A 144,179-nucleotide genomic window follows, 5' to 3' on the forward strand; every position below is an offset into this window, starting at 1 on the left:
ATATTTAGAAAACAGCGCATTAAAGCAGTTGTATGCTGCTTCTGTTGGAGGAAGTTTTATAATCAGTCAGTTGCTCAATTCAGTCAGCATGACTGAAAAAGTCATTTCTCATCAACTGCAGAAGGTATTGTCATTGTTAGAGCGTAGTATTGTCACCAAAGAGAAAAGGGCAAGCAGCAATCATTTCCTAGATCTGCAGCTCAGGAAAAGTGCCACTCAAGTTCTGAAAACATACAGTAACTGCAAGTACACTCCACAGGCTTAAAAGCAGTAAAATTGTAGAATATATTGATGGATGTGGAATGATCTGATGATTATGGATGAAGTGTCCAAGGGGGGAAAAAAATAAATAAAGATACAGGAAGCTATTCTGACTGTAAGGCTCCACACTGTGTGTGTCAGCCACCTCAACATTATTAAGTGGACTTCAATGTAAGGTCTTAATGGCCCCAGTACAAGAAACTGAAGCTAGGAGTCAGTCACTGAGGTTAGTTCAATGTCCAGCAGCAAGGTTAATTAGGATTTGGATTCTGGTTTGCTGTTGGTCAGTGTCACCACCCAAAGTTGAAGGCTCTTGTAGTTTTTTTCCTAAGAATACTGCTGAAGATGCCTTCGTGTTTTCTTCAGTCAACCTGAACCACAAAGAAGATCCCGTGACATTCTGTCTTCACCACACCACTCTTTCTTTTTAAGGGCAATTTTTTTTTTTTTTGGAGCAATTTACTTTTCCCAGGTTATTTACTATTTTATTACGCTCTGCTTATTTCTTATTCCACTGCTACTGTTTCTAACTCCGTGGCTTTTCTAGTGCTGATCCACCAAATTTCAATTTCTTCTCCTTTTTAAAATTTTTTTTCATTCAGAAATCATATTTCCAAGTCCTTTTTGGCAGTGAGATGGAGGTGTCACGTACTTGCTGGATTGCAGATGCCTTCCTCTTATGTTCAATATTTTTTTTCATCCAGCCACTAAAAGACGCTGATTCTGAAGGCAGATTCAGTGGTAGGTGTGTGGCTGTGTACCATATAGCTAAAGCAAAGGTATGTTTTATTTAGATAATTTAAATATAATTTGAGAGTTAATTTGTATTCTCCTGTTTGATCGATTAACTTCTCTTCTATACCTGTATTTTTCCAAATTTCAAATTCCAGCTACTTAGTTTCTTAAACTCCAACCAGGAGATGGTTTGTTTGTTTTTTTTTTTTTTTTTTTTTCTTTTTAGAGAAAGAAATGAATGCAATGAAATTAATGAATTTTAACCTAAAGCAGCAATTCTCTCATGGGGACTTAAAACTGATTAGTGCCACTTTCTACAATGTTCAGATCAGAAATGAGCATGAAGATAGCTGGTCAAGCAGCATGATTACAAGTATGTATATATTTATTGCAAATGGCACAGATGACTTTTAAGCTTTGTAAAAGCTCTGTGTGAGAGGTCCTTATTCCTTTTAGGATCATTCTTTGCCAAAAACTGAAGCAGCACAAAATGTGCCAGAGGGAAACATTGATTCCACACAATCAATAATTTTGATTTTCGTGCTGTAATTCTATAATAAATTAGGAATCGGAGGATTTACCAAAAAAAGCCAGATGGTCCATTATGAAATACACCAGCTGTCCTTTCTCCTCCATGTCTCATTTTAAACTAGTGGAAAACACAGTTACTTTAATCTACTCTGTACGGCCCTATAATAAAAAAAAAAAAGCAACCAAAATAATGGTTGAAATACCAGCCACTCACTGCATTCACACAGTCTACCCTCATATGTCACACAGTGTAATTACTTTGCAAAGCAGATCACACATCTCCACTGAGGCACCTCTGCTTTCAACACCACAGCGGCTGTACATCAATTAATAGCTGTACTACTACTATATTTATTTCTAACAATGTCAGCAGTAAGCTCTGGTTTCCAAGTGCATCCATTGGTATCCAAACACGACTGCTGTCTATCAGAGTTCACGATGACAGTGCAGACAAACATCTTTTAGTATGAATCTAAGACAGTTTTAGAGAGTGGTGTATATATCTGGAAACACCATAATTCAACTGGCAAGCAATAAACCTTTCTCCAAAATGCCCATGTATTTGAATGGAAGGCAAGGAGGAAAGAAGTTGCTTAAAAATCACATTTGTGCTTAGTATCTTTGGGTGCTAACTTTGGAAAACCAATATAGAAAAGAATAATTCTTGGGGTTGTAGAAGGATACTTTCTTAGACACCCTGGACTAAAACTCTCCCCTATTTGGTTTTAGTTGTATTTCTTATGGGATTAATTTGGCATACTCTGGGAATGTAACAGACTATGCACATTATTCACATCTCAGCCTCAATTATTACAGCACAGATGAAAACTTCATGCTAAGGTTTCCTGGAGTTAACAAATCTATCCCTCAGCCAAGCATGAAGATGTAAGCAGTGCAAAAGGAAGCAGTCCAGTGGGATGTTTTTCACAAGACAATTCATTTTTAAAATGTTTCCAGTTGCCTCAAGAAGACTTAATTCCTGTTGCTAGGTGAGTGTATCAGTAATGTTTAAAATACAGCCCAGTAAAATTTGTGTGGGATTTACTCACCTATGTAGCTGTTGTTTATGTGTTTCTAAATATCAGCCCTTCAAAAACTCAGGGAAAGCTGGTCGAACATATCAGTGTTAGATCTGCAGCCACAACTTCTCCACACTGGTAATGTAAATAACGTTGCTGGGGAGGCTAAGCACAAACACTTGCTTCTCTTGCCCCATCCCTGGAGGCATTTGAGGCCAGGTGGATGGGGCCCTGGGCAGCCTGATCCTAGTGGCTGGCAACCTGGCCGTGGCAGGGGATTGGAGCTCGATGATCTTGAAGGTCCCTTCCAACCCAAGCCATTCTATGATTCTCTAAGAGAAGGAAAAAATAGTAATTTCATAGACTCGACATGAATTGAGTCACATAAATTCTTTTGTCTCTCTTGGAAATTGACAGTCACCTCTGAGTATATCAGTTATTCTGAAAAAAAATATGTTTTTAGACACTAGGATTCCCTGTTTATTTTCATACACACAGTATCCAGTATTTCTGTGACTGTTAAAGTGTCTAGGATGAACAAGAAACTAGTGAAGCACAGAAACAGATAGCAAAAGCTGAATTAGCTTTAAAGCTTAGATATGGTAACGAAGCATACCACTTACAAAACATAGGAGAGGCAAGCATTTATCTTTATTTCCAAATAAGACAGAATTTCAGAATATAAGTTTAAACATCTACTGTAGCATTACTAATTCAAATGTTCAAATGTGGAAATAACTCATTTCCCCCCTTAAGCTGTTTATTTAATTTTTAAGTCATTTATACTTTATTAATCTACAGTTTCAATAAATGTTTCACACCGTTGGTTTTGTTTGTTTTTAATAGTATGACTTTGTATTAAATCTCTGCCTCTTACTTTAGGCATTTTCAAAAGACAGTTACCTTGATTCCACTCCGAAGGATAATGTTTATACTACCTCTCCTTAGCAATATTTTTGACTGAATGCAATCTGTTTTTTGACATAATCCACAGCTGCTTCAGAACGTCCTTTCTGAGGCTCTAGTCTTTTTTTTCCAAAGGGCTTTCATGAAGAATGTCTTTAATTAGTATTCATTTCAAGTACATTTTTATCCATTTCATAAAAATCTGGTCTGACTGAAGTTCTCATTATTGTAAATAACTGACTGGATACTAAATCTCAAAAATGATACTAGAAAGCAGTAACCTAATTCAAATGCCGTTTTTCCAGATTCCCATTAATACTGCTTTTTGGTTCATTTTGTTGTATCGCTACTAAAATTACAGTCTATATGATGCATTGGAGCTCGAGAAGGTTGAATTTTGCCAGTGATGAATGTTTTATCTAACAGGCACCCTGCAACACACTCAAGATGGTAGGTGTTGCGCAGCTAGCTCAGGTCTTTACTGTTGCCAAGATCTGAAGCACAGCACCAAGCTGAAGGGAAAAAAGAAAAGCTAAAAATCCTGTATTTTCTGCTTTGGTAAGTTTCCGTGTGTCATTCACTGACTTTTTTCTACTTCACCATATACATGCAATATAATGTTATAAGGAGAAAGTTTTCAAGCCTGACTTCTATTTCACAGAATCGCAAAATCGTAGGAGTTGGAAGAGACCTCTGCGAATCATCTGGTCCAAATCCCTGCTGAAGCAAGATCCCCACAGTAGATTGCAGGAAAAGTCCAGGTGGGTCTTTGAGTATCTGCAGAGAAAGAAACTCCCCAATCTCTCTGGGCAGGCTGTTCCAGTGCTCACAGTAAAGAAGTTCTTTTTCATTTTTATATGGAATTTAATTTCCTCACTTTTGGAGAGGTTTGCCCATGACGCTGTTCCTGTCATTATTTGGATAGTGATATGTTATCCCTATCTGTAGATGGAGATACAGGCTAATTTAACCACAGCTGTACTGCAGGCCAACGCTAGTTGGCCTGGACTCCAAGGACACCCATACTCTTCAAGTTCTTCCATTTTGCAGCACCATACTTCTAGAAAGGAGAGACACAACAAACTTCTTGGGGTTGGACTGGATGATCTCCAGAGGTTTTCTCCAACCCCTATAATTCTGTGACTCTTTTCTGTGCACAGATCCTGGGGATGATCCCCAGGCAGAAACAGACTGCTCCCTCGGATTATGAACATCTATCTGCCTTTATGCTGATCCCACTGTTGGTGTCAAAGTGACACCTTCCTAAATTCTGGCATTTATGATTTTCCTAGCATTTTCCACAACAGCGTTTTGTAATAGAATTTCTGTGTTCACATTCTCGCACAGTAAATGGTCCTGAAACTTTGTTGGCATCAATTTGTGTTGGAGATACTGCTACATTTGAAGCCTAAAAGTCAATTTTGTCTGTTTTCTGACTATATAGTCTGACTATTTCATCTACTTTGTCCCAAAACGCCTCATTTGAAATACAAAGCCTATGTAAACTGCCAGTATGCAACCAAGTGCATCCTCCTCGTTAAAAGAGTCGGGATATCTGTTTTTTTTTTTTTTTTTCCATTCAGGTCTGGACGACTTTGGCGTTCGCAGTCACCTGGTGTTTCAGAGGCACATCAGCCCCTGCCCTGCCCCAGCTCCCGCCCGGCGAAGGGACGCTGCCGCCTTCCCACGCTCCTCCGGCCTCGCCGGGCCTGGCAGGGGCGCGGCGGAGCCTCCCTCACGCCGCCCGGACCGCCATGACGCGGCGCGGCTGGAGGCCGTTCTACTGCGTGAGCTGCTCGTCGCTGGCAGGAGGCGCTGGGCCTTGAGAGCCGGAGCAGCGAACTGAGAAGTGGCGAGAAACCCGCAGTGCGGGGAGGGGGTGGGAGGCGGCAGAGCCGGTGGTGCTGTTTGTCTGTGAGGCAGCAGGGAGGCGTGGGGTGGGAACTGGCTGGTGGCTGTGGGCTCGCAGGCTGTGCTTCTCTCGGGCCGGGCTCTGCTGCGGCAGGAGAAGGTTGCGCTCCCTTCCTGCTCGGGCCTGTACTTCTCAGGGCCCGGGCTAGGCAGCGTGCTGGTAGAGGTGTGCAGGTGTGTGGGGTTTGCAGGGCTTGGTGGTGTCCCCCACAATGCCGCAGTTAAGATCTGGGAAGGTGGTCGGGGCTGAGACACTGCTTGCTCTCCGGGCTGCGGAGGTGGGGTGTGAGCTAGGGAAGCAGGTGATAGTCGAGCTGAGTCCTCAGCTGGCGCCAGAGAGGGAATCCGAGCAGCCCTCACCTTCACGTTCCCAACCTGCTGCACTCTCTGTAGATTCCTCTGAGCAGTTGACTTTTCTTCTGTCTGTGCAGAAGGAGCAAGCCAAGAGTAGGCAGAGGCCAGGTGGTAAGAAAAGCAAGGGGATACAGAGTAGGGTGTCTTCTGAAAGGAAGAATGATTCTGCTCTCCAGGTATCAGACAGTGCTGTGTGTGAAGGTGGGCAAGCAGCCATAGTGGCGGGAGCGTGTTTGGAAAAGACTGTAGGCAAAGAGACAGGACAGGGTCAGCAGTCATTTTGCTTAGGAACTGACTTGCGGAAGACATTGTCAGGCAGCCCAGAAAGACCAAACCTCTCTGGTTTCCAGGAGAATACGCGACCCTCAGGAAAAAAACGCAAGCATTCCTATATGGAATTGAAATTGCAAATCCCAGCCTTGGAGGAGGATCTTGAGAGGACAGAGGGGCATAGTGTTGTTTCCTGTTTGTCAGAACCTGAGGTGCTGCAGCCTAGAAAGGGTGCGTGTAGCACTGAAATGAAAGGCACTGCCTCTTTAATGATACTGAATCTGCAAATCCCAGGTCTTAAGAGTTTGGGGACTGAGGAGTCTTTCTTGTCTGAACCAAAACCTCAGGAAGTGGTAGGTAACCCAGAGAGTGTGGATGGGTGTTCCTTAGAAAGGCTGAAAAAGCCAAAGAAGGGAGGAAAGAGAGACTTGACAAAGAAAGGCAGGCAGTCTTTGGTGAAATCAGAACTACAAGGGCCAGGACCTGCCCTGTTAGAGCTGTACACACAGTGTGTGGAGTCCAAGGAAAACTCTGCAAGTCTGACAGAGGAAGACTCATTGCCATTGCTATGTGTGCAGGGCTTAAGTGGCCAAGAACAATCAGAGATTGGAGGAGAGCAGCGCAAATGTTGCATCCGAGAACATCAGCTGAGCTCAGACCTTCAGAAAGGAGCAGATAGCAAGCAGGAATGTGGTAAGCATTTGTCCCCCATTGTAGAAGTACAGGTTTAGAATTTGGGCTTTCAGGACAAGGGATGGTGCTCAGTAAGACCTCATTAGAAACTAAAAATAGGAGATAATTTTATTTCTGCAGGTGGAAGTGACTTTGAGGGACAAAGTCATGCAGGCAGGAAAGAGTGGTGTGTATCCTGTCTTAAAGAGCCTGTTAACATGTCGCCAGTCATTTAGCTCTTATCTCTACACTTCTTGAGATAGGAACTTTAGGAAGGGGGAGAGCTTTTTCGAAGTAGAAAAGTGGTCATTTAGCCCAAAAGAGAGTAGACCATGTTACCTGGGGGTGAATAGGGGAAGTAGGAGGTATCAGGAGCAGCAGGCCCTGAGTAAGCATTTTAGATTTTATTTTGTGATATTAAGAGGATTATATCAGCTGAACAGTTCTGGAATAGGGTTTTAAAAAAATCTCCTTTTTTCAGGACAATTATCTGTAAGGCATTCTTTCTGTTTTAAAAATGAATATATTCAAATGACAAACATTTGCTGTAGGTTACTAGTAAATAATTAATCTAGATACCGTATCCTGAAAAAATGAGATATTAAAATTGTTTTACTTTGAAAATTGAGATCTTAACAAAATTTTACCAATATGTTCTCAAGTTAATTCTTCGTATTTTTGCATGTACAGTTTACAGAATCTGTATTTGCTCTCAAGTAAAAAGTATTTTACAAAATTGCAAGTCCTGGAATTTTCTTGGATCTGGGACAGTCTTAAGCATTTAATCAGACTATATATCTGAAATAAATGGTTGTATTATTATGTTTATAAGTTTTTCTATTGCAGAGAATGTATTGTGTAAACAAAAGATTTGTAAGGCTGATTGTGCAAATGCCATAAGCATTTTCTTGGCAGACTTGCTGTAATTGGTTTCCACCCATTTTAAATATACAGCTTCCATTGACCTTTCAACATCTTCAGGTTCTGTTGTTTATCTGTAGTTTTCTGAAGACAACATAATTTGATACTTTTAAGGCTGCTAACAGTGCTTACTTAAAGAAAAAAAAAATGGTGAAATGCAACTGAAATGTTTTTGCCTTATGTAGTGTTATGCTCTTTACTAACCTTGACTGTTTTTTGTTCTTTTTGTACAATTCTGCAATAAGGTTGTTGTTTTTTCCCTTAGCATGCTGTTTAATAAGATTGCTTTGTTTCTGAGCAGCAAAGAAAAAACAGAAAAAAAATAAACAAAACTCAGGTGTACAAGCTGTGAAGAAGTGTAAAGCAACTCTAATGAGATCAGAAAATCCCTGCGAAAAGGAATCTCACTTCTTGGAATCTCCTGCAGTTGATGCATTAAGTGGGACACAAAGCAATATTTTTCTGTGTCATCCTGAAGCTAAAAAGTCTGGTGTACAGTTTAAAAACAGGAAACCCAGAACTGATTCTATCACATGCTTGCAGAATCTTAGCCTAACTGCAGCTGAAAAAGTGATGAATGCAGAACATGATGATACAGAGAATAGTGGAAACAGCCTAAACAGCTGTAATAACTTGCTTGATGTAACAAGAAAGAATCCATTTGTAAGATTGGAGGCCTGTAGTTGCATCAATACATTGGTAAAATCTTCAGTGAATGGAGGTATCAGCACCTTTAATGTAAGAGGATGCTTCCATAAAGCCCAGGATGAGAGGAATTCCAGTAGTCCTGGTGATAAAGAACAGAGTGATATAAATTGCAGCACTAATAGAATGCAAAATGAGAGATCACTCATAAAAGATAGGTTAGTGTTTAATAAAGAAGTAAAAGCTCAGCATAAAGGGCATTTTTTGTGCAACCAGAGTAAAAACAGTAAGTTCTCAAGTGAAAAAAAATGTAATGCTGTTAGAAAGAGTAGAAAAAAGATGAAAATCACTGAGATGTCAGCCATGCAGACTGTTTTCCCAAATGTCAATAATGAATGCAGTAAGTGTGAGTTACCAGGAGAAGCTGCAGTTGCCTCTTCAGACTCCTCTGCAACCTTAGGACTAAATAATAAAGAAACAGCTCTGTCAGATTTGTATGACTGTGCATCTCATCTATGTACAGAAAGCAGTACTTGTGAAGCACAAAAGAGTAGAAAGAATAGGAGAAAGAAGAGTACTAAATTACTTGCATTTGGAGATGGCTGTGAGAAGACATCTCATCTGTCGACAGTAGCAGAAAGAGAAGGTTCAAACACTGTGGCATCACAGTGCTATTCTCCTACTTCAGGTAGCCCGAGAGCACTAACTCATGCTCGTAATGTTTCTAATCATCACAACAGCATGATGGATGAAAAATTAAATAAAGTTAAGAAGAATTTGCAGCAGTTTACCTGTCAAAGAGCAATACCTATGACTGGCATACATGTTTGGCCTATTGAATCTTGTGCCAGGACTTCTGCATGGGTCCCTGAAAGTCGTTGGTCTGTCTCAGAAGGAAAAATAATTTTAAGTCCAGTCTTTGCAGAGTCCTCTGATGAAAGCAGTGTCAAAACTGTAGGAAACAGTTCTGTGGCAGGGAATTTGAGACAGCTGGTTTTGCATACATCGTTGGCAGAAGTTAACAAAGAACCTGCACATAAAATAATGGATCTAAGTGCTGACTGTCTAACTTCAGTTGAAATCTCAGAATCCTCTTCTGTGGGTATTTATGAGACTTGTAGAATGAGCAATGAAAATGTGGAATCACCAATTAATATGGTTAAAAGTGCTGTGTCTTTTAACCCTGATGATATGCAAGAAGATAAAGCAACCTCACATACCTCACATTTTACAAGTGCAAAAGATAAAGGAACTGAAACAAAAAGAAACCTGTCTGTGGCAGACCAGAATAGTGCATCTAAAGGAAAACGAAGCAGAGTCAACTTAGACCATAAAGCAGCAGTTGTGAACCAGATGCTTTCTGAATTAGAACAAACAACAGTACTAAACACCAGAAACCTGACAAATTTCAAAATACCTTTACGCAGAAACAAACCTGAACCTGGGACGTTGGAACCTGTCAGTTCAGTTGAGAGTAAAACCTGTAGTCCACCAGAGCTTGATAGCACTAGTGTTTCAGGAAGTCAGAAAAGAGATGAGAAGACTACCTTGATGAAGGTGAAGCAGCAGCCTCTTCCTGTAGTAAGTGATGCTGTATCTTCAGCTTCCATGAAGAAAGAAGCTGATGAGGTCAACAGTAAGGACTTTCGGCACGATGGCTGTGAAAAGCTTTCAGATGAGATGTCCACACTCCCTGATCCTGTCTTTTTATACCCATGTCCTCTTGAGAGACAGATAAAATCATCTTCACCTGACTTCTGTGGTACTGATTTTGTATGGAAATCAGAGGTTTCCCATCATTCAGGGGATGCAGTTGACCACCGTGTTGCATTAGAAATACATGATGACAGCAAATCAAAAGCCAGTCTTCCACAACACAAAAGTGAAAAGTTTCCAGATGTTCTTGAAGCTTACAACAAAGATGTTCTTGTCATTGATGTGATCCAGGATGACCCTGATCTTTTTGGAACCAGTGGTGAAGAGGAGTTTACAGTCACAGACAGTGAAAATTGTCCTGCAAAGGCATGCTGTTCTAGCATCTTCATTAAAGAGGAAAAGCAATATCCCGAGTGTGCTGTTACTTCAGAAAACAGTCATTCAGTAAATGGTAATTTTAGGTATGCTTATTGTTCTGCTTTATGACAATAATGCTAACCTCGTATTGATACACTTTGGTTGTAGTTGTCAGGCTTCCTAAGTGTCAAAGCTTGATTGTGGTAGAGTAGTTTTCTGAGTGAAAATAAATTTTTCTGGTTTGGTTTTGTTTTGGTTTGTTTGTTTTAAAGAACTAGGATAAACTCTGAATGGAAGGAATACCTAATCCTCAAGCATTGGTATAGATGAAATGAAATATGAAATATAAACAAAGCTGATTATTAACGATAGTTGTCTTAATAACTAATTATTTTTGAGTATCTGACTTAAGCAGTATCCCTTTGAGAGTAGATTTTACATGTAAATTCATACAGTATTTGTCTTTTTTCTAGGTGTAGCATATTCTTTTACTGAGTCTGTATGAGTAAGCAACTGTCTCCACAGTAGCGTTCCATTCTCAGTTTCTCTATCCACACTTCTCTTCTACAATCACACATGTGAATAATTCTCAAATGTGTAATTTGGCTGATGTGTTACAGTTATTTGGGATCCTTCATTCACGAAGTGTCTAATATGCATTTGTAGGCATTTGTGTTTTTCTGGATTTTGAAGTGATAATAAAAGTCATGGGGGTGGGGTAACAAGCTTTTATAAATCAAGCCATAGTGCTTTGTGAGATAGGCCGTCCAGTATGTGAAGGAGCCTGCAGGAAAGCTAGGGAGAGGTTTTCTATAAAGGTATGTAACAACAGGACAAGGGGAAATAGCATTTGACTGAAGAGGATACATATAGGTATCAGGAAGAAATTCTCTACTGTGAGGGTGGTGAGACACCAGAATAGAGTTTGTGGATACCTCCTCCCTGGAAGCATTCAAGACCAGGCTGGTTGGGGCTGTGAGCAGCCTGGCCTAGAGGGAGGTGTCCCTGCCCATAGCAGGGGGTTGGAGCTAGATGATATTTAAGATCCCTTCCAACCCAAACCGTTCTACGATTCCATTCTGTGATTAACTCATCAACTCTGTAGTCTTGTTTTCTCTCTAAGCTCCGATACTTTTCTTTGATGAAGGAGTTTCAAGATTAAATTCTTTAGGTAGGAACTACACAAGAATTTCATCTGAAAATTAGGGGGGTTTATTGATGGGTGTTTTATTTTCTTTCTCTGTGCTTTCTGGGTAGCCTTAGGTTATCTTTATTTTAAACGCTAATTTAACTTTTTCCAATGTTGCACCATCTAATAACTGCATTTGTTTTTTTCTGTGTGTCTTTGCACTTCTTATCCTTTTCCTGTCACTAAGCTCACAAAAGAGAGCAAGGAAATCAGTGTGCCAACCAGTTTTCTAGACATGAGAATATTAAGCTTCTTTTTTTAATATAAAAATACTTCTGCTTAAGCAAGCCTGTGAAGAGCAGTATTCAGATGATATGTCTTTAGTAGGAGCATCCAACTTCTTAAGAAGTAGTTAGGCTGTGTCATAGTAAATTTGTTAGTATGAGTATTCCCTTTGGGAACAAGGCGACTACCTCTGACAGAGCATCAGTACCCTTTCTTGCTTTTAGGACACTTCTGCTTTTTACTTTCCTCCTTTCAAGTAAAACTCCCAAAATTTAATCCTTTTTCAAATGCAGAGTAGCAAACTGAGCTACGCTGGTTAACACAGCTTGTGCTGTAAGGAGATTTGTTTAAATTTAATCAGCAGCAACATGCAAGATCATTCTGCGTTCACTACTCAAACTCTGACTACCGAGTCTGTCCTCATTTCCGGAACTCTAAAATGCATTGACTTCTTAAGGTTCTGTCAGTGCTCTTAGATTTCTTAAGCTGGTGATAGATGCAACGTGCTGTATGTGATGGAGGCACCTTCTTGACAAAATCTTACAATGTGGCTCCCATAAATGTTCCACACTATGCAGCAAAATCTGGTAAAGATTGGGAAATGGCTTCTGACCTGAACATGAAGATTTCAGGCTCTTGACTCTGTTATATATTTTCCATTAAAAAAAAAAAAAAAAAAAGTTTGTGATGGTGATAGCTTTCTGAAACTATCTGCACTGCGATTTGAAAGAATAGTTGTTATAAGCAAAATCATCAAATAAATGCATGGGAGAGAAAGGAAAAAGCTTACGGAGAACCTGATTCTGAGAAGAATCCTTCCTATCTCTGCAGACTTGCTGGGGCATAATTAAAATCTCCTTCTTAGTAATTTTTGTAGACCTCTGTAGGTATTTGTACCTCAGTGATGCATAGTTCAAAGTTGCACATACTGGGGAAGTGTTGTTTTCATAGGTTCTTGCAAATTGCCATTGTTTTTTCCAACTATTCTTTAAAATAAGTGACCTAAGTATCTTTCTGCAAACAGAAGTTTTTCTTGCTGTCTTTAAGATTCATTGTTATGCAAAATATCTTGAATGTAAAATTACTACAAATGACATTTCTTTATTTGAAACTCATGAATTGGTTTGTTAGTACGCTCTTTCAATAATGTACTCTATAGAAGAGAATTCCCTTTTTCAATACTTTAAGCAAAGGTGAAAGGAGGTGATGAGATTTTAGATTTGGGATTTGGAAATGTCTTAGCTTTTCTTACTGTATTTACATGTACTTTTATGGGAATAAGCATAGAACAGCCAAAAGAGATTTAAGAACACTCTAATGAGCATAGTGTTGTAACTAAGGATCTGTCCGTGGCTAAAAGCATTAGTGCGAACTTTAATTGTACAGAATTGTAATTGTACAAATTGTACAGAACTGGTTGGATTAATTCTGTTTTGCAAGATGAGAATGTTAAGTATACCTTTTGTTCAAAACAGAGACATTAATATACAAGAATCTGGAAAGTTGAATGATGCTGAAAATTCATGGGATTTGATGCTAAAAGGTAAGCGTTTTTAGAAGTTTTTGAATGTGAAATCAAGGAGAAAGTAACCACGAAGATATTTAGGGGGAAAACCTAGGATTTATACTTTCCATATAAAACGAGTGTGTGTCAGCTAATAACGTCTTTTATTGTAACAGAGATTTCCCAATTATATGAAACGCAGGTCTTTTGAAATGATACGAATCTCTTTCAAGAACATCGTTTTCTGTGATTCCTGTCTGTTGATTTTACTCTTTCGACATCCCTTGCTCTTTAACCAAAAATTTCTGTTAGTTGATTAGACAGTAGTAGGACACTGAGTGTTTTCATTAGTGTGTTAAGTTCGTGTTGAAGGAGTAAGTTTGGGTAGAAGTAGTATCCTGGAGAAAAAGGAGTGAATTTCTCCTTGGGAATAGTGAGAGGAGAAAAGGTTTAACGTCTTAGTGATTAGAAGGCAAAAATGAAAGGTAATGAGTGGTAAGAGTTCAGACACCAACACCTCTGAGGAGAAGTAGGGAGCAAGTCTACAGGTAGAGACCTCTTATCTTGTAAACAGGGTACGTATGGTGGCATCTGCAGAATTAAGGTGATGGAAACCAAACCTGGAAGCAGGTCCTGTGCTATTCAGTAACTTCTGTGTTTGTTTAAACTAATTGTTGTTTTACATCATAGTCAAGTAAAATTAGAGGCCAAAAAATTTTAAGTCTTCTTGTGCTGAAAACAAAGAAATAGATTAAGCAGCTCCTTCTTCCCAGGTCTGATTAATGTAGCATTTTGTCACGCACTTAAGTACCCTCATTCATATCAACCTATGCTAGATGTATGACTTCTTAAAAGACAAATGACCTGTACAGAACAAAAAAAGATGACTGATAGTGGTTATCACTGGCAACTTACATGTTCATTTGGAAATACGTTTTACTTCATCGGTGCATTGTGTTACACAAGGATGTCATGGCTGGTTGTCTGAGTGGCTTCACAGTGTATGAATGGCAACAAATACTGCAGTTAGGGTTGAGCAATCTGGATGACGTCAGTCATCTTTGTCTTTCAAGTAGAAACGTTATGTACACTGTCTTCTTGCTGATGTGTATCAATGATGATGCAGACTGGTGACGGTGATCCAATGAAACAAAGAATTTTTTTCTAACGGAAAGCTCTTTTATTGTGTGTAAAGAGCTGCTTCAGAAAACTGTAGTCAGTTGTTCCTTTCATTTCCTGCAGCGCTTACAGAAGGTTCTGACATTTCCTGGCATTGAATACTCCTTACATGAATTTTGAGTTTTTCATTGCTGCCTGTATTTACTGCCGAGTTGCATCGTGTCATTACAATTAACTTACCCTTTCTCCAGTAAAGACTTAAGTCATTATTTGCTTAGCAAATTGCTATATATATCTTGGGCTGTTCTCTAACAATAAATCTTAACTGAGTTTATTTTTAAAATACTGAATTAAATGTGATATAAATAAACCTGTTGTATTATTCTGCAGTTACTACTGTAGAACGTACAGCCTACAGCCCGATTGGAATTTTAATTGCAGATTCAGTTTAATATTTATTTGACAGGGCTCATGCTTTAAGTGGAATAATTTTACATACAAATTTTGCATTTACAATGTCCTACAGGTTCTTAAATGTCATTGTATTAAGTTTTTAAAATATGTAGTAGAAGTAATTTTGTCTAGGTTATAGTATGGGAAACAGACGATGTGTTTTGCATTCTCAGCTTCAGATATTAAAACCCACAATTCCTCCAGTGGAAACAGTCCTATGCGAAGTTTTACTGAGGACTCTTTTGAAGATGGACAACTAACAGAACTGGATGAACTTCTAAAGAGTTTTGAACTAGATGAAAAGGTACCGAGAAATTATGCTTTGTCACTGAACAGTTTAAGAAATCCGTGTATTTGGGCGGTTGTTATTGCTGATGCTGTTTCATCAATGCTTTTAGATTCCTGTAATGAAAGGAATATTATTTTCAGAGTGTTACGATTACTACGTGCTATTGACATTTAAATTTTTGCTTGATGGAACTTAATTTTCTTAACCTGTCATTAATAACCTGTCATCAAATTTGATATGAAACAACTTGTTGTCATCTCAGTTTTTACAGTAATTCTGTTTGGAAGGGACTGTTCCAATGGACACACAGACACTTCTGTGCGTAAGTGACATACCATAAAAGCTGGTGTCAAATATTTCTCACCACACAGTCTTGGAAGAACAGGGTGGTGTTTGAAAGCTGGGGAGCTATGCAGCCATCCTGCATCTCAGAAGTGTTCTGTGGTTGATTACTGGGGCAAACCTTCCATGACATTCACTTACTGATTTCCTGGCAATCTGCGGGAGCGTTAAGCAATTTTCATGCTCAGTGACGTTATTTGACCTTTCTACCTTCTATCACCTCCTTCTTCTAGATAAGCTGCCTAGGATTTTTTAAGAGTTGCTGAAGTTTTATGGTATTTACTTATTTGATAATGGATTAAAATTTGCATTTCACTGCCGCTCAGACACAGGTGCTGATAGTGTCTGTCATTTTCCACTACTTCTGGAGTGGGTAATGGTCTTAACTGGGTAAGTTAAACTGCAAAGTACAGATGGCTGAAGATTGGTAAGTGCACAAGTGAGGTAATCAAACAATAAAGAATTGATTTCCTTGGTAAAATCGATGTTTAAAAGAGGAATATAAATGTTTCCTTCAGCAAACGGAGTTGGCACTCATAAAGTCTGATTCATAAAGTGAACAGCACTCTTTTTTCCCCTACTCTTAGAAAGGATACAAAGGGCTGTCAAATGGTACAGGTTATTGATTAAGTAGTACTTGTTGCAGTTCTGCCAGGCCACTCCAAAGATGGGCTACTTCATAGTGTTAAGGCTTTATAAAGTCAGGATCCCAGTATTTTGTTTTTCAGTGCTGTGAGATTAGCTGTAGGTATTTTCCAAACCTCAGACTTAACCAAACTCAAACCATAAAGGTTTATTTTAAATATCTTTGCAGTTCAGGTTTGCAGATGGAGTGGCTGCTGTGGAACCAAGAGAAAAAAGTGAAGCTGGAAAAAGGTACATGTACTGTGTCCTTAAGGTAACATGATGTTCCCTAGTCACTCTACAAATGGAGTATGATATTTTTACCAGTACACTGTCGTCATTTTAATTAATGTTTTCTGTTATATAAGAAAATAAAAGTGAAATAATATAATTTCTGTGTGCTATCTACAAGGTTATACCAGTATTCTAGTTAAAGCCTAACAGGACAACAGAAGATATTTTATCCTCCAGCAGCTGACTGAATTTATTCCCTTTATGCCAGAGTCTCACTTGTTCCGGCATCTCTGTATGAGTGCAGTATGAGATGGATATATCTTCAGCCACAATAGTACTTGCTAGAATTCAATAAAAATAACACTTTCATTTCTATATCTCTTTGAACTTGACAGAATTCATGAGAGGATTTAAAGATTTCATTCAAATTCAAGCTGACAAATACCTGAATGGAAAAGACACTTAAAAATATGGCATGTGGAGTTAAGCATGTGCTTAACTGTTATGTCAGCTTCAAGTGGTGCTTACACTATTTATTGTATGTATGACTTGCATATGTACAATTCAGAATCCTTCAGTTGCAACCTCCATTCAGCGTCAGTGGGAAAAAAATGAAGCAGAAGATGACATTGTAGAAAAAATATCAAAGTTATACTTAAATTATGGAATATTCCGGTAATCAAAAGAGAAATTGAATCATAGACATTTCAGAGTAATTTTCGCAAGTAGTCAAAGAACTTTAGCATAGAGTATTGCTTTTTTCAGGCACCACTCGCATTTCTGTGACTGAAGTCTGTCACAGAGTGCATTAAATGGAAAATGCTGCATCTATTCATTAATCAGCTGGAAGCTCCAAGCTCCTCCTTCTGCTTAAGTGTTTTAGATTTCCTTTATAGCATATATGGCTCTTTGTGCTACAGAAAAAGTAGATTATGCTGGATAAAAAAAGTTTGTGCAAGGGATACCACAGTAATTCATTTCATTCCTTAACAGAGCATTAGAGCTAAGATGTGCTGTCATAGTTGAAACGCAGCACTCTGTACTTAGAGAAGGGTTTAATCCTTTATTTGGAGTAAAACTGTTTTCTCTAGTTTCACTGGAAAACATTACCATTGCAAAATTTCATCTAGAAGAAAACACAGTTGTTATTCCTCATTAACAAACTCTGCTTCTAATGGTGACTTCAGTTCAGTAAGCAGACAGATTGTACAGCTATACAGTTTAGAGTTCTTGGCAAAATTATGTGTAGTTTGATGTCAAGATTAAAAAGAGCTGAGACTGCTATCCTGAAGGTGGGCTGCTGTTAAAATCCTGTTTTATCAGCTCTAAGGCTGGCATGACAGAGATATGCTAAAAAACATTTTATGCGGTGATTGCAAAATTCTGGGCCGCTAGGTGCACGCACCTTGTTTTCCCTCTGGTGGGGAATAATAGTCTGTGCTGACTGAAATAAAGATTGCTATTGAGGAATTTGGGCATGGTGGATGCAATTTATTGTCATCCGCATTAGCATTTTTCCTAAAAACTGTATGAAAAACTGTGCAGATCAGGAACGGTTTGAGTTACCCTGGCTAAGAGCTACTAAATAAATGGAGTGTGACCCTCACAGAAAACAGCAAGTCAGTTTCTTTCTCCAAACAGCAAGCATGATGTGGTGTCATTTGTACTTAGCCTAAATTATTAATTGAAGGGGGAGAAATCTGATTAAAGAGTGTTTTTTTTTTTCTATGGCTTTATTTACAAATAAGAAAGAGATCATTAAGCATTTTGCTAGCAATATTTGTACCTTATTTTGGAAAACAAAACATCTTCAAAATCTAATTACCTAGGATATATATGTTTGGGAATAAAGGCAGAATAGGTTTTGAGTTCTCTTGAATACAGTCGATTATTAGGAAAGAAAATGGTTGGCTGTTCAAATGTTCTGTGGATTACTTCTTTGTCAGATATTATATGTAACAGACTACTGAAAAGTAGAGCTTCTTCAAAGGTGGCAGAAATCATCTCAAACTTCCTGTCAGCTAAGTGAGAAGAAAAAAAAAGTGATTCATGTGTGCCCTTCCTACTCACAGAATTTTATGTAATTACACTCCAGAACAGAATAATCTCAGCTGATACTATAATGAGATTGGACCAAGCTGTGGGAGTAATGAAAGTAAAGTTGTTGGGACTGCCAGCCATTCAACTTTACTGTGAATTTTTTAGTGTCACTTTAATTCTTGAAGAAGTTGTCATTTTTTATGCACTTAATACCTCCTTACATTTGTTTCTGATATGGAAGAAGCACCTTTTGTAATTTGGCTATATCTGTTTTTTAATGCTCAACAGTGACTGTAAATACAGAGATCTTGTGAGCTGTGAACTGCTCTCAGAATTGCCATTGCATGCCCCGAACGTGAGCAACTTCAGTGAAAGTATGGTGCAGAAACCCTGGAAGAATGGTACTGTGTGCTCTATTGAGAAAAGCTCCAAAATTTATTTTGACGTGTTACTTACCTACAAAATTGTAAGGATTTTTTTTTTTTCAGTTTCCAAAGTCGTTTTTTGTTAATTGTGCATCTGGAAGCATAAATGTAAGCATAATGATAGACTGATTTTTTGCTTATTGAGTTGTTCACTTGTTTCTTGTTTGGGATTTTTTAACCATTTTCTTATTTGGTAGGGTCAGATATCAATCGTTTTATCTTGCTATTTATAGTCTTCAAATACTTTAATTGAACAATAATGTCTGCATTCTTAGGATTTTGACAGATTGTGTATGAACCATGTTATTAGCAAGTAACTTATTTTTCTTTATTTATGGTCAGAGAATGTGACAACAGGTTTTCTTGATTGATTACTATCTGTCAGCACTTCTTGGCAAAGGAGTTTGCCCACCTTGCCAACGATCAAAAATTTCTTGTTTCTGCCAACTCAAATGTTTGTGAAGCATTTACTAAATTGGATCAAGGAAATGATCTAGAATTAATAAGCAGCATTTAATTTTGACCTAGTATATTTCATGACTGGGGCAGTGTACCACTGAAGTGTTTCTGTTAATAGAGAAATCATAATTCAATGCAGCTGTAGTCATGGTTTCCTTCTCTTTTCTCTGCACATGAGAACTGTGATGTTTAGCCTTACATAAACATGTAGTTTTATTTGGCACACAGGATGAAGGAAAACAGGACTATTTATGGACAGATATGCATTTTGTTCCTTTGCAGCACCTGTTTTGGGATATTATGTTTTCAGAATTATTGGTTAATATGGATATTTATAAATCTGGATTTTTAGAATTGAGATTGGTGTCAGACATTCTTGTTTAATTTCAGATTATACTGCCAGCCTGAGCTTTTAGAGTGATTTTATCATCTTACCAGTATATTTAGGAAGTGCAAGAAACATAAATGCTCTAAGAAGCAACTATATGTCTGTAAATACGAAATTACAGACTGAAATATGTCTGTAGACTACAGTGGTTTAAACTTGCTTGTGGCTTTGGCTTTAAAAGTGTATAAATCTTCTGAAGAGTTCTTCTAAAGCTTCCATAGCATTGGTCAAAAAAGCTGCCAAAGCAAGAGCATCTGTGCCAGGAAAGAGTAAAACAGGTTTTTTGTGGGTTTTTCTTGTTTGTTTGAACGATGAAGGCAGGATCAACTCTTTAAGATCTGCTCCCTGTTAATTTGATGTGGTGGGAGGAGAGAGTGCAGACTGTTCCAAGGACCTGGCCAGGAACTCCGGGCAGTGGGGACAGGCTTGTTAGGCTGATCACTGGGAAAAACTTCTTGGAAAGAGTGGTATTGCATTGAAACAGGCTGCCTGGGGAAGCGGAAGAGTCGCCATCACTGGAGGTTTTCAAGAAGTGTGTAGATGTGGCAGTGAGGGACATGGTTTAGTAGGCATAGTGGGGGTGAACTGATGATTGAACTAGATGATCTCAGAGGTCATTTTTCCAACTTTGATGATTCCATTGTTGTGTGACAGCTAGAACTGTGGGAGGAAACTTCTGAGTTAAAAGTTCTCAGGGGCATTTTATTTCTGCAGCTGGTAGCCGACTGTTTTCTCAATGTTCTTTCTGTGGCTAAATCTTTCCTAAATTCCCTATCACTGCTGCTGTGACAGTACTTAACATTTCTGTAATTAATTGTTCTGTTATATGTATGCTTCCCATCCTATGACTGTCCTGTCTGTCTAGAATGATGCACAGATCAAGAGTGCAAATCTCCACTGGAACATGACTGTTTATTGGATGTTCTTTATTTAAACTGTAGTTTTTTGGAAAGCACTGAGCACCCTGCCTTTTGAATGCCCAGTTCTTTAAAGAGGCCAGATGTGCACCCCAGGAAGGAAGGCATTTGAAAGCTCATCCTTCTATTTAAATATGAAATTAAAGAATTTGAACTCGTGTCTTCCATTAATATTGCAAGATTGCTCATTCTTCAGAAGAAGAAAGCTCCAGCATGAGCAATAATTAAGGATCTAAACCCAAGTTTCACGGTTAAGAAACCAGTAACTTCCACTGGACTTGAGCTGCACATTGTAGCACTTAAAACATGTAGGTTATTGAAGATTTTATTTCAGTTCTGGAAAAAAATTCTTGTTAGTGATGCAGCAGTGCAAGGATCACTGCTAAAGGTTTGTTTGTTTTTTTTTTTCCTTTTGAGATTGGAACTTCTGGATATTTTGATTCAATTTCTTTTCTCATCTTTCTTAAGATAAGAAACCTCGCACAAAGTAGTGAAGTTTTTAATTCAGAAGTTTAACCTCAAGTCCTTTCTCTTGAAGTTTGTTTACTTCATATCAGGATAATTAAGAAATCTCTTAAGTTAGATTGCTGGTTTTTAGACTGTATTAATCAAATTTTCATTAATCACATCATGCCTGTGACTGGAAGGATTCCTAAAGACAAAGGGAAATAAGATACATGAGAGTGGTTTCACGATGACTCATTTTATTACATGATCCATTTATTGTCCTTATCCTAATTTCTAGATGATAGATTCTCAGGAAGAAGTCTTTCACTGCCCCTGCAAACTTACGGAGATTCTGAGACAGGGAAGACAGACAAAAATATAAAAGTGAGTTGCTGAATCCTTAATGAATTTTGATACTTTGGCAGTAAATTCATTATGAATATTGAGACAGTTCTCTCTTTATGTAGTAAGAAATTATTGACCTATGTATATTTACGTTTCTAGTCCTCTAAAATGTTAAAAATGAATAAATAGAATTTCTGGGAACGAAGTCAGTGATGATGAGACATGTTCACAGTGAACCTTTGTTGAATTCTGTTTCCAGCTTAAACAAAACATGAATAATGCTCTTTGTTTTATTGTTTTTGTAGAACTAAAAAGCTGAAAAAGTTTCATATTTTTAGGAGAGACTGCATCATCCATTTTGCTGGGTGCTGGAAAGGATAAAGGAATTTTACCTACCCAGAATTCTCAGACAGTTACCCAGAGCCATGCAGTATTTTGTTGTTTTTATTCTTCTCATACCTAGATACTCTGAAAATCTCCAAAAAATGGACATGCTTGCTTTGGAAAAAAAAAAAAAAAAAAAAAAAGTTGCTTTTTTTCTGCTTGTTTTAATTTTGTTTTGTTTTTAGGCTTCCCATTCAGTCCAGCAGCTCCTGGAGATGATTAACCTGCCCCGTAGATACTGCAGATTTTATTTTGTGACTTTGCGTGGCTGTGAAAGATCAAAATGTTGGTTTTGGCATGTTCCTAAACCAGGGCATGAAAAGGTAAGAAGATTTAGTGAAGAAAGAAATAGATTGCAACTGGTTTTAATGCAAATCAGCATCTCCTGTCCTCGTTTATATTTTGAGAGAGATTAAATGTCAGAGACTGATGGGTCAAATGATGTTCAGAAGACCTTTTGAAGATGTTTTATGGTTTGTTCCTTTTTTTAAATGGTATAGCTTTGAACTTGCAGATTTTTGAAGAGTACAGACATCAACAAAAGAGCAGGTATTAGGGCATGCCAGTATAGAGTAGTAAGTGGGAAGATTCTGAGACATTTCCATGCAAACATCAGAGACCTGCACGCAAACCCAGACTGTGTATGTTCTTAAAATCAAAAGCCACCTGTGATATATTACTTTCTGCAGACTTTGTGAAGCAGGTGCACGTCTGGTTCACAAGCAGAGCAGCAGTTTTTCCACTTGCAAACAATATTACTTTTATGGTGGTGAGCAAAAGTAGCTGTGTTTTCAAACCCTTTAACGATAAATTGAGTCTGTGCTGCTTCCAAGAACTGTGGAAGGCAAACTAATTGTGCTGTCATGTAATGAGATTTTGGAATTGGCTGAGACTTCGGTGGTTATATAAGTCATTTAGAAGGAAATAAAATACTAAAACAACTAAACAAGGACAGATACCTAAACTTGTCCTTAGCTGATCTCACAAGATTATTTCTTACCTAGCATCTAATTGGTGTGAGTTACAGTTTTATCTTGAGTGTCAGTAAGCAAGAAATTAAAGAATGCAAATGTGAAAAATAATGTAATAAGCATTGAACCTGATTGAGGCAAATGCTGTTCTAAAATCTTAAACTTACTGTATCAGAACTTCTAAAATAAGTGATTGCAGTTTGGTGTTATTTCCAATTTCAGTGTTTTTCCTTTTTATGTCTTGAGAAAAGCTGTTTTTTGTGGAGTTTTTTTTTTTTTTTCCTAATGCTTTGCAACCTCTTGGAAAAAAAAATTTACATGGCAGCTTAAAAATGCTGGGATCATTTGAGAATAATTCATCATGAAATGTTTTCTTTTTGTCTCAGTTGTGAAATGTCTTTGGCAGGAAACAGTGGATATCAGTGATTTTCAGCTAATTTGTATGAATTGTCAGTTTGTAGTGCTTCTGTATGTATGTGCTACAGAACAATAGTATTTGTGTTGAGCTATTAAATATGAGTTTAGTTGTGGTGCAGCACGCCTCAATTTCTGCCCAGCAAACATAACCTGCCTTTCTTGATAGTCTGGAAGTATATTTTCGTTTTGTTTTGTTTTGGAGGTTTTTTGAATAGGTCTGTTTAAAATGATAATTGGCTGCACACCTCATGGTGGCACCAAAGTACATAAAAGGAGGACTGGTAAAGCAGCAACAAAGAAGTCATCGTGTCAAATTTAGGGGAAATAAAGCTGTTTATGATCCATTAAGCAGAACACTAGTCTGGTTAGAATTAAGTTTCCAGCAGTGATTGTTACCCGAATTTTTGAAGAAAGCTGTCTTTCCCCACAGTGGAAGTTCCTTCATTTTCATTAAGTGTTGATGACTTAACGCCTAACTTGCTAGGATTTAGTACTCTTTACAGTCCTAACTGACAACAAAACAGGGGTTTAATTCTTAAAAACATCCTTTGTTTTGAAAATCCATGTACTCTTGAGCTCAAAGAGTTCTGCAAATTACAGGTTTTATTTATTTAAATAAAGCTGCCTTCCATTTCACAGTTAAATTTCTTTTGCATTAGGCAAAGTAAACAAGACTACCAAGGCTTCTTTAAATACTCTGCAGAGGTAAGGTGATGGCTTTAACTAGGTTTAGGCATGGCTGGCCTTCCAAGAATAGCTGTCTTTTGAGTTTTTCAGTTTTGTTCTGTCTATTCAGCAGCTATAGGAAATAAGACTGAAAAATCCTGATCACTTCGTACTTGAAAGGCCATACAAAACTAAGTAATCTATTGTTTCAGATGTCTCATAAGTGCAAGTACCATTGGAGCATTGTTTGACATAGAATAACATTAGTCTTCTGTTGAGATTTCCAGGTGTTTCTCAGCATCAGTGTCTTTCCAGCTCCTAAGAGCTTCAGAAGTTGTAGGCATTTTCAGAAAGTTACGTGGGGTTGCTGTATTTAAAAAGAAAACAAAAAACTTCTGCATGTATGCAAAGGCATCTCACTGCAATTTAAAAGAAACTTATTAATAGTGACAATGAATGTTTTTGACATTGAAGTTAAAATGGCAAAAATATGAGTTGTTAGTGCTGATTTTGCTTGTTGTAAGCAGCAGTGTTGTCATCCATTTAAGGCCATGTTTTGTGTTGTTTTTTTTTTTAATGTAGGAATGCAAAACTAATTGATTAAAATAATGAGTTACTAATACAGGGAAATATCTCCTCTTCTTGTGTCAGACATCTGCTGTTTTGCAGTGTGGGTGTATCCTTTATTACCACTTACTGCAGGAAAAAAGCTTTAGTATTTGGAGGTAAAAGGTGCCCAGCATCCTTTTTTTTTTTTAAATCTATTTCCTTCAAGGTGCTGGAACTTCTCATGTTTTATTCCCCTTGGTTACATGAAAGAGGTTAAACTTTTGTCTGCAAGTACAGTAGATGCATGTCACATCCTGCTGTGATACTTTTGACCGTTGAAACTTTTACTGTAGATCCTCTAGACCCCCTGGATTGGCTGATCTAAAATATGAAAAATCTTTTTTTGAGAGTCTGACCAATAAACCAATGGGTTTATTTTCATTACATTCAGAGGCCTGAAATTAAGCTGGAGAGTGGTTGCTGCTTTCTGGGCACAATTAGAACCTTTCACGGAGGCTTGGGCAGGAGGAAGATGGTGTTCTTATACATAGAGACATAATGGTTGAAAATTTGTGTCACTAAGACGTGGAGGGCAACACACTGCACAGTATTTAGAGTCTGATGCTGCACAAAGAAAGATGGAGTGAATCTTCTCTGAGAGTGTGCACACGTGGGATTGAACCCCAACTATACCTGCAAGGAAGTGCAGCGAGAGCATGTGCGTATCAGGCTGTGGGAAGCAGCAACTGCCATGATGACCAGGGCTTCTGTCTTTTATTAGCATGAGAACAGCTCCTGCTCCACCTGCAGATCTGCAGCAACAGATCATAGATTGCAGTGTCTAGATAGCTGATGAGGAGCAGGGAACTTCGTCCCAATAAAGCATTACAGCTGGCTGATGCATTTTAATCTGGCTTCTTAAATAAAGAGACTTATTTGGTGCAGATCAATTATTACCAACTATAACCAACGTCAAATAATCTTTAGTCCTATTTGTGATCTTCAGCCACAGTTAATATGGACTGTGCATTTCAGAGATGCTCATACCCTGTAAGAAATGAATCTCTTAACAAAAGCAGTGCTGCAGCATGGGATTTTCCCTCTTACTGAACATCAGAGTGCACACTGGGAGATGCTGAAAGATGTCATGGGTTTTTGTGCTCATTCTTGTAATTTAAGCACCTCCGTGTGACTGCAGTAGAGCTGTTTTACTGGGCAGTCAGTTGCTTATAAAAGATGCACAACCATTTTATTAAGGTTTTTATTAAATTGTCATGTTAAATGATTTCTGGATCAAGTGGTAGGTGACAGAATAGTGTGATCTGCAGTAGGTGACCAGTGGTAGAATACTGTGATCTGCGTTACTTTTTGAAAATGAAAATCGTCTCTTTCTAGTTTCATGAATATTCATTTTAAATTTATTATGATTAACTCAAAATTCAAGTTTCAAAAACTCAGGATTCTTCCATTTTATGTGGTCTGTATATTCAGTAATACCTTTAAATCAAAACCATTAGCTGAAGCCCTCTAGAATCTCTAAATGAAGCACACAGTCTGTTTCCTTTGCACGTGTAGTGTGTTGTGTCCCATGATTAAATCATAGTACGACTGGATTTTCCAAGCAATTTCACTAATAATTGGAACATTCAAAGCTGCAGATGCAATCTTGGCTTTTTTTGGGTGTCAGTCCAAAGGAGGAGAAGGATAAGAGATTCCTGAAGAAAGGAGATTGATTTACATACTGTAAGCATGTGCTCAAGTTTGTTTTGGAAGTGCCCTTGGCCACTTGGGATTGTAGATTTGGATTAAATGGGTTAGCCCATTGCAGAGTGACATAAGGGATCTCTTAGACCAGTTCAACAACATTATGATGTTTTTCAAAATAAAAGTAATATTATAATCAACGTTTTTAATGTACAGTTTTCATGTAACTTGATCTGAAAAGGTTAATGGTTATTTAAAACAAGAAAGGTGTCTTGGCCAGAAGCCCGTACCTCCTGCTTTTGTGATAATTCATTCACTGTTACAAACTCAATGAGTGAGTCCTGCCTCATCTCCAAGTTACCTTTAAATATATGCACAGCTCAATTCTATGATAACGTTTACAAATCTGGAAGGGAGAAACTAGATTTTTCATTATTTCACAAAGTAGTATTAAATATAAGACCAATTTTAAATTGTTTGGTGGAAAGATTGTGGATGTTCCACAAGTGACAAAGGGTATCTGAAGGGGTGTTGCTGTGTTTTGTTTTCTGATTCAGAACTCTGGGTTTAATCTCAGTGGTCTTTCCTTTTTCATCTGCAGCAAAATGTGTAAATATCCCAAACCTGAGGTTAATGTATTTTTGAAGCAGCTTACAATGTTAAGACGTGAGTGTTCCACTACAAAATAAAACATGTGTGTAGGATTTCTAAAATAAGTGGGTCCAGGGTGAAATGATAACTGAATTTCCAGCTTGTTTCTTTGTGTCGTTATGAGTGAGTCTTCATGGTGGTCAGTACATTGATAGAATTTTTGTTTCTTATATTTTCACTTCCAATTCATTGCTTCCCATTCTGTTTGTTGAGCGTGCCACATTTTACTAATTGCAAAGAAAGTATATTTTCAAATTATGTTTTTCTTTGCTGAGTGTATGCCCACACATGCGTGCAGTTGTGGTCCTAGCAGCTCCTTTCCCAAACATTTTGTCTACGTTATTTTTCTGCTTGATTGCTTTCCTTTGACCCAGTTACTTTCTTGCAGCTTTTATCAGTATTTTAAATAATTAAAAGCAGTGTAAAGGTTTCTTCCTTATAGAGCTCATGCTTCTGGGTAGTTCATTCGTTTGGCATAAACTGAGGTCATATTTAATGTTAGGTTTTTTTTAATTTTTTTCTAGATCTGCATGGCAATACTTAAGACATACATTAGTATCAATGAATCAGGCCTTCTGAAACGTGCAGGTATGGTAGCAGCTACTTGCAGGTAGCTTTTTATGTGTATCTGATACGTAGCTTATTTAAAGCAAGTGAAATAGAGAGACTTGGGAGAAAAACAGGTGACATTTATTTCTACAGTGAATAAAATTGTCATTTTAGAGGAACCTATCTGTTTTCATGTTCTGTTTTCACATTAAGGATGAGTATTTAGGTACGCAGTTATCTGAGGATATTGTTACAAATCTGTTTTACCCAGGAAGTGAACTCAGTCTGAATGGAACTAGGCTTGAGAATAGACATGAGTAACTGGGGCAAGGTTTAACAACCAGGATTTTGTTAAGGCACTTTTCAGCAACATCTCGACTAAACGTTACAAATCCAGGAACTTCAGAAATAAGCTATTTTAAGTGAAGTGCTGTTATAGATCCAAACAACTTTAGTTTAGTCCTTTCGCACTACTGTATGTCCAAACAATTCCAGTTTTCACATTTTAGAGAGAAGAGTTGATTCAGATCAGTGTGAACCTTTGAGTTCAGTCAAAAAAGACTTGATTTTAGCCTGAGCAGTCATTCTATTTGTACTTAAGTTTTCGAAAGCGTAGAGGGGGTGTAGTACATCTGATGTGAATATATGATTCTGCTGTGTCCTGTATTCCTTTGATGAAGTAGTGCTGTAATGCAGATAACACTTGAGTTCTCAGGGGCTACAGCACACGTCTATTACAACTAGCTCTGGAACGGCTGCTAAGGCCATCTACCATGGCATCACTGCACTTTACTTCCTAGAGCATCTGGAAGAGCCTCACTGCCTTTGTGTGCTGCCACTTTAGCCTCATTTTGTGCATTTTTCTGCTGCTCTAAGTCAGCTAAGCTTTTTTGAATCCTTACAGGAGTTAGGGAGTTCAGCTCAGTGACATGAGGTATTTCAGAATAGTCACTTTGTTCTTAGTGATGTTACCATGGTACATTCCTTGAACCTATATATTTCTACATATCCCCGTGCCGCAGTATCCTGGATGATTAAGAGTTGTTACACTGCATTTAAAGATTTAGGAAATAATTTGCTTAAGTAGCATTAGTTGTCCCAAAATAAAACCATTTTAATTGCTTTTTCAGTCCAAATATTTGTCAGGTATTACAGAGAAGTTGCCCGTGGTGAGAATTTTGATTTTCAAGTGCTGAATGATCTTCTCATTTGTTTGCTCAACAAATGTTTGTTGCAAGAATTATTCCAGATGTTGAATGTAACTGCACAGATGAATACACTAGTAAGTGGCCTTGAAATACTTTGGAAATCTTTCACCCACATTTTCTCCATATGGGGGGTTTTCTTTTTTTTTTTCTTTTTTTTTCTTTTTTTTAAGGAATGCTACAGCACTTCTTGTAATATGTTCATTTAGTACTCAGTTCTTGGAGAAAAAAGAATCAGAAGTTTCTGTTTGAATAATTGCTGCCTTTCTAATTGAACAAGATATAAAATCATAAAACTAATTGAGCTTTTTTTTTTTTTTTTTTTTTTTTTTTTTAAATTAGCCAGCTTTAGAAGTTCTTCTGAGAGTTTTTGAATGTGTGGCTTCTTTGAATATAAGAGATGCTGTTCCTACACTGATCAGTACCTTTTGTAAGGTATGAGCTTGATTGTGCTACTATTTGTAGGAATTTTGGAAATACTTTGCCTGTTTTAAAATAGAAAGATATGTCTTAAATATTCTTTCAGTAATATTGTTAAAAAGTAAAATTGTGGCTAGCTGAATTTTAGTGTAGACTTCCATTTATCCCTTGGTTCTTGACTGAGATTCACTGTAACATGTTCTTCCCATTCATACTGGCCTGCCTGTAGAGATAATTAACATGATGAACATGATGACTTTCTTTTTTTGTTTGCTTACTTTTCCTCTGGATTTGATACTACAGCTTGTTGATGCTGGTATGTTTCTTGAGTATGAACATTTTAACTACATAATTAAACTCCTTCACCAATTGGAAGTTCCAAGCCAGGAATTAGATATTGTTTTGAACATAAAATCCAGGTACGTCCTTAAGGAACTATTTTATAGTTATATCTATTTAGTTCTGTCTTCCAGTTCGATTTTATAAATCTACACAAAAGCTTTAAAGGTGATAAGAAAATGCAAATTTAGTGTTTCAGAGGAAAATATTGCCATATTATGCCTACTTGTATTTTAAAATGCTGTCAATCTACTGTGTTTCAGAGGTCAAGGATTGTTATTCAAAAACTTGGACTGTGGCTGCAGTTATGATTAGTTTTTTCAATACTGATCATTACAGTGCATTCTGGTGGGATGCTCTTCCTAGCTGTGGGACAAGTTTGTCCAACAGTAGTAGATTTAGAAGTGTAATTGTTTAATATATATTTTAGGCCACATAAATGAACGATACTTCCTCAGTTAAAAAAAAACACCAAATTGTAGACAGTAAGAGCATTATTTATCATCTGAAGTTGTTTTCTAGTTTACTCTGAGTCTGCAAAAACATTTGTACCACGATGAATGTGGAGGGGGGTGGTTTTTTTCCAGTGCTGCTGGATTATGCTGAGCAGAACGTGTGATTTCAAAACTGTTGATGCCTCCCAGTTACTTGCTCCAATATATTTTTCATCATGTGCATTATATACACACGCACAAGTTGAATAAATGACTAAGTGGTTCGTTTTACAGGCTTTGGTTCTTGGAGGAACCAAACACATAGCATTTACTGTAGTATAACAGCCTAACACTGTTTTAAGGGAGAACATCCTAGAAGTTTGCTGCTTTTCTTATTTCCTATAGAATACCTTCCAACCAATGGATCCCAGTGTTTTATCTGTTTTTATCTATTTTAATTATATCTGAGTTTTATCAGTTTACCACACCAGCTGGAGGTGATTTCACTTTTCAGATTAGGATTCTCATTCGTAGAGGAATTGCCCTTTCCAAGTAACCTCAGTATGTGTCTGTTTTCTGCACAAAACTGAGAAACAGTTTGTGTCTGTGAAAAGTGAGCAGCTTTACTGCTTCAGTAAAGCAGTACTTTGTCTGAGCTTACTCACATGTAGGTGATTTATCTCTTATTCCAGTGGCAGCATCAGAATAAACCACTCCTAGGTATTTGAAGTGGTTGAGTTTGTATAATGAGCTATTTTTTTTTAACCATTGTGTCAGAAACATGTAAAATACAGTCTGCATTTACTTAATGTATTTCAAGTCTTATTCCTACCTTTTCAGTTGCATTTATACTTAGACAAGGGAGTATTATCTGTGAAAATATCTCTCTTTGTTTATTTGTATATTCACACACTATCTTGTTCTGATACGATTGCAAATGTCTGTTTTCAGTGTTCAGTCTGTATATTATTTGCAGTAAATCAAATAAACGATTACATCATTTTTAGTCCAAATATAACGAATGGTTGATCACTTCCTTGTAGTTTAGTTCACTAGGATGTGTTAAAATTAAGCATTAACGTTTTTTTCTTGTTGAAGATTTCAGGAGATGCATTTTAAAAGCGACTGGCTTTTTGACTTTAATTTGGTAATGGCAGAAATTCAGGTACAGTGTGTGCATGTTTCAGGCTTTTTGGAATGCTGAAGCCATGACTTCTATGGAAAACAGCTATTTTTATGTCTTTTTAATCTATTGATAATATTTTTTAATGTGAGCCTATTGTGGGGAAATATTAAAATGCAGGGGAAAAGCTGTCTTTGACTTTTCTGTGATGTCAGTTTTTATTTTAATTTGCATACTTGTAGCTTTTATTTTACACCTAATTTTAAGCAACTGTTTGTTGTGCTTGTAATTGGTAGTGATGTATTCTTCCTCACCAGAAATTGTTTAATGCTTTATTCAGTGGATAGAGTTCATGCCTTATATAAAAAGGCAAATTATAAAAGGATGTAGTTGGTAACACTGGGTGGGTTATTTTGAAGAATATAAAAATGCTAGAGAGTAACTTACTCAGTAGGTCTCTGCATTTTTCAGATTGAAGAACAGATTACTTCTTATGGACAATTGTAGCATAGTTTACATATTACTGCACAGATCCTGAAGCCAAACTTTAAGGAGGGGATCAGGACTGGTTGCAGCTTGGTCCACTCAGTTCCCAAAAATCTCTGTTGTTGACAAAATCCTTGTTGACATGCGTGTGTAACAGATCTCAGCTCACTTGGCTTACCTGCAGATGCTGCACCACAGCACACTGCAGTTATCTGTAGCCCGAACCACTTGTTTTAAATTTAACTCTTCTGTGTATGCCATTAGATTAGCACGTTAATATAACCTGGGTCCTAAAACTCTCAGAAGAATTATACCGGAGTAATCAGTGTCTCATGAGGACCACACATTATTTTTAGTCCATGTTGTTAGGAAGATTCAAGTTAACTTACTCCTTGATGAAAGGAAATTGGGTTGGTGATGCTAATAAAATTGTAATGATTTGAGAAAATACATAATAAAAATATGAATTTTCAGAGAGAAAAGGATGAAGTACTGAGGTTGAATCATAGCATCATTAGAAACGTCTGTATTTCATTACAAACTCTTCATGTGAACTGATAGAGACTCTCTGATCTGTTTCTTTTCAAAAAGGGTAGCTAAGGGAAATGTCATCGGAATACATTCAGTAGTTTCATAGGACACGAGCTATAGATTAATCTTGCTGTTTTCTGCTTAATTATATCTTAGTTATCTCTTGAATTCCATTATATTTTCTGTTTGGTATTCTGGAAACAAATTTGCTAATATTTGTCACTTGCCTTCTTCGCAGCATTGCAAGGAAAAGCATGATTGGGCCAAGTTGGCAGCTTTGTATGTTAATGCAAGAGCTACATGTGAAAATTCTGATGATCTTCAGAAATTGTCTTTATGTATTACTGAAATACTAACAAAAGATTCTGAGAAAGACAGACCAGGAGTTCCTTTTTGTGATTTTGCTGATGCAGGTAAAACTAAGTTGAAGTAAACACTTAATTACTTATCCTATTGGTAGAATTTTTAAGAGGTAAAAGCCAAAATATATACTGACTGCTTTCTTCATATTAGTTAATCTGATTGTATACAACATTCAGAATTTCTTCAGGCACAAATACAAACAGGTGAAATGATGAATAGAAACCATTTTCTAGTAAAGTCCATGGTGCTTACACTTGATGTCAAAGGCCTACCCCTTCTGAAGAGCACACATTTGAGCTTTCTCCTATTAAGGAGAGAAAGCAGTACTGATGGTTTTAAGAGATAATGTCGTGTTCTCAGAACAGTGGCAAGAAAGTATATTTCAGTATTGTCCTCTGAAGTGCAGCACTCTTACTAGCATAAATTAACTTCATATACTTGTATATATAGAAATGCATTGACTGGGGTTACATCAGTTGTGTATCTTTTGTTATGGTTTGGTTGTAGCATTTTAGATTTTCAGAATTATTTGTTACCCTAAGCAACTAAGAATTTACACAAGGGCTTGGTCAACAATACACCTTCTAGCTTTTTTAATATGCAGCATGTTTTCTGTCCCCCTTTTCTTCATATGCCTCTTCATTTGCTTGTCTGCATCCTTCCTCCCAGTAAGATTGTAGGAGGCTGAGGCTCAGTGCTGTGTCAGTTGGATGTTACGGCTCTGTGTAAAGGATGACTTAGATCTTTTTCAACCTGCATTAACTAATAAGACCCAATGACTTATTTCAATTAAGTGACACAACCTTTTTGATCACAGACTTTCATGCTACAAAACAGCTATCACAGCTTCTGGCTGTGAAACACATAGAAGGCTTTGATGGGACTTGAAACTTGGTCTTATTTCTTTAGAGCAGTGGTCTCCATGCTGTTAGGCAACCCATCAGTAAAAAAAAAAATTTTACACTTGCCCCCAAAATACCATATGTTTATTTATTTATTTGTAAATTATGTACATGTACCACTGCACTAATATATTAGGTATATTCTAAAACATGCACAAAAATGTAAATTAAAAAAGATGAGGTAGAGATAATTTTATTTAACTTAACTTCGGTACCAAAAAAAAATTTTTTTTCCATACCTGAATGGACTGTGTGTGCACCACCCCACACTGGAGACCACTGTTCTGCAGTACCAGCAAGGCTTCCAAAGTGGTTAAATGAGATGGTTTGGAAAACCCTGCAATTACACAGTTCTGCAATTGCTGTCATTCAGATGCGTCAGAAAATGAAAGCTTACTTTAAAAATGATGATGTTCATAAGCTATACCGTTGCATGCCCAGGCAGCTTATGGATAAACTAGAGTACTGTCAAAGAGTGTCTGGATAAACTGTTGTTGTTTACTCTAATTTTGGTTGTCAGACTTTAAAAAAATTATTATATTTAATGCCTAGTATTTCAGAAAATGTGTGCAAGTGCTGTGATCTGTAAGTTCTTTAAAGTTCTTTTACTGGTAGAAACAAAAATAATGTGTATTTTTTCTTTCTAGTAATAAAAAATTCCCAGTGTAATGAAGCAGACAGAATTTTCATTGGAAGGGCTGGGATAAATGTAATGAATTCTTATCGCAGAGTACTGCAGTGGATAAAGGTACACTGGATTATAATAACCTGACTTGAAGAAAAAGAATGAGTCATTTATTTATTAGATATTAAACTGTTTCTCTAGTTTAATGTGGCATGCCACTTGCCTTCTCATGGTCAACATCCTTCCCACTTGCCTATCTGGATCAAAGTATTTTGACCAAAGTATACTGACCAGTAGTCTTCGAACTTTGCATGTGTTGGGATTTCCTTCTTGTCTGCTTTGTTAATAGAGTGGAAGGAGTTGCTTGTGAGAATGAATATGCTTTTGATTTATTTTTCATGTAATACGTAATTATGACTTTCCTACAGCAAAGCACACACAGTTTGTAGAAATTGTTTTCCTTCTAGTGATAGACATACAAGGTATTCGTACTGCCTGCTAGAAGAATGCAGTTCAGTTCAAAACAAAAACAAGTAAATGAACATAATTGTGTCTGGATAGAGTTCATTATAACCTTGTCTTACCACCTAGAAACTTGATTGTTCAGGTTCAGCTTTCCCTTTTCTGCAGCAGGGGTGAGTCTGGATGAGTAGCGCTGTCCTGCAGAAATGTTACTTTCTTCCATCTGGCAACACTTTTCTATTCTGAGACCATCCAACTCAAGGAATTTTTCCTGCCCTGATTCTTCTGAGCCTGACTTCAGGTGGAATGGGTAGGCTAAGGTCAAGAATACAGAAGAGTCATAGCAGGGCTGCTACTGACTGCGCTTAGTGAAATGCTCGTCACCCAGATTGTTACTAGAAGTGCTTTTCTTCTCTTGACTCTGGGTCTCTGGGTCCTTATCAGTAGATAAGGAATTGGTTGGAGCGGTGTTCCCCAGGGGTCTGTCTTTACTCTTTAGCATCTTTATCAGTGATGTAGATGATGGAATTGAGTGCACCCTCAGCAAGTTTGCTGATGACACTAAGCTGAGCGGTGTGGTTAATGCAGCAGAAGGAGGGGATGCCATCCAGAGGGACCTTGATAAACTCAAAAGGTGGGCCCCTGTGAACTAGTGAGATTCAACAAAGTGTAGAGTTTTGCACTTTGGTCAAGGTAATCCCAGGTATATATACAAACTGGGAAGGGAAGTCTGTGAGAGTAGCACTGCTGAGAAGGGCTTGTGGGTCCTGGTGGCTAAAAATCTGAACACGAGCCAGCAATGTGCTCTTGCAGCATGGAAGGCCAACAGTATCCTGGGTTCCAACAGAAGAGGGGTGGCCAGCAGGACAAGGGAGGTGATTGTCCCCTTTGTTCTGCCCTTATGAGGCCCATCTGGAGTACTGCATCCGAGTTTGGGGCCCTCAACACAGGAGGCTTTTGGAGAGGGCCCAGAGGAGGGCCGTGAAGAGGATCACAGGGCTGATACACCTCTCCTGTGAAGATAGGCTGAAGGAATTGAGTTCAGTCAGCCTTGGGAAGAGAAAACTTCAAGGAGATATCGTTGTGGCCTTCCTTTAGATTGTGTCAACCCTAGCCGCTCTGTGATTCTCATTTCATACTTCTAACCAGGTTTGGATTTGTGAATCTAGCAGAAAGTTGGACCTCACCTTTTACAATCCTTTCCTGCTATCAGATACCAAAAATTACCAGTACTAAGACACTAGACTTTTCACAGAATGTCTTATACTCCAGGCCTCCTCCAGTATTGATCATGAGGCCTGTAACTATCAGTTAGTGGGCCCAGTCTTGTTCAGCGTAGTCTTCGTTTACCTGAACGAAGGGATAGAGTCCACCGTCAGCAAGTTTGCGGATCATACCAAGCTGGGAGGAGAGACTGATATGCCAGAAGGCTGTGCTGCCAGTCAGCAAAACCTGGACAGCGTATTAAGTTGGACAGAGTGTAACCTGATGAGATTCAGCAAAAGTAATTGTAGGGTCTTGCTCCTGAGGAGGAATAACCACGTGTGTTAGCCCAGGTTAGGGGCTCTACAGAAAAACACTTGAGGGTGCTGGTAGACAACAGGTTGGCCAGGATCCAGCAGTGTGCCCTTGTGGCCAGGAAGGGCAGTAGTGGTATCCTGGTCCTGCTGGAATGCGGCCAGTAGGTTGAAGGAGGTTATCCTCCCCATCTCTGCCCTGGTGGGGCCATGTCTGGTTTACTGTGTCCAGTTCTGGGCTCTTCAGCTCAAAAACAATGGAACTTCTGGAGAGAGTCCAGTGGAGGCCATAAAAATGATTAGGGGCCTGAAGCATCTCTGTACAAGGAAAGGCTGAGAGACCTGGGACTATTCAGCCTACAGAAAACAAGACTGAGAAGAAATCTCATAACTGTTCATCTGGAATTCAGAAGTCAAATGAATGGGGCCAGGCTCTTCGCAGTTGTGTGCAGTGACAGGATAAATGGCAGTGGGCAAAAGCTGCAACACAGGTGGAGGTTGGCCACTTCTCCTGCATAACTGGTGATAGTGCTGGTGGGAATGGCCTCAAGTTGCACCAGGAGAGATTCAGATTCTTTGAGAATGTTGTGTTTGTTGTCAAATCGTTTTCTCAACAGATTACTCTCCAAAATTCTCAAGTAGGCTTGCAGACGGCCTGCACTGACCACATTGGAGTGTGAATGAGTTTGCACTCTGAATGATTTCTATCAGTACTGACAACTCCCAAATTGATCTCTGCTTCAGAGATGAAGTAAAACTGTTATTACTATTTATTTTCAACCAGCTTCCCTCCATTGTATCTATCTATATATCATAATCCTGTTATTATGGACTCCTGTTACTATCTACTTGATCTTATATCTTGCTTTTTCAAAAAGCAATCCAGAAAATGAGATAGTATGAAGTATTTGAACTACCTGCTGTGGCCAAAGTAATTTTGGGTTTAGGATGTACTCTGTGCCTTTTCATAAATATTTCAGATACCCTAAAGCTCTAGAAGTGTTTTTCAGACCATTGTCCCTTTGTGAATATTGGACTCTTTTATCTCATATTTTTGATGCAAGGGTAAAAATTTATGCTTCTTGGTTCTAAGGAGAATGTTCTTTCTAAACATTGATGAAAGTTAATAAAACAGATGAAATTTGAAACAACGTGCAGATTTGAGATACAAGATCTTCCATGAAGATCTGTCTCCAAGCAACAAGACTACTGTTTGGATATGCAGGGCTGACTAGACTGAGAATATTAAAGATATTAATATATTAAAGTAAGCAAATACAAATAAATTACAAAATTTATTAAAATACTGTCTAGGAACATTATACTGTGGAAATAATATTATGGGTAATAGGAGGGAGGAGGTGGAGGGAGCTATTAAACAGTGGATGTTGGGGTTTTTGTCTACAGAATCAAAATGTCACTTCTATTCATTAGAATTTTTACTGTGCAATTCATTTCTTTTTCACCGTTAGTTTGGATAATGTTACTGAACTGATGTGTACAAATCTGTCACCAAATCTGTATTTTGTGTAAGTAGTCTGCGTTCATGACTATCATTGCTTTCTCAGACCTTTCCCCTTCTCTTCTCACCCTTATTGTAGGGAAGGAAGGTTCTGGATAAATTGCAAGAACTACAGATACATTTTACAGTTCTGAAGGGAGTTACTGGGGCAGAGAGATCAGCATCAAGATGTCAAATTGTTAATAATGCTGCAGAAATTTTTCTTGAAACAGAAAGTTTAGATGGAGCAACGTGGGTGTTGAGAGGTGAGCTTGTCTTAAAAGAACAAGATTTTGGCATTTAAATTTGAACAATCCCATTTTTTAAAGACTTAAATTAAAACTTACAAGTTCATCTTTGTTATTAAGTAAATGTATTAATACCAGGGCAGCAAAAATAAAATGTGATCCATCTTTTTATTTAGCATTTTGCTTGATATGTGAAAGAAATATTATAAATAATACAACTTTTTTTCAGATAAGTTTTCGTAGTATTCTAATGTCCATGCCATTCTATTCAGAAGTTAACGTAATGGAGGGGGTAGAGAAGAGAATGCTAGTTGGGAGTGACCTGCCCAATGGAAATTTCCTTTGAGCAAGGTGAAATTCAGTGCAAAAGAAAGTTCAGGCTTGGAGGATTGCCGTGTTTATTCCCCCCTCACAGTATATTCATGCTGTAAATACAGCTTTTATTAAATATTAAATTTTTATTCAATAAAATAAAGCTACAGACTTTCTGGAATTCAGCCCCACTGAAAGAAAAAACTCAAAAGTACCTACAAGAGTAGAAGATGTTGCATAAAAACGTCCATCACCTAAATTTGCTATCCAAGTTTATGTAAATAAATACATACACATTTATATACACACATATATTTATATACACTGCTTACAGTTCATTCCACTAGTATACTATTTAATGAATTTCTACCTACACTTCTAACTCTCTAAGAATACATCTGAAAAGTATTGGTGCTAAGGGACAAATTGGTAATGATTCAAACTACACTTAATGTGAAGTTGAGAGATTTGTTTTCTACTGCAGTTCATAGTGTCCTTTCGTCAGCCAAATTTCAGAAGTTTAGCAGTTTTAAAACATAGAAATAATACTGCTGCTCTTTGTCACAGAGTCAGAGTGGATCACCAATGCACCACTGTGGCCCTGCACTGAAAATGACATCGTGGAGCGACATAACCTGTTATTTTCACTAATGCACAAATACATGAGGCAGAATTTCTACAGGCAGGCATTTGAAGTTCTGCAGAACTTGCCGGGTTTCCAAATTGGCTGCGGTAAGTAAAGAGACATGCTGTGTTAAGAGCTGACAGTTTAACCAGTTAATCTCTACTGTTCTTTCTGCTTGTAGGTATTAGCTTAGTTGGAAGACTATGTGCTTAGATGTCCTAAAAAAGTCCCATTCCTTGAGGTGTGGCATTGATACAAGACTGCAGTGCAGAACCCCTTTCTCGGTGCCCAGGCAGCAAGGTTTTGCCCATGTTGTCAGATGGGTGGAGTGGGCCTCAGGTGGCATGGGCTGGCGGGGACTGTCCACCTGCAGCACGGCAGGCTACATGGTTGGCAGCGAGGGGGCCTGCTGCAGCTGCTCATACAACTTCTGTTGGCAGACTGTGGCAGGCAAGGAACCATGATGGAAAGTGGGCTCTCCTTGCTTCATCATTTTGTTTGGTAGCGTGGCCATATCTTGCGTATCTTCCATCTCAAAGGGGTCGTCCATTGCAAGGAATGACCTCTTCTCATGTGCACATCCAGGTGTTTCATTTTACATTTACACTTGCCTGATGGTTTCTCGGCCTCATCCTTTTTTTGCAGCAGAGCGTTGCTTTGCTTCTTTGCCTGTGTTGAGGCCATCTGATCTGCAGCTTCCTTGAGTTTGCTGCTCAGCCAAACTCAGGGCTGGAGCACAGCTCAGCTGAGTCTGCTTTTTCCCACTTGTGCTGGTGTGTGAAAGACCTCGTGTGTGCAGAGATGCCTGTGGTACAGGCAAAGCTCTGCACATCCTCTTGGCCTCTGGCATGAATTCATGCTGCCATCTGTCTGCAAGGTTCTCTCGGCTGCCTTGGTTCTGCAGTCTCTCACTGTTGTACTTACGTTTAATATCCAGAGGTGGACATGGATGTTGGCTGACATGTCCTGATGGCTGATCTGCTCTTTTCTATATAGAACAGCTCTTCATCTGGCATTTCTCTTTTGAGTGCTCGTTTCCCTCTGGTGCCTGGAATCATAAAATCATAGAATTGCTCAGGTTGCAGAAAGTCCTTAAAAATCAAGTCCAACCACAACCCAACCATACTACCCTACCTCTAACAACCCTCGGCTCAGTCATGTCCCTGAGCACCACATCCAAATGGTTTTTAGTCACATCCAGGGATGGTGACTCAACCACCTCCCTGTGGAGCCTATTGCAGTGCTTAACCACCCTTTCTATAAAGTTGATTTTCCTGATATTCAACCTAAACCTCCCCTGGCGCAACTTGAGGCCATTTCCCCTCATCCTGTCAGCAGTGAGGAAAGACCAGCCCCTCTCTCTGTGCAATCACCTTTGAGGTATTTTAAGAGAGCAGTAGGGTCTCCTCTCAGGCTTCTCTTCCCCAGGCTAAACAGCCCCAGTTCCTCTAGTTGCTGCTCGTAGGGCATATTCTCCAAGCCCTTCACCGGCCTTGTTGCTCTTCTTTGGACCTGCTGCAGCACCTCAGTGTCCTTTCTGTACCCAAACAGGTGCCCAAAACTGAACACAGTACTTGAGGTGGGGCCTCACTGGTGCCTTTGGCCTTCTGGGCCCCCTGGGCGCTCTGCTGGCTCGTATTCAGCTGACTGTCCATCAGTACAGCAAGGTGCCTTTCCATCAGGCAGCTTTCCAGGCACTCCTCCCCCAGCCAGTGGGGCTGCCTGGGTTGGTTGTGACCAAAATGCAGGGCCCCACACTTGGCCCTGTTGAAACTCATAGGGTTTACCCCGGCCCATCGATCCGGTCTCTGCAGGTCCCTCTGTAGTGCCTTTCTCCCACCCGGCAGATCAGCACTCCCTCCCAACTTGGTGTCGCCTGCAAACTTAGTGAGGGTGCCATCGTGGATGATGCGGGGCCTATTCTGTTCCCCATCCCTATCTACCAGCCCCTGGCCGAGCTGACTCTGATCCGCATGTGGCTCAGTTGTCACACGCTTGAATGGGTCACATCCATGACCAGCAGGTCACAGTTTGTCTCACCGGTTCACACGGCTTGGGTTTCTGCCCTTTGTCGTTGGCAGTCCTTAGTATTTACCTGCTTGGTAGTAATGCAGAGCCTCATGAACAGCTCACACAGCTCATTGATCTCCTCCTGCTGGGTGCTGGACATTGGTGCAGTGCCTCCAGCGTGGTGAGCTGCGGTTTTCATTGTGAAGGCTGCTGTCCTATTTTGAGATGTGGGGCCAAGCAGCAGCAGCAATGCTGGCCTTCGGTGCCCCCTCTTCACCTGCAGAGCCTTTCACGGGCAAGCAGGGAAGAGGTGTGCGTTTGTTTGGGGGGGCTGTTGCCAGGGGCAACCCGGTGCGTCGTCCCACCCGTCTCTAACTGCCCTAACTGCCCCCGTCTTGTCTAGCCCCATAAAGTGTCACGGGCTTATCCCTAGATCTAAGTCCGTAACAGGGGGCACAGGCCCCGGGGAAAGGAGAAAACAACGTAGCCGTACTAACGGCTTGCCGCGTGCGCTCCGGGAGAGGGGGAAGGGCAGAGAGCTAGCAGATAGTTTTAACGAAGCGAAAACACAACGGCAGCGATCTGAGGAGGAACGATAATTTATTGAATGTAACCAAATCGAACAACATGAGAGAGACGAGAGTATGCAAAGTGCGAGTCAAACCACGGCGGTGCGAGGGAAAGCACGTGCTTTGCTCCGCGGCGAGCTGAGACGGCTGAGCCGGGGCAGGAAGGAGAGGCGGACCCTGGGGTCCTCCGGAGCTTCGCCTCGCTTCCTCTTCCCGCCAGGTCCTGCGGGGATGCCGCCCCTCCCCTCTCCTCAGGATACTCAAACTGCCCATAGGAGGCAGTAAATGGGATCAGAACTTTAACTCTTTAACTCCCCCTGGTCCACGTGATGTTCTGATGTGGAATACTGACATCAAAAAATCACCAAACCACAACAGTAGGAGTTTTGTGTCAGGGTTTACAGTGTCAAAAGGATCTGTCCTAATAAATTTGTCCCCCCTTGCTGAGTCAGTGAGGAGCTCTGTCTCTGGTTTGGATGTGTTGATCTTTTGCTCTTGTAATTTACCCCCGGTTCAGTGCGATATCTCATAGCCCACCTCTGCCTAACAGGAGGCTTCTGATTTCCTTGGTAAAATCCCTTCCCATTCGATGCTAGTAATTCTCTGGTCATCCAAAGTTGGACTGCAATGTGAAGTCCCGGCTTCCAGTCCATCCTTTGTTACAACTGTCTTTCTGTCTTTCTTTGCTTCAGTGTTGTGTTTTCTTTGATAGGAAGAGGTGAAATGCTGCTGTGTTTCAGAACTCCCAAGTGGTGGATGGGCCACAAGTGGCCTGTGGAAGAGAAATATTTGTGCTGCTGTGGTCTACCACGGCTGGTGTCCTGCGTGTATGTAGAGAGGGAAGGTTCCAAAGCTGCTTCTGCTGGCAAACTTTGGCAGGCAAGGAGCCACGATGGAAAGTGGGCTCTGCTTGCTTCATCAATTTTTGTGGCAGCGCAAGCATATCTTCGGTGTCTTCGATGTCAAAGGGGTCGTCCATTGCTAGGAATGATCTCTTTCTTCTCCCCTGCACATCCAGATGTTTTGTTTTACACTTCTGTTTGTCTGATGGTTTCTCAGCCTCAGCCTGTTTTTGCAGCAGAGGTTTGGGTTGGCACTTCTCTTTGCCTGTGTTGAGGCCATCTGACTTGCAGCTTTCTTGAGTTTGCTGCTCAGCCAAACTCAGGGCTGGAGCACAGCTCAGCTGAGTCTGCTTTTTCCCCACTTGTGCTGTTGTATGAAGGGCTTTTTGTGAGCTGAGATGCCAGTGGTACAAGCAAAGCTCTGCACATCTTCTTGTCCTCTGGCATGAATTCATCCTGCCATCTGTGTGCAAGATTCTCCCCTCAGCTGCCTTGGTTCTGCAGTCTCTCACCGTCGTGCTTACACTTCACATCCAGAGGTGGATGTGGATGTTGGCTGATATGTCCTGGTGGCCAATCTGCTTTTTTGTAGATAGAAGGGCTCTTTACATAGCATTTCTCTTTTGAGTGCTCTTTTCCCTCTGGAGCCTGGAATCATAGAATCATAGAGTAGAATGTAAGGCCCTAGTGGTCAACAGCAGGCAGCGTTGTACCCAAGAGTTGTGCCGCTGAGGAGCATAGAAATAAGCAGCTGATGGGTTGGGCTGCTAGGATTGCTATGGCTTGGGTAGATCTGAACTGGCAACAGAAAGGTGAATTACTTTTAGCCCGGTGGGCCCATGGACACCTCAGACCACCAAGGAGGAGATGCGGTGTATAGGTGGGCTCGAGATGAAGGGGTAGACTTGACCATGGACACTATTGCACAGAATACGAATATGAGTATGAAATGTGTGCTTCAGTAAAGGAATCCAGGTGGATAACGCTTCTCCGGTATGGAGGACAATGGCTGAAATAGAAACCAGGGAAGGCCTGGTGTGGGTTAATGATGTCACACTCTCACAAACCTGCCACGACAAGTGCCATGTACTTAGAATGGTGGAAGCAGCCACCTGTTGTCTGGAAACATATCCGGTGCCCCGTGCTGCTGCCCAAAACACTGTCCTGGGTCTTGAGAGGAAAGTCCTGGGCAGCATGGCATCCTAGAAAGAGCTGTGTCAGGCATTAGGACTCATTTCTGAAATAACCTGATAGACACCAGGGTGAAAGAGCGTGGCAGTGAGCGGAGAGGTCGCTTCCTCTATCGTGTACCAGCCTCTGGTAAGATAAAGTGATACAGTGATCTGTTAGAAACTGGGTGCTGGCGCATTCAAACATTGGACACACAGTCCTTGGTATTTACCTGCTTGGTGTTAAGGCAGAGCCGCATGATCCGCATGCACAGCTCGTTGATCTCATCGTGCTGGGTGCTGGATGTTGGTGCGGTGCCACCAGCGTGGTGAGCCGTGTTTCTCATTGTAAAGGCTGCCACAGGCTGTGGTCCGCTTGCTGCACTTTCCTGCTGTCCTGAAGCCGAATATTAGCAATTGTGGGGCCAAGCGGCTGCAGCTAAGCTGGCCTGTTCACCTGCAGAGCCTTGCCAGAGCAAGCAGGGAAGAGGTGTGTGTTGGTTTGGGTGGGCTGTTGCCAGGGGCAACCCGGTGCCTCATCCCACCCGTCTCTAACTGCCCTAACTGCCTTCATCTTGTCTAGCCCCATAAAGTGTCACATGCCACCAGCGTTGTGAGCCATGTTTCTCATTGTGAGGGGTGCCACAGGCTGGTGTCCACTCTCTGCACTTTGCTGGGCAGGTGTTTGCTGTACTGAAGTGAAGCAGCAGCAGCAAAACTGGCTTTTTGTCCATCCTCTTCACCTGCAGAGCCTTACAAGGGCAAGCAGGGAAGAGGTGTGCGTTGGTTTGGGTGGGCTGGTTGCTGTGGCCAGGACCCCGGCGTGACAGCACTGTGCTGTCGCCAGGGGCAACCTGGTGCCTCGTCCCACCCGTCTCTAATTGCCCTAACTGCCCCCATCTTGTCTAGCCCGAGTAAGTTTTGTGTCAGGGTTTTCAGTGTCAAAAGAAACTGTCCCCTTCCTGAGGCATTGTGGAGCTCTCTCTCTGGTTTGGATGTGTTGATCTTTTGCTCTAGTAATTTACCCCCGGTTCAGTGCGATATCTCATAGCCCTCCTCTGCCTAACTGGAGGCTTCTGATGTCCTTGGTAAAATCCCTGCCCATTCACTGCTAGTAATTTTCCCATTTAGCTGTTCTCCTGTGCTTTGTTTGAAACAATGTTCACATGTGGATGTGTTCTCTAAAACAAGAACAAAATTCCAGGTATTAACGAAGTGATCTTCATCAGGTGTTTCTGATTGCACCACAGCTTTTACCCAATTAATCAGTACAGATGGTTCCTCCAGCAGCCCATCTTGCTTCTCAGCCGTTTTATCTAGTCTTTCTAGATATCTTGGTATCTTGACATCTAGTCTTTCTTGGTGTTGAACAAGTGAACACGAGCCAGCAGTGTGCTTTTGCAGCTTGTTTCCTAGGCTTCATGAGAAGAGGGGTGGCCAGCAGGACAGGGAGGCGACTGTCCCTCTCTACCCTGCCCTTGTTACTCCCCATCTGGAGTACTGTGTCCACGTCTGCAGCCCCCAGTTCAAGAAAGAGAGGGAGCTGTTGGAGAGGGTCCAGAAGAGGGCGGCAAAGATGATCAGAGGGCTGGAGCACATCTCTTCCCAAGGCAAAAGATCCTTGAGGTCCCTTCCAACCCCAGCTGTTCTATGACTCGTGTTACCGTATGTTTTCTCAGCCTTTTCCACTTTGCAAAATGCTTGGTTTGAGGGCTGATGCCCAGCATTGAGAAGTGATTCTGCAAGTAGGCTTGGATTGTATTTGAATTCACTGGTAACTATTCTTCATTTCATTTCAGATACTGTAGATGTTTCTCAATACAGCCATGTTTTTAACAAGCTGTTAAGTGCCTGTTATGAGAGCAAGAACCTTGGGGTCTTGTCTTCTGCAGTAGACTTCATGCTTTCAAAAAATATTGCCGTTGATTTTTTCTTACTTAGAGGATTAATCACAGGCTTGGGAAGAAGTTGTTTGTGGAGTAAAGCTCGAACCTACTACAAAAGTAAGTTGCTTTTCAGACATGCTTCTCTGGTATTCTTTGGGCAACGTTAACAGCTCAGTCTGTTGGGGCGAAGTGGGTGAGAGTATTTGTTGTAAGGAGAAAACAGCATTTTGTGTCACCATCGGGAATTTATTTGTAACCAGAATGAGTTTTGGGAAATACAAGTCAGTGAATACTACTTGGCACAAAATAAAGGTACTTGTAGTTAAATTAAATGATCGATTTCAGAATTTCAAAATGTGAACCTTGGAATGTTTAAGATGTCCATCATCTTCACATTTTCATCTAGGCAGACTAGATCTACCTATACTTATACTATATATTTGAAGCTTGAATTATTGCTAATCATTGTTAAAGGTAACATTTACAACAGTGATTGTTATGAGGAAATACTTGCTGTTGTCTTCTCAAAACAGGCCATTTCACAGATGAAACAGTAAAATCCTTTAAGATTTTGTGTTTTTTTTCCCCCACATTCTTAGCCACGTAAGGAAGAAAACAGATCCATGCTCAGTATTGGTAATCCTAATTTCTTACATTTCTGCCTTTATTCTCAGCTGCTTTATCATTGGGTTGCTACCCACCACTGCAGGGAAATCTGCGTCACAAAATATTGCCCATTCCTTTTTATGTGTCTGAGGTTGAGATGCTGTTGGCCATTGAATTATTCCTCGTTTCAAATGCCAGTGCTATTCAAAGTCCAGGAGCTACTACTCAGACTTTTCAAATAATACTGAAAAGGTATGTTGTCAGATATGTACCTTCTTTATTTGTACTCATCTGTGTGAAGATGTAATTAACAAGACATGTTATTTTCTACTGGTTGAGAAAGAGAATCCTTGTTTCTCAACTTCTTTGAATCCTTTGTTTCAAAACTGGTGGAAGAACAGTCCATGTTTTCAGTTTTGTTTTCTATATATGTAGCAGAAAAACAGTTGTTCCAGAGTAATACTGGCCTGTGTTTCCTATCTGAGTATGATGTATGTATTACCAGTGTACTACTGCGTGTTCAAAATCAGCGTAGGTTCATAGCTCAGTACCTGAATCCTGGTATTGTAGTTAAATACATCTGGGGAAGGGCACGGTCAAAAAGCTAACTCCATTAATAAAGCAAACGTAACATTTTTTGGCAGTTCTTTGGGAAGTACACGACGCCATTTTAATTTATTCTTCTTCTAGGGAATATAACAATATGAAAGTTCAGTGTATTTTTTTATTTCCCCTCCCTGCAAGATTGAGTACCATTAGATAAAAAATTATTTTGTTACTTTTACCTCTTGTCCATAAACCACGAAGCACTCTTGTTGGGGCTGTACCTACAACTTATTTTATGAGATTGGTTGACTCAGCATTATTGTTATTTTACCTTTGCTTTTTTGCTTAATGAATAAGTTGTACTCTTTCGGAACCATAGGCATGTCGCTTAGCACATCTTTATTCCAGAGATGATCACATGCTAAACATGAGTGATGCATGTTACGTAAATACTGGCAATTTCAAGTTCATAAAATGTTTTATTTTCTTTTACTGCATTTGCCAGCCCAGAGTCGAGCATTTTTACACGAGATGTGGAAATTGCAGACCTGCTCTGCACTGGCATTAAGTTCTTTACATTTCAGTACTGAAAAATATGTTAAAAAGATGACTTCTCCTCACTGTCTAAATTCTTAAGAATAATCAGCTAAAAATTGTCTAGAAATTAGCATCTGTAACAAGTGCAGAGAACACAAAGCATTATTGTAATGATTTTGTAATCTTGTTGCCAATATAAAGCATGAGGCATTGGATGTGCATGTTGTATGATTTTGTATTTGTGAAAATTCACTTTCAGATGTGAAGACCAGGCAGTTAAGAATAGCAGTGACTATCAAGCAGGAAGGGAGAAACTCATCCAGGCTGCTCGTACATCTGATCCAAAGCTTTTTCTTCGGCATATGACAGTGAACGTTAATATGGAAGAAGTGTACAGCTTGGAGCTCACATCTGCTCTAAAATGGCTTAAGGAGAATATGAAATGGGCAGGGAAGGTCTGGCTGTTTCAGTAGTCGTTAATTGCTAGAGTCTTTTGAGGGTTAGTGCTTAAAGCAATCATTGTTAAAAATAATAAAAAATTCTAAAGGCAGTTACCACTGTGTTCAGACTGTGCCTTACCAACTTAGAGCAAGGCTTCAAAACTCAGTTGTATTTTTAAATACTTGTATTTATGATAATGCAGACAGTAGGACAGAGAGTAATTTTTTTTCCCAGCTGTCTGGATTGTGATACCAGTTTACATAGATGTTTTTGATGGCATCACTGGATGATGAAAAAGCTGTATCTTTAGAACCTTCACTCTCCTTTTTTATGGAGATTCTCAGACTTTGGTCGAGTGTTTCTACTTCTATTAAGTGGAGGGTTTTCCACATTGCTTCATAGTTTGTAGAAACAATATGTTTTCTTTTCTTTTGTTTATATGGTTTTGTGAGGATGTTGTCCCATCCATGTGCCCCGTAGACCTTCAATGTCTTATTCCAAAAGCCCATTAAAAAGTAGTGAAAATGAAATGACCTGAAAATCATTTACCACATTAGACATGCCTGACTTAGGATACCTTTCTTTTGCAGAACGGTGAGTCTACGTGAGTTGCTTTTAGCTGAAGATTTAGTTGTGTCTTGATAATAGCATCTGTTTGGCTTCCCATTTGTATAGCTGTGCCCTTTCACTGAAAAAGAAAACTCACTTCTCCCTTGATGGTGCTCTTAGAGGCAAGTGTTTTTTTGCCTTCACCTCTGACAACTAATTTTACCATTTTTTAGTTTTTGCCAACTGTATGATGAGATGGAGGCTTCTAGCAAGCTGGTTCTGGCATTCCTGTTACTCCAGGAGCTCATTTTTCCACCTGTAATTCCTGAATCATACCTAGGACATGAATTGTTTCAGTCAGACTTCATTTACTAATGCAACCTCATAAAAAGGACTAAATGGCAAATTGATGGCACTTTTGTTAAAGCTGAAATTTGTCCAAGCTTTCCACTTTTGTAGTGTCCAGAATCGAATTTCACAAACACGACAGTACAGCTTTTGGTCTGCTTTCCATCCCCGTTGGAGATCTTTTGTGCTGAGAACTTCTGCTTGTTTTCATATGGAAGCTTACAGGTTTTTGAAGCCTGTTCTATCCTAAGTGACAGCATGATGGCATTAAGCCCACAGTGCTTTAGAAGTCTTCCCCTCCTTTGAGGCAGCATGAGTCTCTTCTCAGTTCTAGCAGCATTAATGCAGGTGTCCTTTGTCTGAATTGTGGAAGTCATCATGATCTTTGTGCAGGATGGTTGTTGAGGATTTTGGAGTGGTGTTGATGTATTTTTGTTTGGAGGAGAGAGCTTTGATAGCATATTCTTCTTTTGCAGAGATCTTACTTGCCTTCCTTCTTAAAACAAAAAGTTAGATTCAGTGCTAACAATCAGATGACATTTCTTGAAAGCCTCATACCTCTAAATTTCTGTTGAGGAACAATTGACACTTAATTCAAATAGTCTTTGAGTTCTGCCATTTGGTGATTTCAACAAACTAAACAAGCAGTGTAGTCAACAGTGAGAAACGAAGTCATTTCTGCTAATTTCTGTTTTGTGAAGTCCTTTGTAGCTTAATCCTGCTTGGAATTAGACAGAAACTATCTGAACCTCAGCTAAATCCCCCATTTCTGTAAGTAGTGCCAGATGTGACCAATACTATGTTTGAGAGATGCAGAAGGACAAAATACTCTTAGTAATCCTTACAAATTCAAAGCTTGTGATGTTTTAGAGACCGCATTATTTTTTCGTTATAAGTAACCCTGAATTTTTGTTTAGATCATCCCCAGGAAAAAAAGAAAAAAAGGAAAAAAAAAGTTCTTCTGTATTTCGGAGGTTAGTCATTGACGTTGTAGCTTAGCTTGGAACTGTGGAAAGTTTATGCAGTGTTTTGTCTCCATCTTCTGAGTATCATCTTCAGCTGATGTGATGCAATCTCAGTCATGTCTTATATTAACAGGCAAAGCGAGCTCCCCTCATCATTGCTCAGAAGTTAAGAAGATGTAACTGATGCATCAGAATCCAGCTTTCTGTCAGGACTGTTTTTTTCTCTGTCACCAAGATAAACAAGTAGGCAATGTAAAGAGGTTTACTGTAAGGCTTATACTTCACACTTTTTGATTCCACTTGGAATACTGGACATATCTGGTCTTTTTGATGTGTATAAGAACTTCAGAAAGGTTTATTGATCAACATTCTCAGTAGCATTTTGGCAGCAGAAACTCCATTGCTAAATTAGTGGGTGAGGAAAACTCCAGTGCGGAATGGAAACAGGCCTGAAAGGATGAGGAAATGTTCCAAAGGATAAAGTTATTTACAACGAAAATGATACAGTTTTGCCAAGTGAGCTACTATAGACAGTACCCATGTCTTTTCTTTTCCCCAGGTATAAGTTACTTTCTTAGTAGATGAAAGAACCTCTGTGTTAGAAATAAAGCAACTGCTTTATTAGATTTTTTCCCCCATGTAGGAGACAAGATGTACGCTTGTTTGAAGATGGAGAGAGAAAAATTTGGGAAGAAAATCCTATGCTGCACTTAGTATCTACATCTAGAAAAGCTGTGCTTCTGCACTGCTTTTTTAGTGAAAACATGAGAAATGTCTTTCTTTCTCTGTGAAAATCTTTCTTCAGTTTTCACTGATTACAGTGTATATTTTTGGAACTATTACTTTTGCAGGTATGGACAGTTTCTTACGACTAAAACAGAATAATGTCGTTTGGAAGACTTGGAACAATTTTGTTTCAAAGCATTGATAGTTTTGAGGATATTTCAAAACCCACATCTTTGGTGGAAGAAGCGAGAAGTTGGAAATAGAAACTTGTTGGTTTATACGATGTTTCATATTGTAGAAGAAGAGGGGAGGGAGGGTCATTTTGGAGGAGTTGTTAAGATGTTAATAAATGTTTTAATCTTTGTGTGAAATATCCAAAATGTCTGTGAATCAGTATTGTCATTGAGATATTTAATTCCATTCATATCCCTGTAATTAATATTCATAGGTATGCCAGAGATTAGCCAATGGCAATGTAGTAGTGAAGAGTTTAATAGCTACTACAAGGATCTGGAGTATGATATGCTGTGTGAGGAAGTTAGGAATGTGTGAAATCAGTCAGACTATGCAGTTTTTTGCCATTCGATAGCACATAATGTAGCAAATGCTCATGAATAAATTGGGCTGAAGCTCCCAGCTGTGGGTATGGCCAGCTTCCAGTTCTAACTGCAGACTGGAGCGGAGGATATAAAGGACAGACCTATGTGCTGTGCTCAGCTCACTGCTGAATACTAATAGTGTGTTAGTGAGACTTCTACATGAGGAGGAACATTAAATTGAAATTTCTCAGATATTGTGATCACACATTAATTACCAAAATATTAATGCAGTATTCCTCAGCTTAGGAAAATATGCCTATGTGTAGGCAGAGCTATTGCTAATTCACATTTTTATGCCTTCACATTCTCTGGATGTATTTTGCATCCTCATCTGCTTTGTTGCACATCTCAAGTCTACATTTTGCAGTCTTACCTGTTGTGCATAACTCTTCTGAAATGACCTGATCAAAACGTGATAGTGGCACTGCTGGCCTCAGAGCTTCTGTGCCATTGGGTGAAATGGGACTGGAGAAGTCGATACCACTTTTTGACTATGTTCCGGCTGAGGATCAGGACAGAAATAAGGGGGCAATGAGAAAAAGGCTCTGTCTGTAGCTACTTTATCACAGTGGTTAAAATTTCCTTCTGGTAGGAGTAGAGAGCCAGTCAAATACACTTTCCCATGTTAATGATATCTTTTGAAAACCACGCTTTCCACACAGAAATGTGTATATCACTTGATAGAAATCATTTGAATGTATAGAGTACTCCTTTGTTTTTATGGACCCACAGCCTTTCTGCTGACAGGCATACACGCCTGGACTCTGTTCCTGCAGAGATGTGTCGTGAAGAACAGGCAAGTCAAACCCACAAAGGAGAACGAGTTATAGATAAAGCCGTAGTGCTGGTCCCACTGAATCTGGTGGCAGTGTTCATAATAAATGGTGAGACTTTGGGCTAAAAGTAGGAGTTCATCCATGTACTCAGAAGGATGGGAGAAGGTCGTTGTCCTGGACCTGCACAATGGAGCAGGAATCTGGCAGCGTCAGCTGCTGCTTATCTCTCCCAATTTATATTTTCCCTTCCTGAGTTTAAAGAAATCCCAGGTGAAACAAACAAATGAAGAGCACGCTTTTCTATTGAATCAATTAAATTTATTTTTCCATCTGCATAATTATGCAACCAATTTGCTTATATAACCAGTGGCTTCAATTGGGAGGCAAAAACATGCTTCACATTATGAAAATTATGCAAATCCCCCAAGGGTTGTGAGACTGTTGATTTAAAGCTTCACCAAGCTACAGATAGTTCCTAAGCCTTGTCAGTCCTCTTTTTAGCCTCTTCTGCTCAGAAATGCAATGGGTTGTATGCAGATAGCTACGCTCCCCAACAGTTAATCTCTCTTTGTTCTACTCTGCAGCAATAGATCTTTTTCCCCATCTTTCCCCAACAGTAAGATCCTGTTACAGTGTGCAGGTAGAGAATTTGGAGGGTCAAAAGAAGTTTGTGTAGCAGTGTGCTTTTTAAAGCTTACTAGTCCTTTAATTTATGATCCACGTTGTATGAAAATAGTTACATATTTTCTGTGGGGATTTTTTTAGAGAAAAGCATTCAACACTAGAAGGAAACAATGCTTTGGAGTTTGTGTTACTCCTAAGCTAACAATCTGGAGATTGGTTCTTACAGAAAACCATTAAACTGACGTTAGAACCATTGCTTCTACTTCCTTTTGAGAGATACAGATCCAATCTGAGATTTCACCATGGAATGAATGACTACAAGGACACGACAACTGAAAAGGTATTTTGTTCGAACGTTTGATTTCCAGAGCTGTTAAGTAAATAAAATAATCAGTAGATAAAAGGACGTGAGAATGCAGAAGGTTCGTTACTCAAACGTCTTTCCAGAACTGCTGCTCAGGTGGCTCTCATTCAGGTCTCCCTGCAGGGCAGGGCAGCCACCTCTCATCTCCTGAGGACAGCTTTTTGCTGGCAGTGTTCAGGCAGTTGTGCATCACCTCTCTGGAAGCATGAATGAGAGCAGAAGAGTAACTAAAAAATGCAAAGGTGAAGAGTTTGTTGCAGTCAGTTGGGGACTGTAAGAGGTTAAGAAACAGGGACTAAGAGTTTCGGTTGCTAAAGCCAAACATGGGTGTTAAGAAGGTCTGTTGGTCAGATCAGTGCCACGGCTTAGGCTGACTAAAACAAGATATGTTGTAAACTGAACCACGTCCCTGGGTGCCAAATCCACACGGTTCTTGAACACTTCCAAGGGAAAGCGTAACAGCTGTAGGCATGCTGCGAGGTAAAAGGCTGCATATCTGTGATGGGATGAAACGGGGGAGGAACGGATGCAGGATTGTTACTCAGGTTTATGGGAGCAGTTGCTGCTTTTAATGGGTCAGGCATGAAACCAGTGGCTCTTCTGTGTGTTTCACCTCACCCAGAATTAAAGCATTTTGTGAAAATGCTCAACACCAGTAGCAACACCATAATTATTTCTGTAGAATTAAAAAATAGAAGAAAAAAAAAGGGGGAGGGAGAGGGGTTAGCGTGTTCACTTAAACGTCAGGTTTTGCGCATGTAAAGTCCCGAAGGCTGTAGGTTACTGTCAGGTATGCGCTAACACCCCCTGTGGCGGTACCCGCGGCCAGCCCTTCCCGCGCCGCTTTTGGGAGGGCAGGCGGCGGACCGCAGCGCCCGCTCCCCCACAGCCCTGGGGGAACTACAGCCGCGCCTGCGCGACCGCCCTCGCGGCGCAAGAGGACGGAGGCGAGCGGTGGAACGAGGGCGCATGCGCGCACCGACCCCTCCCGCGGCGGGAATCCCCTCGCCCGCTGCCGCCGCCGCGCCCCGCCCTCAGCCACCTCTTCCGGGGCCGCGGGCGGCGCCGGGCGATGGGGGCCGAGCCCCGGCGGGCGGCGGGAGGAGGGCGGCGGAGCCGTCCGGCCGCGGCGGTGAGCGGGGCTGCGGCTCGGGGCTCGGCGTCCTCTGCGCGGGAGAGGGCCGCTCGGCGGGCCCGGAGCGGCGGGGCTCGCTTCTGTCCGTCGCGTCGCCGCGTGCTCTGACGGCGCAGCGCCCGGAGGTGCCGTCTTCGTTGCGAGCGGCGCGCTGCCGCCGGGGGGCTGCGCCCCGTGGCCGTCCTGACGCGCTCGGTGGCGGCCGAACCTTCGGCCGCGCCGTCGGAGCTCCGAAAAACGCCGGCGGTCGGGTTGCCGTAGCCTCCTTTCCTCGGCGAGCACCGCTAGAATCCGCACTCCGAACGCGGTCGCCTCTTTTGTTGACGCGTGGTTCTCCGTCGTGCTGCCGCGAGAATCCGGCACGGGTAAACGGCCCGATTCACCGCCGTGCTCGCGGTATGGAAGCGGCAGCGCGGCGTCGGGTTGGCGAAGGCTTGGGCAGAAGGTCCGCAGCGCGATCGGTGACTTGTTTTCTGGGAGCTGGCGTGTAGGTGAGGCGGGTGGGGGGGGGAAAGGTGGAACTGCGTAAGAGCGCGGAGCTTTGAGATACGGAACGATTCCTGAGCCGCTCGTAGGGCATCGCGGACAAGAAACAGCGATGCTTTGGTCTGGTTACGTAAAGTGCCGGCACCCACCAGGGAGGCTCTCGGTGTTTTTCCGTCCTCCGTCCAAATCCTCCCTGAAAGCGCAGGGAGAGAAAAGCGTTTTCTTTCCGGAGAGCTCGTCAATGCGCTCAGTGCAGTTCACGGCTCGGGGCTGTTGGTAGGACGCTGGAAATGAAAGGGTCGGTGTCTGGCCCACCTGGCTGGAAATCAGGAGACGGGATTTATAAACCGGGGAGGTTTTAGCTCAGTGTGTGTTTACCTCCTGCTTGAAATATGTGGCAGTGTTGCCCTAATTATGCGTATTTGTGTCGGCAAGACACAAACGCAAGTATAAGCTGAGCTTTTTGGTACAGCATCACAGCAACCATCCTGCTGTATGGCAAGCAGGGATGGCATTTCTCAGACAATGGCTTGCTCCCAGGTGCATCAAAATAGCACTTTACTTTGAAAAGCATGAAGAAAAGTATTCTCAGAAGTGCCCTGAAAGCTTGGGAAGAAAACATTGCCAATAGGGATCCTAATCCCTAACAATTATTAGGTGCATGGTTGCACTCCAATAGGTGATACATACTCCGATAGGTGAATGGTTTGTCTGCCGTTGGAAAATGCTTGGTTATGGATGTGTAGTCCAGAAATCACTGTTTTCTTTCCAAACTTATCAAGATGCTCCCAGGTGCTATTGTTCCCTTGGCTTTACATTGTGGTCCCAAAAAATACTTGGCATATGCATTTTAAAACACACTTATTTGGAAGGTTTTGAACTTAGAGGACTGAAAAATAACGTGGTGTTTCATTAATTAGAATGTGCTAATGCTTGAAAAGCATTATTTTTTCCTTTCTGAATAACGGAAGAAGTAGGAAGCACGTGCAATCCTGAATCAGTAAGGATTTTACTTTCCCTGCCCGAAACATCTTTAAGTATTCCTCTTCAGATCAAATCTGGAGGAGGAATTCAGAACGTTTGTAAGACCCCCTGTTTGCAAGGAAAACAGGAAATGTTTTTATGTTGAAAACTGGAGTTGTCTATTATGTATTGCTTGTCTGACTTTAAAAGTTACCGACAGCATTTAGAACATGCACTGATAAGTGACGGGCAGAGATGCTGATGTCCACTACTAAATAGGGTTCTTTTCTTTTCCCTTTAAGTGATTGGATGGATGAAAGTTTTCCGGAGCACTGAGTTGCTGAAATGTTTTGCTGTTTGAGAGTTGTGAGAAGGTAAGAAATGCTATTGACTTAGTTGGTGTATGTTCAAGCTTGCTTATGATTTGCATGTATGCAGAATTGATGGGCTGTTTTTGTTGCTGTTGTTTACTTAATGCTTATTTCATTGGCTCTTTCATCTGTAAAGCTTGAGGTTATCAGCACAGTTGAAAATCCCCAAAATCTGTGTGCTTGTTCTCAAGCGAGTAGTCAAAAAGGCTGTAGACAAAGCAAGGGCTACAGAATTGCTTAGTTATGAGGAAATGGTATTCTTAACCTGAATATGATATCCAGTGTATTACTGAGTTACTAAAGCTCAGAGTTTAAAAATACGTGACTGTATCTGTAGTAGCGAGCTTAATTTAACAAAGTTTGTCAATGCCAAAACAATAAGCTGAAAGTTAAATTTGGGAGCGATGTAAAGAAGAAGTGAAAAGAGAGCTGAGGGCAATTATTCAATCCATAAATTAAATCTACCCTGGAGCACGATTGCACAATGTGTGCTGGTAGAGATTGTGTTTCATATCTTTCATGGTGTGGGATGGCTGTCCTCAAAGTAGTTGTGACCTTGATTTTAACGCAAAGCCTTTCTCTGCTCTTTAAATCAAAATGAAGCTATTGGAATAATTTATTGCTGCTTCTGTAAGAAGCCGTAGGCATCTCTCTTGCGTTTTCTCTCTCTACATCCATTTTAATTAATTTATTTTGTCATTTTGCTTGAAGGATGCCTCAGAGTTGTGTCTTTCACCTTCAGTGAGTGAATATACCCTTCTGTCACGCAGACTAATTTTGGCCTTTGAGCGTTTCTCTTTTAAGCGAGTTCAAAATAGACTTTTGGCTGGAATCCTGAGCCTTCCTACTAGCACGACAGTGTTGTTTAGATACAAAACAAGGAAACTGAAGTTGTCCATACTTGGCCATCTTGCTTGTATGCAGTACCAGATGGAAGTGATGAATAGTTTCCAGGTACACTGGAACTTTTTTCCTAACTACTGAAAGCAGTGTGCAGCACAGCTGGAGAATGGATATGGGAAATAGCATGCAAGCAAGATGAAGAGAGAAACAAACCCCCTTCTTCCTCTTGGTAGCTGCACCTAGTAGGAAGTGGGTTTCTTACATGGCTGTTAATCAAAAGCTGCCATCACATAGATAACTCATTGGGTTTACTTGTTGTTTTTTTCCTTTGCTGGAAAGAGATTTTTTTCTTTGTCTCCACTTTCTGCAAAAGAAAAATATGCAGAAACGGCTACTTTTCCCTCAGTGAGGCAATTGGTTTTGTATTTCTGGATCCAAATAGTGATGAATATGAACTGGGCTTTTCATCCAGGGTGCTCTGCTTCCTTTCTTGCCAAGGCAGATGCAGCTTTTTCCTTTGTCACTGAGCAACTGTGGCACTTTCTTGTTAAGAGCTTTTGCACTCTATAAAAGCGGGATATTATTTTCTACTTTACTACTTCAGTTCTTCCTGATATTGTGAATAAGAAGATGATGGCTACTTGTGGTTTAACCTGGCAGACAGCTCAGCACCACGCAGCCCATGGCTTGCTCCCTTCCAGTGGGATGGGGGGGGGGAAAAAGGCAAAGCTGGTAAGCTGAGATACAGGCAGTTTAATAGGAGAGAAAAGGAGGAAAAAATTTTAACGAAAGAGTATAAACAAATAATGCAGAATGCAATTGCTAACTGCCCTGCTGCCCGATGCCCAGCCAGTCCCCAGTTAGTGACAGTACCCTGGCATACTCAGCCCATTTTTGTTGTTCAGCATGGCACCACATGGTGTGGAATATCCCTGTGGCCAGTCTTGCTTCTGTTGCCTCCCTCGTGCACCTCCAGGCTCCTCGCTGGCAGAGAAGCCAAAATGTCCTTGATTGCTGAGCAGCAACTAAAACATCAGTGTATTATTGGCATTATTCTCATCCTAAAGCTAAAACACAGAACCATGCCAGCAACTAGGAAGAAACCTAACTCTATTCAAACTAATAGCAGAACAATTTTCACCCAGCATTCCATATAATTTACATTTTGTCTTTTGATGTGTGTGTGAAGATATCATTCCAATAGGCTGTGGGCCATCCCTTTAAAATGTACACAGAGTTCATTTAGTCTATAACTATGGGCTCCACCTATCATGACAGTTCTTCAGGGTAAGAGAGATGGTGTGTGGGGGGAAAAAACATTTCTCTGCTCAAGAGGGAGGTTAGAGTGGGTGCACAACATATACTACTCTGGGATTTTACGTGCATGATCCTGGAGAGGATATGTGGAAGTAGGATGGAAAATGTACTTTGGCCATAGAGACAGGGATGTGTGGATTGTGAAGACATGCAAACTCAGAAGGGGGTTCTTCTGAGAAAACAGCTGCTCCAGTTTTCAGGAGGCAGTTCCTCAGGCAGATTAGATGTGCTGATCCTACTAGATTGTGAGGCCCTAGTGGTCAACAGCAGGCAGCGTTGTACCCAAGAATTGTGCCGCTGAGGAGCATAGAAATAACCAGCTGATGGGTTGGGCTGCTAGGATTGCTATGGCTTGGGTAGATCTGAACTGGCAACAGAAAGGTGAATTACTTTTAGCCCAGTGGGCCTATGGACACCTCAGACCACGAAGGAGGAGATGCGGTGTATAGGTGGGCTCGAGATGAAGGGGTAGACTTGACCATGGACACTATTGCACAGAATATGAATATGAGTATGAAATTGTGCTTCAGTAAAGGAATCCAGGTGGATAATGCTTCTCTGGTATGGAGGACAATGGCTGAAACAGAAACCAGGGAAGGCCTGGTGTGGGTTGATTATATCACACTCTCACAAACCTGCCACGACAAGTGCCATGTACTTAGAATGGTGGAAGCAGCCACCTGTTGTCTGGAAACATATCCGGTGCCCCGTGCTGCTGCCCAAAACACTGTCCTGGGTCTTGAGAGGAAAGTCCTGGGCAGCATGGCATCCTAGACCCTAGAAGAGCTGTGTCAGGCAACAAGACTCATTTCTGAAATAACCTGATAGACACCAGGGTGAAAGAGCGTGGCAGTGAGCGGAGAGGTCGCTTCCTCTATCGTGTACCAGCCTCTGGTAAGATAAAGTGATACAGTGACCTGTTAGAAACTGGGTGCTGGCGCATTCAAACATTGGACATGTTTGCATTTAGCAAAAGCCACGTTGTTAGTCAACACTCAGGATCTGAGAGCTGAGCTAGCTCTGCCCAGTCGAAACTCTTACATGCTGTAGGAGGAGCTAAAGTCCCTGTAGCACACAGGCAAAATGTGCTGGGTAAGACAGTCTGGGTTCTTCTTGCCTTGAGCAAAGGCAAACCCATCTAGGGATCTCTCTTTCAGGAGGACCAGGATACACTTAGTGAGTGATGCACCAGATGTTCCCATCCTTGTGTGTGCCTCTGGGGGATTTGATGTTGGGTGAGAATAGCCAGCAATTTGAATTCTGTGAAGTTAATTGCTGTAGAGTGCTTTATGCCATCCCTATGGTGGTTGCTCAGTGCTTTGTAAGAATCGCCCGGATTTGTGAAGAAGGGTTTTTGATGGAACCAGAGCTGGCCTCAGCATGCAGCAATCCAGCATCCTCCCTACTTAGCTGACGGACTGTTAGGACGGATGAAGCCCAAAGATGGGCAAAACCACACACGATCAGTGGACGTTTTAGAGAGATGGCTTGTAGTCTATGGGAATTATACTGTGGGTATGTATCAGAAGGCATGAAGGATGATAGTACCTATTTGGGAAGTATGGGAAAATATGGGACCTGAGTATGATGTTAATGATAGGGAGTAAGGGGTAGATATTGTCCTGTTTTCAGCTGGAATAGAATTGGTTCTCTTCATAGTGGTTAGAATGATGCAAAGTTTTGGCTCTGGGAGAAAAACAGCATTGATAACATAGTGGTATTTTACTTGTTGCTGAGCAGTGCATTTCAGCTTCGCATGCTGTCCTGCCAGCGATGGGTCTGGGGATGCAAGGAGCTGGGATTGGACACAGCTGGGACAGCTCACCTAAACTGGCCAAAGAGATGCCACTTTGGTGTGGTGCTGAATAGCAAAACCAGGGCAAGTTGGCTGGGATTGGGTCACTGCTCAGAAACTGAGTGTCAGCCATCAGATAGTGAACAATTGCACCGTGCACCACTTGTTCTGTATATTCTTGGTGTTTTGTTGTGTTTTTTCTTTCTGGTCCTTTAAGCTGTCTTTGTATCAGCCTGCAGGTTTTACCTTCTTTTGATTCTATTCCCCATCCCGCTTGGTGGGAATTGAGTGAAAGGCTGCGTGGTGCTGAGCTGCCTGCTGGGTTAAAACACAACACACAGTAAAGAGTGTAATTATTAATAGTTTCCAAGAAATGGTTCCCAAAGTACGGAGATGATGGCAATACAGAATGCAAATACCAGATTAATCTCCCAGGCAGTAATTTTAACATAGGTCAGTGTTATATAGGATCAGTGTGAGCTAGTAAACATCCCAAGAGGGAGCACAGACAGCAAGTGTTCCATAGTGCAACTGTGAGAACCAGCACGACTGCTCTGAAAGGATCAACACTGTCACCAACAACTATTAAACTAATGTAATGTTTTGTTTCAACAGTCTCTTGTCAGACCTGTTGTTACCTCAGCCTTCAAGCTCCCTATTGGGCACCCACAGTGGTTTAACCCAGCAGTGAGCTCAGCACCATGCAGCTGTTTACTCTTTCCCCCCGCAGTGAGATGGGGTAGAGGATCAGAAAAAAGGGAAGACTTGTTGGTTGAGATAATGACAGTTAATAGGACAGAAAGGGAAAAGAAAATAATAACAGTAGAAGAATATACAAAACAAGTGATGCAGACTGACCAATGCCCAGCGGGTCTCTGAGCAGCAGTTTCCCCAGTTGTGTAGTTCAGCACAGCACAATATGGTATGCAATAACCCCTTAGCAAGTTTGGGTTAGATGTTCTGTTTCTGTCCCCTCCAAGCTATCTGTGCACACCCCTCCCTAGCCCCTTTTTTTCAGGACAGCATGAGGAGCTGAAATATCCTATGCACGGAACTATACCAGCTACTAGGAAGGAAATGAATTCAGTCCTCACTGATACCAGGACACTAGTCTTGGAGTCTTTCTCAGATGCTGCCATCAAAGAGGTAGAAATTTTTGCCCGTATTAAATGATGTGATTTTATCTTCCATTTAATCCACACTCTGAAGAATTGTCTTAGGTCAAAACAGTTGGAAATGTCATCGGTCTTCTTACATTACAAGTTTTCCTTCCCACTTTTCTACAAAACTTTTCCTGTTTTCAGCGAGCTGCTAGTTAAATATTTGCCTTCCTTTTAGAGGCAGAAACCATTAGCTTTAACTGCTTTCACATTTCTAATTGAATAGCTGGAAAGGTTGACTGAAAAAAGGTAAAGTAAGGGTCATAGCATCTACTTGACAACTCAACTGTTGTCATTTAACATTTCCCCATAGGAGAGAGACTGCTTATTGTCTGAGCAGAGATTTAGGGCTTTGGGGGTATTTTTTTAATTAACAAGAGCAATCAGAAAATAGTCTCGTGTTTCTGTGTCCAGGATTATTATTCAGTATATGATGCTTTGTACAGATGGTCTTGCTTACTGTTATTACTATACTATCACATAGTTTTAGTCTTCTATTACACAAGTAAGCTCTTTGCAGAACTGTTGTTTAATGTACACATAGCAAATATTTCCAATCTTAAGTATTTCCTCTGTTTCTAGAACTTAACTTTTCTTTCAGTTCTTACTTGAAGCGATCATCTTTTTATACCACTGAAATTCCTTTTTGTCCTTGTTTTCTTCTCTTTGCACGAAGATCAAAGGACAAAAAAATGCTGTCATCTTTTACTAGATGCCTTTAAAAGGGTGTTTTTGGGAAATGAGATTGAATTTGTTTCTGAATTGTCTGACCATATGGTCCTCAAATGCAAAACCTTTTCGATTATTTCTGGGTAAACTTTAATACTCTTTGGTAGTGCTTGGAAAAAAAATGGGAAGGCTGTGGTTTTAACTTGGAAGTTCAAAAGTATATAAGGGTTGGTTTTTAGCAGCAGCTTCAGGAATGTCTGCAAAAAGTACCACTGGAGGCAGTCTTTATCATTCTAACTACGTGACTGGGAAATTACCATTTGAGCCTACTTTAGAGGAAAATGTTATTGTGCTTAAATGTCTTTAATCAGCCTTTAGCATCCACTGTGTCTGGAACCTATTAGGTTTGCTCTGTATTAATACAGGATGGTGAGTCCCAAGGGTAAAAAAAATCCAGCCCTCAGACTTCTAGTAACACTTTTAAATGATTATATTTGCAACTGAGAATGTTTACTCCATTCTGTCACATTCTAATGTAATTTATATCAGCTTGTCATGTGGTTGATTGCATCATACATAAACATTTTATTACTTTGTTAGGTTATGTCTGGAGAAGATATTGCTACAATGCATTATCCAGTCAAGAACTTTGTCAGGAGCTGATGCCATCCATGCTCTCAAACCTTTCTACTTTGCTGTGCATCCAGATTTCTTTGGCCAGCATCCCAAAGAGAGGGTAAAGATCTTGCAGTGGGCTTTCTTTGTAAATGTGACATATGTCAAAGATGGGAGTGATCTGTTTTCTGTGCTGTCAGAGTGGAGAAAGCACTGGGGCTGAAAATAGTTGTTACAGAAGAGCAAAAGGAGGCATTGTTTCTTTAAGGCATCTATTCTTGTTAAAAATGAACTCTTTCTTTCTAATTCACAGGTTATATTTTCTGTTTAGTTGTGATGACAATATGAAATTCTTCCAGTCTGATTTATAATACTTACTGCTTGAAAAGCTGTATGTTACATTTGAAATCAATTGATTCTTTTTTTTTTTTTTTTTTTTTTTTTTTTTTTTAAGCTAAGTGCCTTAAAAATGAAGTTTGTGCAGGAATGTACAAGCATGTACATCACACAGTGAATTTGTGCAAGATAATTATTCATTTATGCTGAAAATATGATCTGTATGACTGTTCAGTAAGAGCAGCTGGCAGATGGTAAAAACAAATTCTACGTGTGAGATTGAAGAGGCTTAGATGAGAACTGGCCACATTTGTAATTCCTTTTTTCTTTTTTCTTTTTAACAGGCAGTAAATGAAAACTCTCTGAAGAGGTTAAATGGCTACTTGGAGAATCTACAGAAACCAGGATTTCAGTCCTTTAAGCCAACTCAGCTTACCTTTTATGTAAGAGAAAGAGAACCAAACTCTTCTAATGTTCAAGAATCCTTCAGTACTTCAGGTGCTTTTATATCATGCAGAATGTATCTTCCTGTATTAAAAATCTTTAAGAAGGGCCATTCCTTAACCGTGTGCAGTCACAGTGACTTTTCAACTATGAAATTCAATGACTTTCAAACCATGAAAATGTGTATTAGATGAGACCAGCTAAGACTATCTCAAGTAGTTAAACAATTTGAACTTTAAAAGCTTTGAAAGAATGAGAATTTAAGGTTGAGGTCAAGTGACAGTATGATGAAGTGGAAAACATAGTTGTCAGTTAGTTGTTGTGCTTTTAGTACCACTCAAGTGTTTAACTGAAGAGTTTTATGTTCTGTATCTTGGTCAAGAAGCATGAGCTAATTGTGAGAGACTTCAGGAAAAGAAATCGTACTGTACTCAAGAAAATAGTTAGCAGTATGAGCAGTTTAGAAGCTTTTGCTTTTTACTCCAGTATTGGCTTTCTATCTGATGATACTGAACCTTAGTTTTATCCAGTGTGCAAGTGCAGTGTTCTGTTCTGAAGCTTTTCTTCATAGTCTGTGAAGAGCTGTTACACCACTGCATTTCCATAGTAAACTCTATGCAAATTGATGATGAGTACTAATAGGAATTCTGTGTTGAACTGCCACAGCTAATGCAAAAACACTTCCTCATGGGTTTTACTGCATCTATGGCTAGGTTTTCAATTTATCCAATCATTCAGCTGCTTTAAAATGTTTACGGTTTTGGGAATGTATAATTTTAAAGGTTCAAATGCTTTCAATTTTGAAGCGAATGTTGAAAAAACAACGCAATAGTAATTTCTACCTATGTGCACCTTTGCTTTAGTTCTTGTATGAGAGAAATGTGAAAGCATTTAAAGCAGTGTCAATTAAATAATGCTAATTTTGTGAAACTTGTCTTTTGTAGGGTTTCGAGCCGTCAGTTTTACTTTACACACACGAGATCTCCTGAGCACAGTGTTGGATATTCTCAACTCCTGCAGTTTATCTACAGAGCATATTCAGAGTTTGAGTGTGAACTCTCAGCCCCATAAGGAGGCGAAAAGGACGCCGAACAGGCCTATCAAATGGGATAAGACTTACTATTCATTTACTGGATTCAAGGATCCTGAGGAAGAACTTGACCAAGCCCAAAGAGTGGAAACAACTTTAATGTATGTAAGGCTTTTATTTGATTATGGTTTTTTTGTAAGATGATAATACACAAAGGAGGTAATACATGAAAATCAGGATTGGAATGTTTGAAGTTGCCAGATGTCATAGCACTGTGCTTCTAATGTGGTGTTTGGGGTACCAACCTTAAATTAAAGCAATTATAAATGCTGAACTTGCATTAAATGCATGACAATTTGGAAGTTAGTTGTTTATGAACTGTCTGCGTGTGTGATTTTGAGAACAAACTAAGAATGCTGTCTCAAAAACCCTTTTTATAGCAGTGAGACTTAATTCAATTTGAAATAAATTTAACATTGTGATGGTAGCATCTTCAGAGCAAAAAATATCCATTATCCTACATAGCATTTCCCAAGGAAAACTGCTGTGCTTGTGCTACTGTAAAACAGTTAATCAAGAATTACCAGGTAGACAATGTTTTTTAGTGATTTTTACACATTTACAAGGAGCGACGCAGACAGTTATGTATTAACAGTCTTGTTTCAATACCTAGCCATTTGGCACTGAACCTTTTTTGTTCAGGTTTGTATTATTTTTTTTTTTCCCCTTGGAGTTCTGTATGAGGCTAAATTAAAGAGTAACTTTCTCCTACAAATAGAATGGTTTATTTATTCGAAGCCTTAGAAGTGCTCTGCGAGTCGCATTGTTGCCATTACTGGAAAAAGGACGGTAAATCTTTGACCTGTGTAATCTGTGTTCGTCCCAGCTCTGTAAGAGTTGTGTAACTTGGCCCTTTAGTACCACCTCCTTTATTTGATGGTCTACAAGGATCGTTTTGGGGTTTGTTTATTTAAGATATGATTGGGAATTTCATTCATTAAAGCACTAAGTTCTGAAGCTGCTGTCCTAAATAAATAGCACTGATCTGCTGCTCGCCACTTCTCACAACTCTCAAAATCTAATTGTTGTAACACTAAGTGCTTTGTTTAATTTGATTGCCTAGTCCCCTGAACAAGAGCCATGACATTTTCTTAGTATTTTAAGGGGAAATGTTCAACTGTTTCAGCTTCTGTCTTCTACTTTAAAAAGACTTTTTTTCTTCTAACTCGAATTCTTACTGCTAACATTTTATTGTGGTTAGATTACTGTTTGCCTGAGAGAGAATACAGCATTCTACTTTTTTTCTTTCTTAGATCCTGGTTGGATGGTAATGAAGCGAGTGCAGTTGTAAAGCTGAAGAAGAGTTTGCCACTTAGGGAAGAACTGGAGCGTTTAAAGTTTGAGCTCTCTCATCAACTCCAGCTCACAGATATCAGGTAATAAATTACATCCGTTGTATCTGCACGAAGGCAGTCAAAGCAAGTGTGTAATGTCATGCACAAGCTTTAAAGGCTTTTTTCAACAAAACAGCTGTATCTCATGTATAGTAACATTATTATACTGGGTAAGACTTCTCCAGAAGATTTCCAGTGGAACAAAAGTTTCCTGGTGCAATCTATTCAAAAAGAGCTAGCATTTGTGACTTGTGTGTAGACTCACTGTTGGTTTTTTTTTGTTCTTTTTTTGATGGGTTATTAGCCTTCCATTATTCAGAAATGAATTTGAGTACCAGGAACCTGAAAAATAAGGATGTTAATAGAAAGTTGCTACTTGTCATCCTCCAGTCTAATGCTGATGTTTAGAGTCTTGAAAATTGAAGAATGAGGTTGTTAGCTTCATTCCATGAGTATGTTTAGGATGGCTGAGGAGAAGATAGAATCTGTAAGCCACCTTTTTATATCCCCCTCTAGTGCTACCGAAAGTATAGTAAAAATAAATAAATAAATAAATATATATATATATATATATATATATATATATAGTATCAAAATAGTATTGCTAGGCAACAGTAGGCAGTTATTAGGATGACATATAACGGACTGAATTGCATTTTAAGTGCTGTGATGCAGTGCCAATTGCTCCATCCCAAAGAGTGTTTTTTCCAGTCACGGATTTCTCTAGATGAGGTGTAATGGTCTGATCAAAGCCAGCAGCTGAGTACACAAGGCAGCCCCTCACTCATATACCACCAGTGTGATCGGAGGAAGACAATAGGAGGAGCAAAAGTGAGATCCTGTGGATCAGTATAAAAGTTTAACAAGTGAAATGAAGCAAAGCTGTGTGTGCAAGCAAACCAAAATAAGGAATTAATTCCTTGAGACTTCGACTAATTCCTAATGGTTCTTTGAGATGACAAACACCGTAACTACTGATGTCTCTGTCTTCTCCTCCTTTTCCTGAGCTTTTATTACTGAGCACAACATCGTGTGGTCTTGGAACATCCCTTTGGTCAGTTGGGATCACTGGCTTTGTCCTCTCCAAAAATCCTGCCCGTCCTCAGCATACTTGCTGATGGGGGCAGAGTAGAAAAAAGAGGAAGAACCTCAGTGCTGTGTCAGCATTATGCAGTAACAGCCAAAACATCAGTGTGCTGTCAACAGCTTAAAAAAAAAGAAAAAGAAAAAAGGACTGCTGTGAAGAAAATTAAGTCAATTCCAGCCAAACCCGGTACAACATGGGAATACCAGTTTCCCACTTTTCAACAGTTGGAGGTTTGGCAGAAGAACATATTTTTATATATATATATATATATATATATATATATATATATATATATATATATATAAAAAATACATATATACATGTATATAATACATATGTATATAATACATATGTATGTATATACAGGGGCAACTATGATCTAAGCTCTTTCTGAAATGTAATTAATAGCTTTGCTATGTCTGTGATGGAAGAGATGTCAAATTACATTTATTAAAGTTCCCACTGTAAAACCTGGCTACTTTTTGGTTTAACAAAGGTATTATTATAGAAGCAAAGATTTTTCTACTGTAAAATATGATAAAAAAAGCAGCTTACCACTAAGAATCATAGGTTTTTGAGCTAGGACAGAAAAAAAAAAAAAAAAAAACACTTCCAAATACAAAGTATTTGCTCCTCTAGACAAACATTACACAATGTGCAAACAGCAACTGCATGCCACGTGACTGAATCAAATACTGGGTTGTGTATTGCTATTTACTTACTAACTCCCCTCTTATTGAGCAAGAGATTCAATTTTCAAACTCTGTTATGTCCACCAGCTTTTATATTTGCTTCTCTTAGAGAGGTTTACTCTGCTTTTTTATCCCGTGTTGTTATTGGTGCTTACTTCAAGAGAGATTGTTCAATAGCATTTAGGCTTTTATCTCTTCAAATAGCATAGGATATGGACAGCTTTTCAGTAGGCCTTTGCTTTTATAGGTGTTAAAGAAATGTTGCTTTTTCGATCTATAAGCCTCTTGTCTGTATCTTAAATCGCTTATTGCTTTGTTTCCTTTGGTTTTTATAATGTTGAGAATGAAATGCTCTCAACTGGACTTTTGTTTAGGTGGCAGAGAAGCTGGGGTATTGCTCATCGCTGTAGCCAGCTGCACAGTCTAGGTCGCTTAGTCCAGCAGAGACCTGAAGTATTAAAGAATGTCAAAGGTATGTTTCCATTACTTGTTTCATACATCCTAATATAGTATTGATTCAGAGGTTAACTCAAGTCTTCTGTGGCAGAGGAACTCTGTTGGTTTTCATGAGTGCTTTTGATAGCTGCAGGAAAACTTGTCAGGCTTACTGAAAAGCTGGTCAGAATTTACATTGCCTACTGGCTGGTTTTTTGTGTTTTTTTTTTTTTTTTTTAAGTGACCAAGTATCCTCCCATGACATTCACTACACTCAGCTTTTATTTTGCTACTCAGTAAATGCAGGCTGAGCAAGGTGAAGTCAGTAGTCTAAGCAGTGAAAACAAAAAAAGGGTGCACTGGTTAACAACACTTTGTTACCCCTGGTAGATGCAAGACAAAAATGCTAGTAAATCTTTGAAGAATTAGTATAAGGAACGCTTACTAGGACCCCTTTAAAATTGTATTATCTTCTCTTATCATGTGCGTTCCGTAAAATGCTTACACTGAAGTCTTTTCTCAGGAAAAACTAGAATATTCCTTAAACTTGACATACTGAAACAGCTGTTTGACCCCTGGCAGTAGCTCTTTGCTGTAACTGTAACATTTTATGCCTGTCCTCAGGTACTCAGTTTTGAGTGGCTTTCATCTGGGGGTTCACTTAATCCTTTCTGAAAAGGTGAAGTGGGTAGGACAATAAATAACTAATAGATTTAAACAGTATCAGATTTCAAATTAGCTTTTCTTAATTACATGTGCTGAGGATGTAAAGTACTGGAGAGGTCTTGGGAGCCTGCTGTAGTCTCAGTTTTGTTAAGATCTTTAGTAATATACTTAATAACTTAATACACTTAATGACTCTTTATGAGGGTGTATAGTGATAGGACAAGGGGGAATAGTTTTAAACTCAGGGGAGGTTTAGGTTAGATATTAGGAGAAAGTTTTTCACACAGAGGTGGTGAGGCACTGGAACAGGTTGCCCAAGTAGGCTATGGATGCCCCAACCCTGGAGGCATTCAAGGCCAGGCTGGATGTGGCTCTGGGCAGCCTGGTCTGCTGGTTGGTGACCCTGCACATAGCAGGGGCATTGAAACTAGATGAGCATTGTGGTCCTTTTCAACCCAGACCATTCTATGATTTTATGATTCTGTGATTAATAAATACTTGTCAGTAACCATACAGATGCAGCTGATCTTGCCTTGGAGTAGGATGATGCACTCCATTTCTTGTAGTCAGCATTGCTCTTTCATAAGGATTTTGGAGACACAGTTGCTGAGAGCAGGCTCAAATGTCAGTATGCTTAGGTAGAGAGATGGGTTCAACAGAAGCTTTGTTTTTCCCATAAATATTTTTTTAACATAATTATCTGCCTTTGGCATCTAAACATTTGAAGAATAACTGATCTCACATTTGGAAGCCATTATATTCAATTTTTGGTCTATTTTTTTTCTATCCTAGAAATTCCTAATTAATTACTTCAGTCTCAGCTTTACAGTTCTTGGACAGCATAACGTCAAAAGTGGAATTACAACCCTTTCTTACAGTTGTCCATTATGATTTTTTTATGAAGGCTATACTTGCTCTTATGATCCCAAGAATCCTAGCTTGACTTGCACACAGCATTTTATTTAGGGATTTTAGACAGTTACAGGCATTTAATGTTCATGCTGCATAGCTTGCCACTTGTCATCTGTTTGTTTTATGGTAATGAAGTGTCTTTATTTATGTTTTGTTTTTTACACTCTGATTTTGGTGCTTGTTACATTTCAAATATTCTTATTAACCCTTGTCTTGTAGATGAATACCTTATACTGAAGACTTCTTTTGGAAGCTTATTTTGACAAATAGTTGTGCTGTTACCCTGAAGAATTCTTAAGAATTTTTGTACTAAAAAAAAAAAAAAAAACAAACAGACACATTTACTCTGAGCCTTTTATGTTATTTCTATCTTTAAGCAAAAAATGAACAGGAAGACATTTCTGATGGCTTGCATGCTGTGGAGAACCTTGTGGAAGCAGTGTTGAGTGGTTATGCTAATAGTTCTTCTACCTTTACTGTATTCCTGTGTATCTTAAGTGTACAGCACACATTTCCTTGGGTGTATGTTATTTGTTACAGATTATTTGAAGGAGCTGTTTGCTGTTATTTTTTCTTTATTAACAGATAGTCTTTGTAAGAAAAAAAATCCAGTTAACTAAAAATCTACTGGATCTGTCTGCTTAAACAGGGAGAAAACAAAAGCTAGTTAAGGTTTGTATGGAAAACTGTTGAACTAGAGTCTTCAAGAATCACTTTTTTTGGATTTTGAGAATAAGGAAAGCAGCTGTTCATCTTGTACGTGCTAAGAACATGTGTTGCTTGTGACACGTTAGCAGGGTGCCTAAATCTTCCATGATTGTGTGAATGATTACAGTAATGAGAGTTGGTAAGGAGCTTTCTTCTCTCTTTAGGACGCACGGTGGTTTTCACAGAGCGCTCAGGTATGAGTGCAGCAGGCCACATAATGCTGGGGACCATGGATGTTCACCATCACTGGACCAAAGTAAGGTGTCTGTTTTCTGTTGTTATGACATCCTTCTTTAAACTATAATCAAAATTTTGTTGCTGATTACTGATGAGTAATTTAAAGGAAGAAACATGGCTGCTGTGCTTAGCGTAACCTTGTACGTTTAATCTTATCTTACAGCAATCAGTGTCAAGTCTTTACTGCTGCTTCTACGACAAACCAGTCTCATCTCTGATTAGATAGCAATAAGAAATCACAGAAATAAGAAGTTATGCATTGTTCATCTCTAAGCAATAAGTGCAATAAGCACTGGCAGAATATTTCTTCATCTGTAAAGAACTCGTTCCCATGAAGAATTTAGGAATTCTGTTCTGATTGTTGATGTAAATGAGACTTAAATGGAGTTGTGAAGGGATCTATTCAGTCAATGGCTGCTAACCAACCATCTCTTCACTTTGTCCTTTTAGACAGATCATAGAGTGCTGCAGAAATTTAGTGAATATGCAGATTCTGCTGTTGGTCTGTGTAAAGTTTAGATTCAGCAAACTTTCTGGCATTCTATGTAATAATGCAAAGTCACTTTAAGGACTTTTTCCTGAATCTTGATAATTAAAATGTTGGCAGTAGTTCTATCAAAAAATATTTCCATGTAAAGGAGATAATTAGAGGAATTTCTGTTGGAAGTTTCACCCAACTAGAATATAAGAATATTTTATTTCTGAGTTCCAGTCAGTTATAATGTGAAAACTGAGCACTCAACTCAAAGTTTTCTCTGGTGGCAATTTGGGTTTTTGCCTGTACCTTTCACTGAGGGAGACGATAAACCATGTTTTGTTAATATGGAATGATTTATGTACTTAATGAAGTGAGAAACTGGAGTTGAATGCAAAGCTTTCTACTCTGAGATTTGCATTGATAGTCATTGGAATACAAGTATTTTGCTAATACTGGGGAAAGAAAGCCAGTCCGTTCCTTAATGAGATAAATGCTTCCTCTTTCTAACTTGCCAAAAGCTGCTAGGATTCTACTACTCTCTTGTATCTGTAAAGAGGTTATTCTGAGATCACTGGATTGTCCCAGCAGAAGTATTTTTTTGAATGAAAAACTCTGTTCTGCTAATAGCTGGGTCAATGGTACGTAGTGACTACGACAGAGTTTCTTCTTACAGCCTTCTTGCTGTCACCAACCTTCTGCATTGTGGCTCACAAGTCCGATCACATCTTAGCCTTTCTGGTAGAGGTTTGTAAACTAGATGTCTGGTTCTTTCCTTCCCTCCTCCAGACTTCAGGTAAACTACATTATTAGCCAAGTCCTTGGAAAGAACTACTCCCAGTGACACAGGATCTCTGCTTTTTGGGGAATTGATTCATTAGGATGGCAAAGGCACTCTTGATGATGGCATATAATAGATGCGCATTTTATGTAGGCCTTGGATTATAACTTGCTTTAGATCTGGGACTGTTAATTCTGTGTATACAGAGATAGAGGACATCCATCCACCTTGTCAAGTTGTATTGGTGTATTTATAGCATAAATACTGAAAACACCTATGAACTTTTTCCATTATCTCACCCCAAAATGCATACATGCAATATTTCTTTTTTTTTTTTTTCATGTATTCCTTGATTGCTGTTTCCATTGCTGTTTGTTAGTTTGTTGTTGGGTTTTTTTGCACTGTACAGATTCTCTTGTTTATTTTTTCATTTCTTAAAATTAAGTTGTATGCCTGGTAACATAAAACGTATTTGTGTATGTATGTGTCCACACAGATTTTTGAGAGATTGCCAAATTATTATAAACTTCAGGAGAGGCTGCTGTTCTTGGAAGATCGGATAAGCCAACTTCTGGGAGGCATACAAGTAATATATGTGGAAGAGCTGCAACCTCTCTTGACTTTGGAAGAGTACTATGACACTCTGGATTCTTTCTATAACAAACTACTTGACAGTCGACTGCCTTTTCATCCACAGAGTCTGAGAGGCTTGCAAATGATTCTAGAAAGGTGAGTATTTGCAGGAAAGAATTATTTCATCAGGAACTTGTACTTTTTTCTTGTGATTACACTGGTTTTTGCTTTCACTAAAAAGAAAACTAATAATAATTTCAGATTTTTGGTGTGTCAGTCTTATTTCTAAAGGTGTGGTGTGCCTTTACATGGGTTAGGGAAAGAGGCTGAAGGAGATTATGCATATTTTATTCAAGTTGGAGGTTTTATCTTATGTTGTTGTGCTGGGTTAAATCAAAGGTTTTGTGCTGTCAGAACAACATTTATTTGTATATATAATGATGCTGAGTATGTATACTTAATATTGTTGACTGTGTTGCTTATGAAATGTAATTGAAAGACTTATGTATGATGTTTATGTATTCTTATGAACCAAACTTGATTAATTTTTTACCTACTATTCTGATTATCCATTGATAATCTTACTCTTATGCTCAGGATCAATTTTGTAAGTAATTCACACAAATGGTTACATGGGGGAAAAAAACCTTGTTTTTCATTTCCATCGTGTTTCATTACAGTGATAGATACACACCAAGCTTACACGAATTTGGACACTTTACCATCCCTACAGTCTGTGATCCAGCAACCCTTCGATGGTTTATTATTGCCAAAGCACAGGAAGCAAGAGAGAATCTGAAAAGAAGGGAAAAGTAAGTGTTTATAGCTCAATACGTTTTTGTTCATGAAAATCTTGGCACACCATATCTCTCACTTGTAGCAGTGCCAGACCTTTGAGGATAGCATTTTTGCTCTCGTGGTGGAAAAGCAACTTTTTTGTAAGGCAAAACTACCTTTCAGCTTTACTGAGTTGAAAATTGAAGTATTGAATGGAAACAAATAGGAAATGATTAGGAAATGACTGAGGAAGTGATTGTCCTTCATACTGTAGAAATAGTTTCCTTCAGAAATAGAGGATTTTTGCCTATGTGTTTTCTGTTGTTGTTTTTTGTTGCTCTTGTTTTACTAAAGAAGAGGCTTTCCCCTTCTTCCCCTTCTTTTCTGCCCTTTCCTTCCTTCCCCACTGGAAGAATCCTTGATATCGAATAAGAAAATCAACAAACTTCTGTTACTTATTTCTATAGCAACAAGAAAACGGTAAAAACAGCTGAGTCTGACTAGAGAATTACTATTTCTAGTTGTTACTCAATTGAGGAAAAGATCAGTTAGTGCATAGTGAGGGGAATAGAAAAACGAGGGGTAGCATGATGGAAAAAATACCTCCCTGGTACTTTCTCACAGATGCTGATGAGAAGAGAGGATGGCTGTAGTGAGTCACAGAACCAGCACTTATTGTATGTCACGGAACTAATGATATCCAGCACAGCTGTACTTTTGTTGCTGACCTTATATGTTGAATGTACCTTTGAGGATTAAGAGCACTAAGTGGAGATTTTATTTTGAAGAAAGCACTGATATGTAACTGGGTGGCACTGTCCCTTCACATGTTGTCAGTGCAAGTTTATTTTTGTGCTTGAGAAATCCTGTAATGAACTGTTGAAACATCACGCTTTGTCACGAGCATATCTATGATGTGTAGACCCAGCATGTTCTCTGAAGGTTGTTTTAAGAATGAGCCTTTCTGAAGGCTTTATGGTTCTAGCTCAGTTAAGATCCAGTGCCTTGGGAAGATTCATGTGGGATATGGGCTTTGGTAGAGCGTGGAGGCTTACTGGAATTTTTCCATAAGCCAGGCACAGCTCTGAAGGTTGGTTATTTTAGCCATGTGAATGATAACTGATGAATGGTGCTTTATCCAGCTACCCATATTTGACAGATGGAAATGTACGTCTGTGGAGGTTGAGAGGGTGTTGTAGCAAATGTATGCACTTGCACCTGGTAATGCATTCTCCTTAAGCCCTTGTTCTACTCCTCGTCATCAAGACTACCCAGGAAAAATGACATCTTTAGCAGTGAAAGACGTGGGGCTCCCCTCAGAGTATAAGCAGCTGCGTTGTAACAATGTAAGAGGCAAAGCTAAGTATCTCAGTTCTTCTGTCTGTTGGATGATTGCTGGTTTGTGTAAAAATAATTGAGAACAGCTATACTTGGTCATATTGAGAGTCTGCTGGTGCCCCGTCATCTTTTAGCTTCTGGAAAGGCTGTATGAATGGGGCAAAATTATGGTGTTCTTTTTACTCTGTACTCCTCTCCAGTTTCCAACAGTCTGTAATTGAATAAATACTTGGAGCTGGAAGCGCTATCTCATGTTAAGAGCATTCACTAGATCATTTCTCCCCTCTTAATTATCTAATTATTTTTTTGAGCCAGCTTATGTTTTGTGGCTCCAGTGTATCCTGTGGCAGCAAACTGTGCAGTTGGATTATGTTTGCTGTGCATGTTAAGGAGGAATGAGGTATCCTTTGTTTTATAAACCTGCAGCCTGATTATTTCTTTTGGCACTCTTGTTCTTCTTCCATAGGTAATATAAAACAGTTATTCTGTATTTATCACCTTTTCTTTTTGGTGTATGTGTGGATATGTGATATTTTTCTGTTGTTAACATCTTACTGAGTCTGAAAATTCCTTTTCCATTTAATCCTTCCTTGAACAGAATTCATTCTGTACTTCTCAACATTCTCCTTAGCCTCCTTTGTTGTTGTTAAAGGGAATCTGAGAGAAAGGAGAGTAGCTGGGCTTCTGTATGGCTTGATATGCTGGAGAATTTGGGTACTACTCTTCTACAAAATTGTGTTACCTACATGAATAATGATGTCAGTTGTAACACAGGATTTAATATGAATTTACTTCACTTTTGTGTAGTGTCTGTTTTATATTGTGTTTTATTGACATCTAAGCATCTTTGAGGAAGCAACTAAAAATAAGCCTGTGTTTCTCACTGTGTGCAGCTAATTTGATATCCTTAAGGGAGCTTGAGGTTTCACTGAAGGGGGGAGATCTTGGCTCACAGGTGTCAGAGAGTGTGCAGTGCTGTGCAAATGCAAGCAGCTCCTGCACTCACCTCAGCTGAAGAGTTGAGTCCCTTTAGCAGACATTCAGTGCAGGTCTCAGTAGCTGTGACCATACTTAGTTTTGGGCTCCTCTCACAGTAGTGCTCATTAGATGAGAGGTAGCACCAGCTCTGGAATCTGGTGATACAGAGTCATCCCACCTCTGATGCTGCAGATGCTGTCAGACCAAGCTGAATCCAAGCTGACCTAGCAGCAGCACTATGCTCCAGTCCCTCTGCATTTCGAGGTCTGGTCCAGTCCAGGGCCAGCAGGAGATGTGGGAGTCTGTAAACTCAGTGTGTAGCAGTGTTCTGATCACCAGCTGGCTCTAGAAGAGGTGTAGCTGTGTTAATGTGGCACAGTGCCTGAGCTACAGTCTTTCTGAACCTGCACTGTATTCAGATCATACGATCCACAGTTTCAGACACTCTTGATTCTGCAGATTAACTTTTTTCTGAGTAGCCTGAATTTGTCTGGGGTGAATTTAAAAAAGAGCAAACATCTGTAAGCTGTTGTTTCACTACCCTGTATGCTTCCTGCAATTAGTAAGTTAGTAATGCATGTAAGATAATTGTATCCGTCATCCATTGTGTTTTTTTTTTTTTTTTTTTTAAGACATGCAGAGATCATTGGTCTTGGTTGAGAAGGCAGGGTAGTTACTAATATGATTTTACTCTTGAAGCTTGTACTTTCATGGTTATTAACTTCTATCTCATATTAAAAATGGAGCCTCTGTGGGTTCTTCTTGGTATTTCTCTGACTACCTGGTTGGTTTAAAAAAAAAAAAAAAAAGATTCTGCAGGCTTTGAAGTGTGTGGGCACGCTGCTGTGCAGTCCTGGAAGCACGTGTAGTCCAGCTTTTTTCTTAAGTTTAATACTTGCAGAAGTTCTAATTTCATCTGTGTATGCCATCTTTGTTTGCTAGGATGATGATTACAGAAAAAGAGCTGATGGATACTTCTGCTGAGAAGTTTTCTTTGGAGCGGCTGTACAAGGAGCCCAGCGTCACCAGCGCACAGATGATAGATTGTTGTAAGCGACTGCTGGAAGAATCATTGCCGTACCTACAAGGCATGCACCTTTGCATTTCACATTTCTACTCCGTGCTGCAGGATGGAGACCTGTGTATACCTTGGAACTGGAAAAGCTGAGGACATATCTGATAATCAGATGAATTGTTTATTTTCTGTAAGAGGCTATAAATATGAGTGTTTTTAAGAGTAAATTATTTAAATCTGTATTTTGATATCCTCAAATTTTCTTCTAACTGCTGCTCGGAAGGGATTGGACAATTTGCACAATGCACAGTATTACCAGCTGTAGGTAAGAGATCTGTACATTCTCTGTATGCTGTAGGAGTCCTGGTGTACGGTAGCAGTGCGAAACTGCGTTTTTATAGTTACCAATGAGAAGTTGTTACGTTGCAAGACTGCAGAAGTGTGCACGTGTATTATTTTTAATATACATAAGTATTGCTAGATAGACGTCCTTAAACATGGGGAATACTACTCAAACAAGACACTACATATTGTCATAAAGGATTTTTTTCAATGCAGGAACTGAATACATAAGCTATCTGGTGGCAGTATTGGCATTCTATATTGCTACCTCTTAATAAATTTAAATTTAGAAAAAAAAAATCAGAGTATGACTGCTCTGCAGAAGAAAACAGTGCTTAAGTTTTGTCTCTGCAGTACAGTTTCATGTGCTGGTCCAATATTGTTGCCTTAGAATTTCAACATATGCCAGTTGTGCTGTCTGCGTTTATTGTAAAGGAGCTGTCATTCAGTTGTTTTCCAGCATTTGCTTCATAATACAGACCATCCTCTCAACAGGCACTCCTAACAGATTGCAAATCCCATTCACAGCACTTACTGCCTGAGTAGTTTAATAGATCATCTAAGGAAAAGTAGCACTGGTCTGAGTGGGATTGTCTGCAAGAGTAAGTACTTCTCAGTGAGAGCAAGGAGCTTGCAGTAAGGCTCTGTAGAGCAAATGTGTATCTTTACTGGTACTTTATTCTTTGAATAAAATTCAAAGTGTGAATTTGTCAACACTTTTTCATTGTAATACATGCTAAGATGTATTTTGTACGTGAGCTACTACTTTGAAAAATATCCTTTGAGAAGAACTAACAGCTTAACGGTTCTGGACTTTAATTCACCTATAACAACTGGCAAAAGAAAAAATAAAAAAGATTTGTCTGATATTGACCTGTCTTGTATTTACATCTGTACTGAGGGAAGGTAGTTGTTGGGGTTCCCTGTTGTTTTGTTGTTGTTTTTTCCCTGTTGTGAAAGGTTCAGTTTTAAGTTACTTTGGTGCCAGTGATAAAAGAAGCCATTATGATATCAAGCCTGTCTTTTTATAAAGTGCAGAGGCAGAAGCAGAGATGATCTTGGGCCTTTACTTCAGTACATTTATTGGTAATTCTTGCTGGTAGATTCTAAAGATAGGCTGACAGTTTATTCTGAGTAAGCAGTTTATTTCCATTGCATGTTACTCCCCCTCATTCCATCTAGCATTGACAATAATGTCCATGTCCCACTTGTATTAAGCAAGTGAGGCACTCTCATCAATTGTAGCCTAGCAATATTCTCTGTAATAGCTCTTTGCAAGTAGGCTGCCTTTAGGAATAAAAGCAATTTTCTTTTTCTTGCTTGAATTCAATACCTCTTTGCAAGCATTCAGGCAAGAGAAGCAGCTGTCCAGTTTGACTGTAGAAGAGAGAAAACGTTTGATGAGGGAAGGTGAGTAGACTCAACCAAGAATCTGATGTGACTGCAGCAGGAATCCCACTAAGCAATTGAGTGAGGACTGACATTAATGTCACAGGAAAACAGGAACTAGACCTGGGGACCTTCTCTTTGAATCTTCAAGAAGACTACTAAAACTGCCTGGAACGTAAGCTGTAAAGAGCCTTTATGAATAGAATGTGGGATCTTTCAGCAAGTATAATTTTCTGGTGAGGATCCTGACCTGGCAAGACTGAATGGAATGGAGCTGAAATGTGGGAGTAATGGGAAATAATCTGCTAGACACTTCCAATCTGGAGCAGATCCAATGAGTCTTACCATTCTTCTAGAGAGGAAGTATAAAATCTTCTAGCAAAATACGTCAACCCACAGAAGAGGTTATCAGCCTTTGGACGTTTGTCTGGACTCTTGGGTTTGTGCAGTAGGCCAAGGATTTTCAGTTTTACTGCTATCCCATCCAGGGAAAGGAGAGACGTGCTAAAATCTCTAAAAATTGCTCAGAAATTGAGCTGTAGTAAAATTGAGATTGCCTATAGTCCATTAATTCAGCACTGTAAGGTTTCAGTCTTAAATGACTTTTTACAGCACGTTTTCTGTAGGTCAGTTTTGCTGCAGACTGGTTGAGTTGGCTTTACAAACATTCTGTCCTCAAAACATTCTTTAAATGCGTTAAGAAAAACTGTGGGGGAAAAAAGCCAATGTTTAAATGTAATGCATGGTATAGATATTTATTTTGATAACTTTGCTTTATTTTGAACACAACTGCCCGTATAGGTGGCTGTATGCAGGCTGAATCTGTCAGAATTATATTCTGGTTTCCGGTGTTCTAATGAGGGAGAAAATAAGATGTAGAATTCTGACAGCCTTCTGTCGTAATGACAAAGGAGGGGTGGAGATTTGAAAGTTTAATCTGCTCCTAAATGGGGCAGAACACCTCAAATCCTGCTCAGCAGGCTGTGTGCTATCAGCTCATTGTGAAAATAGCTTTAAATGAGTATTAACATCTACTGTCAGTACAGAATTCCTACTTGCTCTGTGACCGGCAACAAAAAATGTGCCCAGTACTGAAGTTTCAAGAACTGTTTTAAAAGCAGATTCTGATATTAAATTAGTCAGAGTTGATGTCTTGCCATTTGAATTATGAATGCTTGGCTTCATTTGAGTTTTCTTCCGCCCGTGTAGAAACTTGCAGTAAACATGTGAAAGATAATTAAAAATCTTTACCAGCGATCAAAGAGTTGGAAGGTGTGCTGCTCATCCATCATGAGTTAATAAACCGTGATGCCCAGAGCGTGTCATTCAGCCGCTCAGAACAGCTTAAGGTTTTAGTGCAGCTGCCAGAAGAAAATTAAAAGATTCAATGTTAGAATAAAGATGTGGGAACTTAAGAATAAATTAATCACTTTTAATGAGTTATTTTGAAGCTATCTGATATTTTGGCCCTGAGATGCATGCAGTGGCAAACAGCAATTTCCATTTTGTCAGGTGTCTGCTTTCACATTTTGTAGCATCAGCTCTGTATGAATTCCAGTTACTGTTTTCTGCTTGTGTTTCAAGGCTCGATAAGCAACTTTGGTGTTTTCAGCTATACGTAAAAACTGTATGAAATATGTGAAATAGTACTCATCTGTGCTTTTGGCTATTGTGATACAGTTAATGGACTTGGGTTCATAGAATCATAGAACATTTTGGGTTGCAAGGAACCTTTAAGACCATCTAGTTCCAGCCCCCTGCTATGGGCAGGGACACCTCCCTCTAGGCCAGGCTGCTCACAGCCCCATCCAGCTTGGACTTGAATGCTTCCAAGGAGGGGGCATCTGCAGTCTCTCTGTTCCAGTGTCTCACCACCCTCACAGTGAAGAATTTCTTCCTAATACATAGTCTAAATCTACTCTCTTCTAGTTTAAAGCCATTTCACGTTGTCCCGTCGCTACCTGCCCTTATAAAAAGTCCCACCCCCCCCTTTCCTGAAGCCCCCTTCAGGTGTGGATGGCTGCTATATTTTGCAAGGCATTACAGATAGTGGTTATGAATCTTGAAAAAGACTTAAGGTAGATAATGCAGCTGGTGTATTTGTGCATACTCAAAATGCATCTGAGCTTTCCTTGGAGAACGTGAATGGTATGGATCTAGTTTGTGTACTTCCAGCTTAAAAGCTTTATGAGGAAATGGTGGCATTTTAAAGCTTAAAAATGTAATTTTGCTGTTCTGTGAATGCAGTATGTATCCAAACACGGTTATCTTTGTGATTCCTTGGGCTTATGCATGAATTACATCTGTACTCCATGTATCCAAAGCTCAGCCTCTTCACTTAACGTTCTTTATAAGCTTAACAGTGTGGGGATTTGCAACAGGAGAATCTTAAAAAGGAAATGCAAGGCAGCTGTAAACACAAAATATTGAGAGATACAAAGCACGTTTTTCTGTTGCATGTAAGTACTGGAATAATTTGACTTAAAAATACACAGCAAAAAGCTGAGATCTCAGTTCTGTGCATCGAAAAGTAACATTTGAATTTCTCCCAGGAAGAAAGCAGCAGTATGGGTTGCAGTAAGAGGAAAATACTTGTTTTGCAGCTTGTCCTTTCCAACCACATCTTCATTACACCATCGCTCAAACGCTGAATAATTTAATACTTCATTTTTGCTAACTCCTCTGGTATTATGTTGTACGAAGTCAAAGTAGCCAGACTGATTGATTGTCATCTCAGTAATGTCTGGGGGAAAAAAATAAGAAGCTTTTGAAGATATTTCATTTGGTAGAATTGCTGGGTGTTGTTTCTGTTGGGTTTTTTGTTTGTTTGTTTTGTTTTGCATTCTGAAAGTCTCCTCGTGATTTCCTTTCCATAGCTTTTGGATGTTGTGTGACTCTATTTTAGCAAATTTAAATAGTTTTGGGGACACTTTTGCTCATCCTAACGTGTCTGTCAAAAGAGACCAGCTTTAAATAGGCTCCATCTCTGCTGTGGGCTGTGCTGACTACAGCCTCCTCCCTGCTCCCCTAGCAGATGTCATAAAATGAGCTGCTGGGTCCCCACTTCTCGTGGGTTTCAACAAGGGAAGTAAATAGGATTTTGGAACAGTGACAGCAACCAGCGTTTGTGCCAGAGGTACTGACTGCAGCAGCACGAAATGATGCCTAATGCTGAGGTTAGATAAAAAGAGCAGGCTTATAATCTTGTTAATTTAGTTCCATCATCCCCACCTGGCAGCTCTGGAGAACAAAAGACAATTTGATGTAGCTTACGATCACAGCCGGCTTTAATTTCTTTTTGATTCGTTCTCTTTAATCATCTGCTTTGCCATTTGATGTTCTATGTTGCAGGGCCATAGCCGAGCAGTCAGCGGGTGCCCATGGTAGCCGCGTGCACCCTCTGCCTGTAACAGGATATTCTGGGGCCATTTGCTAACAGCAGCCATCGGATGAGAACCTGATGTCTTCCCTCAGGACCGCCCTGTGATCTGGCAGCCGCAGTTGAAGATCAAGGCGTTTCCTTGATAGCACTTTGTCCTGCCCACACGTTGTGCTGCCACTGCTTTGCCCCGCTCCTGGGAGCCTCACGTTCAGGGCTGGCTTTTTAATGTGGTGTTTCGAGTTCGGTAAGTCAGCGGGGCATAGTTCTAGATGGAGTGATTGAATTGCACTTGTTTTATAACCACAAGGGCATGGGCAACTCCTGTTTCCTGCTTGCTGGATGCTTATGTAACTACACCACCACAGAATACTCAAAAAAATGTTTGAAGAATAAATGCAAATCTATCGATCTCACAGCTAACTAAAGTTACCAGGAAGTGCTTACCAAGGAACACTGCTAATGTGAGCTAATGTTAGAGCTCTCACTGCACTTCCAATGAGGGAAGATTCCTGTGTGATTCCTGTGTGGAGTGGGTCCAGAGGAGGGCCACTGAGGTGACCAGAGGTCTGGAGCACCTCTCCTCTGAAGAAGGGTTGAAGGAACTGCCTTGTTCAGCTTGGAGAAGAGAAGGCTCTGGTGAGACCTCATTGTGGCCTTCCAGTACTTGAAGGGAGCATATCAGCAGGAGGAGGAACGGCTGTTTACAAGGGTGGATAGTGATAGCACAAGGGAGAATGGTTTTAAACTGAGACAGAGGTGATTTAGGTTAGATATTAGGAGGAAGTTTTTCACACAGAGGGTGGTGATGCACTGAAAAAGGTTGCCCGAGGAGGCTGTGGATGCCCCATCCCTGCAGGCATTCAAGGCCAGGCTGGATGTGGCTCTGGGCAGCCTGGTCTGCTGGTTGGTGACCCTGCACATAGCAGGGGCATTGAAACTAGATAATCTTTTTCAATCCAGGCCATTCTATGATTCTGTGATACTATGATTCTATGTGATGCATAGTCCCTCTAACGGCTGACATAGCGCATACAGGGTACTGTGTAGCTGACATTAATATTCAAATGTTCGTGTATTGGAAGTGACAGCTTTATAATGCATGAGAAGAAAAATTTGTTCTTTGTTATGGCTGGTAGTTCCTGCATGTTTGCATGAGACCTGATCTATCTCCGATAAATTATTTATGTTCTGTAAATTCATCAGCCCAGTACGCATCTGGATGGGAGGCTGTAAAACAGCCTGTTACTCAAAGTGTTGGTATGAGGCATTAAATTGAAGACATGGGTACATAAAAGCTGAGAAGACGTGGTGTGAAAATAAATGGAAACTCTGAAACCTGAGAGATAAGAATGAGACCATAAAGAGGAAGACCATAAAGAGGACCATATTCTATCTAGTGATAACTGAATCAAACTTTTACCTGTGTGTTTCTACATATACATTTAATTTGCACAAACAGAGCAGTATTTAAGAGGAGAGTGGAAGGGGCGGTGCGCTGAGCACATCTGTCTCACTCTGCCTTAAGCACAAGTGTTGGAGGTGCCCCGGTGGTACTTTGTAGAGATTCTATAGAATTATGGAGTTACCCATAGCACGGGATGTTTGAAAACTTCTTTTTTCATTGTTTTAAAGATGATGCTGTTTAATTGCTTCCTTGCTTTGTTATGCTTGTTTATTTCAGAGAGAAGCCAGCCTTTCTCAAGAGCAGAGTTAATACCTGGTGAAATACTGGCATCAATTAACAGAAGCCTAGGTGCAGTTAGCAATTACATAAAATGAGCAGCAGCATTTCCTAATGATAATTTTGTTCCATACAGATTGGTTCTGCAGACAATTTATGACACCATGTTCTTGGATAATGATTTTTCGAAGCACGTTCAGCATCGCCCCGAGGCACTGGCAGAAATGGCCTTGTCATTGGTCCTGCTTGACAAGTAACTGTGACGGGTGGGACTGTGCATATGACCTGCACAATTCCTGATTTCTGAGAAGGGAAATAAAATTAAAACATGACCGTGTGAGGGAAGAGACCTGGAGAACCTCAGTGTTACCATCACAGCACTGTGGAAGTTTTGGAATAAGTCTTCAGGTAAAGACAGAGCCCTTACCTGAGGCATAACAAAAGGTATGTGAGAAACGAATGGGAATAACAGTAAGCTCTCCTAATGCTTCCCTTTCTGTTTTATTAGTCGCCATAAGCCTCCTGCTACCCAGGTTGTAACCTTGGGGTTTCATTTTATTTTTTTTACGACGAACACATTTAGAGTGAAATTTTGTGTCCCATAACTTTAACTATAGCGTGTTATTAAAAATTAATTTAATGGTCCTCTAGGATCCAACTCTGGAGGTAGCAAACAAGCGTCTGGTTATATATTGTCTTCAATTATTCATAGAGAACTATAGGGATTTTCAAGAACATATCTCGAGCCAAGCACAAAGCTGTTCCCTAATGCCAGCAACAAAGATCCACCACTTAGTTTAACAGAAATGGATGTGATTTCCCCATTGGGTTTCCGTGTTGGAACTGTGTAATATTTTATTGTATTTATAAAGTTTATTACAAACATGACTTGGGATGAGAAAATCCTGGTGGCGAGGCTCAAGCATCATTTAATTTTGAAAGGACATTTTGCCAACAAGAATTTTAATGTATCATTATGCGTGTGAGCACAATAAGTAGTTTAACACAGCTTACACAGCATTGTTATGGGTCATTTTCCCACACACTAGAACCATTTTCTCAACTCCTTGAGCTCCTGATTACATGTAAGTTTTGCAGGAGCAAGTCATTGTGTAGCTTCAGTGAAACTGCCAATGATTTGCACCACAACCCACGTGTTTTAATGTATTTCCCAATTCCTCAAGTGCTGCCACGACGCCGTGTTTCTGTAATCCCTGTTGGATGCCAGGAGCTGGACTCGATCACACCGATGGGTCTCTTCCAGCTTGAGATATTCCCTGATGCTGTGCTCCGCACCCAGCAATTCCCTGCTCAAACAACAGTTTGTCTGTACAGATGAAATCTTTGGATCTTTTTTAATGCAATGCCTGTTTTTCACAATTATTTATCTGAAGATAAACCTACTTCGAGGCTCAGCATGGTGCAGGCTGACTCTCTCCAGTGCTCTGACAAAGGGAAGGTGCCTCAGCTCACAGCTCCTGCTAGAGGAGCCACCCGGCGCATGTGATGAAAGATATTCCACCGGGGATCTCCAACACATGCTGCCCTCAGATTCCTGGTATTTATTACGGAGAGGAGGGAAGACAAAAGCTCCAGGGAAAACAAAAATCTAGGTCTGCCTCAGGTTATTATAAACTGAGAATTGATAGGCGGTCTCAATTGCCTGTTGCTAAGCAGCCAAGAGAATTGGTTGACCATGCCCTGGTCCTTTTAAAAAGAGAACACAAAGCAGAGAGCTGCATGTGTGTGTTAGGAGTACGTGAAATAGCGTGAATGTCGCGTTAGATGCACGGTCCCAGCGGGTTCTGTGCTGAATGTGTTCAGGAGATGCTGCCGTGTGGGTGCTGTGAGACTTGCCAGGCCTGGGGCAGGAGGAATAAGCGGCGAGTGCCCTGCTCCGCAGCACTGCACGAGCACCAGATGGCCACCGACACGGGAGCCCTCGTAGTGCTGGGTGTGCAAATGGACTGGAGCTCTGCCAGGCAGGGTCCGGCCACCCCATCCCCTCCTTCTCCCAGCACGGCCCTAAAAATAGATGTAATCAGGTTTCAAAGAGGAAACGGAGCGAGCGGGTCAAGTGTCACGACCCCAGGCCTGCTCTGGGGCTGCCTTTGTCCCACCCCAGCCCTCTGCTGGGCCTCCTGACTGTGTTTCCGGACCAGCAGCGGCCGAGCAGCGTGCCCTGAGCACAGCCATGGGCAGAGGCCTCTGCAAAAAGGGAGGCGAGCTGAGCTCATCTTGTGGCTGAGGAGCACAGCACTGCTTGATTTTGCTCTTCGATGATACCATTTGATTAGGTTGATACAGTAGATGATCGTGTATATCATAGATACCAACAAGATGGGTGATAGTGGTTTGAAATGTACATGCTGCAAAATCACTCCGAAAGGCTGTACTCAAGGTAATGCCTCTTCCTCCTCACACAGGAGGAAATGCTGCTCAGCAGGCATATTCTCTGCTTAAAATGTTCATTGGCACAAAGCCACTGCTCTGCATTTTCTGTTTCCATACGTTCAAGACCTATTCTGGGCACATGCCTTTATCTAGTGATGTATGGAAAACTCGTTGTGTGTCACGTTGGTGTTTATTTGCTTTATCTGTAGAACCAGGCTCTGCCACCTGAGGTGAGATTTGCCCTGAGATCCTACAAAACCTTTCAGCTCTGCAAATAAGTGGAGCAGCATTGGTTCCTGATGGCCTCTCCCTGCAAGCCCTGCGTGCCAGGACCAGCAGTGTTTTGGAGTGGTAGCCATGAGGAATGCTGGTTGGAGAGGGCAATGCATGGGGTAAGCTCTGTGGATATCTCCCCTGAGGCTTGCGTGGGGCTTGCTGGGCAGCCCCTTTCTTAGTTCAATCTCTAATGAGACTTGGGAGGAAGGAACTAAGCTTTGCTTAATCATCATTTCCAAAATGTTACCTGATGGAGAAAACATTCACCAAGCTGTCTCACTGGCCATAGGACTGCTGATGTGCATGGGACTGCGTCAGTGCTGGGAGTCACGGGGCTATCATGTGCCTAGCCCAAAAATTAAATGGATTTATACAAGAAAAGAGGCTGGACCCAAATTTCACTTTACACAATGTTCATTGTGAACAATGTGAATTCCTCGTGGTGCTTTGGCACAAGCTCCTTCGGCTCCACTGTCTCCCCAAGCTATGAGTCTTGCATCAGCTGTCCACACAGGCATTTTGTCTGTTTCTATGCCTTCTTGAAGGCAATTTGGCTTTCCCACGGGCATGAACCCTTGCTTGGCGAATTAAAATAGGTCTTGGCATACTTTGTTCACGTAGGACCTGACTGGAGGAAAGCCAGGCTGGAAAGGATCCAGTGGTGAAAGATGTTTAACCAGGGAGAATTATCCACTTTGGATGGGTAAATGCTTGATGGGAGGAATGTGGTACCACTAAAATATGCAGCTCATGTTTCTTTCTGCAGCTCTTCTGTCTGATTTAGCCATGAGGGTCTGCCTTCCCATCTCCAAAAAGGGGATTGCCCCCCCTAATATCAGGCACCCAAAAGAAGCACCAGTTACCTGAGATCTTGTAATCAGTGGAGGAATCTGCTCTTCTGAGATAGGATTTCACAGGACTTGGTGCCTTTGATAAGACTGAGAGCTAGATGAAGGTCATTCTGCTCCAGACTTTTGTCGCGGACATATTTGCAAACCTCAGTTTGCAAATCAGGAGGCAGCAAAATGATATCTTCAGTATTAATTCAGTCCAGCAGGACAGATCAAGAATATTTTCTCAAAAGCTGCTTAATAAACTTTTAAGGAATGCTGATGATTTATCTGGAGAAAAACATCTCATCTGAGCGCTCTCGGGAAATGAAATGGTGTAAAAAATGAGAAATGTATAGCAGAAAGTGAGAGTGATGACCATGGGCCATATGTGATCTACCTCCCCATCCCAAACCTCTTTCCAGCAAAAATGAGTAACAGATGTTTAAGGAAAGATGAGAAGTGGGGTAAATGCAAAGTGATCTTCTTCTACTCCCTCCCATCTTTTGGCACACAGTGCTTTTGGCAAAGCTCTTAGTGCCAGGGGAAAATCATATATGAGATCTTCTCCAGTTCTTGTTGCTGTAATACATGAATACGGGATTCTTATCTTGAATCCATAGGAGCTCATTCACAGGCTTCTCAGAAAAATTACGTTATCACAGCGGCCTGATCTTCTGCGCAGTTTTCCACATGACTGCTGTTAGAGGGCAGCCTGCCAGGCCCTCTAAATCCAGCCAGCAAGCCTACAAAACATTGTTCAACAAGTCATGCTAACTTCAGCTTCTTAGTGGTTACCTTAATGGTTGCTACTGCAACCACAGGGTGAATGGACTGTGTTCCTTTGCAGTGTGAGAGCAAGGCTGCAACACTGTGTTGCTCGGTCCTCCAGGGCTGATGGACCATTTGTGGCAATTGGTATCCCTGCAGCTCAGCTGAACATCCCCAAGACTTTTGTAGAGAAGGGAAGTATCTAAAAAGTGGAACAGGTTGCCCAAGGAGGTTGTGGATGCCCTATCCTTGGAGGCATTCAAGGCCAGACTGGATGTGTCTCTGAATAGTCTGATCTGGTGGCTGGTGACCCTGCACATAGCAGGGGGGTTGAAACTAGATGATCATTGTGATCCTTTTCAATCCAGGCTATTCTATGTTTCTATGATTCTATGAAAAAATTGCAGGTGAGGATAGTTTTCCTGGTCACAGGGGCTCTCCCCACTGTTTGATGGATGGGTTTTGAATGAAATGGACTCCTGGGACCAGCTGATGTTTGCACAGCACATGGAACAATGAGGACCCTTCCCAAAATGCCTTGCCTCAACTTTGCAAGGGCAGAGGATAGAGTGGGCTGAGCTGCAGCTCTGTCCCCTCTCCTGGCCACCTCCTACGGCTCAGAGCAGGGGCTGTGGGTCAAGGAGAGGACATGGCCATCTGAGGGGCAGCCCAGGGCTGTAACCCACACCGGAGGCTGCCCGCCTGCTTTCCTGGTCTGAGCCGGGGGTAGGAGAGAAGGGGAAGACTTGGAGCAGCCTAATCCAGCATTAAAGTCCTGGCTAATTCTCTCCTTCCTGAGGACACCTGAGATGCAGGGCTGGCGTGGGGGCTGGTAGCTGCTTCCCAGTTAGTTCTGACAGCTGCAACGAGTTGATCTCCTGTGCTCGTCTCCGGCAAGGTACGGTTTCTGTGGGATGGATGCCCCAGGGTTGGGTTTCTGTGCCTCAGGGGCCATCATGGGCCTGGGAAGAAGGGATTCAGCTTTTGGGAAGAACTGAGAAGGTTGCTCCAAATGTTCCAGGTCCAGGATGGAAAAATTTCTTCTTTGAAAGAGCAGTGAGGCAGTGGCACAGGCTGCCCGGGGAGGTGGTGCAGTCACCATCCCTGGAGGTGTTGAAGAACTGTGTGGATGTGGCACTGAGGGACATGCTCAGTGGGCATGGTGGGGGTGGATTAGCAGTTGGACTCGGTGATCTGAGAGGGCTTTTCAAATCTTAATGATTCTCTGATTCAAAGTAAGCAACTCTCCGCTGTGCCAGGTGGGAAATGCTAAACTTGTGCTTCTCTCCAGTAGCACTGCTTGGGAGGGGGAGGAAGAGCTTGCATAACATCAGCGCTCTCCCTGTACCCCAATGATTTGGCCTCCAGGAGCAAGGAGAAACGTTGTACTGAGAACCCAGAACAGGAGAGGCAGAGAGAAGGCAGAGAAACCCTCTTCCATGCAGGGAATGGGGCAGGTCATGTTATGTGCAGTTCATCTGAAGATATTTTTCCTGAACTGTGGCCAACAGCAAGAGGAATTGATGAGATGGTAAAAAAGCAAGATGAAAAAACTCAAAGTCGTTCCTAAATGTAGGTTTGCAGAGTAATAATGGTGTGTAGATCATCGCTTTGGCTACTTAGAATGTGGGGATGCACACACGCAGCTCCAAACTAACAGCTATGTCAATTGACCTGAAAAAAAAATTCAGTCAAACTGATGCAAATCCTGGAAGGAGAAAAGATACAATAATGTGCTTTGCATTTTCCCCATCTGCTTGAGTTGTTAGACCCATTGAGGCTGAAATAGCTTTCAAAAGTATAAACAAATCAAAGAACTAAATGTTCCACAAAGTGATTTACTCACCCAGCCATACGTTTACAAGTGATGCTTACAATTACAGTAGTAGGATTGAGACTGGGCTTTTTAAGCCCTTCCTATGTTCTTTAAGTATGCCCTACACTGTGGCTAGTATACATATCTACGTCCTTCAACAACTTTGCTTTCTACCTTTCGCAATGATTTTCTCCTCCTTATTTTTGTTTTTTGCCACTTGGAGAATGAAATCAGACAGGCCAAATAAGCTTTCAGGTGCTTCTGGCACGGCACAAAGCAGTCTTTCCCTGTGGATGAGTGCAAGTCTTCCCTGAGGAGCGTGAGGGGCAGGTGTGAGCTTCAGCCTTGCGGAGGGCATGTGCTGGTGAGTGGGCCATGGCAGTGACTCCCCTGAGGTTTAGCACTGACTCAGCCGTGGGACTGCTCGCCATTCTCAGGGAAGCCCAAATCCTGGGCCACCGTTCCACATCTGTAAATTGGGGTAATGTTTTCCAAGCTTCATGGCTGCTGGGAAGATGGTGACCAGTAATGGAAGTGAAGAGCTCTACCACTGGGAGATGTGGGCCTTATCAGGGCTGTTGTCTCTCCCTTGAGAGAAAAGGATTAAGCAAAATCAGCTGTCTCCACTAGAATTAGAATTGTTATATCTTTAAGTTGTCTTGCTGTCATCTTTCTCCTTTTAGAACTAAAACTACATTTAAAAGCTCTAAACTGCAATTTACTCTTAACAATTTGTCAAAATTTGTTGAAAACGGGAGTCGGATCTTGCATTTGATTTTCTTTTCACTCTTCTGAACACAACTGGGTTTGAAACTGTAAATATAACCAGTTTCCAAACAAAAATGACTCTGGAGTCTGAGGAAAAATGAAACCGTCATTTGGAAGCTGTTCAAAAACTGCCCATTACCCTCCTTCAAAATAATAAAGCACAGAGAGTTTTAGCAAAGAAGTAACATCAGTTTATGAGTTCCTGGCCCTGTACAGCCAGCTTCCTACCCCTGACTGCTATTCCAGACTGCAGCTTAATTCAAGTGTGTATGTGAGGATGCCCTATTGGGATAACGCAGCGAATCTCGCCAATGTTGCGGACATGAATGCCTTTATTCTTCTGGAAATAAAAATGGTGTCATGGGATCTTTCACGACTCCCTGCGGACAGGAGCTTGATTTAAAATGTCATCTGAGGGATCGCATCACTGGAAGCACATATTATTTCCTAGCTCGGTGTTAGGGTGTTGACAGAAAGCAATAAAGTGTCCTCAGCCATGACATGCAGTCAGAAGTTGTGCTCTGGAGGCACTGCGGCAGCTCAGCACCCAGGAACCTGCATCATAGTGAGGGCTCTTGGGTCCTTGGACGGCACCGGCAGGATTGTGCCCTTCGCTGGAGAAATGTTTCTGCTCTATTTGATGTAAGTACGGTTTTGTACAGAGCTAACAAATTTGAAACGACCCCAGTGCAGCCCTTATTCAGCTTGGTGTTTGACTGTGTAATTTACTTCTCCCCGTTCATGCTGCTATTTTCAGACACAATTAGTATTCATATTTCAAGTATAAAGATCCTTGTTATGCAGAAAATTCCCCATAATTTAGCTATGATTTAAGCTGTCATTGAATTGTGTTAGTTTAATGGTGTCAGTAACCTCCTCTGCTTTGGGCCCCCACTGTACCCCTGAGAAGGGCTGGATCCTGGGGCTGCAGACCAGCAAGCAAACCTTAGTGCTGTCAGCAGGGAAATTGTAGTCATATAACTGTTTGAGTTGGAAAAGACTCTTAAAGACCATCTAGTCCAATTCTCCTGTAGTGAACAGGGACACCTACAGCTCCATCAGGTGCTCAGAGCACTGTCCAGCCTGACCTTGAGTACATCCAGGAATGGGGCACCCACCACCTCTCCAAGCAACCTGTGCCAGTGCCACACCACTTTTATTGTGACCAACTTCTTCCTTATAACCAATCTAAACCTCCTCTCTTTTAGTTTGAAACTATTTCCCCTTGCCCTGTCACAACAAAACCTGCTAAAGAGTCTGTCTCCTTTCTTACAGTCCCTATTTAGATACTGAAAGGCAGTTCTCAGGTGCCCCACAGATCCTTCACTTCTCCAGGCTGATCAGCCCCAGCTCTCTCAGACTGTCCCCGTAGGAGAGGTGTTCTATTCCTGGGATCATTTTCACAGCCCTCCTCTGGATGTGATCCAACATGTCCATGATTGTCTTGTACTGAGGACTCCACATCTGGACGTAGCACTGCAGGTGAGGTCTCGCCAGCATAAAGCAGAGGGGCAGGATCACCTCCCTCAGCCTGCTGCCCACAATTCTTTTGATGTAGCCTAAGATACAGTTGGCTTTCTGGGCTGTGAGAGCACACTGCTGGCTGATGTCCAGCTCCTCATCCACCAGTATCCCCAGGTCCTTTCCATCAGGGCTGTTTTCCACCCTCACATCCCCCAGCATGTACTGATAGTGCAGGTTGCCATTACACAGGTGCAAGACTTTGCACTTGGTTTTGTTGAACCTCATGATGTTCACCTAGGCCTACTGCTCAAGCCTGTCTAGGTCTCTCTGGATGAAATGCAGGGTGCAGCAGGCTGCACCACTCCTTCATCCAGCATCAATGGGACTGGTTGTCACAGGACCATCTCTCAGTCTGAGCCTCCTGACCCAGCAAACAGCTGTATCTTCAGGGGTAATTTAAGGTAAAAAGCCTCAGGGATCACCTGTGCCCTGCAAAGTCTTCCTCCAGGACAATAAATGAGCTGAAACGCCATAAGCTGAATTTTTTCCTGAAAAAGAAAATGTTGTGTTCTTCTCTGATTTGCTGTCTTTACATTGCAGACTGCACTCTGCGCTGTGCAGCCTCACCTTGAGCACTGTGTGCAAATTTGAGCACTGCAATACAATAAAGACATAAAACCATTAGAGGGTGTCCGAAGGAGGGCTACAAAGGTGGAGAGGGATCTGGAAGGTAAGACATACGAGGAGAAGCTGAGGTCCCTTGGTTTGCTCAGCCCGGAGCAGAGGAGGCCCCTCCACAACTGGTCCTACTGAAATACATCCCTGGCTTTAAACCAGCTGCAGTGAAATGGAAGGCTTTGAGAAAACAAACTCCCTCCAAATGTATCCTTAACTTCATTTCCTCTGGTGGCCCTCCTTGATGCTGTGCTAGACTTCATGGGTCACTTTGTATCTTTTTTTCTTCCTCTAATTTTAGTTCTTATCCCACCAGGGGTTGTTCTTTTGTAGAAACCTAGCCATGAATTCTCAGATGGCTGTGAGAGCTGAGATGAGGACTGACTGTATTCCATCTTCTTTTTCCTTTCCTCTGCTCTCTAGTTTTAAAGCCGAGTTCTATCAGACCCCATACTTTATTCATTTAGGAGGATTAAGCCACAAGAAGTTGATTGTCTGCCAGTCTGTAATTATGCTAAAAAAAATTAAAAACAATACTAAATACGGTTTTTCCTAAAATATTTTTCCACCAAGCTATACTTCTGTTGAAATTTAGCCATCTGAGCACCAGCTCTTTATTACAATTCAGCAGGAGTAAAAGTAGTGGGGCTTGGCAATCCTGTTGGAGCTGTCTTCTGGATTGGAGCCAGCAGAGAAAGCAGATAATAGAATCACAGAATCATTAATATTGGGAAATCCACTAAGATCACCTAGTCCAACCATCAGCCCATGCCTGTGACTGCTCACAGACCACGTCCCTCAGTGCCACATCCACGCGGTTCTTGAGCACCTCCAGGGACGGTGACTGCACCCTGGGCAGCCTGTGCCACTGCATCACTGCTCTTTCTCAGAAGAAATTCTTTCTAATATCCAACCTGGATCCTTCCTGGCACAGCTTGAGGCCATTCCCTCTTACCCTATGGCTGTTACATGGGAGTAATGGCAGGCCGGCTCCTGCTCTCCAATTTGTTCTCTCCTGTGCTTCCACAGCTGCAATGCTCACCCAGTGAATATCACCAGTTCACACAGACAAGCAGACCATTACACGTTAGGCATGATTACTGTGGTCTTTGTTAACCTAAGACAAAGAGTTACATGTCTTTGGCCAAAAACCCATCTTTAAATGCAGCAGTCTTGACCCAGGTGCTCTGACAGGATTTAAAGTTCCTAGTGAGGACCAGGAATTGGGATCATCTGACAGATCTTCTTTGCAATGCTCTTCTTTTCCACTTCTCTTGTTGGCACAGCTTCCATCTGGCTCTTGCAACCCAACGTCTCCATTTCATGAGGGCTCCTTCTGAACAAACGCTGCTTTCCAGTAAAAGAAAGGCCCTGGAGTGCACGGCTCCCTTTCTCCTGGCATGGTAGCAGCAAGCCCACACCTCCCCTCCGGCTCCCAGTCCCCCTTACCTGCCCCTACCCTTGCTCTGTGACCCCAGGGGACAAGGCCTGCCCTTTGGTGGCTGCTGTCCCTCATCACCGCCCGGAGACGAGCAAGATGGATGTGATGGAGCAACCCACCGCTGGGTGCCACTATTGTCCTACCAAACCCCTCCAGAGCGGCTGCTGAGGAGGAGGAAAACCCAGGAAGCGGCTCGTGGGACGGCCGTGGGGATGCCTGGACGGAGGCAACTTCTGCACGGAGCCACGCCAACCCTCCACGCCTACCTTGTGAGCTGGCCGAGAAGCGACGGGCAACTGTTAGCAAACGTGATAGCGTCAAGGGCAGCTGGACAGTGTGCTCATTTGGCTCTAATTGAAATCACGTAACTGAGACATCAATATCAGAATTCACCTAAACATGGGAAGCTCTGACTGCAAGTGTCAAATGGATTTTCTTCGTGAATTATTGGCGATGCCTACTAAGTAGCGTTTTATCTATTTAGTAGATGTCTACTAGCAGAATAAACAGGAATTCAGGATTATGTAGGACATACACACTGACAGAAAGGGAAAACGGACACGGAAGTGATTCTGTAAATACCGGTTTCAGATTTAACGTCTACTGAAGAATTCATGAGGTACCTACCTACCTCTCTGTTTGACCCCAAGGCCATTAACCCCAGAATAAAACCCCAGTGACCACCTCGCCATGTGGGCTCTCCATGTTGGAGCAGCCTTTCTTCTTGTGCCACATGGTCTCCCTTCAGAGGAAGCCCCATCCCACACGTGCACAGCAGTAGTAGTTTCCATAGCCCACAGCAATGTCTTTGCAGCAGTGTTCCTGTGTTACATTTATGACCACTGGAGATGGATGGACCTAGATCTCCACTGACACCCTTCTGTGTGTGCACAGCCTGTGCTCAGTCAGATGAATCGTTCCTGAACATGTGAGTATTGATGGAATGTGGGCTGTATGGGCTTTCATATGCTGTGGGATCAATCTCTACTCAACCCACATGCTGGGGAGGAAAGTTTAAGCAATATGCTGAGAAATTTTGTCCCCCAAAGACACTAATCTCTCTACCATTTTTTTTCCTTGCCATATTTCTCTTTAAGCCTTCTTCAGGAAATTGCTTGTGCTTTTAAGGTAAGAGCTCTGATCTACCAGCAAGTGCATCTCCCCTTGGCCACAATCTGTGCTTCACACACAAAAAATATTTCAGCTGTTTCAGGTGTTTGTCAAAGCACTGGTATGTAAACTGAGGTGAAAGAAGAGATGCAGAGAATGGAAAAATGTGTACCTGGATCTGAGGCAGATGGGAAAGCCCACCTGTGGGACTCAGCACAGAGCTCTGAAAACCAGGACTTTTAATCAGAGCATGGGCCACCCCCAGTCTGTTCATTCTCCTAAGGAAATCATCAACCTGAAATACGTCTATCTGCTTTAAAACGGAGCAGCCAGGAGGCAGTGAGGCAGGCCAAGGATCCAAAATCCTGCAGTAAGCTATGAAGATTTCAGTCATGTCCAAAACATGCAAATAGGTCTTCTATTGTTGTTTTTTTGTTGGTGGTGGTGGGTTTTTTTTGAGGGGGGAATGGGGGTGGGAGAGGGGAAGGGATTGTTTGGGTTTTTTTTTGTAATTAATATCTTCCCAAATATCTCTGAGCATTTTCATTACTTTGTAAAATTTCACCAAATAGTTCAGGCAAATTGTCTTCAGCAGATGGCTTGTTATGAATAGCTTGTGAATTTTTCACTCTGACATCTGTACTGTGTTTGTTGGGTGGTTTAATCAGTTCCTCGGCGGAATGACTGAGATGTTTGCAAGGGAGGAAAAATGAACACAGGATACTAAACAAGAAACAGTGCGTTTCAAGGACAAACATGCTAAGCTGACTGGAGTCACAAACACTTCCAGAGATTTCCAGCCCTCACCGACTCTATCGTGGATGCTGGGGGCAATCGAGTATGCTTGCAAATCAAACTCACGTTGCTCATTCAGAAGGGGGATTGTGAACCTATTCTCATTATTTAAGAGCTACATTATTTAGCCAGAACTTATGAGCAGAATTTCCATTCCGAGGAGTTATATTTTAACCACGTGCCCAGTTCTTACTGTCTCGACACTGACCGGAGGGTATTGTTAAGCAGAGCTGCAAGTCAAAATGGGCTGTGTTTATCTCCTTGCTTTGTCTTTCTCAAAATAACATCAGAAGATAAGGAGCACTCTTTGATCATGTAATCTCCATCTCCTGAGTGGAGGCCACAAAGGATAAGTGTGCACTGAACAGAAGTTCTAATGGCCGGCACAGCTCGTGATTACAGTTTCAAGGAATGGGGAAATTGAAAAAGAAAGCAAAAACCCAAAACATCGGGGAACCTGGAAAGGAAGGAAAAGGGCCAGTGCAAAAAAACTGCAAACATCCTCAACAGAGCAGAAACGTGAGACAAACAGGAGTATTTGTGAATGGGAATTGACATGTGGTCATTTTAGCTCCATCCTCTCCTAACTAAAGATAACTTAATGAGAAAATCACAGTAACAGGGATCAAATTATTAGACAAGACAAGATTCATCTTTGCGGTACATGGCACCACAACGAGCTCTTGACTCCTAGTGCTGCCATCATACAAATACAAAATAGAAACAGGATCAGGAGGAGTAGCAGGAGGTTGTACAACTGCAGCAACAGTGGCAAAGCTGGCTACAGCAGTGCAGGCTGCAAAAGACTGCAGGGATGGCTGTGCCTTCTTTAACATCAACACTACTGTGCTGGCCACCTCTGGTCTTCCCAGTCCCAAGGATGCCCAGCAAGTCACAGCTGCCCTCAGGTTTCTTGAAAGACTTCTGATTTTCTAGGCTGAGTTGCCATCCAAAGGGTAAGTAATAAACACTTTAATAATTCATAGCCAGTCAGCAATATCTTAAATAATTGAACGAACAATTTGTCATCTTTCCTTGTGATGGAAGACGCTGGCTGCAGAGCAACTGCGAACAGCTTCGTGTCCACCTCACCCCTCCCCCGAGAGAGTGCTTCACCCCAGTGCATTCAGCAGCCTTCTGCCATCCATACTTGGCGCACTCAAAGCTTTGTTGCTGGAGCCATCCTCCTGCCCACCAGCTCAGTGATGAGACCCTGATGTCCTGGCTTCCTCACACCCACTTGGCTCTGGGGACAGATTTCACTGCTCTGCAGAGTCGTGTAGACCCAGATACCGCTGTTCCCACCTTGTGATCCAAGGGCTGGCGGCAGGAGGAATCCTGGTGAGCCAGGTGGCCTTTCATTCCCACACTGCCCAGCAAGTCCCAGCAAGACGGATGTTATCTTTCAAAGGCATGGAGAAGTCCTTGGAGCAATGCTCAGTTCAGAGAGTCAAATCAGAAGATAAAATCCCAAGAGAAGTGCCTTTCAGCTAAAGCATTTGTTAGGTCTGAATGCATTTTTTCATCCAAGAGGTGAACAGTTAGCTGCCTGCTGGGGCTGCAGCACTGTATGTCCTCATGCAGCTCCAGTTGCAGCCACAACGTCCCTAGCACGCTTTGAGGCAGACAGCTCAGTTGTGCTACAAGAAGCTGTCCAGCCCAGGGAAGTGGGTGAAACTCCAACAGCATCCTTCTTGCCCTGCAAACACATCCGTGCCTAATCAGCATGGCAACGCACTTTCACAAGCAGCAAATCAAGGCTTAGGAGCTTTACCCGTCCCATGAACAGGTGTAAACTTCTAAGCATCAAATCTTTTTGAAAATTCCCTCTTGGATTAGAAGTCACTTTGGTGCTTTTGCACCAAAGAATCTGTCTTGTGGCAGGAAGGCTCTATTCTGGGCCCTTTGGTAGCAGCCCAGGCAGCAGGGAGGGCAGGGATGACAGGCCCAGCAGGCCCGTCTGTGTCCCCTCAATAATCTCAGAACCTTTTTCCATGAGATATGAGCGGACATGCTTGGCTGATGTCAGGAAAACTGTCAGTTGCTGTATGGGCAGCAACCAGCCTTCTGGGAGATGCAATACATTATTCATCATCTTCCGAAGATCATCGAAAGGTCAGGCTATTTTGGCCTCAAGGTGGATGAGATGTGCACTCAGCCTCATGGGCTGGCTGTGCTCCTGTACCTGAAAGCCAGTGGTGTTATACAATGTGCTTTCATCAGAGACCCATAAAGCAGAGAAGGCTGCATGGCCATGCGGAGCGCTCTTGATGGGACCAGTTAGGGTGGCAGAAACTTTCAGCTGCCACTACTGGACTTGGGAGTCTTCATTTTCCTGACTGCATGGTTTTCTGGGAGAGCTCAGCGTTGTTTTGACAGCCATACCACCCAGTCAAGGCTTGACCAATATTTAAAGTATCTTTGGGAGGTGCTTAATGTTCCAGATTAGACATTTCCAACTTAAAAACAAAACGTAACTTCCCATTAGGTGGCATCTTTCAGGATGATGTGTCAAGCAGTGTTGAGACAAGATAAAAAATGAATTTAAAAATACTGAATTTCACTTATCTGACACATAAAAAGACAGTGATTGAAAGAAGTTTAATTCTAGTATTGCTATGACCATGCAGAAATGCTGCTTGCATCCAGGAAATATGACGCACTCCTTACCTCCAGAAATCCCATGGTGCTTGTTATTTGCTCTGATGTTGCCTTTCTTTGAGCAGTGATGGTGGCCAAGTCCAAAAGACTTAAGCTAGACTGGGATCCCGTGGCCAGATTTGCCTCTGACCAAGCTGTACATGCAATTGAAAGCACTAACAAGTAGGAATAGAATCACATCAAGCTATTAACAGTGGCAATGATGTAGGATAGCATGTCTTTTTCTTCCTCTTGAGGAACATCTGTAAATCATTGGTGATGTTCTGAAGAATTTGTTAGAAAAAACTGACAGTGACATGGTGGATTGGAACTAGAGAGTTCCATGCAAAGTTCTGTAATTTTATTTGCAGTTGCTGTCACTGTCCTGTGTTGCCATCCTCTAGCTGTGATGACATGAGCAGCTAACACACTGCACAGGGACTCTCCATGCTCCTTTTATTTCACAAGGCTGCTTTGTACACCCACCAGCTTTAACCAGGTTTGTGTTTGAGCCGCCAGCTGATGCCTCACTTGAGATTTGCCATTAGCATCAGCCTGTGCATGGCCTGGTCAGATTTGGTTGGTGAGATGTAAGACATGACATTGGTTCAACACATTGCTTGGACATGCACAAAGCACACCTGGCCGTGATGGAAAATGCAACTCATACTTCAGTTGGTGGAGGGCATTCATCTCTTTCCGTCTTGGGAAGTTGGCCAACGTTGCTGCAAGGCCACTCTGTCCTCTCCAGAAGGTCATGGCAACTGGAAGAAGACCCGGATGACTGGAGAAAGAAAAAAAAGGCAGAAAGGAGAATCTGAGAAAGGAGCAGCTGGTCAGCCCCATTTCCAGTGCCTGGGAAAATTATGAAGCAAGTCCTGAGGGACTCTGTTTTCATGTCATGGAAAACAGGAACAGCCAGCATGTGTTCTCCAAGCACAAGATGTGCAGAACCAGCCTTCCGCTCTTATAGTGGAGCAAGTGACCCATCTGCAGGGGAGAGGAGGTAGTGGATATAGCTCTCTTCAGCTTCAGCAAGGCTTTCACCATAGTCTCTGTCTCCCATAGCTTCCTTGTAGCCACACCAAGGCGGTATGGGCTGCACTGAGGGACTGCAAGGAGAGTCAGGAAGCAGCTGGATGCTTGGGCTCCAGAGGAAGCTGTCAGAGCACATCAGCAGCCACTTAGGAGCAGTGGGGCCAGAACTAATTTATACTGCCGTCACCAACAACCTGCACAATGGTAGATAACACATCTTCAGCAAGTTCGCAGACAGTATCGTACCAGGAGGAGATAATTTCCATGGAGGGAGATATCATAAGCTGCTCTTCTAAAGGACCAGGACAGGCTGGAGAAATGGGACAGTTAGGACCTCCATCACAGATTTGCAGAACAGCCCTTGTAGACTTTCTCTGCCTACTACCAATGCATCAGCTGCTCTTTCAGAAACTACTAAGAACAAACATTTTTTAGCTGGCTTATTCCTAAACACATAGCAAGAGCCAGAGTAGCAAAACATGCCATTTGCCGAGTGAGGAGCTGAATGCCTCTCAGGACACCAAAGCCATGACTGGCCCCAGGGCACTGTGAGGGCAGCAAGGTGAGTGCCTAGGGCTGAGGCAACTCTTGGTCTCATCGCCTTGGTATGGGCTTTATGAAAGGATCGAGAAAGCTGCTAGTGGCCACAGTTTAGCTGGAATTTGGCCTGGAGTGAAGCCGGCAAGAAAGAAGAAAAAGAAGAAAAAAAAAAACAACTGACATCAAAGCTTTCTTTTCAGGGTCAATTTACACCTTCCTTTGTCCGTTCTGGGTCAGTCTAGCAGCTGGATGCTGCACAGAGAGAGGCTGCTCACCTCTAGCACCCCCGCCTGCCCTGCCCCAGCCCTGCCGTCAGCTCCTGGCAGTGTCTGGCCATGGGCAGCAAAAGCAGTAGCTGAGGGAAGGAGCTCAGTGAGACACTTTCCAAAGCACTGAGCTGCCAGATTGGCTCGGTCACCTCCTGTCACCTCCTGCCAAAGGGCTGGGAGAAGAAGGGACCTGCTGGAGTGCCTCACAGCAAAATGAAGTCCTGCCATTGGGAGGGCACAAGACCGAACTTCTCCAACCCAGATGCCCAGCGTGGTGGGACTAATGATCAACTACTGATTCTTACTTAAAGTAACACAGCAACACGTGCAGCTCAGATCATCTTTCTTCTCTGTGCACCATAACCCATAAGACTGTTTTCCTGCCACCTCGGAGTAGCCACTGCAAAGCAGTCCTTCAGAAGCTTCCTGGCACGGCCTCCAAGTCACTTATTATTTCTAGTTGCGCTGTGCGGTCCATCGCATGTTGAGGCCACAGGACAAAAGCCAGGAGTCCTACAGAGCAGCCGCTGCTCAGTGCCTTGGGTGTCTTCCCCCTGATACACAGCAGAGATTGGCAACTAATCTATATATAGTACAGCACTGCAGCCCAGACACAATGGCAGCATTCAGCGTGCATACATGATGATGTCAGCAATGGATGTTTAATTGCATCATGGGAAGTGAGGGGAGAAAAGAATTGGAAGAAAAAAAAAAAGAAAGGGGGCCCCTCGCTCCTCCACTTTACATAATTTCCTTCGCCGCCAGATGGGAACGCATGGGAATGCCGCCCCACATCTCAGCAGCTCCCTCCCATAAGCCTGGCATGGCCACATCTGTTTCCCTGATTTCCTACGCTTCTGATCTTCTTCACCTGCCCTGCACCCCACCATCTTGGGAGAGCTTCCTGAGATGCTGCGGCCGCATTTGATTTGGCTTCCTGAGCCTTGCTCCCTCCTTCCTTGTTTTTCTTTCTCTGTTCATGGCAGCATCCAGGGCTGGCAGCTCTGAAGGGCTGAGGAAGGGAAGGGTCTGCACAGCAGAGACCACGAGGGCTGCTTTTATTTCAGCAATGAGCATCTGTAGCACAAGGCAGTGGCGCACAGAGAGGGCAGTTCCCATTTGAGACCTGGAGCACCAGCTAAATCCTCATGCGTAGAGGTTGTATACATTGAAGTCAACACTGCCAGGCGAGAGCACATGCAACATACAGACTACCACAGCGCTTAGTTTCCAGCTAAGGGCGCTGCAATGGCACCTCTGCATTTGTCTCTCAGTTCACACCTCTGCAATGTCAGCTCCACACTGACCACACATAGCACAGTCAACCGAGGCCGCGTGCCTCTTTCTGCGGGTCGTGGCTGGCTGATGCTCCTGGAGCAGCACCTGTGTCCCCACAGGAGCAGTGGAGCCCAGGGAACAGGTAGGAGATGGGTAGCAGCAGGCTGCAGCCGGCCTGCATCAGGGGACACGCACCTCCCTCACTGGGGGCTGCTACCGAGGAGCCGCAGTGCTGGCAGCCGGCTTGGGGAACAGCTGCCTGCTCCCCGCGTTTACACAGCTGCGTGGAAGCATTAGCAGCTGACAGGTCCTCTCCCTGCAGCAGCCCTATGTGCTGCCTCACGCTGCTGAACGTGAGGAAATGGATCTGTGGATGTGGAGGGGAGCACGGGCAGGGCTGCCTCATGGGCCATGGTTGGGTTGGCTGCAGGGGCAGGATGACAGGAGCTGGACTCAACAATCACTAGAGGCGCCTTCCAACTTGAGATATTCTATGATTCCATGATTTTAAGATCCTATTAGCCTGTAGAGCCGGCACCTACTGTCTACTTCCAGCTGCAAACAAACATGCATTTCTTGACCCGCAGAGCATGTTCACAAGACATGTATTCTCTGCTTAGCTTTCCTAAAGGGATTTGGTGGGATATCTCTCAGATGGTGAGTTGGAGTGCCTTTTTTATGCCACTCCAGCATCAATTTTCACATGTGTTTTACAAAGTCCAACACCCAGTCACTTCCAGACCTGGATTCAGTGCTTTCCTCAGGCAAGCATTCCCTTTGGAAGCCATTAACTGATTAAGTGAAAAGAGCAGACATCGTCATTTTCTGCCCCCCAGACCATCCTGGAGGACAACAATTGTTGTGCCATCAGCATTAGCGACTGCAGACAATGCAGGTACTTGGTCCAACAAGAGATCTGATGGGGCAGATGGGGAATGCAGAGAGTCAGAAGGTCTGGAAGAGAAAATTATTTCTGAGGTAGACTTATTGGGAGAAAAAAGTGCTAAAAGTCCTTGTGAGGCAAATCCTACCTAGTGAATAAAAATACCTGATTTTCAGCCAGAATTTCTGTACGGAAGAAGGAATTAATCAGAAAGCACAGAAAAAGAAATGTTCTCATGCAAAGATACATACTCGCCAACAGGATCTAGAGGTTCAACTTGCACAGGTGTACAGGGGGAGGCCATCTCTGTTCCCTTCTGGATCCCACCAGATCCCCATGAGCACATCTTTAAACTCACGGTGACCCCTCTGGAGGGGAGATGGAAGGGCAGAAGAGGGGGCTTAAATTAATGTGTTACTTGAGCCAGCTCCCCTGATTTACACCGTAGGGACAACACTCAGCACTGCTTTGCTCCCCAGCCCTCCTTGAGACCCAGCATAGCATGCAGGAAACTCAGCAACGCAGACAGAAAGCTGAAGTCAACTACTGTACTTACTAATGGATCCAGTGACAGATATATGGCTGAGCCAGAGTCAGTGTGCAAGAGCAGGCATGGCAAATGTGGAATCTGAGGCAAATTTAGCAGTTGTGTTCTTGCAAGGAAGAATGAAGAAAGGGGGGAAAAAGCACAAATCAGTGCTAAAGTGGCTGGACTAATGTGGCACAGTTGCCTGTGGAGTGCAGTCATGATGAAAGCCAAAAAGAAAAGATGGATATTCCTCGGAGTGTAATGAATAAGTCACTAACAGCGAGTTAAGGAACGACAGCAAAACCTTCCTCTTCCATTTATTTGGGACTATTTGACAAATGAGAAATCCCCCAAGATGAAGGCAGCATCAAAGTCTTGCTGAAGCTTTTATCATGGTGACATCTGGAGAGATGTTCTCCAGGTCCTTATAAGCAGAGCGGCCACATTGCCAAGAGGAGCTCACTGCCATTCGTTCACCATTAAGTGTGCATGCTAAGGGATGCACACCAGCCCCTCAGCCTCATCAGCTCTCAACCACACCGAGCTTTGAGCTCGCACACTGCTGTTGTGCTCAACACAGAGGAGAGCTGTCTGACTGCTGGGCCACCGCACACAGGTGGCGCAGGCGAGAGCTCCTCGCGTGAATGTTTGCCTCTAAAACTACAGTAAAATAACCCCAAACTCACAGTCACTGTACCTGGTTCTACTTAACAAAGCTTTTAACCTCCAGACCCTGGACTTTTCCAGCTGTACTGCTGTTGGCAGAACACCTCTCTGTTCGTCCCATCAAGCTGCTGGCAGAAAGCAGGTGCTTTCCTCCAAGCAAACAAAGTTTCCAAGTACAGGAGGTGGAAAGTACAACCCAACCCCTGCAGCACATGCTGGGGAGCCGTTCAGGTGCAGCCCTCCACCCCAGCATCCTACTTTCCTCTGCAATAAAAGGAGAAAAAAAAATGTATTTTCAGTGCAGAATTCAGCTGCAGTGGCTGGGGAGTTGATCAGATGTTGCCAAGTAGAGATGTTCCACTTAGGTGGCAATTGGCTCAAACCTTCAGAGCTATTCCAAGGTGAGGTGGGTGTCTCTGGACATCTGCCTGGGCCCAGATCTTCATGTGGTTGGAACACTTTAATATTTTAATGCAGATGTGATGTGGTCATGGCACAGCTGCAGTGGAAGTGATGGGCTCGCTTTGTGAATGTGCTACACCATCTCAAATTGAGACCAGCAGTGGTGTGTGAGATGGGGACAAAGGAAAGATGAGATAAATGGGTGTGAACAATTTGAGAGAGATGGGAATAAATGCGAGAAAACTCCACAGAGCAACACAAAGGAGAAGGCACAGAATGCGGAGAAATGCCTCAGCCACCCACGGAAGCAGTGAGATTTCATTTATTTGGCACAGAGGAACAATGGCTGCTAACCAGGATAGCCATTGTTCTTTTGTTTTTGGAAACAAAAAGTATACATGTGCAGCACGAGCTTCCCAGGGAAAAATCACCCAAACAAGTTCTCATCCTGCTGTCTGCGAGGAACCCGTGATCTCACACCTCATCCATCTCCCTCGTGCTGCTACTCGCCCGCGTGCTGTTGGCTTAGAAAATGAGTGAGGTACGTCGGGGCCCCGCTCTGCCTGCGGAGAGCTGAGGGACTGACGGCTGGATGTAATGGATTAAGCAGCACCTAGTCACTGCACCGAGCAGAACGGTGCTCAGTGCTGCTCTGAGTGCTCCGGCAGCTGCTGGTGCAGAACTAAGCGTAGGGCTGGCACATCCTGTCAGCTTTTTTTCTGGGATATTCGTAAGGAAAAAAGAAATCTCCTCATAATCAGCAGAAACCTCAGAATGCTGCGTTCCCTCCAGGGCAGTGGAGGGAGAAGGGACAGAGGCACTTGGACTTAGCAAGATGGAGGACTTAGCTACAACCTGAGGATGACTGTCAGGGAATACAGACCCAGAGGAGTGACAGTGTCACTGTGCTTGGAGATGTGCATCTGGGAGCTTCTGCTGGGTTCATGTACTTCCGAACACAGAAGATGAGGGTTCCAACCAAGGGGGGTACGCAGAAAGCATTCTCTGGGAACTAAGGCAGCCTAACCAGGTGCTTGTTGGTCTTGGAGTTGCCACTCCACACCACTGACTGCATCCTCTGGAAAAAAACAACTCCATGACACCATAGTCCTCTGCCACGGCCGCAGTGCAGATCAGAGAAGGGGCTCAATGGTTTTTTACACTCTGCAAGCCAGAGCTGTGGTGGGCTTCACCTGCTCACATGGATGTGTAATACACAGAACACAGCCCATGAGCCCAGTCCTTTACCAAGACATCACACTCGTTTCCAGTTGCAAGCACTGCTGAGGGCTGTGACAGCCGTTTGCACTGGTTTACAACTCCACGCACATGGGCCACCCTGTGGACCGTTGACGCTGTGCTGAGGAGCTTGGGCACCAGGCATCTGTGCTTGGAGATACTGGCAGAACAGATCCTCGCTGCTGCCTTCCATACCAGTCAGCGGGGGACAAAAGATGTTTTATTTTTGAGCGGGCACGTTCAGTGAGCACCCAGACATCTGTGTGCTCGAGGCCTGACCAGAGCAGCAGTACCACTCGGTACGTTCTAATAGCAAGGTTTCCTTTTTCCTATTTCTTCTTACCCATCACCATCACTCCACACGCGTTCGTCGTGAGCGCGTTTTGCTTCCCCCAGACCCGCCGCCCCCGGCCCGCATCCCGCACGCTCGGGGCGCCGCAGTTCTCGGGGCGCTCGGAGCGTTCACCGCACGCGCTCGCTGCCCCGAAAGCGGCGGTTCGAGGGGACGGAGGCGAATCGCCGCCAATTCCGCCGCGTCGGAGGAAGGGAAGCGACCGCCCCCGGCCGATGCTTTCAAAGAGCGGCCCCAGCGCCGCATCTCCGAGCGAAACGGGGAAGAGCGCGGCTCGAAGCGCGTGGAGGGGGGGGGTCCCCGGCGCCTCAGCCCCGCGCGGCGGCGGGCGGATGGGGGCAGGTCGAGCGGGAGGAGGGCGAATGTTTCCTGCCGCCGCCCCCCGGCCGCCCCCCGGGGCCGGGCGGAAGTCAGCCCGCGCCGTCGGAGCTTAAAAGGCTCCCGCACGCCGCGCCGCCCCAGTGCCGCGGCCGCAGCCGAGGCGGGCCCAGCGCTGCCCCGCGCCCCCCGCAGCCCGGGCCGGGCGGCACGGCCCGCACCGCCCCGCAGCGCCCCGCCGCGATGGCTCTGCCCGGATCCCGCGCCGCCCGGGACGCCGCCGCCGCCTCATCGGTGAGTGATGGCCGCAATTCGGCCGGGTCGGGCGGTGGGCTGAGGGCTGCTGGGGGGCAGGGCGGTGTGGGGGTCGCCGCGTCGCTCCTCTCCTCCCTCCCCCTCTTCGGGTTTTCTGATAATTTTCTCAATAAAACACCACGCGAAGAGGCGCGATGACAAAGGAAATGTGATCCCGGGCGCTGTAGGGGCTCGGAGCGAAGGAGAACCGGAGAGGAGGAGGAGGAGGAGGGGGCGAGCGAGGCGCTCTCGGATAGCATTGCACAGCGGCTTCAATTTGTGCGAGCGAATATAATCCACCCTCCATGAATAATGCAGGGCGGCCGGCGGGGACCTGCCGCCGTTCCTCTGCGCCGGGCACCTCGTGCGGGCAGCCCCGCTCGCAGGGAGGGAAAGAGAGCCCGGGGCTCCGACCCCGGAGCCGCCCTCGCCGCGTCCCGCCCGCGTGGGTCTCCGCCGCGGGGTGGGCGCCGCCTCCAGCCCTGGTCATGCGGCGGAGCGGAGCGGGCGTCGGGAGCGGGCTGTGGGGGGGAGAGGGGGAGGTCGGAGAGTTTCGGTGCTTGGGTGCCTCTCCTAGAGTCGCTCCGCGCTGCAAAAGCGGAGGGAGGAACTGAAACGAAATTTCCCCTTTCCCCCCGCCAAGCACAGGTTTAGAGGAAAAGAGGACACCGCGCAACACCCCGAGAAGAGAGAGCGCAGCGGGAGGTAGAGCTCCGCCGCCGCCCGGCTGAGAGCGACCCGCGCAGCCCGGCACGGACGGAGCCGCTCCCCGCGCCGGGGGGCCCCGGGCCGCCGGGCCCATGCGCCGGGCGCCGGGAGGAGGACGAGCGCCCGCAACACGTCGTGAGCCCGCGGCCCCGAGGAGGAGATGAGAGCGCGGCGCTCGGGACGGAGCGCTCCGGGCACCGGCACCGTTCGTCTCACGCCGCGGGGAGCGAGCGCAGGGCACTGAGCGCCGTGACACCGAAGCGCGGCCGGGCCGGGCGGCGGCCCCGGCTCCCGCAGCGCCGGATCGATGACGCCGCGTGCGCGAAGCCGGCCCCGCGCTCCCGCCGGGCGGAGCGCCTGAGCGATGCCCGCGAGCCGGCGCTGAGCCCCCCCCGCGCTCCCGCCCCGCTCTGAGCGCCGCTCTCCCCGCGCCGCTGCCCGCCCGGGCGGGGCCGCGCCGCCCTCTCCCCCCCCGCCACCAATGGCTTCGTTCCCGGAGGCCGACTTCCAGGTGTGCCCGCTGTGCAAGGAGATGTGCGGCTCGCCCGCTCCGCTCTCCTCCAACTCGTCCACCTCGTCGTCCTCCTCGCAGACCTCGGGCTCCTCGGGGGGCGGCGGCTCGTCGTGCGGGGGCGCGGCGCGGCGGCTGCACGTCCTGCCCTGCCTGCACGCCTTCTGCCGCCAGTGCCTGGAGGCGCAGCGGCACCCTGCCGCGGGGGACGCGCTCAAGCTGCGCTGCCCCATCTGCGACCAGAAGGTGGTGATCTCGGAGCCCTCGGGCATGGACGCGCTGCCCTCCTCCAACTTCCTCCTCAGCAACCTGCTGGACGTCGTGGTGGTGGCGGCCGCCGCCGACGAGCAGAAGAACGGCCGCGCCGCCGGCTCCGGGCCCGCCGCCGGCTCCGGCGCGGGGAGCGGCGGCGCCAACAACCGCCACCACGGCCGCCCGCCGCCGCACCGCGCCGCCGCCGCCGCCTCCTCGCCCGCCGCCGGCTCCGCCGCGCCCTCCTCCGCCTCCTCGTCCTCCTCCTCGGGCGGCGGCGGCCCGGCGGCGCTGCTGCTGAGGCGGCCGCACAGTCGGCAGGGCGAGCCGCGCTGCAGCTCCTGCGATGAGGGCAACGCCGCCAGCTCGCGCTGCCTGGACTGCCAGGAGCACCTGTGCGACAACTGCGTGCGGGCGCACCAGCGCGTCCGCCTCACCAAGGACCACTTCATCGAGCGCTTCGCCGCCGGCCCCGCCGCCGCCTCCGCCGGCCCCACCGCTCCGCTCGCCCTCAGTCCGCCCTACCCCGCCTCGCCCTACAACATCCTCTCCGTCTTCCCCGAGCGGGCCAGCTACTGCCAGCACCACGACGACGAGGTGAGTGAGTGCCGCCCGCCCCGCGCTGCACCCCTTTCCTCCCCCCCCTCTTCCACTCATCGCCCTCCGCGGGGCCCCACGAGGCGGGAGGGAACCCGGCTGCCTTCGTGCGGAGCGGAGAAGGGAAGGCTGCGGGCCGTTAGTAGGGTCTGCTGTGTAGGGTGCTGTGCATACGGCGCGCCCGAGGGGAAAAGCGGGTCAATGGGGCGGGAGGATAGCTGCGAGAGGAGGGAAGCGGCCGTTTCGGGAGCCAGAAAGGCATTGGAAGCTCTCGCCCGTGTCGGATAGTTGCCCCGCGGCACAGAGGAGAGCGGCGCTGGCCACGCACGTGAGCGGCCGGCGTTGCGGTGGCCGTGCTGGGCAGTTTTCCTCCGCACCATCCCGAGCGCTGGGTCGCCGAAGGGGCGGCCGCTGCTGCACTGCGCGCTGCAAGTGTTGTGAGTTTGGTTGGGACGTGGCTTCTTGCTGTGGTAATTTGAGACTTGGTTTTCCTCGGAAAGTGGGAAATGGCTGTTCGCTGTCCCCCGTCTGCTCTGGAGGTCCAACCGGGGCGTGTTGCTGGAACTTTCTGGCACCTTGAGCGCTAAAAGCAGCTTCCTCCCGGCAGAGGACGGGCAGAGGACAGGGTGGGACGCCGCAGAGCTTTGTGTGGGACGGCTGCTCGCAAACGCGTGCGCTTATCTAACCTGGGGAAACGTGGGGATGCGCTCGGTTTGCACGGGCACTGCCCAGCTCCTCCAGTGCTGCGCTACCTCGAACTTTCTGGAAAGCTCAGGAGGAGCTTTTCCTCTTTAGAGTTGCCAGTGGCCAAGGAGAGAAAGAATGAGTTCAGCAGATGCTGAGTATTCCCTACCACTCGTGAAAAGGAGTCCCTAGGCCGGGACCAGGTGCTTTGTTGTAGACTTGTGGAAAGATTTAAACCAGTAAGGGAAGAAAGGTGTTCCCATCTCGTGTAAACTGTACAGCTTCTCTAGAAGTGAAGACTTCCAAAGGAGACTCAAGACTTCAAAAGAAAGAAAGAAAAAAAAGCTTGCTTATTTTTGTAACTGATGCTTTCTATTTTCAAAAGCATGCTTGGAGAGAAAGGGTACGCATCTCTTAGGATTGGTCTCGGATTGGTCCTTGTGTCCTGTAGACCGAGAAATTGTTTTAAAACAAGTGAGCACTTTCAAGCCTTCAACCCCTGTTGAGAAAAGCTTTTATCTGCGAATTAATCATCTACTGCTGTTCTTGATTGGTGAGTTTTGGTGGTTCCTTAATGTGGGTGCGCCTGATTAGTGTTTGCAAGTATTTATTATTAACTCGAGGGGAAACATTTGAGTGAGACTGTGACTGTAGAGAACAGTTTATGCTGTAAATCTTTCTCACTTTTGCTGAAAATATAGGACAAGATGTACAATTTTTGAGAAGGGGTGGCTGCAAAACAGTGAGGGTTATTGCTTGTTTAATTCTAAGAATGCTATTTACAGCCTCATAAAAGGCATGATAATAGAAAGGCAGCCTTCCAGGAGAGTACTTAAGTGATACCTTAAACGCACTATTAGACAGCCAAACAAAGCAAAGTCTAACCTAAAATGCATGGCTGGAATGGCAGCTTAGAACTTCAAGTCCTTGTAGTTTCTAATTGTGGCTTGCTGTATGAAGTGGACAAGCTGGTGACCGCATAGGATGTTTCCTCACAGTCCAATGTTCTGCAGGTAAGTTCAGGCACAGGCAGTGTCACGTGTAAGCTTATGAAGCAGAAGCTCTCAGCTGTGGAGCTCTATTTCCCTAGCATGCATCCTCCTCACCCTATATGAGATAAGCTGCAAAGAGCTTGACCTTGATTCGGCCATTTCTCTGGGCCAAAACAGCTGGTTCCCTTATCTTCCTCCTCTCAACATGACCTTCCAACATCACTGTTGCTTCCCACCTTTTGGTTCTAGTTTTGTCTGGTCTTTTTCCAAGTTCTATCTAGTTCCCATACCTTTCTTGCTACCACATCCCCATTTTTGGGATGCCCACAAGTGAAATAGGGAAACAGCACTGTGGATGGCTGCTTCCTGGGTGTTCTGAGTCTCGGAGCCGGACATGGGCATTTGCACCATAGTTATCCATACTTTCAGTGTACAGAAATGAGCACTTATGCTCTTCAGTGGGATATCAGGAGTGCTCTGATTTGGTTCTGCTCTCATTTGAGCTCTGTGAGTGCCTACAGTCACTGGCAACTTGGCAGACTGACTTACTGTAACAGCAGTATTAAAGAAAATGAAATTCCAGGTGCTGGTTTCAGGGTGGATAGAGCCTGCAGGTACTACAGTGATGCATGAACGAAAGGAAGTAAACTCTGCTCCTGCAAAAAAAGCAAAAGCTAAACTTTCTATCTTTGTCATAAAGTTGCTCTTGAAACCTAGTCCAGTTCCAAGGCTTAATGTGTGGAACCTCCCTGCCTGGTATAACATCCTTTCAGGGCAGCCTGGAAAAGGCTTGATTTCAGCTGGATGTTACAAAGCGTTCTACAAAGGTAGCAACACTTCTGCAGCAACTCTGGAATCTTCTTCCATGTGACTGTTCATTGTGTGGATGGAATTCTCAGTGCTGTAGTCCTGATAGAAGCCAGTAGAACTTTACCTTGGAGAGGATTCTACCTTAGTCTAATCCATAAGTGAATCAAATGTGCTGACTTTTGTCAGCGTGCCTGATTATTTCATATCTTGGAATGAAAGGTCACCTCTTTCTTTTTATAGAATCGTCGATCAGACTACAAGCCAAGTTAAATGCTCAGAAAGTGTTGGGATAGCTGTGGAATATTTGTTTGGGTGAAACTATCTGAATTCAAATGTCTTCACTGTTGCAAAGAGTGGGAAACATAAATCTCAAGTTGAATAATGTGTGAGTTTCCTCAGTATCACTTGGTGATGCAACAGTGGTGGTTGGTCAAAACACTTTAATGGCAGACTTGTAACACTTGGGAGGGAAAGTGCAGAGCTGCCAGATCCAGTCAACTTAGTGGTCTGTGACCCCATAGTTCTCATATATTACTTTACGAGTTCCAGTTTGGGAGTGGTTTATAGACCACACGGCAAAACCTTGTAGCACCATGGCTTACCCCCACGTCAAGAAAGGATTTTGAAATTATTTTTCTCCTTTTCCTTAGCTACACTGTTCTTTCCTTTTGCTTTCATCAGTTACAGCTTTGGTCAGGTTCTTTAATGATCAGCTTAATTCACAAACTCATTAGCGGTTTCTTATCGGATCAGTGATTTGAAATGGTTTCATGGGGATATACTGCACTTGAGCAAGGCTGGCTGAAATTAGATGGCTATTTTGAATTCTAGAGTTGCATATATTCCTAATTTGTCTCTTCAGATTACCAGGAAAAATTACATTTTATTGCCTTGCAGACTGTAAAAGAGACAATTTTTGTGTATGCTTAGAGGGAGGAATTCAAACAACTGCCTGTGCAACTCAGGTGCTAGTCCTGGGTCATTGAATTGACACCTTGGCTCCTTTCAGCAGCTCTGGTTGCACAACAGGAGCAAGCTATCTTAATGTTTCATGGCTGCTCAGAGGAGAGCATCTGTCCTCTTCCCACCAGCCTTGCTTCTGTGCATTCAGCAGATGACTCTATGAGCTACTTTAACCAGTTAATGTGGTAAATAAACTCTTCATTTAGCATTAGTGCATATTTATGTGAATCACAGGAGCCTGGCTAAAACTGAACTTCTGCAAGGGAAAAGGAGGAAGAGATTCTGGGAAGGAAGAGTAGGTTGGATATGGTTCCCTTTTGTGGTTTGCCATCATTGCCAAATGCTGAGCTTTCTGTATGGCACTCTATGCTGTTTCACCTTCACCCACCAGTTGCAATATATAATAATTAACAGTGGTGCAGCTGCTATGGCTGCTTTAGCTTTATAGGAGAACTTGCACATCAAGGGAATGTGTGTAATGCCCAGTGTGTATGTATAAGAAATTGTGCAGGGTTTTTGCACAGTGCTGCACCCTTCATTTATCCTTTTTGCCATGTCTTTTCTCTTCAGATATCAAATGCATGTGCAAGCATCCAGTCTTTAGACAATATTTTGGGTTTAGTTTCTAACACTTGTTTTCCTGTTCAGTTTTTATCCCCAGTGAAGAGAACAGAACACTCTTGATTTAATCCATCATATATGGTCTATGTAATGTGGACTTGAATGATGAAGGACTTTTAAAATGTCTTAATTTTTCAAATGTACTTTGTTTGGTTTTTGCTTTTTTTTTTTTTTTTTTTTAAGTTCCATGCAATGTTCAGGTACCTGTTACTAAACAGTTCACTTCTTAAATTACCCTGCATTGCTTTCCTTCAAGTGTTCAGCAAGTGTTTTAATTCCTTCAAGTTGCACTTTCCTTCAGCAAGTGTTTTAACTCCTAGCTCTTCCTTGCATGAGAAGAGATTATTCTTCAACTGTTTTGTAAGAGGATGTTAACTTTACTGGGTGTGAAACAGGACTTAAAAAAACATTCTATGCGGAATCAACCTCTGTCTTCTTTTCCTCTACTCCAGTATAGCAGATATTCAAATATCCTCAACATTTAGGGAAAAAATACAGTGAAGTTTCTCCTGATGATAATCTGATATCGTTACACTCCTGGCCTAATTAAACATGACTTCGGACAGTTTCCAGTGAGTAAATTGGAAGGAATAAAAATGCCTTATCTATTTGAGGGGCTTTTACAAACTGTTTTTAGTGGGAAAAATTTTTCAGAAACTTGTACTGAGTGCAGAAGAAGCTTGCACACAGACTGCAGTGTGGATTTCTGAAATACTGAAAAAAAAAAAAAAAAAAAATTCCCTTAACTTCAGTTTTATACTTTGAGGCTTCATTGTTTCAGTAATGTGGAAAGAAGGTCTGGCTGAATTTTATATCAGTTTAGAAAACAAGTCTTGTTCCACGTGTGGAGTTTATCATTTCAGCTAATTCTTCAGAGCATGTAAACAAGCCTGCTAGACCACGTTTCCTTAGAGGAAAACTACCTAGTTCCTCTGTTCTAAAATTAAGAAGGTGCCATTCCTCTTTCAATGCTGTCTTGACCCTGTCTCTTCCTAGTTCCCCTCCTGTGCTCCCTGCCTTCCTGCAGAGCTGTTGGTGTCTTTCCATCAGACAAAGAATCATATGTTGAGCACAGACCTTAGGCTGTATTAACTATGCACTGAATCTGAGACTAATGTTACCAGAGAGAAGGATCCATAGAAGAGGTTTATCTTCGCCTGTAATGCATTTTCAGCAGATGAATTAAAAAATATGATCTTAGGTGATAAAAATCATCATGGTGTATTAAATAATTTTTAGGAATGCATTTATGTTATTTTAAGTTTTAATTGAAGTATAGAAATACTGAATGGGAATAGTTCAGCAATGCTGGGATTTTTCGTAATGGTAGTAAATGTATCATCCTACTTCTAAAACCTCAGGGTGTGTGTGTCCTTGTTCTACATGTTTTTTGTACATGGACTTGTCTACAGCTCCTCCCATTGGAGGGCCGTGGGCTGGGATGGGTATCATCCTCTCACTAATGAGTTGTTTGTGCATCCCAAACCAACTTCAGAATCCACAGGACAAAGATGTAGTAAAGAATCACTGATACTGACTGTCTTCTGATCTTTACAGTGCAGTACCATTTGCAGCACTTTCAGATGTGTTCATCTTCTTACCCTTCCCATCTTAACAGCAACAACAAAAAAGTATGTGGCAGGGCAGAAGCCCTCGTTTCCTAAAAATGAGTCTAAGCTATTTCTCTCTTTCTCTCTTTTACCAGCCCCCAACAAAATAATGTTTAGTGACAGTTCCTATGGTGAATAGTCTCATTCATGTATTACAAATGCTGAACAGCTTTGAATGCTCTAGTTCTTCAGCATGAGAAGAAATAAAATGTGGTACCCACAGATGAGGCTTACAAATGTATGTTTTGTGTTGTTCTGCCAGGCTGCATTTTACCTATGGATACATTTGACAAGAATTCATTTGTAGTTGCATGCTCACCACCAAGAAATGAGAGTTCCACTCCTCTGTTTCACTTACATGTATAGCATTCATTTCTAAAACCTCGGGGTGAGCAGTGGTACGATGATGTCCTGTCCTAGCAGCTTTCCTACTTATGTAGGTGAATTACCATTTTTTGAAGAGGCTGAGTTTTCACATGGAAACTTTAGATGAGAAAGTTCTCATTTAGTGATTCTGCTTGCTTAGCACCAGCGCAACAGAATAGCACTAAGTTGGAGAAAAGGGCTTATCATCCAGCAGCAGGTAGGCATCCTGAGGCAGTACTGTATTGCTAGCAGTGGCTGAAAATCACTTTTCAGGGTTGAATGTTTAAAGTCTGGGGGCTAGTGAGGTATGCCTTCAGTAGTGCAGTGAAAATAGCCTATATTAACCAAGGAAATGTGAAAAATCTTACGCCTTCCTGTAGCAACCTCAGTAGTTAAGTGTTCCTGTGTCAGTGACTATGGTAAAAGCCTCATTAACTAAGGGGACACAGGTAAATGCCAATGCTGGTCTCTTTGCCAGTGCTTTCCAGGACTGTCAGATAGCAACTGCTGCCCTTGGATCTCCAGGCTCTGGGGGGAGGAGAGGAGTGCATCCTCTTTAGTGAGCTAAAGGTAATAGGTAAACTTGAGTTGCATCATCTTCCCTTTAATGTTGGTTTCCACGCATAAGCAAAATATTCAAAGGCATTTTGTCAGGTTCGCTAAGCCTTGTCTCTTTCTACTTGTTTGCGGGTATTACGTGCTCATCCCTCCCATCCACGTACATTATGTGGACAGGCAACATTGTAAATCACCATCTACTGTAAATATTTCCTTTCCCTAGGTAAGGTACTGTCAATGTATGTAATGACCAAATGATATGCTCAGATGGGTTAAAATGCTACCTGGGACTTAAGATTTGGATATGAATCTTCAGTGGGGTTATCAGATGGTGCTTACAGCTTGTTGCTCTATCTTCCCCTTAACCCTGGCTGTTTTGGGTTCTGTTTGTATACTTGAGTATTTGCTGTCTAGAGAGTGGCAGGTGTGTGCCAGAGGACTAGTGTTATGTAGCCCTTTGTTCAGCCGATCTTGGTTAACAAAAGGCAAACTGTTATTTAGAGAAAGATGTCACCTATCAAACTTGAAAACACCATCTTTACTCTTCATTTCAGTGATTCTTATTCTGCATGGCATTCATATTGTCAGTTAAGGACTTAAATCTTTGTCAGCATAGCCTGAAGGCCATCTGCACTGTAGATGCCTTTAAGCTTTGTAATCCAACCTAGTGCTGCATCAAGGAACTGTAGGATGCTGCAGCTCTCCAGTGGGAAGGTTGGAAGGAAGGCCTGAATAGCTAGCCAGAACTAGTCGGTACTGGTCTTTCAACTGACAAGGATACTACTCCTATTCTTCTGTAACCTTGACTAATGTCCTGTTGTGTAATTGAGGGGTAAGATAAGGAAGTTTATAGGGTTCTTCTGTTGCTGTGTCTCTGTTGTTCAGAAGTCAGCTACAAAACTCTACAATGCTTTCAGTGCGTGTAGGACAGTGAATCTGTTACTTGGAGGAAGAACTCTGTTAGGGAACAAAAAGAACTCGTCTCTTTTTTTTTTTTTTTCTCCTTTAAAAAAAGGAAAAACCTGCTGGTAAAGGGTTAAGTCCCCCCCACCCCCAGCAGTACCCCCACCCCCACTGCTATATATGGTGTGCCCAAAGGCACTGGAGATTTAATACATTGAAGTTGGAGCGTGAAGGGGGTCTGCGGGCTGCTAGACAAAGTCACTCAAATTTCAGGAATACTTGATCCATACAAGGATGTTACTTGAGAAAGGCATGACTTCTCTGGAAGAAACTGGTTGCCAAATGAGCCAGCTGAGTGTGTCCCTGAGCACAGAGTTTCTCTGGCTACATAAGCAAACTGGAAACCCAGTTTTCTTTAATTGATGACTGATAACTAACACGACTGAAGTTGCTGTGAGAACTATCTCCCTGCAGACAACAATGCCTATCTGTAGGGATAATGAAAGTGGATATGAGTGAATGCTCACACTGGAGTGTGAGCAGGCTTTGGAAACCTATGCAGATAACTAAATTCTCTATTGAGTTATACTGAATTAACTGAATAAAAGGCTGAACAAATGGCAGATATCATCCCCTACGTGCACTTATCACTGTAGAAACAGCTGCAACATGACAAAGGTGTCCCAGCACAACACATTTGATGTTAACTTGTGCTGAAGAGCTTTGGGTGTGTGGACAAGCATTTTCATAGACAGAATGGACTATGTACTTATTTAAATAAAAAAAAACAAAAACAAAAAACAACCTTTTTAAAGCAAAGCGAGAGCCACCAGACAGTGTTCTGGAATAGGTAGCTTATTCTCTGAAAGAATTAAACAACATTACGGAATTGCAGAAAATGAAATGAAAGAACTAGAACAGTGAAGTCCCAGTCTTCCCAGTGCTGCTCATGCTCAACACAACAGCAGCTGAGGATGAATTGTACCCGCTTTGTTTCCCCTCCTCCCTTTGGAGTACTGAGGAAGTGAATAGGCTAGCCATTAGCTCAAGGTTACAAGTGGTGCTAGGTGACCATGTCCAAAAAGGTAATAGCATGCCCTTTCTTAAAGTCTAGTTGCAGACAGTGTATGTGTTAATTGACAGTACTGTTTCGTGGTAGCTCTTGCTCTTTTAGCATCACCTGTTTTCTCAAGGAGTCTGAGCCTCTTAGCAGAACAGAAATAACATCTGACCCTTGAGCTTTCTGTTGCTGAAGCATGACTCCTTTACTTGAATTACACTGTGGCTGTAGGTGGTGGGATGGCTAGTATAGATGTTAGTTAGTGGGCAGTCTGAGTAGGCTGCTGTGAATAGAAACAGCCTGGAGGGTCTTGAGCTGATTTTCTGCATATCTGGCTATCTGGCATGCTGCTGGAAGGCCATCCGCCCCAAACCTCAAGCCACTCTTGAGATCTGCTTTTGTCAGGGAGAAGCTGCATACAGATTTGATATACTTACTGTATGTGTTTTAGATAGTTGCCACTTGTCAAAATAAACGTGATTTATCGTCATGTTATCTTTGTATCTTGTCAAAAAGTAGTTCACTAAGTACCTCTGAATCGGAACTCAAGAGGTAGCAGGTGAGTAAAGCCAGCTTCAGGAATCATAACTGCCCTAGTAAGTTACATTTGTACCAAGAGTAGAAAGCCTCTCAACTATGTGGGCTTGAAAGGAGGGCACAGAGCAGCCCCTCACTGGAGGAATTGCTGCAGTCTTAGGCAAAACAAGGTGACTGAGTTATTCGGGTTTGGTTGCAAAATATCTAAGCAACTATAGCCACGTAGGTTTCTCCTTACTTAACTCTCTTTGACTTTTCTTAGAAGATAATTGGTTACCACCAAAACATATGCCAGCTTAAGAATTATCACTGTTGCTATCTTGCGTTATTGTCATTAAAACAGCTCTTTTTACAAATAATAGTTTACAAAGACTTGAAAAGTTGGGTTCATTTAAACTTGTGCTGTCACTGTATATATACTCAGGCATGGATGTGATCCAAAGGCTTTTCTTCTACTTGACCACTTCATGTCAGTTCTTTTCATTAGTTCTCGTATGCCTCTGAGCCAATGAAGTGGGTTCAAGTAACATATAATTACAAGTTTACTGGTGCTCCTGTCTTAGTCTCTTGTCAGCAATGCCAAAAAACTTGTACACTGAGAGTAGAAATGGGAGAACCTTAGCCCTGACTTTCTTGTACTGGAAGATATGTTCACCTTGAACCATTCTTTCAGTTAGTAGCTTCATTTTGAAACATCAGCCCTTATGTGTGATGGCGTTTAATCTGTCTACAGAAAGGATCATAATTTCTTCAATTGTTAAACAACTTAGTAGCTTCATTTTCATTGTGAAAACAATCTGAGTTTAGCATCTCTGTTCTGTAGACAGCAACCCATCTGTGAAACCTATTCTTAATGTCTATGTGTTCAGTAAAGAGAGCTGCCGAGAAGTTGAAGCTAATGAAGCCACTCAGTAGTGTGGAGTTAAGGCAGAAGCTGCATTCATCCTGGGGATGAAATGGTGTTTGATATGCAGTTAACCAGGTCAGTTGTCTCACTTGGCACAGGAATCTCTTGTCATCTGAATGAGTGCTTCCTCTGCTTCAGCCTCTTCCAGTCAGTCTGTACATTCTGTATCTGATCGCTTCATGGCAAAAAGCAGCAGGGTGAGCTGGCTCAAAGCTAGGAATAAGAAAGCAAATGCCAGGCTGACTCAACACTGGACGATGAATGTAAGAAAACACCACAGCTGAAAACGTGGTACAAAGTCAGGACAAAAAGTACCAACCAAAGTTCGTCATCTTTTGCCCACACTTTGCTCTCTTCACCTTCTTCCACAAATTCTTTCTCTTCTGCAAATCTAGCCACCCAAACATTGAAATAGAATTAAGACTCAAATGCTTTAAATAATTTTTTGTTCAAAGGCCATGATTTGCTTTTCATTAAAGCATTCTTGTGACTTGTATTTCTTATTCCTAGTTTTGGTCATTGTCTAAATATGGTACACAAATTCACTCCTATTTAGTGATAAGCATTAGTGAATTTGCCTTGATTTTACGTATTGGCAGTATACTTGTAAATAAATACAATTTTATGTAGTATTTAGAAGTATTTTCTAGCAGAGTTTTCCTTAAGTAAAGGGTAAATTATATAGTTAATCTAAGAATAGTATATTGAGCCAGTGTCCTGTCAGAATTGCTGTTTGGTCTTCATTGTGGATGTTCCTGTACAATTATAGAATAAATGGTTTACATGGTGTCCTTTCTAATTAATTTGTATCCTAAATGAGCATGGGAAAGCCCTGAAGTGTGTCCTATTCCTTGACACCTATTTTTCTAGCATGAGTAATAGCAAAAACATGGTCTCAACTGAATACATCCACAACACGAAATTTTATCTTCTAATAGAAAACGTTTTCATCTGTTTTTACTTTGAAGATTAAATTCCTTTTAGTGCCCTCCAAAGTGTAAATACAAAAGGAAACATTTCTCATAAGCTAGGGGGTAGATTAGAAAAAGGAAGTGTTTTATGTAAAAACAAACACCAAAACAAAGAATTGAGTGTAGTGATACTTCCCAGCTGAGATGACTGTGCTATCCAAATATGCTATCAGCAGGTGAGAGAGATTCAATGAAATGCTATGCTGTCTTGGAAATGTCGCTTATTCTTCCAGGTATTTTCTAGCATAAGAAAGAATGGTTCCAGAAATTAATGTGCATTTATATGTAGCTTACTTTAGAATGAAAATATGCTGTACTAAAGAGAATGTACTTTGTATAATTCAGATCTGGTTGCTAGTTCTGGGGGAATTCTGAGAGTTCTGACAAATTGGCTTATTCCTTGCTTTGAGGCAGTTTACATTATGGCTTATAGTTTTCATAAGGAAATTTTAAGGTGTATATGTGTAAAGAAATAGTTGCCACCTGTGTTAGAGGATTCTCATATTAGAAATACTGGCAATTTTCCGTTTGGCTTCTGTGGCTAGACTGGGCTTGACAGACAGCTATATAGTTCCTTGCCCTCACAGACTGGGAGATATCCAAGGTGGCTTCCACAGCTGTAGACCTTGTTTTGGGTGTGTATATTCCAGTGAAGGAGCACATGCATCTTGGGTGATATGATGTGAAAAGATATGAAATACTACACATGTGGTCTAAGAAAGGAAACTTGTCTAACTCAGGCGAACTGCTGCCAACAGCTCACGAAGAGCAAATGGCTGTTGTTGAAATATTCTTTCTACTAAATTAGTGAGAGTCAGAATATAATGGTGTGGGTTGTTATTCCCCATTTCATGTATGTTTCTTTCTGAGCAGGGGATAAATTCTTGCCAAATGTGTATCGCATGACTTTTTTTCCACTACAATTAGATATGTCTAAATGCTTTTGGAAAGAAAAATCTTTACAAATCAAAGTTTAAACGGAACAACAACAACAAAAAAAAAGAATCAAAACCAAGCAAATGAATTCTCAAAATACCCTGCTCTCATGTGGTCAAAGAAGCCACTTCTTGAAGTAAGCTGAGTTGTTTCATGTTTGATCCCATATGGAGTTACGGAGAGAAACCATTCCTTGAGTGCTTTTGTTAAATAAAGCTGTTGCCATGAATTAAGCAACACTGCCCTGGAATGTTTCTGATCATGGTCTTGCAGAGCTTGTGACCTTTGCACTGAACATGTGAACTGAAACTTCATCTTCCAGTGTTCAATAACCATGTTAAAAATTTAGAGGTGAGGCAGTCTTGGGATTTCCTTAGGCTAGCTTAAATTCTGAGTGAAATTTAAGTACTGATTTATACAGTTCCTCTTCCTCTTTTGTAACTAAGTCAGAAATGAAAAAGCTAAAATCTGAGTTCTGTAAAACTGAGAATCATTTGTCAAGTTAAAACTGCCTTGACAACCTCTTAATTTAACAGCAGCTACTAAAATTTAAAATGCTGCCACCTCGGGCATTCAATTACTATAAACCTGGATGTTTGCAGTAATATACTACTACTGATACTTTTAAAAAAAAAATTGCTTTAAATTTGATAGCTTCTTCAGTCTCATTCTTGGTTAACTGCAGTGGGGAAGAAGAGCAGCTGAGAATCTGCATCTCCTTTGCTCTGTCACAACTTCAAGTAGCTGGACTTCCTACACTACAAGAACCATTCTTATTTTTCTTGTTTACCAGACAGAAACTCTGTCATCTCTTGGTCATCTTTGCCTTGACCTTTTAAAAAGCAAATACTTTTTAGTTTATCGCTATATTTTGAGATGACTTCTGAGTAGTTGGGTGGGTATCGGTGTTGTCAAAGTCTTAATGTCATACTCTATATAGATTTGAGATTTTTTTGAATGGAAATTTTATTCATTTACTAATTTTACCCCAGAATAAAAAGATAATGGATTGGAACTTGGTTCTAGCAACTCAACTTTCTGATCTACCTCTGCGTGCATCTCTTAAACACTGGGCTAGGATGGGTTTGTGTTCTTGCTAAATTAGATGACCAAATAATTTTGGCAGCAGTACTGGCATTTGAGAGTAATGATGTCTAGCATAAGGGGATTCAGTCTTTATTTTCCCTAAGAAGGAACTGACAAAGTATTTCCCACTGTTCTTGTTTCCAGTAAAAAATATTGATCGATTCTGAATTGTTTAAAGCTGGAGAAAGAGGGTCATTTTCTAATTACGTTTCTAATAGAAGTTTCAGTGAAGCTGGCTTGAATTTCTAAATATACATCTTCAGTATTACCAGTATTGTGTGAGGTTATAATTTATCCGTAATTCATGAACACTTCCCAAGTAAGAGGAAGGTTGCACTTCTACCTGAATTTTGTTGGTTTAAGCAGTCTTGTCTCTTCCTGTATGCATCTCGTGTTATGCTGACAAGTGTTTGGTTGTGGTGATCATTAATTCCTGAAAATGCATAGAAAAGGCTGACTTTGACCCAGTCAGTGCACCAAAACTGAAGCCAGGAAACCAACCTTGAGGATCATCCAATGCTTGTTAGTCCAAACAAGCCAATCCAGCTGAGTGCTGGGAGGACTTCACACTTGACAGAGTGAGGGAGAAGTCTGACATGGCACATCTCTAAGGATGATTCACACAGAACTATCTGGTGCAGAGCAGTATCACCTGTATCCGAAAGCACAATACCCTACTTCGTGTAGAAGATTTTAGATGCATGTATGGGAACTGCTGAACCACGGCCTGAACCTCTGATCACCTGAGGCGAGCGCTGAGTCAGCCATGGAGCACAGGTGAGGGCAATTCAGCTGTGTGATGGAAGGGGTGGAGCCAGGCTGCATCCCTCCTAGACCTATTTAAGAGCTGACTGGCAGTGGGCAAGGATCTCTTCTGGAGATTGCCTCTGCTGGTGTTTTGTGGGTGAGCCTAGGATAGGGGTAAGCCTTCCATTTATTCTCTTTCGTTATCATAGTCTGCTTTTTCTCTTGTTTTATTTTGTGATTATAACATCCTAATATTTTTTGATTATACAGATGCAGAAACTTAAGGAAGAGATGAGGTGCTGAGAGAACATGAGAAGACATCAGTGGTAGAATGGGATTGTCAGGTTGCTAAACATCCTGACTTCTGTGTTAGCAAATGGAATTTATTTCTTGGCTCCCTACATAAGCTCTATGATAGGGACAGTGGTGGATATGTGTTTGCAGCATCTGTTCAGAATTCACATCTCAAAACCCTCTCCCAAATGTATTTAGTCTTCTTACACTCTCACCCACATCCAGTGTGTAAAACTTTGGGGTGGGATGTCATGGTGGAGGTGTGGCTTTGCTCTGTTGTATCCCTATTGTACGCAATTAACAAAGATGAGACAGGAATAATTCCAAGTTCCTGTTCTGTGAAGGAACTTTCAAGTCCATCTTCTGAGTTGGGTGTTGGGGTCTCTTGTGGGAGCTCTTCAGCTTTGTAGAGCAAAACCTCAATAACTGGCCTAAGAGAGAGCAAGGATGAGCCTGGTTTTCTTTTCAGTAAGCAGGCTGCCAGTCTGTGTTCCAGTGGCTCTTATTTCATGTCACTATATTTTTTTATTCTGGGTTAAAAAGGATAATCTCGTATCACTACAATACAAACTAGAAAATAAGCTGGCTGCAGGCACTGTAGCCATAGCAAATACGGTTTCACCATGCAGGCTTTATGCATTTTTGCAGATTTTAGAGTAAGGAAATAAAAAAGGGTGAAAGATAATAAATCTTAGAAAGCCTTTCCTCACATCTTGTCTTTCTGTAAACACTTAATCGTCTTCTTCATGAATCTTAAGGCTTAAGAGAGCTCTGAAATTTCATTCTTAAATGGCAAAAGTAATCTGCCAGTCCCCAGTGTTCCTAAAATATCTGTACTTTTTGATAGTGAAAAGGTATATTGTGCTTAGTTTTGATAGCATACGGAGCAAATGGGCATTATTCAGAATAGTGTTGTCACTTTTTAATAAAACTGCTACTTAGTATGTATTTCCCAGCATCTTTAATATTGCTGAGTTAAGTCATGCTATATAAGCAGTACTAATTTTAAAATGGAGGCTTGTTGAAGAGAGGATTGGCTTAAAAATTAGCTACCTAGCAATGTTTCTGTAGTGAGAAATTCTTTCAGATAAAATCTTAACTGAATAATTCTAGGTCTTTTTTGACAAAGACGACCACAGATCAGGATTGCTTGCAGCTATTATGATGGCTAACAATTCTGAGAAGAACAAAAACCTACCTTAAGATTTCTTTCAGTCTTTTCTGACAGAGCTTAAAGAGTTTTTTAACATCTCAAAACATGTTTGACCTCCCCACCCTTAAGCCATTTTGACACTCTTTACCGTTGCATTTCAACAGGAAAGAAAGATCCTTTTTATAGCCAAATGGCTTCCTCTTCTCTTCTCCCTCTTTTCCCTTCCACCCCCACTCCTGAGTGCCTTCCAGTGTTCAGGCTTCAGCTGCTGCCTCAGTAGAGCCTACATCTGTCTTGTTTAGATGGTCCTAAGGAAAAACAGCAGAGAATGTGACTACAGGGTCGATAAGAAGATATGTTCCTTTTCATATTTGAAAGTAAGCCCTGTACTTGCTTCCGCCCGTTTCCGTAAACTGTTTTAAATCAATCTTAGGGCTGATAAGTATGCCTTCTCTTCCCCGACTCCACAAAATACTCAAACTGCAAAACACTTAACTTAGTCTAATGAGTTAAGTGTGATGTTCACAGGGCTGTTTCCCCACCTACCACTTCTAGTATGATGAAATAAGTTCTTTTTATAGGCCCTGTCTTTGAGTCAGCCATTGGGGAAAGCTTCAAAGAGGAGACTGGGATGGAATTCAAAGGTCTGCAGCTCCACAGAATGTTTAAACTAGCGGTAGTGCTTGTACTTGTATTAAAAAGGACAAGATTTGGGGTCCGACTACTGCTTGTTTTGTGGGAGCTGTGGTGTAAGAAAGATGGTGAGTATCAAGAAAAGTCTAAGCAGGGATGATGGAGGACAGCCTAGTTGCTGTTCTGGGAAGTTCAGGATGAAGGCTGGGACAATGACTATCTGGCTGTCAGGAATGGGATTATAATCTTGGGACGCATGGGGGCTGTGTTTTCCACAGGTAGCTAGCTGAGGCTCGAGGCCGGGGGGTAATGTAGCTTGATCATATTCGTAACGTTCTGCTATAGTTGAAATTTATTTGTTCTTGGGGACAGTATCTTCTTATGTGTAAAATAGAAGACAATTACATCATGACTCGTGTGTTAGCCTGGCTCTTCTGAGGGGCTAGCTTTTGGTTAGTGGTCTTTGTGGAATATGAGCAAAGTATTAAGGATAGGAAATGCAGCCTAAATAGCATTGTCACTGAGCTGCTGCCTAACAACTTTGATTCTCTAAATTTTGGAGAAACCACTGCTTATGGTGACTCTCTTCTGGATTTCATTTCTGTGTTTCCTTTAGTAAGTGCTTGAACTTTGGAATCTACTTTTCGTGCTTTTGTGTGGGGAAGCAAAGTAAAATGGATGTTTGCACTGAACTCAGCATGTGTGCCGAGCTTCAGATAACAATTATTTGGCTCTTTAACATCCTTGTATTTGGCTTGTTGAACCAGCCACACAGGGCTGGCCTATGTATTCGCACATTAGGTGCAAAATGTCACCTGCTTAGCTCACAGGTGCTTTACCTTTCATCAGCCATGTGTTGCTGAAAAACTTGTGATTCTGTGCAGTGATGTAAGCTAACCTTGCTCTCTCAGGCCTCTTTCTTCAGCTTGCTTTTGTCAACAGAGACTGCCAACACTTGACCAGGATGTGTTTAAAGAGGCAACCTCTCTTAACATGTGGTACAGAATTTGTTGTAAATTAGTAGCTCATGCTAAATGTAGAAGGAATGTTTTCAACATGTTCTCTTGTGAAAATGTGAATAGGGAATTAGATTCAGAAACAGTGAATTTAATAAATGAGTCAGTATCCTCTTGGCTTGGAGGAGATAAATTTTGATTTATTGGGTGGCCTAGTATGTGATTGTCAGCAGTACAAGGGTCACCAACTGGAGTAGGCTGTGCCTGTGGAAATGGTGGGATTCACGTGCTGGGTTTTGTCAGAACCAGGAGAGTGAAAATAGAATAGGGCGGGATAAAAGAGCATGGATTAAAATGATGTACGCATCACACTGCCTAGCCTTGGCTTTCATTTTCAACTTAGTAAAATTAGTGAGGTTTATGAGGGTGATTTACTAAGACTGTGGTGCAGGGCCCGGTGTGGCCGCAGGCACCCTGTGCTCCTTGCCCTCAGCTGTGTGTGCAGCCCCTGCTCCGCGGGTGGGAGGAGGGGCTCAGCACCCGGGGTGCTGGAGGAGCGGCCCGCGGGTAAATGCGCCCTGTGCGCACAAGCAGCATGTGCTGGCACTAATGACGGCCCGTGTTGGAAAGCACGAGTACGGATCTGACACTTTTATTCCTAGTCGTCGAAGGCTGAGGTTTGGCCTTCCCAGGCTGCCCATAAACCCTCAGCTCCTCAAAATGGAGGCTGTTTGCTGATACAAAGGCAATCAGCAGTGCTGCCGGAGGGCGTTCCCTCCCCACCACTTGGCTCCTTCGGGCTATGGTTGTGGATGGCCGGAGCGAAGTGCGTGCCGTGGGAGGAGGGGCGGCCCGGCCCCTCTTCCTCTTCAGCTGGCTGCTCGCACACTGTCACTATTCCAGGTGTAAAAGACTGTCTTCCCTGTTAACTTCCCATCAAACCACACCAAACTGCATTTTGAACAGCCTTCAGGGTAGTTTTCAGCCCATCGGTTCCCCAATGGCACCAAGAAGATGCTAATGCTCACGTGAGGGAGTTCACAAAGAGCCGAGAGCATGCAAAAGAGGGTGCTTGCTCCTTAATAGGAGGGTCATGCCTTGAAGCAGTTGTGAAACCTCAGCTGTATATTTACAAGCATAAACCTGTGGGGCCGTGCCGAGTGCTGCATTATGGAGTAGGCAACGCTTCTTGTAAGTTAATGTTTATGAAAGTAAAGCTGACTTCATATGACTGCTTCCCCATTGCAGCCCTAAGACTTTACAATGCTGATGATGCTAAAAGGGAGGAACAGGCTGCGATTGGGATAATTACCAGGGGCTGAGAATCCCTCAGGATTACATTGCAACTAACCTCAATGCTAAATAACTATTTCTCAGAATAAACCTTGAACCATGTGCAGCTTCACATCCAAAGTTCAGCCTGCAGTGAAATTGCTTGGCCTTTTCCACTTTTTAGTATGCAGTTAACACACGAGCAGTCTTTATCAAGAGACAGCATTGGTCGCACCATGAGCTGAACACTGTCAGTGTTGCAACTGAAATCTGTAATGGTGGGGTTTCCCCCATTCCTCTGCTTACCGTGGCCTCCTGTGAATACTGCATTAGAATGCAGCTATTATCACTTAGACTTGCCAGGTTGCGATTCTTTGTCTTTCAGATTTGATGCTTGTGTCTGGCACCACAGCTTTTCACCTGTCTTACTAATTCAACTCCAGTTTTACTTTCTGATTCAGACTTTAACGAACAAATGTGTCCTTGGGGGTAAGGGAAGAATATTCATGTACAGTGTAACTGGGACTTCTGTTCACTGTAAGGGTCTTTTGACCTGCTTATTAGTGGGGGCATTGTTCTGCTAAGCCATTCCAGGACCCATCCTGCCAGTCTTCTGCACAGGATTAATCATTTCCTCTTGACCTCCTGCTCTCTTTTCCTAACATGTTGCATTGATCAGAATCCTTAACTCACAAGTTTGCTCCTGTTTTTTAAAAATGGGAGGAAAAGGAGGGGGAGAAGGAATGCAAAGAAATTAGATATAATGTCTGCTGTTAACATTCTTAGTAAGTTTTTTCTTTTTTTTTTTTTTCTTTTCCCCTCCTTGACTCCTCCCTTTTTCCCCCAAGAAAAGAAATCCCTTCCTGGTCTGTATTAGCTCCAGATCTCAGGCATCTTGAGTGCCTGTTGCACTGGAATTACTTTTTTTAAGCATGCAACTTCCTGCAAGATCAGTTTTGTTTCTAAAGGTCACAGTTAAGCTTTACCTAGCAGGGTCTTTCTGCTACTGATCTACCAGATTAGAGCACTGTATTCAACTTTTCCATCATAGGTAAGGCAGCATTGATAATATTGCATATAACGTTTTTTTTATGTCAGTAGGGGAAGGTATTAATGAGGTCATATAGGGTACCTCCTAAGAGAACTCCGTGTTTATTTTTGCTGACATCTGTTAGACCTTTAAGGGAGCTGTTGACGTTTTAGATACAAGAGTCTGCTGCCAGCCAGCCTTGATTATGTCAGGAAGAAGTACTTTGCTCACATCTTCCAGGGGTCCCTTGGATGTCTCCCTTATTTCCTACCTGATAATGGTGGCTGAACCAAACTTCCCAGCAGTCTCTTTAGGATTCAAACTTCCCTTCCAGCAGAGAGGGTTGTTTTGACTCGCTGTCCGAAGGCAGCCCTCAGGAGGGAACTAAGCTGAAGGAAACCAATGGAGTTGAAGCAAAGGCCTGCTTCTCATCAGACCTGTATGTGCAGCTGCAGTTTCCCAGATAGGTTCTCCTCTTAGCACTTGAGGTGAAGATCTCAGCCTTTGTTTTTCTCTAAGCAGGAGAGAAGGCAAGGTCGGATTTAACACTTCCTGGAAATAAATCACTTAACCTGTGTTGTTCCTGTGAATAACGATGCCAGCTGATAAGTTGTTTTTATGTTCATGGCCTTGTAGATCAGAGAAGTACTGGGTTGCCAGGGCCACTCCCAGGAGCACTTTGTGCTTCCCTAGGCTGCCTGCGTTGGGCTCAGCCTTGGCGCACCACTTTGTCTTCTCTAGGGGAATGGCTCCAGAAAGGTGGTTCATGGAACTCAAAATGCAAACCTGAGCATGCATTTCTGAGTGTCAGAAAGGACAGTGCTACAAGTGGATCCTCAGTGTAAAGTATCTTGATGTGGTTCTTCTATCAAAACCAGACTAATCTCTGTTCTTAGTGAAACTGAAACTCCCATGGAGCAAGAGAGGGACAGTGTGACTAGAAAGTCCATGGAGTCTGCCAAGTCTGTCTTCCTAAAACTGGGGAGTTACTAGCTCTTACTAAACGTTTGTTTTAGAGGAACCACTGAAATCCAATCTGAGGTAGAGTTGTAGGATCATCCTCCCAGTAAAAAAAAAAAACAACCTGATGATTGATGTCTTCTCACTTCCCAAAGAGCAGCATGTTAGGACCAAGCAAGAAGAATCCAATACAAAACCCACTTCTTGCTATGTGTGCAAAGGAATTGGAAGCAAGAGATCCTTTCACAGAAGTATCACTGTGGAGGTGGAAGTGGGTCTGCTACCTGTTTGATAATAGACCGAGCAAAACTATTTGCACGGAGGAGAGTTCAGGCTGATCATTTCAGCGCCATACATAGGTCTGGAGGAGCTGTATCTCTCCTGCTTCTCCCCGAAGGTGTTTTGGAACGTGGTGGGGTGGGTGCTTTCAGCTGTGCCCAGGACTGCATTAAATAGTTGTTTTTGGTTCTTGTTGGCCACCACACCCAAATGTGCAGGCTATTGTCCCTGACTTATGCTGCTGCCTGTTACTCTCTTCAGCAGCTCCCCCAGCATCTGTCTCTCGTGATAAGACGCACGGTAGCGAAGAGGAACATGCAGTTGCAGAAAGGGGACCTCTGGTCTAACTCCAGCGGGCTGGTCGTCTTTCTTCCGAAGCTCACTGTAGGGAGACTACAAGGTCTCTTATTGCCATTAGGTGGTATTGAATGGGCTGCTTCAGCTGAGGTGCTTGGGGATAACTGCATAGTGTTGTCCTTCTCATGTATTATCTCAATGGACTGTATTGGCAGTCATTACATTCATCAATCAAAGAATATTCTGTTTGCTTTTAACTGTTTTCAGATTCAACTTCTGTGTGGATATTTATAGATAGTTTTCATCCTTGAGACTGGGTGCTTGAGAAAAATCAATGTATTAGAGTTAATCTCTGATAGTTTCTTGTTAATGCTTTTGATTTGATTTTTAGGGTGTTCTCTTCTACTATAAACTTAAACACTGGCAGTGTTCCATTCAGAAATGAGAATGAAGGTCCAATGGAAGTTTTTCTAGTATAAGTGGAGAAGGCATTTTTCATGTAGCAGGCAGAAGAGGACTAGTCAGTCACCTAGATGATTACCATATTGTTTAACATCCATGGCATGCTCTGTTTAAGAGCGAATTACTTACCTGTAGCGCTGGTGAGTATTAGGCTGCTGCTTAGAGGGCAGAACCTTGTCTCACTCATATCGATATGGCCATCAGAAGGCTGTATGCAAATAGGTGGATTCCATGTTTTTGTGGCAGAAGCTACATCGCGGTGTGGTATCTAATTGTGCAACTGCAGTTCTAGAAATCTCCTCCATTACCCAATCCTAAAAAAAAATACTGTCATTTTGTGACTGACTGCTTTCTGTGTGAAAACAAGTTGGAAAGCAAGGAATGTGGACAAGACCTATGTGTTGAAGAACTATATTTTCTAGTTTGGCATGTCTTGCACCTATCTCAGGACCGTAGACAAGAAGGCAGCACAGCAACTGCTGTAAGAGTTAATTCTCATTTGAAGTTGTAGCTTGTAGATCTCATGTAAACCTTGGCCTTTCCCTCTTAAGAAGGAAAGCTGTGGTGGTAGAACCCGTCCTCCCTTTAGGTAACAGTGGGCGCATGCAGGTTGCTGGGAACGAATGCAACTCTTAAATGGTATCTTAGAAGTGATTTTGAGCTTGTCACATTGTGGCACTAAACCAGAATGCTTACCAAGGAAAACTGAGCTGGCTTTCTCTGAAAGGTTTTGGTGGAGTCTTCAAGCATCTGTGACAAAAAGCATCTGGTGTGTGTGGTTCTTTAGTGCTATCGAAGTTGAGTATCTGCAGAAGAGTTAAAAGATAAGCAACTCATCTGTTGCTTTTTGATTTGCCAACTGGCTGAACTGTGAAGTTGCTGTTCCTTGAGAAGTTATTGTTATGGTCTTCCAATACTGCTTCCCTGAAACAGAACAGTTTCAGGTAGCATTTGTTACTAACGCGGACTTAAGTATGTTTTCATTGCTTTGAGCATTACAACAGTTGCTCTCTGCAGACAGGTCTCATTTCCTGTGGTGAGACTGTGTTCAGGGCTTGTTACTTTCTACTGGCTGTATTTGAACCTTCCCAGAGCTTGACCTGCCCATCCCTAGTCAAGAAGGTATTTGTTAAGGGTGGTGTGCGTTTCACCACGGGCAGTGAAAATTACTGATTGTAAAAAGAACAGCAAGAGCGTGTTTTTTCACTCGCCATCAATGGCTGATTTCAGTTCTCAGGGGATACTTTACCTTCCTTGCACCCCTGCCTGTGTGGCTCAGTCCATGCCTAAAGGCACTGCTGTGGCTCTTGGCGTCTCGTGGGAAGAGTTGGCAGTAGTTAATCCCCTAGCACTGGGGCACAGGATGGGGAGGAAGCTCTTCTATTTGGACAACTTGCTGCTCCCTGAAACAGAAAAGTAGTAGCTTTTACTTTTACTTTTCTTACCAGTAAGGTATGGGCTGGGTGACCCTTTTACAGTAAATAAATTGATGGAAAATGCTTTAAAAATATGCACACTTTTAAAATACACAAAAATCTCTTAATAGATGATTGCAAACGAGCTGTTTTGTGTGTGCGTGTGCTCAGCTGCTGATGTAGAATCAATTATGCTTTTCAAATATACTTTGATGTATCAGAAACCACTTTGATACCTGGGCTGCTTTTTGCCATGCAGCAGTAAAACCAACTCCTTCCTAGGAACTTGAATGCAGCCAGACCAGAATTCTGTGTGTGCAGCCATTGCATTCAGCAGGGCTATGTGTAAGAACTGGATTGGGAACTACAACCAGAGGACAGCAGCAGATAAAATTTAATATTCTGGAGACTAGAGAAAGACAACACAGTAAACTGGCCTTTGCTTTCTGTATTTGCTGCCTTAGCTGTGTTAAATAAAGTGTTCTCGTTGTTCCATCTGAAGAACCATGTCCTCCTATCTCAAGCATATTGCTAAAAAAGGGGCTTTCCAACACAATTTCTGGACTTAAACCATTCAAGGAAATAAATACAGTATTCTTTGTATTCTCTAGAATGTATTCGTTATGTTCTTAAATTCCTCTTGCTCTCCCTACTAAATGAAGAAGTTACTTGAATGATTCAAATGCTTGAGTGTCTTTGCTTTACAGCTTAATAATTTCATATTCACTAGTTGCACTTACAGTTTAGCAGAGTAAACTTTGTCTGGAGGGACTGAAGGGTTAGTTTAATCTCTTGCCTCCAAGACCTAAACTCCTTTCCACCCCCACCCTTCTTAAGGATAGTATTCCAGTGTGCCAGATTGCCCATATTGCCACCAGAAAATTGCTTGGACCACTTCTTAAAAAATCAAAGGTCAACTCCATGCCTTGGTGGCAGCTGGGAAACTAATGATTTAATGCTGCTTTGACCTTTGGCTTCCTAGTCCGTTGGAGTCTGACCCAATGTTTTAATTTTCCAATACTGCTGGGCAGTTGGCTTTTGTCTGTTTCCAGATGTAACTTGCATAAAGAGGCCCGTTACTGAAGCAAGAACAAAACAACAAAACATCTCAGCCTAAAAGGGGAGGGAAAAAAAACAGCAGCTAAGTTTTTTTAAAATGCAACATACAGCTGTCCAGGGAGACTCGATTCTTCTACTGCGAGCTGCCTCAGGTTTGCCATAACGAGGTGTGAAACACTTCAAGTCTAGATGCAAACGTTGGACAACTACTCACAAAGTTTTTTAACTCCAGTCTCTCTGAGATGCCACTTCTTACAGCTCTGTAGAAGGTAACTAAGTAAAACTAGTAGCTCCTTCCTATTATGCTGTTAATCTTCTCAATGTGTTTTTTTCTTGTACTTTCCTCCTCGAATAAGGGTCAATAATGTTTGATCTGATACCAGGAAATGTGAGAAAGGTAACCAGTTGGTTCATGAAAACGTGTCTGCGAGCTGTTAATGGGGGAAGAGAAGTGTAAATTGAGATATGGAAGGCAGTGATGATCTCGGTGCAATTAGAAATTTCCTTTTTTTTTTTTTTTTTTTTTTTTTAATTTAAACTAAGTGAAGGGTTTGATCAAGGATCAGTGCTTTGGCATGGATTGTGGGAGTACGGGCAAAGTCGAAATTGAATTATGTTTCTTTATGGCCATTACAACAGATACCGTTTGAATTTGCTATTAATGGTGTGGTAATGATGGGGGAAGTACCCTGAGGTGACTAGTCTTTCGTTAATGAAAAGGCTGTTGATTGTTTGGAAAGATTCTCCTGGAGTACTGGTGCATATGGAAATTGGCTCAAAAGCACCAATCGCTTGTTTTGTTTGACCTGCCTGCCCATCAGGTACCAATTGGATTTGAATCTTGCCTACATAAGCTACAGCACAGCTTTCAAAGGTCAGTTCGTACCCAGCGTGTGAGAGGTTAGTTTTGCAGAGCAGATGGGCTCCTAAAACTTTTATGGTCTCCAGTCAAATCACCTCAAGCTGTAATCTCATTAAATCCTAAGTGAATCAGTGGTCTGGTTATTACTTGAAAGGGGAGTTACAGGAAGCGATGTTCCTGAAGCAGTAGGTCTGTCTTGGTACTAAGTTACCAGAGGTACTTGCCTGTGTGTGGCTCTTAAAGTTGCTCCATTATTTTGATTGCAGTGAAGGTGGTATGCAGGGGGCAGCGAGCTGACTTCCCTGGAAGTGTTTTGAGCCAAGCAGACTTCATTCAGTAGGTTAATTTTCTTCTGCTTGGAAATGTGGTTAAACGTTTTGTTCTTTTGCCTGGATTGCAGAAAACCTTTGACTGGCCAAAATCCTATCTATGACCTCCTCAAACTTTCTTCTTAGCAGGCAAGGAAACATGTAGAGCTAGTTTCACAGTACTTAAAAATGAAATAATGAGTTAACTTCTGTTTAATCTTGCATTTTACAAATAGTTGTGTTTGTCAAAACTTTGGTAATTGAGGTCAATTATGCCTGGCTCTAGAGCACAGTGTGCGTATATGAAAGTATTCATAAAGACTTCCTGCTGATTGTGCTGTGATAGTATTTTAAAAAAAGAAATCAAAAAGAATTCTCCTGCATTGCCTACCTGAGCAAAACCACACTTTGTGTAAACACGGCCTTTAGGTGAAAAGACATACCCTAAATGCAGGCGTCTGCTAGTGCTTGTCAGAAATGCTGTATTTGTAATGTGGGTGTTCATGCTGCATTTCATACATCTTGTATGTAGAAAAGACTTCTTCGTTAGGAGTGTGTCCCGTAACAAGGCAGTACCACTTCCATCACAAAATTGCTTTTCTGTAGTCAATACTACATGTATTTTCCCAGACTAGGGCAAGGAGCTGACTGTCTTAGCTTTTCTTTCTCCCCACTGTCTTTAAGGTGTCCCATTGGACACTCCTGCCTAGTTCTGCCTCTATGGCTTTTCTTCTGTCTTTACTGTTGGCTATTGAACAAACCTTGTTGTTTGTTGTGTTTGTTTTTATCCCGATGTAAAGCTCAAACAAGAATGCAGTGGAAGTTTAGATAAGGTTAATGTGCCTGCACAGTATTGAAGCAGTTTAAAGCTAACAAGTGTTATGAGAAACAGCTGATGCTGTTGAGAAGGCCTGATGTATTTCACACAAGTTTTTAAATTATTTTACAAATGCCAAATGCTTTCAAATTCTTAAAAAGGCCTGTGACGTATATTGTTGAACATGCAAGGGTGTTACAAAATTCGTTTTAGTTTGGTTAGGCCAAAAATACAATGATCCACAACAAATCATTTGGCAGGGTGAATATATACACTACTTGCTACTTACAGGAGCCCTATGGGATAGGTTAAAATAGTGTGAGTCATAACTTAAACCTTGACTGGGATGCAAGATTGTCCTTAGTCTCCTCAAACTGAACCTACTTCTCTGTAACAGCATCTGTGATGCAATGAAAAAGCATAATTAGTTGTTCGTTGTCTTTAAGTTCTTTACTTCAAATCTGCTCTGCAGTTTAAAAAGATACTCTGCTCTCCTTCAGTTCATAATTGTTTGTTTATCCTGGAATGCTTATCTCTTTCCTCTTCTTCCAAATTCAGGAGAGCTTTCTTAAATATCTCCATGAGGAAAATAGCTTCTTATAGTAGAACACGTGAAAAAGAACAAAATAAAAATAAATAAAATTGCAGTACTCTTTCTGTTCTCCTGTCATGGTGCTCTCTCTCGGCTTTAAAAAACAAACAAACAGAAACAAACACAGAAACTTGAGGAGGGGAAAGGGAGCCATAGGGTTTGAACTTGTTTGTTCCTGTATTCCATCAGTTTGGAAAGAAGAGTGGGGCAGAGCAGTGGTTAATTAGAGTACCAAAACTTCTGAGGACTTGGTTGTGCTGTGTCATTAGAGAGACAGCCAGAGGTGTATAAAGACATACTTGAATTCTCCATCAAGACTTGCCTTAAATCTTCAGAAAGAAATATACGTGTCTTGTTCTGTGTTAACAGCTTGTAAACAAAGGTTTATCTGTTCTTACTGTTCTTTAATGACGAAGATAAAATTATTCGGAGTAAACACATCTGCCTTCTAGGAACAGATCTCCTTATTCTTAGATCTGTTTTTCTTTTATGATTTACTGTGCCTTTTTGGCAGCAACTGCAGAGCTGTGTCATAATATGATACGTGGACAAGAACTTACTCATTCACTCACAAGGGATTAAAGAGTAACCTGCGGTAATGTTTGTTATATGATTATTGAAATGCCCTGTGGCTGTTAAGACAGCCAGGTCTTCCAAAACAAACATCAGATAGTAGAGTTCATTTGGAAGTAACAGTGCACTAGCACCCAAAGGATAGCACTTTCAAGAGAAGTCTTTCATAAGATATGACTGTATAATCCTTTTTAAAATTAAGTGGAATTGTGTAACAAGCATATTAATCTGATAAATTCAGTTTTGGCATTCTACCACTAGCCGTGAAACTTTGATCGTCATCTTCGGCTTCATTTCTCCAAATAAGATAGTCAGACATAAGCACCAAGTTGTGTGCTGAGAGCAGATAATGATTATTTTGACATGGATGGTACAATTAGATGGTATTAGCTGAGGAACCCTGATATGGTGCATATATAATGTGTTGTTGGAAGCTACTGGCTGGCTCTGGGACTTAACTACTTTTTTCCCCTTCTTTTAATGCAGTCCAAATTTGGTTTTGCTTAATTAAGTTTTCTCATTTATGAGGAATCCTAAGCAAAACCTCAACATGTTGTAATTTTTCTCCTGCTCTGAAACATGTGTACTGACGCTAGTAAAATTTTTACACTTGTGTATTTTTAGTGTGCGAGCATTTGAGAGGATGATGGTATAGAGAGAGATGAAATGTTTTGAGTTTTTTTTTTCTAAATGTTTGTGTTAGCCATTTGGGGTTTCAGCAAAGAAAAGCAAGTTTCTTCAAAGATCTTATCCAATAAAGACTTGTTATGTGGCTGTATAGTTATAAAAGCAGCAACTGGGACAGTGCGAGTGGAGCAGAGAAGGTAAAGAACAGAAGAGTGGGGCAATTCAGTTCTGCCTTTGTGTTTTCAAAACAGCCTGTTCCGCATAATCAGTAACTGAAAACATTGCAGTATAAAACACTCGGAATGGGTTTATATGTCAGTTTTCCCAGACAAGTCTTGCCTGTATTTCCTAATAAAAGGCTGCAATTGGTCATATTTGCTTTGACCTGAGTTTGATGTGCATATGGCACTTGGCGGTAACTGGGCTTGTTTAATAGGCATGGATTGTTTCACAATTAAAGAAAAAAATTAACAACCCCTGCTGTGGGTGTTCAATACCAAGACAGTTCTTGTTACAGCTTTTCTCTAAAGATGGAAGAGCTGAAATGCAGAGTTGGGAGGAACAAATTGTTCTCTGTCAGACAATCCAGCCTACAGTAGCAGACAGTGCCTAGTGCTGAGGGGAGAAGGATGGGAGTTTCCTGAGTCTATCTCAGAATGTGGGCACAGTTGGCCAAGCATGCCATTTCTCATTGAGAATGTGATAGACAGGAGGAATTCCTTCCTAATATCCCAGGTGATAGGCTTATGCCTTAAAGCATAAATTGGTATTGCTGTTCTTTGTTTTAACTCAGCATAGTTTCTACTGTTGGGTCGCAGTTGAGTTTTATTTCTAAATTTAAACTAATGGAGGTGTTTTTTTGTTTGTATATGCAAGTGTGTTCGACTCTTACCACAAGGCATCATTGCAAGTAGTCAGTAATTGCAATTTCTGTAGTGACATTAGCTTGTATTACATTAAGTAAATCTGTTGGGGAGTTGATTGTGGAAAATGGAAAAGGGACATTGTCTTGGACAAGTATGTGAACTGCCTACAAGGCTGTTACTTAAACTAGTATTACCAGAAACTAGCAGTGATGTTCACCAAATTGCTTAATTCTGCTACATGTACATTAGCTGCCCTCTTTGTTAAAAGGGCTTTGAGTTTAGTTAGCCTGAAACTTGATATACTTCTCCTCTCCATCTTAATCTTCTTTTTAAGAAAGGTACAAGGAAATGCTTTTTTAATTCTGTAGAGATTACATAATGCTATTAAAATTGCTCTAAACAAATCTGTACAGAGGCATCTCCCTCAAACAGCCTTTACTTCTAAACATAAAGCAAAAATGTTGAGCCATCCCATGCTTAGATTATTTTCTTTAAACCAATGTCATTCACAAATTATTTTTTTTATCTCTGAAATTTGTTACTTTTGATCAATATTCTGTACTTGTGACTTTGGGTTCTTGCGTATGTTATTGCCACATAAGCAAGGGGGAGCAACTAGACTGTAAATCAGAGAATCATAGAATGGCTTAGTTTGGAAGGGAACTTAAAGACCACCTAATTCCAGTTTCGCCTGCCATGGATAGGGTTGACCCTACTAGATCAGGCTGCCCAGGGCCCCATCCAACCCAGCCTTGAATGCCTTCAGGGATGGGGCACCCACAGCTTCTCTGGGGAGTCGTGCCAGAGCCTCACTGCCCTCTGAGTGAAGAATTTTTTCCTAACATGTAACGTGAATCTCCCCTCTTTTAGTTTAAAGCCATCCTCCCTTGTCTTACTGGTATCAGAACATGTAAAAATCGTTTCCCCTCCTGCTTATAATCTCCTTTTGACTGCTGGAAGGCTGCAGTGAGGTCTCTCTGTAGCCTTCTCTTCTCCAGACTGAAGAAGCCCAGCTCCTTCAGCCTTTCTTCATGAGAGAGATGTTCCAGCCCTCTAATCATCTTTGTTGTTCTGCTCTGGAACCGTTCTTACAGCTTGCACACTTTTCAGTGTTGGGGGCCCCAGACCTGGATGCGGTACTCCAGATATGGGGCCTCACAAGGGAAGACCAGAGTAGCACAATCACCTCCCTCACCCTGCTGACCATCGCTCTGTTGATGTAGCCGAGAATACCGTTGGCCTTTTGGGCTGCAAGCACACACTGCTGGCTCATGCCCAGCCTTCCATCACCAGGACCCCTGAGTCTTCAGCAGGGCTGCTGTCAATGAGTTCTTCTCCCAGTCAGTACATGTATCTGGGATTGTCCTGATCCAGTTGCAGTATCTCGTGCTTGGCCTTGTTGAACCTTACTAGGTTCACGTGGGCCCATTTTTCAAGACTCTCCCAGGTCCCCCTGGATGACATCCCTTCTTTCTGTTGCGTCAGCTGCACCACTCGGATTGGTGTCATCAGGAAACTTGCTGAGGATGTGCTTGACCCCACTGTCTTAAGTCATCAATACAGATGTTGAAGAACACTGGTCTCAAGATGGATGCATAGGAAACAACACTCTTGACTGGTCTCCATCTGGACACAAAGTCATTGACTACATCCCTCTGGCTGTGACCATCCAGCATATTAGGCTAAACACTCAACTGTGGATGGGAGTTCATGGTTACTTAGTTTTCTAGTATCAAGCTGCTGCAGTTTGACTTACAAATTAAATTCATGTAACATTGAAACAGTTGGATTTCTCAAATATGCACTGTAATATTCTTTCTTGCAACAAGCATTAGATGCTGCAGTTGCAGCATTACAGTGTGAAAAGGTAAGTAGAGATTCATGCTCTAAACATTTTTCCAAACCAAGGTACCCAGTACTGCTTGTTTAAAAACAAACCCTGCACAGTAACACTGGTGTGGGACCTGTACGTGTGTGTATATCCGTACACATAAACTGCAAAGCCAGGGTTTCTTTGGATAAATGTGTTCTTTCTACTCAGTCAAGTTTTTCCTCCCTAACAATTAAGCATTATGAATTTAAGATGTCTAGCCTGGTAGGTTCTCTGCCCTCCCAGTGAAGCCCACTAAAAATATTAATAGGAATCTGTTGCATAAATAGGACTTAGTTCACCAAAGAAATTTCTTAGGGAGCAGTGGTTTGACTACAGGCTTGCTCTATAAGAAAATTGAACCTACAAAAGACCTGTTTGTACTGGGATCAGGAAACTGCTCTGGCAAGCTGCACAGTCCGTCAGCTTAAGATATGTTCCACAACTGGCTTGTCTTCTGCATAAGGACTAGCTCTCTTGAAGGAGAGCTGGGAACTTTGGAGTAGTAGAATTCCCATTTTCCTCCTCCACACCCATCAAATCAATGTTTTGTAGCTATTTGTTTGCAAGTTGTATAATAGCAGACTTGCTGTCAGACTTGTATGAATGTCAACAGTTGCCAAGGGCCAGAATGGAGGCAAAGGCTGTTAGGACAGGACAAAGCTGAGGAATACATACAGCTGTTGAGATGAGGCCTGTACCTGATGTTAGTTGCAGGTGAGGGAGTGTACTTCAAGCATACCTTGACATCTGTTTCTAATTCTTCTTGGAAGAGAATTTGAGAAGCTCTAATGTTGAGCTGTGCATGAAAGGAAAAAATGTTCTATAGTGGTTTGTAGGAATATTTAAATTTGTTGATTTTGTCTAAAACAAACAGACATAAAAACTCCATATGTGGTAGCGTAACAGTAATTATCAGTCCTTTACAGAATCACTGAAACTGTGGCAAGCTTTGTCTGGATGCCCAAGCATTTTAGAGAGCTGAAGAGTCAGGGAAGCTCAGTGATTGACCTGCAGGGACTTACGACAGTGGCTTGGACAAAACTTGACTTGAAAGTGGAACTGGGTCCTGACCCACTCCAGTATCTGCTTCCACAGCAGGCTATTAACTTGCTTTCTTGAACTGTTGAATATTTAGATCCGCCCACTGTCCCCTTTGCCAAGACCACCCTGCTGCTACTCGTGTCATGCAGATTTAGCATACAAGCTGCATTTAAACAGCTAATGAGTTGCATGCTGAAGCACAGGCTGGTCTCCCTATTGAAAGCTCTAAAAGACCTGACTTATCACTGGCTGCATAATCTACTAGCTACTGATACTATTGCATCTGCCCATAGACCGGCTCCTTTACTTGCCTTTGTGCTGAAGCAGATGCTTTGACTTTTTAAGATAAAAGAGAGATTTTCTTAGCCCAAATAATTTTTATGGAAGAAAATCCTGAAATGTAGACTTACGGATATTCCACTGTGAAAATTATACCTGTACCTCATCAGTATTAATATTAGAAGAATATTTAGCCTTACTTATTTAGGAAAAAAAAAAGAAAAGAAAAAAAAAAAAAAGAAAGAAATCTGTTTATAAGTTGGATATGAAATGTTCTATCAATAACCAGTCTGTCAATAACCTGAGGCAGTAGAGTGGATCAGTGGGCTCAGTTAACTTGCACCCAGGAGCCTTAAGAAAGCTAGCTGATGAGTTGTTAACCTGAAGATTCCAGATAAGTGGTAAAATACTTTCTCTGTATTTGGGTCAGATGAACAGTGCATTGCAACTGGTGGAGGTGCTGCTGGGATGCTCAGCACGCTGCAGTTTCAGGGCTCTGGTGGGTTGCTGTACCAGCAGCTATAGTCATCAAATGGAGCTCTAGTTGTAAGACTGCAATCCAAGACAGATTCAGTTTTGTAGTACACTAAAGCCAGCAAATCTTTAAATTAGCTTTGACACTGATGTGACTACATGTCTCTTAGCCACATTTTGCAAACTTTGCTGCACCGTCACTGAGGATGTGGCCTTCAAAGTGGATCTTGCTTGTCACAGAACTAGCAAATACTGCTTTCCTCCCCTGAAAGGACCTAGGTGGCCTTTGCTTCACTACCGCCTAATGCCCAATGGATTTTTTGACCTTGATTAATAGAACTACCCATCTTCCAAAAAGTTTTTGCTTTTTAATCGAGGTAGCCTGAATGACCAGCATTGTCACATTACCGCTCTCTAAAATATATGACTTCATGTCCCAACAGCAGGACTGGAGAAAGCAAAAACTCATGAACTGTGAAAGCAGCACGTTCATCCATTTTAAAAGCCTATTTTAACAGTTTTAAATCTGGTTGATAGCGTCCCCTTGGTTAGAACTTGAGATGAACGCTACCTAACCAGATTTAAGTTGTAGACTACCAGCTGTGAGGCTGGTTAAATATGGAACTGAACTGTGTGGCTTAGCTCAGTAGCTTAGCTGATACTTCAAGTAAGTCAGATAATAATTATAGAATCACCAAGGTTGAAAAAGACCTTCAAGAGGTCTGGTCCAACTGTCTACATACCACCAATCTTGCCTTCTAAATAGTGTCCCTCAGTACAACACCTAAACATTTCTTGAACGCCTCCAGAGATGGTAACTCAACCAACTTCCTGGGCAGCCTGTTTCAGCATCTGACCATTCCTAATGTTTCCTCATATCCAACCTGGACCTCCCCTAGCTCTACCTGACAGTCTTCCAGCCACACTCTATGTCATTAGCTGTGGATTCTTACGCCCCTTCCCGTGTGCTGGCCCTACTGCTGTTCAAGGTCAGCTGATGGAATAAAGTACTTTCTAATTTTTTCCCTGTTGTTTATAAAGATCCCCAGGTATCTAAACTGAGATGGGAAGGAAGTAAAGGAGAAGGACACAGGAGGTACAGGACTTCCTTTTGCAGTGGTGCCAGCCACCAGGTCAGTTTAGTTGTAGGGTGAAATCACAGCCATAAGCTGAGTTTTCACTGGGAGAGTGCTAGTTAGGTAGGGACTCGCTTCCTCCTTATGCATTGGGTCAGGAGAGCTACATATTTGTTCATTAATTATTAATTTGTTCATTAGCTGATACTCACAAAAGTTTTTTAAGCATCCCTAAAAGTTAATGTCCCAGATATAATGAAAACATTAAATGTGTATCACATAGCTTACTTGTATCTTCAGTACTTTATGTGGTATTTAAGTTTTAAGAATTATCCAAATTAAGGAATTTAAAAGTGTTTTTCTGATCATGGTGTGAAATAAGTTAGTAATCAGGAGGTAATTCTCACAGGTTGCCATTAAAATGGGAACTAAAGACCAGGATCTTACAGAGGAAAAGCAATCCAAAAGACTCCAACCAACCTAACAAAAAAACAAAAACCTACCAAAAAAACCCCACACCTTTTTCTGCTTAAACTCCAAAACAATTCACTGCATCAGACTCTAACCCAATTGTCCATCATGATTGCATTTATATGCTGTCTAAAATATACTGCTGCTTGAATGATGCAGGGAAGCAGTTTTTTTTCCCCAGATCTTCTGAAAAAACAACAAAATCCAAAGCCAGTGCTGGAAGAGAAGGGCTGACATTCATTGGAAAATGAGTTTCTGCTAAATTCATAATGCCCCCAGCCTCACACACTGCCTAACAAAGCCACCGGTGTTTGAGTTGCTGACAAGGGAATTAAATAATAAAGCACCTTTAGTAATGGAAAATTTCAGACTGACACAGCGCGTGTGATTTTTCTGTCATAAACTCAAAATAAGTTAATGCACAAATGCCAGACGGAGGTCTTTCCAAAGGGAGAACCAAGAGGCTACAGTTAGTTTGTAAGAGTTTGTTGTTGTTTAAGGTTACAGGGCAGCGCTCGGGGCATCAGACTTCGTCTGTATTTTAAAACGTGGCCCTGTACGTTGCTGCCTTGTACAATTGCTTAACGCTGCAGGCATAAATACAGTTCTGCCAAGACACTGAAATGTCGTGACAGAAAGCAAAACGCTGAAGAGATTTCATGTGCTTTATTGACAACTGTGCGTGTACGTGCTCTTAAATGTGATCTGAAGTGAGAGGAATCAAGTGCTGGTGAGCCAGGAGAGGCAAGTTAAGGATAAACCCCCTCAACTGCTGGTTTTGCTGAATTTTCTTCTGTCGTGGTGCCTACTGCATTCCATTGCTTTTGTCTGCCCTTGGTATTTGGGAAATTTTGGTGAGGGCTGGAAGGTGGGGGGGGGGGGGGGGGGGGGGGAGGCCGCTGGAAGCTGGTCAGCGAGGAGAGGAGCACTGGTGTGGGAATTGTGGAGCGGGGTCAGGGTTTAACTTCAGCGGCCATTCATCAGATGATGATTGATTGCTGTGCAGTCCCTGGGGACGTTTAACAACATCTCCGCCCATCCCCCTGCCCCCTTTGAAAGCAGATGGACCAAAAAATGGGGAGAGCGACACCCAGGAATTCCTGCTGTTGTAAAATGTTTTTACGGTGCACTGTACAGCCTTTCCTGAAGCAATCACATTTATGGCCTTGCTGTTGTATTTCTTGAGCTGCTGTGGCTGTAAAAGATGAATAGCCCTGTAATATGGTTCACTGATTCTGTTTAAATTGAAGTAGGCTCCCTTTATTGTTTTGTGTCTAAAATTGTATGCCACCAATTCAGGAAATATTTCCTGTTTGGGAAATAATCAACCCATAGCTGATTTATTTTAAAATAAATCACTTTTAACTATCTCTGAAACTGTTCTGCTCTCGCTTCTGACTTTTATCTCTTCATTTGATTTTGATGGAAACTCTGAGATACTATTTAATGTGACAGAATGGTTATTTTAAAAATCCACCCAAACTCACTTAGAAATCTTTTCTTAGTGGGAACAATTTTATCAAAAGAAATGTTGAAAAGGCTTGAATGCTGAAAGGTTTTCTTTTTTTTCTCTTAAAGCAATCTTTTTTCTGTATTTGTATATTACTAAAAGGAAAAAAGAGGATAAAACCTTGCAAAATTCTTTGAAATATATCTATTCCTGGTTTCTTCTCATTTCTGTTTCCTTCCTATCAGAACACTTGCGTAAGGTAAAAAACGTTTGGAGGTTTTGCTCAAAATGCTGCTGGAAAATAGTGAAATTAAGAGGACAATAGCTAAATTAGTTGGTGGGTCCTTTTACTTAGCATTGTCTCCCCTTCTTCAGGATAAGGGAGCAGTTTTAAGACCTTTTTTTCCCCTTGAAATTGGTTTGTTAGGCTGTGCACCATCAGCCCAGCCTTTCCAGAGGACTTAGCCTTGCTCTTTCCTTCCACTCCCCCCCTCCCACCACGGCTCAAGACTAGGCTTGTTGTTCTTAAGGCAGCGATACGGGCATAGAAGGAGCAGTATGTTGCTGTATTAACAGCACAACTGAAATTCAGGGTGGCCTTTCCTTGTTGCTAAGATTAGCAAAAGGGGGAGGCCCTGCCAGCTTTTAGGTGCACTGCAGATGCATCACATCCGAATGGAGAGCAGACTCTTGTGCTGTCCTAGTTCAAGGAAGTAAGAAGTCTATGTATTGTTAGCGTGAGATTTTTTTTGGAGTGAGCTGCCTGGTCGCTTTCGTTGTCGATGTGTTGGTGGTGGTTGATTTGTCGTTGCTTCTCTTCTCCCCTCCTATGTAGCAGGCATGGAAACTTCACCTAACAGTACCTGACCTTTGAGGCCATGACCTAGGGACTGGGATGTGAAAAGGCTGGAACATAATAAATGGCCAGCTGTGGATACAAGCACAGAGAAGCTCCCATCTCTGTCAGTCTGACTGGCACAGATCTCCCCTACCCTGCACAGCTGGGTACTTCCCAGTTCTAACCCTGGGAGAGCAGCCTGCTGTGGGCCCCACTGCTTGGTAGAGCCAGTGTACATCCTGGGGGGTGCTCCTGTTTTTCTTTTCTCAATTAGTCAGCATGCCCAGAAGGGAGTTTCTAGGCGGTTCCTTGTTCATCTAGAAGCTGGCTGACTCTCTCAGTTTACTTTTGGCGACCAGCTCCCTTCCCTACTGAGTGCAGTAATGATACTATGCATTTGTGTTTTCTTTTGTGTGTATTTAAGATAACTTAAACAGCAGTATAATGATGGAGATCAGTCCACTGCTGCTTATTCCCCTTCTCTTTGCCCAAGCCTTTTAACTCTTTTGCTCTCAAATTCAAATGTAGGTGATTTTCACAGTCTTCTAAGAAACAACTGGGAGACTTTATCAACGTCTTTGTAGCATTTACCCAAAATACTTGCCAGCCACATCCTACATAATCTGTACGTTTCTGAAATGAAATTATGGCTCTTGTCTCCCTCCATTCTAAATTGAGGAGCGGTATTTTCTGCCACATTTTGTTGCATGGCAAGAGGCAGCTGACGAGCTTCAATTCAGTTTCTCCTTGGCTCGGGCAACCAGATGACTCTTGCCAGTGGATGCTGTCACGTCACAGCTGGAACGTACTGGTAACGGGACAGATCTCTGGCATTCAGCTTTTGCTTCTGATGTTGGCTACTTTGGAGGACTAACAGCAGATATAACTTGCTTCTAGACTTCTGTTCGTTCATATGGTCACCATTTTCCTTTCAGCTGCTGTGCTTGATTGAGTCCCTAAATCCCTCCTGTACGTTTTTGAAGTATATCGGATTCGTGTGACTTAACTTGATACTCTCCCTTGGTTTTCATTTTCTCTCAACTTCTCAGTTGCTTATGTGGAGTCATTCAGCAACATGTAATAAACATTCCCTGTAATTTCAAGAGCAAAATTACAGAACTGCGTGAGCAAGTGAGCATTGCCTACAGATATAGACAACCGCAGTGTAAAGACGAGGAACGTTCAAGTAGAGGGAGGTGATGTATGTTGAAAAATGCATTTTGGAAAGGCAGCATCTACATCCTTAAAGAAGACTCAGGATCTGAGGATATTGCTTGAGGGATTAGAATTTGAACAGACGCAAACTAACCTTTTCCATTTCCCTACAGCAAAACTTAACTGTGAAGAAAATGTAACGTGCGCAAACACACATATTCCTTTGAGAAATTAATCCATATGCCACTTCAGCTGTTGTGCTTACAGGAGAGCTTAAAATAGCTCTTCATGCAACGCAGGAAATCTGAGGGAATCACCTGTCCTCCCTCTCCCCTGTTCTTTTGCAGGAGAAGGGAAATGGGGATGCCATGCACCGTATCACAATATATATACATATTTAGCTGGAGTCAGGACTGGTTGGGTGACAGCTGTGAGGAGACAGGCATATCAGATACTTGCCCAGCCTTTGTTCTGCTCTTGCTGCTTTCTCTGAGGTAGAATTTAAATAGCTGGTGATGGAAAAATTATTTGTACTCCACAATGGCAGACAGAGTTTTGTGGTGGTTTCCTGACTTCTGTGGTAAGCTAGATTTTTCTAACACTGCTCTAAAAAATATAGTGTGTGTTCCTAGGAGTGAGACTGAATGTGGAGTTT

General features: G+C 42.2%; 3 protein-coding genes across 4 annotated transcripts in view; all 3 read left to right on the plus strand.

The window, feature by feature from the left end:
* Positions 1-5,575: 5,575 nt before the first annotated feature.
* On the plus strand, positions 5,576-46,860 carry TOPAZ1 (testis and ovary specific TOPAZ 1; the record flags this gene model as incomplete). Its single annotated transcript, XM_079538485.1, has 21 exons — positions 5,576-6,680; positions 8,008-8,301; positions 8,749-10,342; positions 13,128-13,195; positions 14,902-15,032; positions 16,174-16,257; positions 16,786-16,892; positions 18,546-18,723; positions 21,808-21,945; positions 27,105-27,168; positions 28,260-28,411; positions 28,677-28,769; positions 29,058-29,173; positions 30,626-30,692; positions 31,906-32,080; positions 33,580-33,680; positions 37,138-37,303; positions 38,165-38,329; positions 44,612-44,815; positions 45,373-45,556; positions 46,647-46,860. 21 exons carry the CDS (start codon positions 5,576-5,578, stop codon positions 46,858-46,860), a joined length of 5,400 nt encoding a protein of 1,799 aa, XP_079394611.1.
* Positions 46,861-54,708: 7,848 nt separating this feature from the next.
* TCAIM (T cell activation inhibitor, mitochondrial) lies at positions 54,709-75,164 on the plus strand (the record flags this gene model as incomplete). Of its 2 annotated transcripts, XM_079538290.1 has the most annotated exons (11): positions 54,709-54,737; positions 59,305-59,376; positions 61,119-61,254; positions 61,814-61,967; positions 62,858-63,104; positions 64,257-64,379; positions 66,491-66,588; positions 69,002-69,093; positions 70,827-71,059; positions 71,584-71,715; positions 74,939-75,164. In XM_079538290.1, the coding sequence occupies 11 exons, from the start codon at positions 54,709-54,711 to the stop codon at positions 75,162-75,164; spliced, it is 1,542 nt and encodes a 513-aa protein (XP_079394416.1). The 2 variants fall into 2 exon arrangements, with proteins under 2 accessions (XP_079394416.1, XP_079394417.1); XM_079538291.1 differs by lacking the exon at positions 59,305-59,376.
* A 30,618-nt stretch (positions 75,165-105,782) lies between these two features.
* TRIM71 (tripartite motif containing 71) overlaps positions 105,783-144,179 on the plus strand; it is a gene marked incomplete at both ends in the record, with an annotated part of 50,030 nt that continues 11,633 nt past the window's right edge. The window contains one exon of the mRNA XM_079538505.1: positions 105,783-106,661. Coding sequence (XP_079394631.1) covers positions 105,783-106,661 — 879 coding nt within the window. The remainder of the gene's footprint in view (positions 106,662-144,179) is intronic.

This window comes from Tetrao urogallus (assembly GCF_951394365.1).
Source record: "Tetrao urogallus genome assembly, chromosome: 7".
Lineage (NCBI taxonomy): Eukaryota > Metazoa > Chordata > Aves > Galliformes > Phasianidae > Tetrao > Tetrao urogallus.